Below are 141522 nucleotides of genomic sequence, written 5' to 3' on the forward strand. Positions count from 1 at the left end.
ATCTTGATCTCACTAAAGGTTAGCACAAGGCTGTTGTTTCAGAAGGGAGGTTTGCCTGTGTTCACACGATGTCTATTTATGGCTTTGTGGGAGAGAAGAAACTGAGAGCCTTTTACGTTATCTCTTTAAGGGTGCAATCCTATGCATGTCCTACCCACGTACCGCTTGGGGAGGGGGTGGAATATCCCCCAGCAACCGTTGGGTAGGAAACCTGGTCAGATTTGTGAACACAAGTAACATTTGGGGGTTAGCGAATGGATGTGAGGAAGCATAATTAACGTCAGGAGCTCACACTTCAGCGTTTCTTGGATTTGAGGCTGCTTTGCCTGAACCTGACGTTGTGGCTGCTTTTCTCGAAGCTGATCAGGACTGTGCCGTGATAACTCACTTTGCCCGGTCCATTTTTCTCTCGCCATCGTGTCAGGGAACTGCCAGGTTATCGCTCGTTTCGCGCGCTGTGCTTTCAACCCTCTGCTGTGGCCAGCGTGGGCAGAACGCGGCACTGTGCCTCGTGCGCCGTAAGGGCGGCTCCTGCCTGCTTGCTCCTGCCTCGAGCCCTCCTCCTCCGGTCGGTGTCACCGGTGGACCCCCCCGGGGGGCAGGCTGCCTGGCTTAGTCTTGCAGGCAGACAGCTCTGCGGCTCCTTCGAAATGCCACCTCCGCTCACATCCAGAAAGCTCCGGGGAACAGCTTGCGCGCCCTCGGCCAGCCTCCCGCCCGCTGAGTCACGCCGGCGCCAGGCCCCGACTGCTCCCCGCCCCTCGCTCCGCAGAACGCCCACCAGCGCCGCCGCTCTGCCGAGCTGCGAGCGGGCTGCCGCCACCGCGCGAAGGGAGCACGAGGCAGCGCCCCCGCCCGCCGCTCCTCGCAGCCTGCTCGCCCCGCGGTGGGCAGCAGGGCCTTGCCCGCGCGTAGCTGCCTCCTGGGTCAGCCCTTCCTGTGCCGGCGCGCCCCGGCCGCCTTCCCGGCCACGCACCCCGCGCGCAGACGGCCTCCAAGGCGCGAGGAGGGAGGCGGCGCGAGCCGAGAGGCGGGCCGGGCCGGGCGGCCCTGCAGCTGCGTGGCGGAGCATGCCTCCTGGCGTGCTTCGAAGAGCGCGCGCACGGCGCTGAAAATGGCACCGCCGGGCGCCTCCCCAGCAAGGGGTGCACTCCGGGGAGGGTGGAGAAACGTGGCCGGAGGTGGCCGATGCCCAGCCAAGGCGCCCTGCCCGCTCAGTGGGGGCTGGGGGCTCCGATTTCGGCGGGGCTGTGCATCCATTCTGGGCTGCGGCCGGAACCAGCCAGAACTCCCAAGGAGCTATCCAGGGTCTGAGCCCATTTGGGGAGCTCTGGTTCAGCACCCTGGATAGCTCCTTCGCCGTTCTGGCTGGTTCTGGCCGCAGCCCAGAATGGATGCACAGCCCCGCCGAAATCGGAGCCCCCAGCCCTGTGCCTGCTTGGTTCGGGCATCGCCAGAAGCTTGCGCGGGAACTGGCCGGAAACTCGGCGCCGCTAGGTGTTTTCAGCCTGAGCGCGGAGCAGGCGGGGGGGGGGCTCCTCAAGACCACAGGGCCTCTGCGGATGTGCAGAATGCGTTCCTTCCTTCAAGAGGTAAAAAGGGGCGCGCAGAGAGAGGAGTGGGAGGAGGCGGATTTTATCGGGGGAGCGCCGGGACCTCTCCTTTCAGAAGCCGCCGCGGCCCCTGGTGGCGCAGCCGAGGCGCGAGGCTTCGCCTTGCCCGGCCTGGTGCCCCGCACAGGCACGGCCCGCGCCGTCCGGGGGTGATGGGGGCTGCAGCCCAAGAGGCGTTCCGCGGGCGCCAGGCCGGGGAAGGAGGGCGCTTCGGCTTGCAGCCTCCCGCAGCTCCGGCCTCGCTTCGTCTTCCCAGTTCTGCCGTCGCTGGAGCAGGACCCGCGTTGCTCCTCACTGACACCCCTCTGCCGCTCCCTTCCTCTCCGCTCGCTGCTGCTAACAACGCGGCGCGTCGGCCCAACACGCCCCCCCAGCGGCGTCCGGGAGCGGGAGGCCTGTGGCCTTCCCGCGTGGCCAGCAGTCACGGATGGGCTTCGCAGTCGAACAGTCCCTGGCGGGCCACGTAGTCCCCAGTCCTGCATCGAGTCCAGCACCCCGCTTCCCCGAAAAGGGCTGTGGCTCGCTGGCCGAGCCCCCGCCCCGCTTTGCCTGGAGTAGGTCCCCAGTTCAGGCCCGGCAGCATCCCCAGGCAGGCCTGGGAAGGCGCCGGGGAAATCGTGGCCCAAAAGACTGGAGGCCACGCATGTTCGGAGGGGTGGGCAAGGCACTTGGCTCACGCACGGGGGTGCTCTTCTGAGAGAAGAGCAGCACCTCCAGAATGGTGCCACAGGTACATGTGCGCACCAGGGGCGGCCTCCATGCAAGGGTTATGCAGCCAAGAGCAATATTTGGCGGCAACTCACAAATTCTTTTTCTTTTTCATCCAAATTTTTTGTTGAATTTTTAGAGTCATGATTAGATTACCATGGCCATGTGAGTAAGGTATAGCTGAGCATGTGCAGAACCTTTGCTGTGTTATCTTAATATGATTGGTTGTGAGTTGCTGCCGAATGTTGCTCTTGGCTGCGTAACCGTTGCATGGAGGCTGCCTTGAAGGTGGAGCCGCCCGCCCAGAGGCCGCCCCTGGTGCGCACATATACCTGTGGCACCATTTTGGAGGCGCTGCTCTTCTCTCAGGAGAGCAACCTCATGCGTGAGCAAAGTGCTTTACCCACTCCTCCGAACATGCGTGGCCTCCAGTCCTTTGGACCACGATTTCCCCGACAATTACTAGACGGGCAGCATTGACTAATAAATAGCCTGACTCAGTGTCAGGCAGCTTCCTCTGCTTCTGTTTAAATCAGCCCTTTATTCAGAACCATGAGGGCTGTAATCTTACTTTATTTTTAAAGGAAGTGGTAGAGCAGGTGCTCTAGATGTGGAAGGTTCCAGGCTCAATTCCTGGCCTCTCCAGGTAGGGCTGGGAAAAATCACCTCTGTCCATTGCCTTCAGCCCACACATAAGTTTTATAAAGTCTGATTGCGTTATAAACAGAGCATAGAAAGGAATGGGACAAAGATTAGAAGGAGGGAGACATCCCAGATATACAATTATTTCAAACTGTACCCCAATGGTTGCACGTGCCCTCCGCCTAATTTGAAAAGCCCTCTGCAAGGAAGCAATTCAGACCTCTGACAGAAGTAATCTCTTCCTCCCCAGCCTGCTGGGTGGGAAAGGACAGGGAGAGAAGGGGGTGTCAGAGGGAGAAAGAAGAGAGAGTGAAGGGGTGGTAGAGAGAAAGGGAGGGATGGGGTGGCAGAGAGGTAGAGAGGGAGGGGTGGGGTGGCACACACACACAGAGGAGGAGATGGCAGAGAGAGAGAGGTGGCAAGCACAGAGAGAAAGAGAGAAGGGGTGATAAAGGGAGAAGGAGGTGGCAGAGAGAGGCGAAGAGAGAGACAAAAGAGTGGGGGAGAGAAAGGGTGGGGGGAGAGAGAGAAATAGTGGCAAAGAGAGGGAGAGAAGGATGTTGCCGCCATCTGTACACTTTTGGCTCTGGCCCCACATACTACTGGCAGAGTACCCACACAGAACATAAGAGCCATGCTGGATCAGACCAAAGGCCCACCCAGTCCAGCATTCTCTTCCCACAGTGGCCAACCACTGCCCATGGGAAATTCACAAGCCAAACATGAGAGCAACAGAACCCTCCTCGTTTTGCCCAGCAACTGGTTTCCCCAGCAAATGGTGTACATAAGCCTACTGCCTCTGACCCTGGAGGTGGCATATATACAGCCATCAGGACTAGTAGCCATTGATAGCCTTCTCCTTGACAGAAAAAAGGCTCCCCGCCCCTATTTTAATACCTCCAGGGAGTCCAAGGCAACTTTCAGGTCCTTGCCCGCTTCCAATTTACCCTCCTCCTGTGTCTTGTACAGTAGTGGGATTATGACTGGCCTAAGGCTCCTGCAGGCTTATGCAGTGAGCTTCCTGGCTGGCCGAGGGCCAAACTCGCTGTGGGATTTCTGTGGCTGGATACTGTGATGTATGTTTGTTTGTTTCTCTTTTAATGAAATACACTGTGGCAGTGGGGTGGGGGAGGTTACCCTGAATGTGCCTAATTGATTGGATTGGATTGGCTGCTGTTCATTCTTTCCACTCACTGTTCCTTTTGATAGTTTGCAAAGGGATTCCAAGGCTGCATTCTTGCTTTGCAAAATTTAAAACCCACCACTGGGTGAAAGGGGGGCATGGTAAGGGAGCCCTCATGCAACCAAGTCGCTTCTGCTCCCCACAGCTCTCTGGATGGGCCGTAATTCAATTGCCACTTCAGAAGGAGCCTTTCCTTCTTACCTTGTCTCCTTCCGCTCCATTATGGGTTAATTTGACTTCTTTTCTTTCTTTAAACACTTTTGCAAGGTGAGTCACAGAAGCTCATTAATAATTATAGAGCAGAGGGTTGAGTCAGCGAGCTTTTGTCTTCCAAACTGAGCTCCTTTCTGTATGACTAATGGGACTCCCACCACTTTATCTCCTTGTCCAAAATGAGGCCCACCTACATGCACAGAGGGATTTGTACTTCTCCATCTAATACAGCCTTTCCCAACCTGCCACCTTCCAGATGTGTTGGACTACAATTCCTACAGCCCCCCAGCCAGGTGGCTAGGGGATTGGGGGGTTGTAGTCCCACACATCTGGAAGGTGGCAGGTTGGGAAAGGCTGATTGAATATAGTGTGTGTGTGTAGGAGAGAGAGTGGGGGGAGAGAGAGAGAGAAAGAACAGAATGGGAATGAACTTGGAAGACCAACATCAACAATGCTGTCTCTTGAAGCCCACTTCTTCAACTACCTTGCCCCCAAGCTGTTCCTGTACAAATGAAAACTCATTCAAGTGTCCCCAGAAGCTTTGCAGACTAAGTCCCCTCCCGCATAAGGGTGAGGAACAGGGCTTCCTCAGTGGTGGCTCCCACATTGTGGAGCTTCCCCTTCACATGTGGATTCTACATATATCAGCACCTCTGAAAGGGGCTTTTGTTATTCCCACAAGCATTTAAGCCCAAGGGCCGTGTTACATTTCAGAGAAGCTCTCAGGGTTGCCTTGCAGGGCTGGGTGGGGCCAAAGGCAAAAGGGGCAGGGTGAAAACACTAGCATAGTTCAGCTGAAAGCTCTTCCTGCCAGGAACTCAACCTTAGGAGAGGCATTTCAACTGTTCAGAAGGCGGGGGCAACGGGGACTGCACAAAAGTGTGGAAACCATGGAACAGTTGGTGGCTGGGGAGAAGAGGCGGGGCCAGAGGAAAAGAATGGTGCCGTCCGGGGACCATTTTGGAAGCCCAGGTGGGCGGGGTTTGGTGGGTGGTTCTGCACCCTTGATTTAAGGGTAAGTGAATTACCGAGTGTCAGCTCTGAGTGGTGAATTGTGATGGGAGAATTGGTCTAGGATTGGTAAACTAATACACACAAAGCAGGACGAGGTCCATTTCATAGTCCCTCCTTGGTCTACATTACTTATTAATAATAAGAGTATTTATTCATTTAAAATATTTGTATCCCGTCCTATATCATTAGGATCTCAGGGTAGTATACAGATAAAATCAATTTAAACAGTGTTAAACAATAAATAATTTAAATAGCTAAAAACATACGGAATCATTAAGCTAGCTAATACCAATTTAAAATCTAAAACAATAAAACAGTTAAAACAGTGTGCAAAGTCAGGGAATCCAATTAGCCCTCAAAGGCTCTGGTGAAAAGCCATGTTTTAACTTGGCACCAAAATGAAACCAGTGTCTGCACCAATCGGGCCTCCAAGGGGAGGGCATTCCACAACCAGGGTACCATAGCAGAAAAAGCCCTCAGAAAAAGAGTACTCATATAACAGTTTCCCAAGTATTCCACACCCATTACTTCTGTCATCCTTGTAGCTTCCTTTCAAGGTAGGCTAGTATTATCCCCATTGTGCAGATGTCAGGGGGAGTGGGGAGTGCTGAGGCTTACCTAAGGCCACCCAATGATTTGGGGGCTGAGGTGAGATTTGAACAAAGGCTTATTGGCTCAAATTCATGCGCCTCAATCCTAGGATATAGCTTTACTCAGAAGTAACTCCCACTCAATTCAGCGGGGCTTACTGCCAAGTCAGTGCATGGGATTGTAATCTCAATGACTCACGAGACCTGCCTTCCCCAACTGGGCATCCTCCAGCTGGGGATGATGGGAGGGTTGGTCCAATAAGCTGGAAGGCACCAGCCTGAGGGAAAGCGGCGCTACGCCATCTCTCACCAGTCCTGATGGGAATGACAAAAAGGAAGGTGTCCCTGCGCTGCCTGAGTTCAATATTTGTCAGTGCTGGAGCCAAGCTTGTCTCGCACTGGGGAAGGAGAAGCACCTTTTCCCCAGGTTCCAAGGCGGCTCATTGCTCAAGAATGTGGCATTGGAAGTGCTCCGAGGAGGGAGTGCTTAGACTGTTTTGCTGTGGCCAAGAAGAGGCCAGCCAGCTGGCCGGCAGTCAGCACAGGGGACTGAGCCAGCCAAAACACCCAGGGCCCACGAGCTGGAACTGAACTTCAAAACAGCCCATTCCAAAAGTGCCTGCTAGGTTGCGCTCATCCAAACTATTAAATCAACACCCACCCACCCCGGCCGCTTCTACTTTATGCAGAGGCAAATGTTCACAACAAGGTAAAACTCCCAGAATTCTCCACTTCCAGTTGTCGTTGTTTTTAGTCTCTAGTCCACTTACGTGTGGAGATGGAAGTGAAGAAGTACATGGCATATTCTATGCAAAACTGCTCAAACCTTCCTGCATTCTGGCCAATGAGAGCTAAGGCACTTGCATTACAATAAGCTGGAAGGCACCAGACAACATACAGTCATTTTTATTATGTATTTATTTAAAGATTTTAATCCCACCCTTCAGCCAAAAAGCAGCTTACAAAGAGAAGAAATAAGGCTTAAAATTTAAGAGTCACAACACAAAAGGAAAGGTAATTCGGAGGGAGGAGAAAAAAAGCAAATTGAAGCACTAAATATTTAGTTGCAAAAATTTTTGTGCCACCTTAAAGACTAATATAGCAAATGTATTATGGCATAAGCTTTCATGGACTAGTTATTTTTCAGTGTTATTGTGTTGTATTCAGAAACAGTGAATTGCCTGTGCACCATGCCCTTAAATACAACTCAGCCACCAGATTCCCCCCTTCTTCAGACTAAAAAATATCCTGCTGCAGGCCTGCATTGAGAGCCAGTACTGAAATGGTTACCTCACGTCAAACTCTAAACCCCACCCCTTTTCAGACCAGAAGTCCCACCCCCATGGGAGATGGCCTCATGGGGGTCATGTGACCCCTCTATGAACACATCATGCCACCATGGACCAACAGGAAGAGGTTTTAGAGTCCTAACATATGCAGGGGCAGAAATGACCTTGCAGGGGCCATTTCCAACCTCTCCCTTGATTGGCCCTGTGCGTAGGGATGTCAGAGAATTCCTCCACAGACTCCAGCAAGGCCGGATTCTAAATCCCCCTGGAATCCATGGCAGAACAGCCTCCCCACCACCACCACCCCGTGGAATCCCTCCGGGACGGAGCGTACCTGGCCGCGGATGCAGCGGTGGCTCTGGCCAGTCTCCCGGCCGCTGCCGGGCTGCTGCGGCCGCCATTTGCATGGCTGCCTTTCTTCATGATAGGCTACGTATGTATTTACGTAGCCTATCACGGTAAAGAGCAGGGGCACAAATGTTGGCCGCTACACCATTTGCGCCCCTGCTCTTTGCTGTAATAGGCTACATAAGTATTTACTTAGCCTATCATGGCAAAAGGCAGCCACGCCAATGGCGTAGCGGCCACCATTTGCGTGGCTGCCTTTCTTCGTGTTAGGTTACGTAAATACTTACATAGCCTATCATGGCTTAGCAGCCATGCAAATGGCAGCCGGCATAGCGGCTGCCAGTTGCGGCCGCAGTAGCCTAGCCGCAGCTGGAATTCTGGCTGCTGCCGTCCCTGGCCGGCAGCGCCGCAGAGCAGAGCTGGCCAGGGAGGATTCCGTGGGGAGGGACGGAGCGCCTCCCCCCCACCGCGGATGCTCCGAAACGGAGCAAGTAAGTGTTTTGTACATCCCTACCTGTGTGTTCATGTGAGCCACCTATGAACTCGCCCCGTCACAACAGCCCAATAGGAAGCGGTTTTAGAGCCCTAACATACAATCATGACAACACAAAACCATATCTGGATTGGCCCCAGCAGGGACCCTGGATTGTATACAGTCACGCCCCTCTGCCGCTTAGATCCGGATAGGTCTTTGTACTCCATTGCCTGATCTATGCCTGTTTTCTATATCTCAAAATGGGGATTAATGATACGAAGTTGCTTTCCAGGGATGTTGTAGACTTGCATTGTAGAAGCATTCTTTTGGAAGATCGTACCAGTATTTTAAATGTGTCTCGGGTGAAGGGCCAGATTACAGGTAAGCGCGTAGAGCGTTTTAAACAGAAAAACAAGTGTTCCGTAGAAACAGACAGCCTCGGTTTCACTCCCTTCCTCCTCTCCACCTAGCTCCATTTTTTTAAATAGGTTTCTCTTTGTTCTTGCAAACATGTGCATCCCACATCTACCAGCGTTTTCACTCCTTTTGGAATGTTCTCCATAATCTCACATTGCTGAGGGAGTTAGTGAATCTCTTTAGACAAAGAGGGAGAAAAGGGGGTGCTTGAGGGAGGAGGAACTCTGCTTCATTTGTGAGTGAAAAAAGGCAAGCAGCAGCAACACCAGAAGCCAAAATACCTGCAATTTATTTCCAGAGGGGTAAGCAAACCTGCAGTTCACCTCGCAGAAGTCCTGTCTTGGTGCAGCAACAGTGCCACCATTCGGCAGCAACAGACTAGAGCAAGCTCTCGTGAGCGAAGAAAGCAGGCCCGTAGTCCCAGTGCTGTGAGGAGAACCTCGGGGGCTCCTCATTTTGGAGCGGTGCCTTTTCCCCAGGCCTGCTCTGTGCTTATGCGCCACGTGATTGTGGTCATCCGGGAGACATGGTGTAGTGCGTTGGTAACATCTAGACAGGGAAGACCCTTCTGTATAGCTTTGATTTTACAGGTCAGGTCAGGAGAGGAAAGCCCTTTCCATATAAACACACACACCCCACCAATGGACAAAGTCAGTATATTATGATTGTAGTGCTGTAGCTTGATCTGTTGTCACTATTTTAATGCTTTTATGAGCTGCTATTCTTAACTGATTGTTTTTATCTGTTCTAGTGATTTATGTGCTGTCATGGTTTGTGTATGAGATGTTTTAACATTTTTATGTATTATAGTTATATTGATTATAGTAAACCACCTTAGATGGAAAGATGATCTATTCTAAAAGGCAGTTTCAAAAATCATTTAATAATAACAATATTAGGAAGGCTAGGCTAGACCTTTTCTCATCAGCATGCTAGTTGTTTACATGCAAGGAATATTTCTACAAGGTAAAGCATCCCTTCCATCCTATGAGCCTCCCAGCTGCAGCCTGAAATATTATAGCTCAAGTACATGTTTACTTCCTCAGTGAGAATGAAGCCCCTCAGCCTAACCTCTCAAAGGTATGAGCTGGTTCCGGGTGGGGAAGCGGGGAGACAGACAGAAAAACATATGCTTTAAGGCACCATTACTTGTTTCTTAAAAACAGGCACAAGTTAGCCAGGCTGTAGAATATATTGGAAAGAGGGAACTGCCCATTGTTTTGATATCAGTATTTTAATTATTATTCCCATTTATATGCCACCTTGACAATTTGGTCCTAAAAAGTTTACAGAAGCCCAACAAGTGAGCTCAGGGCAAAGATGAAAACCGAACAAGGAATGTCCTTGCTCACAAGTCTCACGGGCACTCTGCTTCGTCGGCACTCATTCTGCTGACAAGCAAGTGCTAGAGAGAGAACTCCTAGCTTGGTACCGTCTGTACAAATCCTCCTCCGACTCCAAATCCAGAGCTGGTTCATGTGGGGTCACCAGCTGCTGCAGTACCTGTTCCCCCATTCCTTCCACCAGAGGAAGATCTTGTGTGCATTTCTCTCCAGTGAATTGAATGGGGAAGTCCATACATACAGGAACAATGGCCCTTCCGTCAGAAGTGTTGCACTTGCTGTGACTTGGGCCTGGTCTATGTGGTGATAGACTGGACTGAGCCACTTCAAACGGGGTACAATCACATTTCTGAATGGCCCTACACATTATATATATTACCTGCAGATAGAAAACCCATCAGGGATGAAGGTTCCAGCCTAATCTGTTCCTTGTTTTTCTGCTTGAGGGATTTTGATTCCCCTCCCACTCCCCATGTGATCCCAGAAGCATCATCAGTCTATTCCAACACCTCACTGCCACATGCGTAAGCCCTGGCCTCAGGGGACAAGACATTTCCCAGTCGAGGGATGCTGGCAGCCATCTACAAACCTACCAATGCCATCACGTCCTTGGATGACACCTGAATCGGAGACGGTTTCGCATGGCATTAGAAAGGGGCAAACAATATTGTCCTAGGTCTGATTTGGATTTTTTAATGCTCACACATTTGTCACAATAACTTACATAGTTCACTGTCAACATTTGGTGTGGATTCATTGAGCCATGAAAAAAATGCCCATTTCTGTGCTTTCAGGTGGAATAATCGGTAACAGGCTTGGATCCCTGCTCTTGAAGCATACACACTTCTTTGTGTAAAGTGCTTCTGCTACTGTTGAAAGACCCACTCTCCCTCCCCAGCAGGGGTGGGCTGAGTATCCAATCTCCAGCCAAGGCAAGCCACAGAAGATGAGCAGAGTTGAGAACAGGCCCAAATCCAAGGTGGTTTATGTGGCACATGCTCCAAAGAGGAAACGTTTTCACACACACACGCTTTCCTAGGGCGCTCTGTGCAGTAAGGAAGAGGCTGACAAAGGCCTCTTTCATATTATCTGAGGAAAACCAAGAGGCCATGACAGCAACAGCAGCTGGCAAAAAAGAAAAAACGGGCACCTGGACCCAAAACGAACAACAGTGACAGAATCTGGTTGTACTGGTCTTCAGAAAGCATGGAGAAAGTCGCATGCTCCAAGCCAAACCCTTCCCCGCCTCCCCGCCCCCAACGGGTATTAACGCCTAGTCATCACAACGCTTTACCATAAGACCTCCTCCTTTCCTCTTAAGCCAAGAGTCGCTTGCTCTAAGGAACAATGGCCGCCCCACACTTTGTACTCTTCCTAGGCTGCCTCCAAAGGTTACATAAGCAGCAAGGAACTGCCACGGAATCACTCTACCTATGCTGGCAGGATCGTGGAGAGAAGATGGCAAGGAAGTGCTGCAGGTGGCGGTGGCGGTGAGGACACTGGCACGTTGGACCCCCAACTTCCTTCCTCTCACCCACCCCACAGAAGTACCTTACAGGACTTGGCTGGCAACAGAGAAGAGAGGCCCCCAGTTCAGGGGTTCACTTTATTTAATACACTGAAGAGAAGGAAGAATTTTGTGGCTGCCCTTGGAGCAGGAACGAGGGGAAGTCGTCATGCACCCCTTTTTTTACCGTCACCTCTCCCCACCCTCTCCAGGCAGCACAGCGATCTGCTCTGTAAGTTAGCCCGTTTGGGGGGGGGAGGCGGCAGGCACAACAGGCAGCAGAGATGCTGTTCCTTTCAAAAGTTTGTGTTTGGTTTAATTTTCTTTTTAAGTCCATGGATCAGCACGCGTGGGCACACACGCGCGCGCACACACACACACACACACACAAATGTGGGAAACGCAACTAAAGAGTTCAACCCAAGAGCTTGGAACCCAGTGCTGTGACACGGCTGCGACACCGCACTGCGCGGCAGACCACACGCAGGAGCTATACGATGTGGGTGTGCGGCCAGCCGGCCCCGTTATATTAACCGCTGGACAATGACTGCGTTGAGTAGATTGGCTTCCTTCAGGGTCTGGTCCTCATCCGAGAGCTCCTTGTTCGGGAAGGTGGTCATGAGGACGAAGCTGGTGGCAGCCATAGCTGGCCTGGCGTCCACTATGAAGAGCCGGATGTCGCGGATCCTGGCCGGAAGAAAGAAGACCACACATCTGACCTGTTCTGATCCCCAGACAATGGGGGCAGGGGCCTCCTCCAGCCTGAGGACTGAATTCCATTTTGGGGAAGGTCTGGGGTGGGGTGCATTCCAATGGGTGGAGCCAAAGGTAAACACGGCGGGGCCAAAGTACCAAAAATACTATCATAATGTAACCTAAAACTCTTGGAGCCAATCACTTGGCCTTCGGAGGGGCATTGCAACCTTTTAGAACCAGGGAAAGCTGCACAGAAGCTGGGAAACCACCACACAATTGGTGGTTAGAGGGACAGGGTGGGGACTGGGAAAGGGGTCGTGGCCTTCTAGGGAACCCAAAAGGGCTAGATTTGGCCCCCAAGCCTGAGGCTGCCCCCTCCACCATACAGAAAAGAAACACCCTAACTTTCTACGTGTGCCCCCCCAGCCCTGCTTCCACACACCAGCAGCAGTGGCGCAACTTGGTGGTCTGTTCTATTTGCAATCCGCCCTTCTCTTTGCCCGCCCGTCCCCCTGGTACCTGTGACTGTGGTTGAACTTCTGGACAAGCCTCCCGCCGTCAGCCAGCCGGATCTGAATGTTGGTGGTGGGCTCCAGCTCGTCAATGGTGACGGAGGAGCTGGCTTTGGCTTCATTTTCTGCCTGTTGCGACGCAGAGCTTGTGCCCATCACCTGGGGGGCAGTGCTGAGGGAAAAGAATGGAGCAGTTTGTAGTGGGGAACACGCGGCAGAATTTTGCAGGACTGATCTAGGTTCCTGCCTCACTTCAACACATGCCAGGCGGAAAGGACAAGTAAAAGGCCACTGCAGTGTCTGGCAGGATGGTATGGTGGACAGAATGTCAGGCTTTGGGTACAGGTTCAAATACTGGCTCACCTGGGAGGCTTGCAATCTCTTGGCCTAATTCTGCTTTTATTTATTTTATTGCATTTATATCCCGCCTTTTCTCCCCTTGCAAGGAACCCAAGGTGGCGTACATAATCCTCCTCCACTCCATTCTATCCTCACAACAACAACCCTGTGAGGTAAGTTGGGCTGAGAGTCTGTGACTGGCCCAAAGTCACCAAGTGAGCTTCCATGGCCAAGCGGGGACTAGAACCCGGATCTCCCGGCTCCCAGTCCAGCACTCTCGCCACTAGGATATCACAGATTATACAGGTTAAACGCTGTGACACTCCCTGTCCTGGTAGACTGGGCCACTACCATGTCAACTGAACAGTCACTAACGGTCTAACACCTAAGACAGAAAAGTCAGCTATGGCATGCAGAAAATCACCGCAGTTCACTATGACAGACATGCCCAAATGTGTTTAACTTGGAAGTCAGCCCACTGATTTCAACGGGGCTTACTCCCATGTTAGTTTTGGATCTCAGCACAGCCTTCGTTGCCACTCTGCCTTGAGAGTCACTGGAACAGAATTCAAAGTCAGTGACAGCAATAGCACATTAGGCACCTGGTTCTGCATGTAAACTTGTTAACTGCAACATGTCATTTCATGCCAGCAACTGTCAGGACTAGAGGTGCTGAGCCTGGTTAATGGAGGCGCATACCAGGCTCTCCAGAAAAGCTGTGACTGAGCCAAGGACGCAAATTCTGCCAGACTGGCAGAGCAACAAGGACTTGAAATGGGATCATCCCACTCCCTGCCTGACCTGGCATACTTCTGGCATCGGCTTTCACAGCATAACAGTAAGGCTGTTCCCCACTAAACAAAATTACACCTTTGGTGTCCCAAATCAAGTTACACTTATTGAGAAAAGAGGAAGAAACTGGGCAGTTCAGTCCCATTTCAATATTTATAGAATATGGGATTTTATTATTAAAGCAAGGACAGCAGATCTGGAGCAGGAGAGGAAGGAAGCAATGCTGGATGGATAAGTAGAGAAGGAAAGCCCTTCTGGATCAGACTGAAAGCATCTAGCCCAGCATCCAGCTTCCAACAGTGGCCAACCAGATTCCTCTGGAAAGCCAACAAGCAGGATATGAAGGCAAAAGTCCTCCTCTGCTGTCATGTCCCAGCATCCTGCCTCTGAACATGCCTGTTCCATGCAGCCTCCATTCTTCTCCATGAATTTATCTAGTCCCATTTTAAAGCCATGTAAACCAGTGGGCACCACCACATTTTGCAGCAGCGAAGTCCATGCATTCATTATGCCTTATGTAAAGGACTTTCTTTCAACTGCCCTGAACTTCCTGCCAATCTGTTTCCTTGGATGACCTAGTTCGATGTGAGAGTGAGAAAAACGTCTGTTTCTCCCTCTACATCAAGCAAAATGTTGTATAAAATATTTTTTTTAATGTACCTAGAGGACACCGTGCCTTGACCTTTATTGGTGTTCTCTAGAACCTTTAAGTGGATGATTCTCTCTGCAGCAGTGAGGACTAGAAGCAGGCACACATTTGCTGGCTGCTCACCTGCCCAGCTTCTGCCCTTCTCCGGTGAAAGCCCTGAAGGCACCTCTGGGTTTCACAAAATCCTCATCACGATGGTCCTCCAGGTCCAGGTTCACCTGCCCACCACGAGCCAACCGCCGAAGCTCCGCAGGAACCTCCCTGGCAAAAGAAAGTGACAGCAGGAGCTTAAGGAAAAGGTCTGGCATGCCTCCTTCCTGCACGATGGAATGGAGCGGGGCCTCTTCCGCATTACGCCTCCACAAGGGCACGCAGAATCCCAGAAAGCAAATGGCCCCGCCTGAGAGGTCTGTCACCGGACACTGCCCCGCTTCCCAGCTGGCCATTATTACCCTCTGCGGATGGATTCCAGGAACTGGGAATTGGATGGGTCCTGATAGCTTCTCAGCTCGCCACTGTCAAGGCTGAAGCCGCTCTTCCACAGCTTCAGGACAACGTGAACCTGCAGAAAGCAGAATGGTTTCCACAGTCCGCTGAGCCTCTCGGCCAGGAAGGCAGGACTATGCATCAGGGCCAATTCAAATCAAGGAGAGAGGCCAGTACCTGAGGCTGCAAAACCACGACAACGGTCTTATCCCAGACACTCTCGCAAATAAATGTGTTAAGAACCATCTTTTTTTGTTAAGCCTCTCTAGCTTTTGCTTTGGCCAAAGCCGGTGAGGACCTGGTTAAATCTCATCGTTTGGACTGTGCACCAGACCGGCATACTTTTTAATTTGTAAATTGTTTCAGTTACTGTAAATACCATACAGATTTGCAATGGCTAATGGCAGAAACAAATAAACTGAACTGAAAAACAAAATAGAATGGAAATTACAGAGACCGTAAGGTCCTTCATGAACATCTTGAAGTAAACCAACCATCTGATAAGGTACATCTGATCTAATAATGCAGGTACTGCTATTATCAACAAAAAATTGCTTCTTGTCAGGGATTTGGGGTTGGAGAGCCTAAACTGGAAGAAGAGGGTGTTGTTGCGCTCATGACCTGCTTGTGGGTTTCCCACGGGCAGCTGGTTGGCCACTGTGTGAACAGAATGCTGGACTAATAGACCCTTGGATTCATCCAGCAAGGCTCTTATGTTCTTAAGAGTGTGCACTGGACCATCTCTATAGCTCCCACCATTTTTCCCCAAATCAACTAACACATTTCAAAGAATAGTCATAGAATAGTAGGGTTGGAAGGGGCCTACAAGACCATCGAGTCCAACTACCATTTACAGTCCTGGTTGCTGTGAAGTCTTTGACCCTAACCCAAAGCCATTTTTGCTAGCACACTTGAATGCCCACCCACAGGTATTTTGTGCCTGGCATTTGGAGCCATTTGTAAAACTTCCTTGCTTGGTCACCCAGAGGAGATTCTCAATCGCCACAGGTGACTAGGTAAATGCTTACAAGTCCGATGTGCTTGTGAGGTGTTTCCATTCTCCCAATGCATTCTGGGTAAGGGAAGCAAAGGCCTCCACACACGGCCTCTCAGAGCATCCCATGGGGAAAGAGAGTGGGGGGAACCACTGCCTCTTGCCTCTCACTACAAAACCGGATCTGAATTCACAAGAACCTTTGGACTATTTGGTCAAGCAACCCAGGGTTTTTGGAGGATATGGGGAAGCTTTCTGGACTGTGGTTGAAGGCCAGCGGCCCTGTGTGAAACACCTCTGTCCTTTTGCTTCTCTGGAATCATTAGCAAAGGAATCAAACCTTGAAGCTAAAATCCCCTTTCTGAGGGGTGAACTACATGCTACGCATGTCACAGATCCCAGATGCCCCCTTTCTTCACATGGAAAGCAGCTTCAGGGTGGGATGGGAGAACAATTTGGAGAGGAGAACAAGGGGGATACTCCACCCTTCCCCACGCGCTGCTTTTCCACAGCAAGTTCTCCTGCTTTGCCTCCATGGAGTTCAACATGTTTGGAACTCTACAGGGAGGAAAACAGCTTGAGGGTGCGATTGGGGTGGTGTGAAGAGGAATCCAAATCACTCTCCCTCTTAAAAATGTTTTTCCCAACCAGCAGCCACTGTCAGGATTTTAATACATGTGTGCACGTAACTTGTAACTGGACGTATGACGCTGCCTTATATCTAGTCAGACCACTGGTCTAATCCAGACAGAAAAACCACGGAAGTGAACATGGACCACAACAACAGGAATCCTGCAAGATACGCTATAGTTCCACCCTAGGGGCACTCACATCCTGGGCAGCGTTCTGCCTCATCTCTCCGGCAACATAAGCAGACTGCTCCTCGGGCGCCGCTCCCAGGCGGTACCCTCCACCCGCAAAGGGCTGAAAGAGACAAAGGAACCATGAATCTTGGGAAGAGCTGGAAGAAGCCACATGGGTCACGTCTATTCCTAACTCCTGTCCAGTGGCCCCGGCCAGCATTTTTCTCAAAAATGCTGTCTAAGGACAGACAACTGCTGAATTGTGAAGAAGGATTAGAAATAAAGGTGTTTTTTCCTACCAGCATCTAGGTTAAGGCTAGTCTTCCCTTAATTAAACCCATTTTACTGGGAAAACATTTTCAGACCCACAAGTCTCAGAACCAAATATTTAGCCGTACAAGTGCCTGGGATTTAGCCATCCCTGCTTCGAGGATGGCTTGTTTTTGGCTTCCCTGTTCGGAGGGGGCTTGTCTGAACACCATGCACAGGGACTGGGTTATGGGAGATTGAATGCTGCCACCTTTAATACATGAGGTTCGCCAAAGCTACCTTCAGTTTACTAAGAATGCCTCAGCTAAATTAATCTTTCTCTAGCTCTGGAGATGAGATGATCCCCCTCCTTACGAGTCCACACTGGCACCGTGTCACTTTCTCCATCTAGCTTCTTCTAGTCCTTATTTTTCCACCTCTCTCCATCTCTGTGCGTACACTCCTCCTTGCTTGCTTCATTATGCCCAACCTCTCACTGTTGACACCAACTCCCTGTCTCGTCCTCCCATCCCTGTTTCCATGCCTTCAGCTAGGCTACTCACAAGAAGCACTTTGCCTTTTCCTTCTAGTCCATCCCTTAAGTCTCACTTCTTTGTCAACCATGGCCTTGCTTTATGCCAGCGGCGGTCAACATGCATATGGTAAAGCCCCCCAGTGTGGCTCTCACCCCAAAATTCAGGGTACTTTCTAGCTGCTATGGAGATACTTTGTAGCTGGAGTCTCAAAAGGGTCACAATTAGCTTGCAAACAAGCTAATTGTGACCATTTGCTGTTCTGAAGGGGCTCCAGAAGCCTTTTTGGTTTTTAGTTTTTTAATCTCCCTCCTGTTTACGGTGTCCAGAGGGGAGCAAAAATGGCCCCCAGACCTTCCGAAGTTGCCCACCCCTGCTTTACACACTTCTCCATTGCCACCTGATTCGGGATCAATCCACCTACATATATTCATTCATAAATATCTGGCCGTATCTAACAGGATCCTCTCAGTACTCACTTTTGGCCTGCTGCCTTCCCCGGGGCTTTTTGCTGCTCTATCAACAGCCACTGCCCCATGTTCTTTGGCCCCCCGGAACAAATCCTCCACCAGCTCGTTGGGACTCTTCTTCCTTGGAGGACCAACAATCTGCTGTCCACTTCGCTCTGACCCCCCAGCGTAAAATCTGAACAAAAGATCACAGACCCTTGTGATTACACCTCCCCAAGACACAGGCTGGGGCATGTATGCATGTGCACATATCTGAGCTTAACAAACACAGCACAACTCTCCACATGTGCAAGGATAACTCCCATGACAGCAACAAAAGGGTTTTTAGTAAAACAAACACCTGCATTCACTTATTTCAGCTCTGACCTGTAGTCACAGCAAGTCCTGTTTGCACACTGATGCAAGCACACAAATTCTGGGCCAAGAAACAAGTTGTATAAAATAAGTAAGCATAGACACATTTGCAAGCTGACCATCTTCCCTTATATATACCCAGTTGTCCCCCGAGATCTTCTGAGGAGGCCTTATTGGTCATTCCACGGGCCTTCTCAGTGGTAGGATCCACCCTTTCAAATACTCTCCCGCATGTGGTTTGAGAGGCAGAAATGATATTAGGTTTTAAACACCTCTTGAAAACTCCTACTCACACAGGCTTCCCTGACCTGTGAGGGACTCTATCACTACCCTATTTTCTCATTACGATCTTGTCATGTTTTTAAATGTTCTTAACGTTTTAAATTATTTTTATCTTTTTATTTTAGTTTTATATTGTTATGTTGCATTTTAATGCAAACCATTTAGGGATTTTAATATATGAAGCAGAATAAAAGTATTGTGGATGAATGGTTTACTCCACAAATAGCCAGCTTGTAGCACTGGTGCCAGAGGCGGCCTAGGCAGTAAAGTTCATGGCTCAGCCAGATGCTAGCAGGGGGCCCCAGCTGTGGCAAGTCGTGGCACAGCTGACAAGAGCCAAAGCTACAGCCACACTGTAATCCACACAACAGCACACACACTTTGGATTGGGCTTTTAGCACACTTGCCAAAAAGGGCAGCTGCTACTGCTTTGCCCAAAGCCCTTAGATATACCAGGAGTTCCCACTTGATTAAACAATCCATTAGCCAAGTTGAGAGGGCAAAGCTGCACAGAAAGGCAGGCTTGGCAGGACAGAACATCATCCCTTCCGTGCCAGACAATATAGGATTTTTATCCATGTTGATACTGAATAAATAACAGTTGGCATTAATGCGCCATTCAAAGTTGGTGAAGTGGGCAATCAAAAAGCCCTTGGTTCACATTATGCCTCTGTCATGAGCTCACCAGGTGGCCATCTGCAAGCCCTCTCTTCCAGCTTCACTTCCCCACCCCATCTGCAATATGGGAATAATATTGACCTATCTTACAGGACTGTTGTAAGGATAACAAGACTATGTATGTTAACAGCTTTGAACACCCTAAAGCTTTATATAAATGCTTCTCGTTAATTTGTTCTTCAACAATACTACCCTGGAAATATTAACTAGCTTAATGTTCACAGCATAAATACACTTCATTCTACACGGATTTGTAACATAATATTTTAACTGATGGAGCAATTGCTAAACAGTGTCTAGATGGTCATAGGATTTTTTGGTTTCTGAGAACCGAGCTCGGAGCCAAGGCTCCAAGCTCGGTTCCCAAAAACCTCACTCCCCTCCCCCTCCGTGCTTGTAAGCACAGCATGGAATGGGTGAAAAGAGTGCGTTTCTGGAAGGGAGGAGACTGTGGAAGCGTCGTTATGACGTTTCCTATGTGCCGTCCAGCCTCCCCCCCCCCCCCCCGTCACTTCGATGCACCCCAACTATACAGCTGAAATTGGCCATCTAGCCACAAATGCAGGGCGGTCAGAGTACGGAAGAGAGGAGGCAGCCGACTATTCCTATAGGATTGATTGGTGCATTGCTTCTGTAAGGAATTCTGCAGTGCTCTGGACTGCTTGTTTCTGGTTGCTCCTCCCTTTCACTGTTTTACTGTGGAAGCTCATATACAAATCTGTTCTAACATTTCATGTTTTGTGTTGCAGTCATCCTTAAAGGTGGTGACAACTTATAGAAGCAGGTGCAGAGATGAATTTTGTCAGCATTCCCTAATAGACACATTATGGGAAAGGAGACTACAGTTCCCCTTTTCTTGTGTCTAAATATTCCAAGTTAAGTTCATAGCTGTGAATATGCCATAATTTCACAGAAGCACAGACAAACCAAAAAATGTGGTATTAGGCACTAAATTTAATTTCCTGACAATCTCAGCTGTGTTTTCTTTCTTTCTTTCTTTCTTTGTTAGGAGCAAGGCTGAAAGTTGGTAGGCAATGAAGTCTCTGTAGCCTGGGGTGGGGTGGCTGATCACAATTCCCAGGGGCTAAAGGTGGGGGCTCCAATACCTGCAGAGGTGCTTGTTCCTCCTCCTGACTAGCAAAACCAAAGCACATGATCCAAATAGTAAACAGTACAGACAAAGTGACTCATGGTTTTAAAAAACACAAAACAAATCTGTGCAATTCGATACAGGTTACAGAACTGAACTTTTCTTGGTGCATAACTCCTATTTATCTATCATGGCAGCAGTTCTGTGGAGACTGTGCCAGATTATTTGGTTTATTGCCCTGGTTCTTCTTGAACTACATTTTTAGGTTCTGACCCTGAAGGCAAAGCTAACTGGTCTGGATTGCAGAAAATCAACTTTCTACTGCCTTCTCATAATTGGGTGACCCTATTAGCAGTGGCAGGTTTCATCTTCTCAGCTTCCAAAGTTTAAGCCAATTTTCTACTTGCTCAGCAGTATGACGGAGTTACACCTGCTGTCCCCAAATCTGGTGCCCTCCAGATGAGTTGAACTGAAACTCCCCTCATTCCCAGCCAGCAGTTTAACACTTCTGGAGGGCACCAGGTTGTGGAAGACTGAGTCAGTTCTGTTACTGTTTTTGTGAGTATTTTGTCTTGTTGTGATTATTATTTGTGTTTTCTGTTGTGACTTATGGTTGTAACAATTGACTATCTATTAGCAAAGAGGAAACAAAGCCCTGCTTAAGTCGGAGCAATAATACAATTGCCTGCTCAGCCTCAGAAGAGTGCTGTCACTTACTGCGCAAAGTCTGGAATGAATGTGCTTCGAACAACGGCAGGGAGGTCATGCCCTCGCAGAGCGCAATTCCAACAGCTGCCCCAGCCAAGGGGCCCCCACCCACACAGACATGCCTATAGCAACCTCAGCATGAAATCCTTTCCAGAGACACTCTTACAAATGCAGACCTTTCTGCTCCACCCCTCCCCAGAAGTAAGAAGCAAAGTCAGGCATTCACCCACTGACAAACCTTTGTCCTTCTTCTTCTTCTTCCTCCTCTTCCTGAGCATGGACAAGGTCTCGGAATGACGTCACCCTGTGGTCACTGGAGAGACAAAGGAAAACACCAAATGAGTCCACCCTCTCCTAATGTGTTGTTTCTCCTTCCCACAACCAAACATCCCTCCCAATGTCTTAACTTAAAGGCCTGATCCTGCAGTCTGCTGAATAATGCAAACAACACAACACAAAAAGGTCAGGACCAGCACAGTACAGAATTTTGCCACAGCACAACATCCAGGATGGTGCAAGAATGCAGCAATCCAGGAGAGCGCAACTGCAGCTTGCAAAGACTGACACGGCTCAAAACGGAATCACAGAAGGGATCTGCTAAGGGAAGGATGGAGACCTGGCCACTTTGAGGGCAATCCGATCCGTGGAACACCCCAGCCCTATTTCCTCTTTGCACTGACGCAACTGCAGCAACATGACTTAGCATTAGCTCAGACAGAGCACCAAAGGACAAGAAGAACCAGAACACCAACCAGGCATCCAAAGGATCAGTTTGTAACACATGTGTACAAACCAGGATGGGGCCCCTGCTTTACAACCAGCCACCAAAATGCCTGTCATTATTACGGTCAGTGTACTTGTGTGGAGGAAGGGCCTCTGTTTTGCAAGGACTCCTGGGGGGCTTCCAGTACATCTCCACATGACCTGACACACTCAATGGATTCTTGTCGGTAAAGGCCAGGCCAGCCCAGCCAGCATTGGGACAGTAGGCTTTGCCCCTGTTCCAAGTGTTCCCAGGGCCGGACCTTTGTTTTTGTGGGGGAGAGCAAAGGGGTACACTGAAGGCCACCATAGGAGTGCAAGCTAAACCAGCTCCTTGTGCTTGGTGACCACTGGGACTACAGCCATTGAGAATAAAGCCAGCCTGCTCCTTGATGCCTAACAGAAGAATGCTGCAAACTGACTTAGACAGACAGACCAGGAGCCGCAATTCCGCTTGCCGTAGTTATCACAAGGGTCCCTACACCCTCTAGCACACAGGTGGGCAACTTTGGGCAGTGTGGAGGCCAATCTTCAGCCCCTGGACACCCCCAAGGGCCACACTCCTGTCACAGCAAACAAAAATTGGTGGCAAACCACTACAGAGACACAAAAGGGCCACATTTAGCTTGAAAACAAGCTAAATTTGGCACTTTTGAGTCTCTAGTGGTTTGCCGTTCAATTTCAGCAGCAAATTCTGATTTGTTTGCCACTGCACCATCGAATTTCAGCAGTCTGGGGGAAGCAGCAGGGGGGCACATTCAAGGTCACAGGGGTCCCCCAGGTCACGTGTTGCCCACCACTGCTCTAGCAAGTGTGATGAGCCCCAGCCCTCTTCCCCCAAGCTGGGAGATTTGGGAAAGGGCAAGAGATGGTCCCCTCAATCACACCATGCTTGCAAAGCACTGGGTCTGCCTCTGAAGCTCAACATGTCAGCAGTCAAGCCAAAATTTGTGGTCCCCTATAGCTAGCTGACTACATCCCAAAGGCTCATGTTGGTAACTAATATTCATTCATTTACAATATTTGTATACTGCTCCATATCTAAAGATTTCAGAGCAGTGAACAGCAGATAGAATAAAATAAAAACACCATATATAAATAATTACTATTTTTAAAAAGAACAGAGTTCTAATATATTTGTTAAATATAATCCAGACCTGATCTTTTCTTTCATCAAGCCTCTGAAATTAACTATGTATACATTACAAGGATGGACAACAGCAAGCAAGCCCAGGGTGCCTCTCAGTGACTGCATCTAAGCAGGGATTTGAATATAGGTCACCAGCCAGGATGCCACACATGCTGCAGTTTGGTTCTGCTTTCTGCACCTGGGTCCACTCCAGCACTTTTTGTGAGTGGCAACATGACGCCTGCCCCTCAAGGTTTCTTGCTTTTTTCAGTTTCACACACAAAGCTCTCCACATCTGACAGAATGAAGACGCACATTGAAACAGCAGCCGGACAAGCCACATGGCAACAACATAAACACACACACTGCAATAGTTCCAAGCAGGGTGATGCTGAGTCATCCAAGACAGAAGACCACAGGTCCACTGAGCCCAATACTGTCTACTCTGACAAACAGTAACTCTCCAAGGTCTCAGGCAGGGGCCTTTCCCAGCCTCAGTACCCTATAATGAAAGACGCAGGAGATGGAACCTGGGACCTTCTGCATGCAAAACATGTGCCCCAGTCAGCTACGGCACACCCAATACCATCTGAAATGCACAAAAACCTCCATGAAACATATACACGCAAGAAGACTTGAGCTTTATGATGCTGCTAAACACTTTGCTCTAACACAAAAGGACAGTGTTAATGTTTTTAAAATCCATCAAATTCCTTATGACCACCCAGAATGAACACACGTTCCCAACTACAAAAGTGACTTAAAAGGCATTCTGATGTATTATCACTGCCCTGCACGTCCATAATCTGAGGGAGTCTAATTCTGCAAATGCTAGAGATCCCCAGCAAAGTATTCACAGTTCTTTCCAAAGTGACAGTCCCCACGTTCCCTTGTTGGAAGGTGGCTCTGGCAGTGATGTACCAGCTTTTAACACAGACCTGCCCAAAGGCAAGCTAGCTTGATCTCACCTGGGTGCAGTGCCTCTGGTAACAGAGCTGGGGGCTGGCTGCGGGAGAGTGATGATGTCTTCGTCACCTCCATCTTCGTAGAAACTGGCCAGGGCAATCTAAAAAGGAGGGATTCACAGGCAATTTTGAAAGATGGCCTGATCACTTAGTGCCAACCAGGAGGGCAGGAACACAGCCTACAATTACCTCATGACAACTCCTGTGCCACACATCATGCCTGCAGTCAGTGGAAGAGCCCAGTGCATTCCCTTGGGAAATCCTGGCCTACATAAAGCAGGGGGTGGTCTCCAGCATTCGCACCGCTGCTTTGGTACACCAGAGAGGAACATTTGGAGGCACAAAGGATGGAGGGAGCATTTACTCAACAAGGTACTGGTTGTTCCAATGCTGCTGTCATAAATCAGCAGCGATGAGTTCTTGGTAAATTTTTTATTCAACAGTGGAATAAAAAATTCCACTTGCATTGTTCAAGAAGACTTATTAGATCTCCGAAACACACACCCATAGCATATGGCAATCTTCATTCAAATTGCAAAGTCAAGCAGCCCACCTCCTGACCTGCTATCCTTCATGGGTGTTGGCATCACCTAATCTTTGTAAAAATGTTAGGTGCAAGACACCGATGAAACTAAACAGGTCACTTGCCCACAAGTTGAGTAAATACATGAAACTGAAACTAAAGGGACTTGGAAGGAAAAGAAAACTTTGCAATTGCTGGGTGAAGCTAAAAGGAATACAAAAAAGAACTGAAAGGAAGTCTATATGGATAACCTAAATATATGCTCAATGGATAAAAATAGAGATAGAGTGAAATGTGAGAGAAAAAGGAGTTTTCAGTAATTTCTTAATGGAGGACAAAGAGGTGGCCTGAAAAATATCAAGTTCATGCAGAATGAGACAAGTAACCCAAGGGAGTGGGTTACCAAGATTAGTTTTTGATAAGCAAAGGGAGGGAGACAGACTAGAGAACAAACAACTAAGGCTGCGTTCCTGAGTAAGCTCCATTGAATACAATGGGACTTACTTATTTCTGATATGCATAGGATTGTGCTGCTGAGATAAGATAAAAGCAAGCAAGGCCACAGAGGCCTTTTTTTTTAAATTCAGGTAGACCTTTAGCATGTAAGTTGGTTGCTGCTGAAGGGATTTGTAATGGTTTGGGTGCTGTTTATTTATTTTATTGTTGTGTTTAATTGTGCTTTTATGTTATGTTTTCATTAAGTTTGTGTTTTAATCTCAATTTCATTATTGTTGGCCACTTTGAGCCCTTGAGCGGAAGTCTGAGTATAAATAATTAAAATAAATTAATAAAACAGAGAGCTAAAAGTGAGAAGAAACCAGCTCAATATGGGACAACTGAGGAAGCACTTTTTGCTCACGGGGAATATCATTGCAAAAATCCTGCTTGCTCTGTATCCTTTTTTCTGACTGAGGCAAGGCCAATCAAAGCAGAAAAAGGCACAAAATTTGGCAGGCTGGTCAGAGTATGATCTGGCCAACAGACCATCTACTGAGGAAGAGAGGAACTTAGGGAAAAATGTAGGAGCAAAAATCCAGCTGAAGGCATAACTCCCCCAAGTAGTGGGAGTCTAAAATGTAGACTGTTGGAAACAGAGTAAAAGGTGAATGGAAGCAGGTGACCACTTCATGGCTTCACTGCTCTTTGGAACGCTTCTCTGCAGTATAGGGTGTTGGCAGCTGTTAGAAACAGAAGGTTAGGAGAGATGAGAATCAGCCCTTGGGCCAATTTTCTACAACTGTTTGTCAATGGAGAGGTCACCACAAACTGGCATTCTGGTAGGAACTCCTGTGTGAAGGACCAGCCTTGTGAATTTTCCAATACATAAAGAAATTCAGGATTGCCACACCTTGACTCAACAAAGCTTTCAAAGGTTTTCCCAGCCATGGGGTCTTGAGTGGAGAACTCATAGAAGTGGCTGAACACATCAAAATTATGGCAAAAGCTAATTAAGTGCCTAACTGTGTAATCCTAGACATGTCTACTGAGAAGTAAGTTCCCCTGAGTTCAAAGGGACTTACTCCAAGATAAGTGTGTATAGGATTCCAGGCCGAATCTAGCTTTGAGTTCAATCGGCAGCTTCTTATTGTTGTATATAATATGGGGCTATTTCCCAATAATCTGGGATTTGGAAAAATAGAGAGACCTGCATTCAGTGCCCATCCATGCCAAATCAGTTATGACCTCCAAGATACCACAACCCCTGTGGCCTTTATGCATTTACAATCATACATGGTCACTCTTGTTTTGGCACTGCAGCTTCCCTACCAGGAAAACAGGTCTCAGCCATTTCTCAGCACAAGCAGAGGTAATATCTTAAAGATGCTGTGAGGACCTCAAAAGGCACACACTAAAGAGAGGTATCAAATCTCTTGCTCCAGACTGGTACAAACGAAGTGTTTTATCTGTTAAATAGATTACATTTTTAGCGTTACTGATACTCTTCACTCTAAAAACAAGTTAGCTAGCATGATACAGAGGATCAAGTGACACATTTGGACCAGGAGAGGCTACGTTCAAATCCCAGCTGTGCCATGGAGCTCACTGGCTAGCCTTGGCATGTCACTCTCTCAGCCTAACCAGCCCCACAGGGTTCTTCCAAGGATAAAACAGGCTAATCCATTACATTGGCTTGTGTTCCTAGGAAGAAAGGTGGCATGCAAACATGATTAAACATAATGCTTGTGTCCTAGGACACACATTTTAAAATACACGTGAAGTATGGGTACATGCCACATGGAATTCCCAGTTGTCTGCAACTACTTGAGGCGCATATCCATGTAGGAAAACACATTTGTTTCTATGTAACATGTGAAGTAGCCCTAAGGTGTTGGAAAGAAAGCAGAGTTCTTTCCAAGGAGACAGCTGGAACTGATTTCCAATATGTTCCAAACTATTCCAGCCTTGCTGAAAAAACCAACCACTTGTTCCAGGCAAAAACCTTGCCAATCCCATGGTTCAGTCCCTATGTACCTTGTGGCACACAGGTGCAGATGGGGAAAAAGAAGTTCATGTGCTCATCTGCAAGGCTGTACTATTTATGTCATGTTTATCATCAGTATAATATATGGAAGATCCAGGGCAGCTCTACAGCGTTTTTCAAAATGCACCAACAGCAGCAAGCAGCTAGCCTGGTGACTCTCTCAGCCTGGGGCACCTACATAATTGGAACAGTCCCGATCTCCCTGGAAGCTCAAGCAGGATACATAGAAACCAGTTCTTCCTGAAACACAAGTTGCCAAACTGCAACTAGATGCAACTGGTGCCACACTGATCTGATGAAGTGCTCTTCCACCAGCACCTTTTCTCTCTCAGGGACCCCACTGGTGTAATCCTTTCCCTTAAGTCCTGATCCACTACTTGGGATGTATCAGAATTTGGAGGGATGAGCTCATTTTTAATGGACTGGAAATCTACTTGCAAGTCCCTGCCGTCATCTCAAAGTTTAGGACCTAAACAGAGAAAGAAAGGGCAGTGGCGACAGCCACACAAAGGCCTAAAACAAGGCAGCACAGAAGACCGCTCCATTCCTCCCACAACAAAACAGACCAGAAAGCCGGGCTGTTTGGGGAGAGTCAGGAGCTAAGCCAAAAGGATCGGAGGCTGCCTGTCAACGCCAGTGCCCCAGAGAAGGCTGGACCCCTCCGGTGTGCCAGGAGGGCCGAATCTGACACACCGAGGAGAAAAGGGGGCGCTTCCCATGAGCAGGGAATGTTCCGAGGGGAAGGTCCCCAGGCTCACAATGGTTTTGGCTGGAGTTCGGCCCCCATAAGGCGAGAGGTGGGAGAGAAGGCATAAGGAGGTGGTCCTGGAGGGCAGGGCAGGGCAGGGCAGGGCAGGGGCCTGCGAGGGGGAAGGAGGACGGCCTGGGAGGCGAGGGGAAGGGGAGGAGAAAACGGACCGTGCTCTGCGTGTGCGCGCGCATGGGGGCGGGGCGACCCCCGCCTTGGTTCCGTGCGGGGCTGGGGCGACGGGGTCCGCGGGAGGGGGCGCGGGGGGCAGGCGGCCCCTCATGAGACGGGGGGGTCCGGCCTCCTCCTCTTCCTCCAGGACGGAGGGGGGCCTTCGGGGAGCGGGCGTCGCCCTCCCCGCCGAGGGTACCTGCAGGTCCCCGCCCGCCGACTCCAGGAAGAATCGCGCCCGCTCCTCCTCGGCGCCGGTCACGGCCACGAACTCCCTCAACGCTTCCTCCCGATCCGCCATCTTGCCCGGTGCAACCGCCAACCCGCTCCGGCCGGGCGGCGCACAACGCCCAGCTTCCGCCCGCCCGCGGGAGAGCTTCCGCTCCTCGCTCCGACCGCGCGCCGCGGCTCCCGCAGAGCGCTCCGGGCGGAAACAAAAGCCCGCGCAGGGCCACCTGCCGGCCGCGCGTGAGAGCAGCCTGGCGGGGCGGGGCGGCCTGGCCTCCTCCGGCCGGGCGCGACCGTCGGGGCCGCCGCCGCCCCGGAGCGGCCCCGTGCTAAGAGCCGCGGACGCCGCCGGAGCAGACACGTGCCGTGACGCAATGCCGGCCTGCTCTCGCAGGGTGAATTAATTCTCCCCCCGCTCCAATTTCCGTATAAAACGTTCCCTGGAAGCGGATTATTTTTCCGCGTGTCCTCCCTTTGTTTATCCGGCTGCTGGCGTGGATGGCGTGAGATGGGAGCGTGATCAGATCCTGGGCCTTTATTCAGTGTATTGGGCCACTTCAGAGCAAACAGCCCCTGGTAACAAGGCCCCAAAAGTTCCTCGCCTGCTGCTGGAACAGGGACGGAGGGCTCCGCTGCTCCTTCAGCAGCCCAATGCATTTCTGCGCTGGACCTAAGATGACCCATGCTGGATCAGGCCAGGAGACTATCCAGTCCAGCGTTCTGCTCCCACAGTGGCGAACCAGCTGCCTGTGGGTGCAGGGGAGGGAGGGAGGGAGCGAGCACCCTGCCCCCCCCCTCCACCGGCCCACTCACTCGCCTGCGCAGAATCCCATGCGCTCCTGTGCACGCAGTTGATTCTCTCCTATGGCTACCAGGTGGCTATAGGAGCAGATAGCCAAGCACAGCTGCTCAGTGTTGGAGCTGTGGACCCCCATGAGTGTAGACACAGAGCCAGCAGAAGACCCGACCTCCCTTAAAATACTAGATTCCCAGGAGCATTTTGGCCAGAACAATGTGGACAGGTATGTGGAAGTCTTCCATCTTGGGGCTGAATATGGAGGATAAACCTGGCTTACTTTTTAGGGGAATCATAGAATAGTAGGGCTGGAAGGGGCCTACAAGGCCATCGAGTCCAACCCCCTGCTCAATGCAGGAATCCAAGTCAGAGCATCCCTGACAGGTGGCTGTCCAGCCTCGTCTTGAATGCCTCCAGTGTGGGAGAGCCCACCACCTCCCTGGGTAATTGGTGCCATTGTGGTATTGCTCTGACAGTCAGGAATTTTCTCCTGATGAAAAAAAGAGAATCAGGATGCATTTCTTCAGACTGAAAGTTGGAGAACAAAGAAAACACACTACGCATGCTCAGAAACCAGTTAGTACTCAACAACAGTCTTATCAGCACAGCAGCCTTTTTCAGGAATGACTTACTTTGGTGGATAGGAATTGTCTTGCTTATGAGTAAGTTACAATTACCTTCTCATGGTCACACACACACACACACACACACCTATCAGGCACTTTTCCTGAACCAAACTATTTACAAGGCCTAGTCAAGCCTACTTTCACACTCAGGCTCACCATCAGTGCTTGTATTGTTATCATAGAATAGTAGGGTTGGAAGGGGCCTACAAGGCCATCAAGTCCAACCCCCTGCTCAATGCAGGAATGCAAGTTAGAGCATCCCTGACGTATGGCTGTCCAGCCTCGTCTTGAACGCCTTCCAGTGTGGGAGAGCCCACCGCCTCCCTAGGGAATGGGTTCCATTGTCGTATTGCTCTAACAGTCTGGAAGTTTTCCTGATGTTCAGCCGGAATTTGGCTTCCTGTAACTTGAGCCCATTATTCCATGTCCTGCACTCTGGGATGATTGAGAAGAGATCCTGGCCTTCCTCTCTGTGACACCCTTTCAAGTATTTGAAGAGCGCTATCATATCTCCCCTCAGTCTTCTCAAGGCTAAACATGCCCAGTTCTTTCAATCTCTCTTCATAGGGCTTTGTTTCCAGTCCCCTGATCATCTTGGTTGCCCTCCTCTGAACCCTCTCCAGCTTGTCTGCATCCTTCTTAAAGTGTGGTGCCCAGAACTGGATACAGTACTCCAGATGAGGCCTAACCAGTGCTGAGTAGAGGGGAACTAGTACTTCCCGGGATTTGGAAGCTATGCTTCTATTAATGCGGCCCAAAGGAACATTTGCCTTTTTTGCAGCCACATCACATTGTTGGCTCATATTCAGCTTGTGATCTACAACAATTCCAAGATCCTTCTCGCTTGTAGTGTTGTTGAGCCACGTACCCCCATCTTGTAAGTGTGCATTTGGTTTCTTTTTCCTAGGTGCAGAACTTGGCATTTATGCCTATTAAATGTCATTCTGTTGTTTTCTGCCCAGCGCTCCAGTCTATCCAGATCACTTTGAATTTCGTTTCTGTCTTCCAAAGTATTAGCTTTCCTGCCCAATTTTGTGTCATCTGCAGATTTGATCAGCGTTTCCTGCACCCCCTCCTCCAAGTCATTAATAAAAATGTTGAAGAGCACTGGGCCCAGGACTGAGCCCTGCGGTACCCCACTCGTTACCTCCCCAGTTTGAGAAGGTCCCATTGATAAGCACCCTTTGAGTCCGATTCTGTAGCCAACTGTGGATCCACCTGATCATTGTTTCATCTAGCCCACTTTGAGCCAGTTTGCTCATCAGGATGTCATGGGGCACTTTGTCGAAAGCTTTGCTGAAGTTGAGGTATATGATGCCCACAGCATTCCCACAGACCACAAGGGACGTTACTTGATCAAAAAATGAGATCGGATTCGCCTGGCAGGATTTGTTCTTGACAAATCCATGTTGGCTGCATATTGTCGCCCTGCTTATTTAACTTATATGCAGAGTACATCATGAGAAACGCCGGGTTGGATGAATCACAGGTCGGAATTAAGATTGCCGGGAGAATTATCAACAACGTCCGATAGGCAGATGATACCACCCTAGTGTCAGAAAGCGAAGACGATCTCAAGAGCCTCTTGTTGAGGGTGAAAGAGGAGAGTGCAAAAGCTGGTTTGAAACTCAACATTAAAAAAACGAAGATCATGGCATCTGGCCCGATCACTTCCTGGCATATGGAAGGGGAAGAAATGGAAGCAGTGACAGATTTTATTTTCTTGGGCTCTAAGATCACTGCATACGGTGACTGTAGCCATGAAATTAAAAGACGCTTGCTCCTTGGGAGGAAAGCTATGGCAAACCTAGACAGCATAGTAAGAAGCAGAGACATCACCTTGCCGATAAAGGTCCGTCTAATCAAAGCTATCCCCTTCATGGATCACTGCCTTGTTGTGGCGAAGGGGCTTGCGTAACTCAGTGAAGCCATAAGCTATGCCGTGCAGGGCCACCCAAGACGGGACAGGTCATGGCAGAGAGTTCTGACAAAATGTGGTCCACTGGAGAAGGAAATGGCAACCCACTCCAGTATTCTTGCCAAGAAAACCCCATGGAACGTATCACAAGGCTAAAAGATATGACACTGGAAGATGAGCCCCTCAGGTCGGAAGGTGTCCAATATGCTACTGGGGAAGAGCGGAGGGTATTTCCAAGTAGCGCCAGAAAGAGTGAAGCGGCTGGGCCAAACCCGAAAGGACACTCAGCTGTGGATGTGTCTGGCGGTGAAAAGAAAATGCGATGCTGTAAAGAACAATATTGTTTAGGAACCTGGAATGTCAGATCAATGAATCAAGGTAAGCTGGAGGTGGTCAAACATGAGATGGCAAGATTGAACATCGACATCTTGGGAATCAGCGAACTAAAATGGACAGGCATGGGCGAATTTAATTCAGGTGACCATCATATCTACTATTGTGGGCAAGAATCCCTTAGAAGAAATGGAGTAGCACTCATAGTCAACAAAAGGGTGGGAAAAGCAGTACTGGGGTACAATTTTAAAAATGATAGAATGATCTCAGTACGAATCCAAGGCAAACCATTCAACATCACAGTAATTCAAGTCTATGCCCCAACCACTGAGGCCGAAGAAGCTGAGGTTGATCGGTTCTATGAAGACCTACAACACCTTCTAGAACTAACACCAAAAAAAGATGTCCTCTTTATCATAGGCGATTGGAATGCTAAAGTAGGAAGTCAAGAAATCACTGGGATAACAGGCAGGCATGGCCTTGGTGTACAAAATGAAGCAGGACAAAAGCTAATAGCGTTTTGCCAAGAGAACACGCTGATCATAGCAAACACTCTTTTCCAACAGCACAAGAGGCGACTCTACATATGGACGTCACCAGATGGTCAATATCGAAATCAGATTGATTATGTCCTTTGCAGCCAAAGATGGAGAAGCTCCATACAGTCAGTCAAAACAAGACCTGGAGCTGACTGTGGCTCAGATCATGAGCTGCTTCTTGCAAACTTTCGGCTTAAATTGAACGTCGGGAAAACCACTAAACCGTTCAGGTATGACCTAAATCATATCCCTGATGAATATACAGTGGAGGTGAGGAATAGATTTCAGGGATTAGACCTGATAGACAGAGTGCCTGAGGAACTATGGACGGAGGTCTGTAACATTGTTCAGGAGGCAGCAACGAAATCCGTCCCAAAGAAAAAGAAATGCAAGAAAGCCAAGTGGCTGTCTGATGAGGCTTTACAAGTAGCTCACGAAAGAAGGGAGGTGAAAAGCAAGGGAGAAAGGGGAAGATAAACCTAACTGAATGCAGAGTTCCAGAGAATAGCAAGGAGAGACAAGAAGGCCTTCTTAAATGAACAATGCAAAGAAATCGAGGAAAACAACAGAATGGGAAAGACTAGAGATCTCTTCAAGAAAATTGGAGATCTCAAGGGAACGTTTTGTGCAAAGACGGGCATGATAAAGGACAAAGAAGGCAGGGACCTAAGAGAAGCAGATGAGATTAAGAAGAGGTGGCAAGAATACACAGAAGAACTATACAGGAAAGATCTGAATGTCCCTGATAGCCATGATAGTGCGGTCACTGAACTTGAGCCGGACATCCTCGAGAGTGAAGTCAAGTGGGCCTTAGGAAGCATTAGTAACAACAAAGCTAGCGGAGATGACAGTATTCCAGCCGAGCTATTTAAAATCCTAAAAGATGATGCTGTTAAAGTGCTGCATTCAATATGCGAACAAATTTGGAACACTCAACAGTGGCCACAAGACTGGAAAAGGTCAGTTTACATTCCAATTCCAAAGAAGGGCAATGCCAAAGAGTGTTCAAACTACTGCACAATTGCGCTCATTTCACATGCCAGCAAGGTGATGCTCAAAATCCTACAAGCTAGGCTTCAGCAGTATGCGAACCGAGAACTACCAGAAGTACAAGCTGGGTTTCGAAGAGGCAGAGGAACTAGAGATCAAATCGCCAACATTCGCTGCATCATGGAGAAAGCAAGAGAATTCCAGAAAAACGTCTATTTCTGCTTCATTGACTACGCTAAAGCCTTTGATTGTGTGGATCACAACAAACTGTGGCAAATTCTTAAAGTGATGGGAGTACCAGACCACCTTACCTGTCTCCTGAGAAACCTGTACGAGGGTCAAGAAGCAACAGTAAGAACCAGACATGGAACAACCGATTGGTTCAAAATTGGGAAAGGAGTACGTCAAGGCTGCATATTGTCACCCTGCTTATTTAACTTATATGCAGAGTACATCATGAGAAATGCCGGGTTGGATGAATCAGAGGTCGGAATTAAGATTGCCGGGAGAATTATCAACAACCTCCGATATGCAGACGATACCACCCTAATGGCAGAAAGCGAATAGGATCTCAAGAGCCTCTTGTTGAGGGTGAAAGAGGAGAGTGCAAAAGCTGGTTTGAAACTCAACATTAAAAAAACTAAGATCATGGCATCTGGCCCTATCACTTCCTGGCATATAGAAGGGGAAGAAATGGAAGCAGTGACAGATTTTACTTTCTTGGGCTCCAGGATCACCGCGGATGGTGACTGTAGCCATGAAATTAAAAGACGCTTGCTCCTTGGGAGGAAAGCTATGGCAAACCTAGACAGCATAGTAAGAAGCAGAGACATCACCTTGCCGACAAAGGTCCGTCTAATCAAAGCTATGGTTTTCCCAGTAGTAATGTATGGCTGTGAGAGCTGGACTATAAGGAAGGCTGAGCGCCGAAGAATTGATGCTTTCGAACTGTGGTGCTGGAGAAGGCTCTTACAAGTCCCCTGGACTGCAAGGAGATCAAATCAGTCAATCCTAAAGGAAATCAACCCTGACTGCTGATTGGAAGGACAGATACTGAAGCTGAAGCTCCAGTATTTTGGCCACCTAATGCGAAGAGAAAACTGTCTGGAGAAGACCCTGATGCTGGGAAAGACTGAAGGCAAAAGGAGAAGGGGACGGCAGAGGATGAGATGGCTAGATAGCATCACTGATGCAATGAATATGGACTTGAGCACACTCCGGGAGAGAGTGGAGGTCAGGATGGCCTGGCATGCTATGGTCCATGGGGTCACGAAGAGTCGGACACGACTGAATGACTGAACAACAACAACAATCACTGCATTGTTTTCAAGGTGGTTCCAGATGGATTGCTTTATCATCTGCTCCAGAATTTTTAGACATCACCTGGTGACATCACCAGGGATTGATGTCAGACTGCCTGGTCTGTAGTTCCCAGGTTCCTCCTTTTTACCCTTTTTGAAGACAGGGACAACATTAGCCCTCCTCCAGTCATCTGGCACTTCACCCGTCCTCCATGATCTTTCATAGATAATAGACAGTGTTCTGAGAGTTCTTCTGCCAGTTTATTACTCTAGGATGCAGTTCATCTGGCCCTGGAGATTTGAACTCATTCAAAGTAATTAGTTGTTCCTTGACCGTATGCCTATCGATCTCAGCCTGCATTCCTGCCCTTCAGCCTGCACTTCGCCTTTGCCAGGGGGGTCATAGACCCTCTTTTGGGAGAAGACTGAGCCAAAGTAGGAACTGAGCACTTCTGACTTTTCTTTGTCATCTGTTATCATTCTGCCATCCTTATTTAATAGCTGAACCACCATTTCTTTTCTCTGCCTTTCACTATGCACGTAGCTGAAGAAAGCCTTTTTGTTGTTTTTAACATCCCTCGCTAAGCTCAGCTCATTCTCCACTTTAGCCTTCCTGATGTCATCCCTGCAATTCTGTGCTACCTGCCTGCACTCTTCCTTTGTTGCTTGGCCTTGTCTCCACTTCCTACATGTGTACTTTTTTGTTTTCAGGTCATCTCTCAGCTTTTTGTGACACCACATTGGCTTCTTCTGTTGTCTTCCACCTTTATTTCTTCTTGGAATTGTTTGCAATTGTGCCTTTAGAATTCCCTTTTTTAAAGAACTCCCACCCATCTTGCACTCCTTTTCTCATTAGAGTCGCTTGCCATGGGACCTTACTTATCATTGTTCTGAGTTTATTAAAATCAGCTTTCCTAAAATCCAGGGTACTGGTTTGGCTACACTAGGCTTTTGCTTCCCTTAGAACCAAGAACTCAAGTATAGCACGGTCGCTTTCCCCCAGAGTTCCTGTAACTGCTACTTTATCCACTAAGTCATCTCTGTGGTTTAGGATCAAGTCAAGGATAGCCAATCCTCTAGTTCCTTCCTCTACTTTCTGTAGGAGGGAGTTATCCGCCACACAAGTCAGGAATTTCCTGGAGGGGCCGTATTTTGCAGAATTTGTCTCCCAACAAGTATCGGGGAAATTGAAGTCCCCCATTACTACTACATCATGCTTCCTTGAAACATTGGCTATTTGCTTTTCAAAAGTTTCATCCTAGTCTTTTCCTTGATTGGGTGGCCAGTAGTAGACTCCGACCACCAGGTTCCTTTTATTCTTTGCCCCATTTATTTTAACCCAGATGCTCTCGATGGGGCTACCAAGATCATCCTCCTGTATTTCTGTGCAGAGATAAGTATTTTTAACACATAATGCTACTCCACCTCCCTTTCTGTTCGTTCCGTTGTTTTTGAACAAGTTATATCCTTCAATTGCTGTATTCCAGTCATGAGAGTCATCCCACCAAGTCTCAGTTACATCTATCAAGTCATAATTTCCCTTCTGTATTAAGATTTCAAGTTCATTCTGTTTGTTTCCTATACTCTGGTCATTAGTATATAGACATCAAAGACCATGTGGTTCATGGTCTGGCTTTCTTCCTACATGTTTGTGAAGACTGTTATTGGGCTCTATTAGGGAAGAACCCATCCTCTTCCACTGAACATCATGTACTAATCATGGACCACCACAAACACATTGCTCTAGGGTTTAGGAAACACACACAACTAAATTGGCTTCCAGTTTGTTCCCAGCCCCAGTTCAAAGTACTGGTTTTGACCTTCAAAGCCCAAGCGGCTGGGGACCAAGGCATCTAAAGGCCTGTCTTCTCCCATATGAGCTTGTCCAACAATTGAGGTGATCCTCAGAGCCTTTTCTCCATGTGTACCCCTGCCAGCTGACAGGGCCTTTTCTGTGGTGGCACCCAAACTTTGGCACTCTCTCCATAGATTTTTACATGGGAGAAGCTGCTGCTGCTGTAGCTTTTAGGTGGCATATAGGACAATCTGTCTAGTAGACCCAAAGGACAGGCATTTGATGACTAAGAGGAGTAAAAAAAAAAACACTGCTACATGGCAAGAACAATAGCCACAAATACAGATGTAAAGACATTTTCTCTAAAAGCAGAAGCAAAGTTACTGAGTACATTAAACACATTATTCACGTTTATGCAACTTGCTTGATCTAAATCATTCTGGCACCTTCACCCCTTAGGGGATTGACTCAATCACTTCTACCTTTCTTGTCTGCTACTACAAGGTGGGGAAAGAAGACCATGGGTGCTACCAGGCAGCCATCCGGGGAGCACTACAAATGGTCAGTGTACTGAGAACAACCAGCCAGTGTCCACTTTTTTTTTTTTCAACATTTGGGCCTGATTTTGGAGTTGTGCAACATCTACAAAAGTTGCTATGGGGGACTGGTTTATTGCTGAACGGAATAAGGAGGTAGCCCTAGTGAGGGCAAAAAGTTCTGCTATTTGAGCAGAAGTTGTTGTTGTTGTTCAGTCGTGTCCGACTCTTCGTGACCCCATGGACCATAGCACGCCAGGCCTTCCTGTCCTGCACACTCTCCCGGAGTGTGCTCAGGTTCATATTCATTGCATCGGTGATGCTATCTAGCCATCTCATCCTCTGCCGTCCCCTTCTCCTTTTGCCTTCAGTCTTTCCCAGCATCAGGGTCTTTTCCAGAGAGTTTTCTCTTCGCATTAGGTGGCCAAAATATTTCAGCTTCAGTATCTGTTCTTCCAATGAGCACTCAGGGTTGATTTCCTTTAGGATGGACTGATTTGACCTCCTTGCAGTCCAGGGGACTCGTAAGAGTCTTCTCCAGCACCACAGTTCGAAAGCATCGATTCTTCGGCGCTCAGCCTTCCTTATAGTCCAGCTCTCACAGCCATACGTTGCTACTGGGAAAACCATAGCTTTGATTAGACGGACCTTTGTCGGCAAGGTGATGTCTCTGCTTCTTACTATGCTGTCTAGGTTTGCCATAGCTTTCCTCCCAAGGAGCAAGCGTCTTTTAATTTCATGGCTACAGTCACCATCTGCGGTGATCTTGGAGCCCAAGAAAGTAAAATCTGTCACTGCTTCCATTTCTTCCCCTTCTATATGCCAGGAAGTGATAGGGCCAGATGCCATGATCTTAGTTTTTTTAATGTTGAGTTTCAAACCAGCTTTTGCACTCTCTTCTTTCACCCTCAACAAGAGGCTCTTTACATCCTCTTCACTTTGTGCCATTAGGGTGGTATCGTCTGCATATCGGAGGTTGTTGATAATTCTCCAAGCAATCTTAATTCCGACCTCTGATTCATCCAACCCGGCATTTCTCATGATGTACTCTGCATATAAGTTAAATAAGCAGGGTGACAATATGCAGCCTTGTCGTACTCCTTTCCCAATTTTGAACCACTCGGTTGTTCCATGTCCGGTTCTTACTGTTGCTTCTTGACCCTCGTACAGGTTTCTCAGGAGACAGGTAAGGTGGTCTGGTACTCCCATCACTTTAAGAATTTGCCACAGTTTGTTGTGATCCACACAATCAAAGGCTTTAGCGTAGTCAATGAAGCAGAAATAGACTTTTTCTGGAATTCTCTTGCTTTCTCCATGATGCAGCGAATGTTGGCGATTTGATCTCTAGTTCCTCTGCCTCTTCGAAACCCAGCTTGTACTTCCGGTAGTTCTCGGTTCACATACTGCTGAAGCCTAGCTTGTAGGATTTTGAGCATCACCTTGCTGGCATGTGAAATGAGCGCAATTGTGCGGTAGTTTGAACACTCTTTGGCGTTGCCCTTCTTTGGAATTGGAATGTAAACTGACCTTTTCCAGTCTTGCGGCCACTGCTGAGTGTTCCAAATTTGTTGGGATATTGAATGCAGCACTTTAACAGCATCATCTTTAGGATTTTAAATAGCTCAGCTGGAATACTGTCATCTCCGCTAGCTTTGTTGTTACTAATGCTTCCTAAGGCCCACTTGACTTCACTCTCGAGGATGTCCGGCTCAAGTTCAGTGACCGCACTATCATGGCTATCAAGGACATTACTATCATGGCTATCAAGGACATTAAGATCTTTCCTGTATAGTTCTTCTGTGTATTCTTGCCACCTCTTCTTAATCTCATCTGCTTCTGTGAGGTCCCTGACTTCTTTGTCCTTTATCATGCCCGTCTTGGCACAAAACGTTCCCTTGAGATCTCCAATTTTCTTGACGAGATCGCTAGTCTTTCCCATTCTGTTGTTTTCTTCAATTTCCTTGCATTGTTCATTTAAGAAGGCCTTCTTGTCTCTCCTTGCTATTCTCTGGAACTCTGCATTCAGTTGGATATATCTTCCCCTTTCTCCCTTTCTTTTCGCTTCCCTTTTTTCCTCAGCTACTTGTAAAGCCTCCTCAGACAGCCCCTTGGCTTTCTTGCATTTCTTTTTCTTTGGGATGGATTGAGTTGCTGCCTCCTGAACAATGTTACGGACCTCCGTCCATAGTTCCTCAGGCACTCTGTCTATCAGGTCTAATCCCTGAAATCTATTCCTCACCTCCACTGTATATTCATCAGGGATATGATTTAGGTCATACCTGTATGGTTTAGTGGTTTTCCCGACGTTCTTCAATTTCAGCCGAAAGTTTGCAAGAAGCAGCTCATGATCTGAGCCACAGTCAGCTCCAGGTCTTGTTTTGACTGACTGTATGGAGCTTCTCCATCTTTGGCTGCAAAGGACATAATCAATCTGATTTCGATATTGACCATCTGGTGATGTCCATGTGTAGAGTCGCCTCTTGTGCTGTTGGAAAAGAGTGTTTGCTATGATCAGCATGTTCTCTTGGCAAAACGCTATTAGCTTTTGTCCTGCTTCATTTTGTACACCAAGGCCATGCCTGCCTGTTATCCCAGTGATTTCTTGACTTCCTACTTTAGCATTCCAGTCCCCTATGATGAAGAGGACATCTTTTTTTGGTGTTAGTTCTAGAAGGTGTTGTAGGTCTTCATAGAACCGATCAACCTCAGCTTCTTCGGCATCAGTGGTTGGGGCATAGACTTGAATTACTGTGATGTGGAATGGTTTGCCTTGGATTCGTACTGAGATCATTCTATCGTTTTTGAGATTGTACCCCAGTACTGCTTTTCCCACTCATCTTGACTATGAGTGCTACTTCATTTCTTCTAAGGGATTCTTGCCCACAGTAGTAGATATGATGGTCACCTGAATTAAATTCGCCCATGCCTGTCCATTTTAGTTCGCTGATTCCCAAGATGTCGATGTTCAGTCTTGCCATCTCATGTTTGACCACCTCCAGCTTACTTTGATTCATTGATCTAACATTCCAGGTTCCTAAACAGTATTGTTCTTTACAGCATCGGATTTTCTTTTCACCACCAGACACATCCACAGCTGAGTGTCCTTTCAGCTTTGGCCCAGCCGCTTCACTCTTTCTGGCACTACTTGGAAATTGCCTCTGCTCTTCCCCAGTAGTATATTGGACACCTTCCGACCTGAGAGGCTCATCTTCCGGCATCATCTCTTTTAGCCTTGTGATACGTTCCATGGGGTTTTCTTGGCAAGAATACTGGAGTGGGTTGCCATTTCCTTCTCCAGTGGACCACATTTTGTCAGAACTCTCTGCCATGACCTGTCTGTCTTGGGTGGCCCTGCACGGCATAGCTTATGGCTTCACTGAGTTACGCAAGTCCCTTTGCCACAACAAGGCAGTGATCCATGAAGGGGTTGAGCAGAAGTATAGTTAGGCAAAATAATTTTGTTATATTACAGTATGGGAAGTACAGACAGTAAATCTCTTTAGCGTTTCTTTGACACATGTCTGCCTGGCACCTTCATTGTTATTTATCAGGCACTAGGTAAAGTCTGGGGCTGCAGTGGCTTAGTGGTTAAGATGCTGAACTGCAGACTGGAAGGTCGGCGTGTGACGGAGTGAGCTCCCATCTTCAGTCCCAGCTCCTGCCAACCTAGCAGTTGGAAAGCAAGAAATTGCAAGTAGATAAATAGGTACCGCTTTGGTGGGAAAGGTAACAGCATTCCGTGCACCTTGGTGTTCAGTCCAGCCGGCCACATGACCACGGAAGCGTCTTCGGACAGCACTGGCTCTTCGGCTTAGAAATGGAGATGAGCACCCCACCCTAGAGTCCGACACGACTGGTTGGGGACACCTTTACCTTTAGGTAAAGTCTGTCCTGTCCTTTTGATAGTACTTAGGGTCCTTTTTACTTTATCTTTAGATGTTTTACTCTTGTTGTTGTTGAGTCGTTAAGTCGTGTCCGACTCTTCGTGACCCCATGGACCATAGCACGCCAGGCCTTCCTGTCCTGCACTCTCTCCCGGAGCGTGCTCAAGTTCATATTCATTGCATCCGTGATGCTATCTAGCCATCTCATCCTCTGCTGTCCCCTTCTCCTTTTGCCTTCAATCTTTCCTAGCATCAGGGTCTTTTCCAGGGAGTTTTCTCTTTGCATTAGGTGGTCAAAATATTTGAGCTTCAGCTTCAGTATCTGTCCTTCCAATGAGCACTCAGGGTTGATTTCCTTTAGGAATGACCAATTTGACCCCCTTGCAGTCCAGGGGACTCGTAAGAGTCTTCTCCAGCACCACAGTTTGAAAGCATCAATTCTTCGGCGCTCAGCCTTCCTTATAGTCCAGCTCTCACAGCCATACATTACTACTGGGAAAACCATAGCTTTGATTAGACGGACCTTTGTCGGCAAGGTGATGTCTCTGCTTCTTACTATGCTGTCTAGGTTTGCCATAGCTTTCCTCCCAAGGAGCAAGCGTCTTTTAATTTCATGGCTACAGTTACCATCTGCGGTGATCTTGGAGCCCAAGAAAGTAAAATCTGTCACTGCTTCCATTTCTTCCCCTTCTATATGCCAGGAAGTGATGGGGCCAGATGCCATGATCTTAGTTTTTTTTATTCTACAGCTACTTTTATCATGCCTGTTGTCTGCTGATGTATTTTAAGACTTTTTAATGGATGCTGTTACTGTTTTAACATTAAGCTGTGTATAAGCTGCCTTGAGGGCTTTTTAATCTTAAAGATGGAATATAAATGTCTTAAAATAATGATTAAATTAATAAAATTGGCATTTCTTAAAATATCCCTTTCCAATAGGCTTAATAGTCTTAAGTGTTCCACCACACCCACACCCACCAGATTCACATCTTTGCTACTCCAACGCCATTGCAGTCATCAGCTACACCACAACCCACTGGTAAGTCTCTCTGTCATCTGCAAAGATAAATTGCACAAGGTCACAGGCTCCTGTTTCATATTAGTTTCTGTCCAATCCCTGCTTCTGCAGCTCTTGCCTTGCTCTGGAAGTGCAACCCTGTGCTGAGTGTGCAATTCCACTCATTTGTCTGGAATAGCCAAATCCCCAGTGGTTGGATTTCAGGATGGAAAATGGTTGCATGTATTAATTCTGCACACACAGCTTCCCCACTAAGCAGCCGATTGACAGGATTTTAGCTTTTAATAAAAGGGCACCACCCATACAGTCTCCTCTACTTGACGAAAACATTTATATGCACAATAGAAAGGCTAATTAACTCAATGTAGAAAAAGTACCTGGTGTTTCCACTCTCTGCTATGCCACTGGCCCATTGCATCCAGGCTCATGCCAGCAAACCACCCTCCCCATGTTAGCTGTGCTTGCCCCAGCCCTAGAAAAAACGGTGTGGTTGATTAGGCATAATATAAATGCTCACATACAGGTAACCCCAGAACTTGTCTTAACCCTCAAAACCAGTCCTTCCAGAAGTTGCTTTTCTGGACTTTGCTGTGGCCAATTCTTCAAATTAAGGGCACAATTCTATGCATGTTTAGGGGAGTGCTGGGGAATTGAAGGACTTTTTTTGGTCTAAACATTAATAGGATTGTCCCCTATGTTCCCACAGTGGGAACCTCATCTTGCCCTTTCCTTGTGGCTTTTTGCTGTATTGTGAGGACCTTTTTTCCCTGTTGGCATTTGACCTGCCAAATGGAGATTATTTTTATCGATTCTCTGGAATTAATTTGTTATTTATATCTACTGTGCTCCTGTCTCTAGATTATTGTTTTGCTGTTTTATTTTTGAAAATACAAAAAGACACAAAGAAAATGTTGCACATTACTCATCACATAAAATAAATATTAAAGATTGAGGTGTAAATCCCATTGAACTCAGTGGGGCATAGACCTGTGTAGGATTGCATTGTTAAACATATACTACTTAAACCATAAAAATGTAGTTATTGTCTTAAAGTGTACAAAAATATATAAGTGAAAATTGAATTTGTTGTGGTTGGATATTATATTATGTCCCAGTGATTTATGAATAAACTGCATTTTTTATTTATTGGAACATTTTTTGTTTATTTAAAGATGTTTTTAGACTGCCTTTAAGGGTGGAACCCTTTTCAATGAACTTATGCTGAACATCTTTCTTCAAACATTTTGTCATAAGTAAGTTTAGTAAAGGAAGCCTCTGCTGAAATATGCTCATATCACTTGAAATGGAAGATCTTGGGGAGGTATATACATGCTAAATGTTGTTGTTATTATTAAGCGCAAGAGGGGGAAGAGGGAATGCCTTTCTAAAAGAAAATAGGTTTATGAACTATGGGTTGTATCAATATTAGTCTAATTGAAGTCCGATTCATTTCAGTGGGTCTACTCTGAGTAGCACTAATATTGGCTACAACCCATTGAAAAGTATAGTTAATTATAATTAAAATAAAATGCAAAGACTGCACACGTGCAGTAGACATAGTTATGCTCTTCCTACTGTGCTCAAAGGGGCTTAGGGCGCAATCCTATGCGTGTGTAGACAGAGAACAGACATTGGACATTGCTGGCTGGGGCATGCTGGGAGCCGTAGGCCTTTTCTCTGCCTAAACATGCATGCGATTGCGCCCTCAGTTACGCGCCCTCAAGTACGCGTGTCGAGCGTTGCAGCCCGTGTAAAAGGGAGAACCCAAATAAAACAAAGAACTCGGGCGCGGGCACGACTCTCAGCTTTTCTATCTCTACGTTTGCTTCCCATCCCGGAACGTCGGTGCGCCGCTCTACCCTGTGCACCTAATCTCTATGGTAGAGCCCGCCCTCCTCCGCCATCGAAGGCCGAACGGAGGAGGGGCAGCGCACGCGCAGGGGCAGTGCGCGAGCCGCTGTTTACTCCTCCCCGGCGGGCGCTCGAGGCGGTTGGTGGTGACGTGTCTGCGGGCGCGAGCCGAGGCGGGCCACAGAGGGAGGGGCGGGGCCGAGCGCGGAAGGGGGAGGAAAAAGGCACGGAGGCGGCGCGGCCGGGATGGTCCTCGGCGGCGCCCGCAGACCATGGCCCTGCGGAGGCCGTCGCGGGACAACGGCGGGCGAGGTACGGGGGAGGGCCGCGGCCGCGGGCTGGCGGCTGGTCGGGGCCCCGAGGCGGGGGCGGCGGAGGCCTTTCCTGGGCCGCTCGGCCCTGAGGGGGAAGGAGAGGGCGGGGCCGCGAGAAGACGCGCCCGCCCCCGCGGCAGCCAATCGGAGGGGCGATTCCGAGAGTGGGCGGGCGCGCGCGGAGGGACGCCCCCTCTCCCCCGCCCCTCCGCAGCAGAGTCCGGGGCGGCCACCCTCGGCTTGGGGCAGGCGGAAGTTCGACAGGGGCAGCCTTCGTGTCTCTCCCCACCCCACCCCACCCTTGTCACCGCTCCTCCCGCCTGTTAAGCCCCCGCTTGTCACAGAAGCAGCGACACGGAGAGTCCTGTGGCACGTTTAAGGCGAACACAGTTGTTTTCGCGTCAGCCTTCCTTTGCGCTGCCCACCTCACGAGCCCTTTGCGATGGTGTGTGTGTGTGTTACCATGATGTAGCTTCTTCTGCACTCCTCTTGAGCCTGATTAATTTCAAAGCACTGCACTGAGAGGCTCGTGCGGGTAAGAGGAGGGGGGAGAAGGACACAGTCGCCCCTTTGCACTCTGTCACGCCTGAGGGGGTTGTCTTGTGGCTGTGCACTGCAGCCTCACACCTGGTGTGTGTGAATGTCTGTAAACCTCTCCTGTTCCCTTTCTCCACCCCCACAGTACATAACAAACTCTTTAAGGGTGCCATCCTGTGCTTTCCTGAGAGCACGGGAAACGTAAATAGAATTCATGTGAACGTGAATAGAATTGGGCAGGCATTTGTTATTTCCTTATTCCTTCCTTTCTAAAAATGTAACCTGCTACTCTGCAATAAAACACTGAAGGTGTTATGCAATGTATTAAAAATACATTAAAATGTGATGAAGAAATCTTTTTTTAAAAAGCATAGGGCAAATCCAGGAACAGTAATATATAAGATGCAGCAGCAACAATAAAATTCCCACTTAGGCTCCACTGGCAGCCTTCTGAGTCATACATTTGCACCATTACCCTGAAATATAAGAGTGAAATAGCAAAGTTGACCGTTCTACAGAGAACATTCCACATTTGCTGTGCCAGATCTCTCTCTCTCTCATACACACACACCCATAGGGTTGGGGAGGGCTGAAAATTGCTCAGTGTAAGATGTAACCTAGCTATTCTGTTTAGGCTGAAAACATGTATTCATACCCTCATACGTGTATTCATTGATGCCTGTGCCACTGAGGGGTTACTACTTGTAGGGGAGAAATAGTTTATTACCCCACATATGCCGTTAATCACTGAGGATGCGTGTGTGAGAAAGAGGATTTTATCCCCCTGACTGCTGCCACCTTTGGGTGCCAGAGCACTGGAGGTGCTTGCATTCTACTGCCACCCATACATTTTAGTAGTAAAGAGAAGAAAATGAAAGAGAGAAGGAAACCATTCCTAAATTGTGCAAATCAAGTAGCACCTCTTCAGACTCACTAGCATGTTAGGCATAATTAGGAAAGGAATTGAAAATAAAACTGCTAAGATCCTGCTTCCTTTGTACAAACCTATGGTGCAACCACACTTGGAATACTGTGTCCAGTTCTGGTCACCATACCTTAAAAAGGATATTGTAGAGCTGGAAAATGTGCAGAAAAGGGCAACTAAAATGATCAAGGGGCTGGAGCATCTCCCCTATGAAAGAAGGTTACAACATCTGAGACTGTTTAGCTTAGAGAAAAGGTGAGCAAGGGGAGACATGGTAGAGGTGTACAAAATTATACATGGTGTGGAGAATGTGGATAGGGAGACATTTTTCTCCCTCTCTCACAATACTAGAACCCAAAGGGATCATCTCATGAAGCCAATTGGTGGGAGATTCAGGACAGATAAAAGGAAGTACTTCAGGGCAGATAAAAGGAAGCACACAGCACATACATAAAGTATGTAATTCCCTTCCACAAGATGTAATGATGGCAATTATTGTAAAGTTATGATGTTATTGTAAAGATAACAATGCTGGCGCCAGGCGGGCCTTGTTGGGGAGATCATTCCATAATTGTTCTTATACGCTGAAATTACTTGGCTGTGCTGGGAGTGTTCTCATAGCTTCCCATATGTTTTTGCTCTTGTCACATTTTTTCATGTTTTGAGTCATTGTTCTAATCAGTCTAGTGCTATAAATTCTGAATGTGCTTGTACATTTCCGATGGCCTTTGCATTCATCCAGTTTTCCTTTCTATTGTTTATTCAGGATATGTAGGGATGAAGTAGAACAGGTGAAATAGTTGCACTTCCATTGTAACATTTAGGAGACTTAAATGTTAGTGCCCAAAATTTCACAGATCCTTTGGGATCTCAATGTCCTCATCTGTAACCTGAAATACTTGACAGCAGTTTTGTGATGGTGGTAAACTCTGCAGGTACAGTCAGCCACTCAGTGCTTCTGTCTGCTTCCATCTGCTGCTGGAATACAAAGATCCACATGACTACAGGAATATCAGAACTAAACATGTGATGGTTACAGCTGAGCTCTGCAGCCCCTTAATTATCAACTGAGTACTGGTGACAGAGCCCTCACTTTAGTGCTAGAAACAAAAATAACTTGCGCCCCCTTAGTAGTGCCTTGCTGTAGAGAGGATCAGGCAGTAAAGACTGGTGAAATCCACAATAGTGCTATTGCTGGTCCTTCAGTTTGGGAAGAGTTGATGGCTGAACTTTGTTCAGAGTTAGGCAGTGTAATTTGGCAGAAGGCTTGAAAGGCCTCATTTGCTTGTATCACTTTTTATATGGATGCCAAAGTGCAAGTATGGGTATGAGTGTATTTGCATTTGGGGGCGTGAGCATGCTTCAGCTGATGTGGTCATTATTAAGAACAAGAAATCCCCCACTTCAAATCTTGGTTCAGCTGAGAGTTTGCTGGATGGCTTCAAGGAAGCCCTACTGTCCCCGTCCCCCCGCCCCCAAATTTGTAATACAAGGATAACAGGGATAACTGATCTTATAAGGTTGTTGTAAGGCATACAAAGATAATACCTGAAGAGCTTTTTGGTCATTAAGATAAATGATAGCTCCTACCCTGATATGCTGGGGGTATTGTAGTTTATTTGCTGGCAGCATTGCAGTTGGTAGGGGTTTTTCATGAGGATGTCTTGGTGACTGGGAACTTTATTTATTTGGTACTTGACACCAAAGGTTGAAAGAATAGCTCAGAAAAATCGGAAAGTCCAGGTTGTTTCCATAATGGGTTAGAGTTCAGAGCACCATAGAGTTTAGTGCTCCATAGAAAATCCAGGTATCTTCTATTTCAAAATAACCTTTCAAGCATGTTTTTATGGTGTTATCTGCCCTTGTGTTTTTCCTGTCTGCCCACTATCCCTGCTGCCATCCCACACACTGCCATACAGTATTCCGGGAAATCCCTGCCCTCTCCTTCTGGTCTTATGAACAGGAATGTGAGGCATGGGAAGCCATCCTAGCACAGTGCAGGGAAATGCAGTGTGGCACTATGGCAACATGAGGGGGTGGGGGTCAGTGGAGTGAGCGGGACTTGCCTGACGACATTTCTCTTGCTACAGGCAACCCTCAAATTACAAAGCAGTTGTCGGAGTGACCAAGCTCAAGAACACTCATCACAGCTTCAATGTCCTTATTTTTAGAATTTGGATCTTGCAATCTTTCTGTTTGCTTGATCTACTTATTTTGGGATGTATTCGTGTCTAGGAGCATTATGCTCGCTTTCCAAGCTCTGTTGTTGTATTCTGTAGAAGTGGGGTGCTTGTGAAATTCCATACCAAAATAGCCCTACTATATGCAGCTGGAAATGCAGGAGAATACACATGACATATCAAACTTTTAAAGATGTTATTGCAAACTGGAGGGATTCAGATAATTTGCAGAATGAAGCTTTTTGGTTTCCCTCCCCTCATATTGGTTTGTGTTTTGAAGAATTTCAACCAGAATGACAAGTAGTCTTGCCACATTAAAGCTCTTCAAATCAGAATTTGTCCAATCTGCATTCTAAGACTAGGCTGTAGGATGCAAACAGGGTCTTATGAAAGAGGCCTTTAAATGCCAACTTGTCATGCTTCCTTGTATTTGGCTCACTGAGATTGTTGCTTTTTTCCATCAGTTTCCTCCCTGTACAAGAGATGCAGAAGCGTATGAAAATAAAAAGCCAATTATCACCAGCTTTTTCTTGGCTTTGATCAGACTTGTAGAAGCAGTCTCAATGTAAATGTGAAAGGTTTAGGCCCTTTGGGAATCTGTTGTATTGTGCACAGTGCATTTAGCCTGTTAGCATTTATTTGCTGCTTTACATGTTGGTCAAATATCCTTAAAGTTATACTGGGTGATGTGCTTTAATAATGCTGCTGAACCTTGGCATTAGACGGTTAAAAGAACAAATTGGCTAATTTTTAGCAACAGTGAAGTTCCAGGCACTACTGATGCAAGCATTGCCTAGTTTGTGGATGAGGCCCTAAATCAATGCTAGAGCCCGTGCTTGCAAACAGAATGTCCCACATTCAATCTCTGTCATCTCCAGGTAGAGCTAGAAAAGGATCCTGCCCGAAACCCTTGAGCAGGGCTGGGGAACCTCTTTCAGCCTGAGGGCTCTCAGCGGCCACATTCCAGTGGTGGGCAGGGCAAAGGGGCAGGGCCAAAGGCAAAATGAGTGGGGCCAAAAATACCAGCATATTATAGTCTAAGGATGCAATCCTATGCATGTTTAGACAGAGAAAAGGCCTACAACATCCAGCATGCCCCAGCCAGCCATCCTGGCTGGGGCATGCTGGGAGTTGTAGGCCTTTTCTCTGTCTAAACATGCATAGGACTCTACCCTAAATCACTTAGTGCCCATAACTAAGCCGTAAGAGAGGCATTTCAACAATTTAGAATGGGGAAAAAAAACTGCAGACATGCTGGGAAGCCACCAAACAATAGGTTGTTGGGGGGAAAGGGGGTGGGGCTATCTGGGGAACCCAGGAGGGCCAAATTTGGCTCCAGGTCCTGAGATTGCCCTGCCCTGCCCTGCCCTAGAGAGCCACTGCTGCTCAACATCAACAGTACTGGGCTAGATAGACCAATGGCCTGGCTCAGTGTATGGCAGCTTCCTTTGCATTTTGTGATTCATTTGGATGCGGTTCTGTGACTGTGTCAGTGTGTGAGACGCTTACTTTGATGTGAGCCCTGTTAAGACTGGTAGTGTTGGAAATTAATTGTCATCTGCTCAGTAGAAGCACCTGTTAGGAAACGGTGGACTCCTAAACTGACTGGCAGATCTTTTGGGTTCTCAGAAAACAACTGGGACGTGGCTTTGAGAAAGAGTAGGCAAAAACATAGAACTGGATCTACTGATAAATATCTGGATGATTTGCAGTACATTGGCAAGGGTGTCTGACTCACTGTTGTTTAACAATTAGGAACATAAAAAGCCACACACACACACACACACACTACACTGCTGAAATAAAGAAAGTTGGGGTAACCAGGAATGGATTATTGTGTGGAAGGACTGTGAGCTCAGTTCACTCAAAAATAAATTCCTCAACTCAGAATTAATTCTAAGTGTATGTCTTTTGCAACTGGCTCCAGTTTGTGGATCTCATGCTTCCAGTAAAAAGTAGATCTCACAAGCCTGAAGTCTGCCTGCCCCTGGCTTTGAGTATTAATGGCAATTCTATGGACAACACTAAATTGAAAAGAGATGGTTAGTGGCTGTGAGCAGTTCTGTCTTCTAAAGTATTTTTCAAATAAAGGATGTTATTTTTGCAAAGAGCCAGTTTTGCAAAGAGGTTCACACATTACTAACCACAATACTCTTACTAGCCTGCCTGATATTCCTTGTGTCAAAGTTGGTCCACTTTATGGTCTGCTATTTGGTTTTTTCTGAAACAAGGTCATTACTGTTCTCTAGGAAACAGCATTACTTGGTTGGCCAGCCCTTTGCTGGGCAAGGCTGATCCCGTGAGACCACTGTACTTCTCTCTTGTCCCAATTTAGCTTAAGTATTTTTTTTTAGTATGGCCTTTGACTCTGGGCTGAGGCCACTACCATTGGTGGGGAAAATTGCTCTTAAGACTCATTTGTACTTGATTTTTATTTCTCTCGCAGATTGTGATTCAAAGAAAAAAAGGAAAGAAGCTGAGATCTTTCAGGCCTTAAGCAGTGACCCTGTTGATGTTGCTGCCCTGAGGCGCATGGCTATCAGCGAAGGGGGGCTCCTGATGGATGAGATCCGCTGCAGAGTGTGGCCAAAGCTGCTTAACGTAAATGCAGAGGACCTGCCACCTCCACCAGGTGAACAGACCTGGCTCTTGCTACTCAGAGAAAGACTCTGGGAGCCTTTGAATGGGTGGGCGGGCCAGTTAGCCAAAGGAGATACAAGCAAAAACACAGTTTGTGTTTTTTCATGTATTTTCTTTGTGTAAGTGGAGATCTCTCTTCCAATAACCTTGCTTTTAGTAATCAGACAGAGCTGTTCCGTGGCTTTACCCTTGTTACATATTTAATGGTAGTAAAGCAGATCCAGGAATGGTTTGGATTTGAAAAAAATAAATTCCAGAAACCTGTAAGAGTCTTCTCAGCTTCAGGCCACATAAACAGCAGTAAATCCATTTAGAGATGTAGCTGGTGAAAAGCAACCTGTTCAGCAAAGATGCCACATGGCAAAGTGTGTCTTGCTCAGTGGTGGTTGTTGGCAGATAGCCCTAGGCTTCTGGTGTCTGTGAGTTTTATTGAAATACCGAAGGAGGTATCCAGACATTAAACTCGGGCTTAATGGGTTCCTGTATTTGTGGGGGCAGTTTCCATTTAAGAAAGAGAGACACACAGACATCAAGGCATTCCAGTTCCTTGTCCTGGGAAATTCCCACTATCTTCAGTTATCACTTTGATCATGTTAATCACCTTTGGCCTTGAAACAAAGCAGAGGGAATTCATTCTCACATGTTTTGTTCTCTCCCACCCCATCAGTCTCTTACTGGAATGCCTAGGTATGGCAGGGCTTGTTCCTTTAGGAGATCTCTCTCCTGCCCTTTAGCCCCTCTCCCTCTGCCCACTGCTCCTCCATTGTCTTTGCCCTCCCCTAGCCACCCCGGTCTCTGAATAGGACAGCACAAATTGCTCGTGCCATGTCCTCACTGTCATGAGATTCTCCTCCCACCCACTAATTAAAAAATAAAATAAAAATGTCACATGAAGAGCCAAGTTAGAGTAGGGTTTCCTGTCTTTGATGCTTACTGTTCTTTTCATTTTCAGCCCCCTGAACCACAGGCTCATGTGATCTGCACACAAGCCAGGGATACAGAGCAACATTTTGATACGCCCCCCTGCTTGTTTCTTTATCACTGTCTGTCTGGTTAGAAGTGTCTCATGTGAGCAGGTGTGTGGGGGTGGGGTGGGGGGGAGCAGTAACCAGGCAAACATTACTTTTTCCAGAGAATTTATTTATTTATTTATTCATTCATTTCATTTCTGTACCGCCCAATAGCCAAAGCTCTCTGGGCGGTTCACAAAAATTAAAACCAAACAGCACACAATAAAATAATTTAAAATATATAGAACATTAAAACCACAATATAACAATACAACCACAATAAAACCTGGCAGCAGTGCAGGAGTTTAAAATACAGATTTAAAACAGCAAAGCTAAAAGTCTAGAAAGCTAAAATGCTAACATGCCTGGGAAAATAAAAAGGTCTTCACCTGGCTCCGAAAGGAATACAATGTAGGTGCCAGGCGAACCTCACTAGGGAGTTCATTCCACAGCTGGGGTGCCACAGCAGAAAAAGCCCTCCTCGTAGTAGCCACCTGCCTCACTTCCTTTGGCAGGGGCTCACGGAGAAGGGCCGCTGACAATGACCTTAAGGTCTGGGCAAGCACATATGGAAGGAGGCGATCCTTCAGATAACCTGCCCCCAAGCCGTTAAGGGCTTTAAATGTTAATACTAGCACTTTGAATCGGGCCCGGAAATGGACTGGCAGCCCGTGCAGCTGAAAAAGTACTGGCGTAATATGAGCTTGCAGGCCAGTCCCTGTTAACAATCTTGCTGCCCTATTTTGGACCAACTGAAGTTTCCGGACCATTTTTAAAGGCAGTCCCACATATAACGCATTGCAGTAATCCAGACGAGAAGTTACCAGAGCATGGATAACTGTAGCTAGGCTATCTCTGTCCAGATAAGGGCATAGTTGGCATACCAGCCTAAGCTGATAAAAAGTGCTCCATGCCACTGAGTTCACCTGTGCCTCAAGTGACAGTTCTGGATCTAAGAGCAACCCCAAACTATGAATGTGATCCTTTAGGGGGAGTGCAACCCCCTCCAGAACAGGTTGAGTATCACCTAGCCGGGCAGACGATCCACCCACTAACAGTACCTCCGTCTTGTCTGGATTGAGTTTCAGTTTATTGGCCCTCATCCAGTCCATTACCATGCCCAGGCACTGATTCAGAACAGCCACTGCCTCACCTGGGTTTGATGAGAAAGAGAGGTAGAGCTGGGTGTCATCCACATATTGATGGCTCCTCAGCCCACACCTCCGAATAACCTCCCCCAGTGGTTTCATGTAGATGTTAAAACAGCATAGGGGATAAAATAGAGCCCTGTTTGCCATGGCACAGTTGCCATGGCACAGAGCAATAATCCCCCAGCACCACCTTCTGGGATCGGCCATCCAAGTAGGAGCAGAACCACTGCAGTGCAGTGCCTCCAACTCCCAACCCAGACAACCTATCCAGAAGGATACCATGGTCGATGGTATCGAAAGCCGCTGAAAGGTCCAGAAGAATCAACAGGGTCGCACTCCCCCTGTCCCTCTCCCAGCAGTTGTCATCCCACAGGGTGACCATGGCAGTTTCTGTTCCAAAACCAGGCTTGAAGCCCGATTGGAATGGATCCAGATAATCCGTTTCATTCAACAGTGCCTGGAGCTGTCCTACAACCGCCCGCTCAAGCACCTTGCCCAGGAAGGGGATGTTGGCCACTGGCCTATAATTGTTAACATCCTCTGGGTCCAGGTTAGGCTTTTTCAGGAGTGGTCTAATTACCGCCTCTTTTAAAGTGGCAGGCACCACTCCCTCAAGGAGGAATTTACAACCTCCTGGACCCAGCCGGACATCCCCTCCTTCTTTGATTTAATAAGCCATAAAGGGCAAGAGTCAAGCACACAAGTGGTCAATCGGACTTGGCCAAGCACCTTGTCCGCATCCTCAGGCCTCAGTAACTGAAACTCATCCAATAAAACTGGACCAGATGGTGCTCTGAACGCCTCTACCAATGGAACTGCATTAATAGTGGTGTCCAATTCATGATGAATCTGAGCGACTTTATCTTCAAAGTGCCTTGCAAACTTATCACAGCGTGCCTCCGAGGGTTCCACCCTCTCTCTCCCTGGCCCAGAATGTAACAGGCCGCGAACCACTCGGAAAAGCTCCGCTGGACGACACTGAGAAGATGCAATGCTGGTGGAAAAGAACTGTGTCTTTGCCACCCTCACCGCCACAGAGTAGGCTTGATAGCGGGCTCTTACCTGTGTTCGGTCAGACTCAGCACGAGTTTTCCTCCCCCTGCATTCTAGCCATCTCCCTCTTGCTTCATTGCCGTCAACTCAGATGTATACGAAGGAGCTGGCCGGACTCTGCTCAGAGGGAGAGGGCGCTTGGGCGCGATCATGTCAACTGCTGGAGTCATCTCTGCATTCCACAGAGTGACCTGGGCTTCGATAGGAGCACCAGCCATACCAGCAGGAAAATCCCCCAGAGCCCTCTGGAATCCATCAGAATCCATTAGCCTCCGGGCGAACCATTTTAATAGGTCCCCCACCCTTGCAGAGAGGGAAGGCTGCCAGGAGTCTAAACCTCAGCAGGAAGTGATCTGACCATGACAAAGGGACAGATGTTAATTCCTCCACTTTCAGATCACCATCCTCCTGCCCAGTCGAGAAAACCAGATCAAGCGTGTGTCCTTTTATATGCGTTGGGCCGATGACATGTTGGGACAGCCCCATGGTTGTCATGGTGGCCATGAAGTCCTGAGCCGCCCTGGATACAGTGGCCTCGGCATGGAGGTTGAGATCCCCCAGGACCATCATCCTGGAGGTCCTCAACACCGAGACCACCTCCATCAGCTCAGGCAGGGAGTCTGATGGGCAGCTGGGTGGGCGGTACACCAACAGAATCCCTAATCTGTCCCGGGTACCCAACACAAGGTACAAGCACTCAAGATCTGCACTCGAATGAGCAGGAAGCCTAGAGAGGGAGATTGAATTCCTATAGACCATGGCAGCCCCCCCTCCCCGACCCTCAAGTCGGTGTTGGTGCTGCGCTGAGTACCCAGGAGGGCACAGCCGGGAGAGAGTGACCCCTCCCAGTTCCCCCACCCAGGTCTCAGTAATACATACTAGGTCAGCCCCCTCATCCACAATCAAATCATGGATGAGGGAGATTTTATTTTGGACCGACCTGGCATTCAGCAGCAGCACCACCAGACCTGAGGGCAGACTGGTAAGGCTGCCAGGAACCATCAAGTTGGGGGAAGAACCAGAAGAGGGGACAGTTGTAAGGTGTCTAGCCCCTCTTCTCCTTGAGCTGAGAAGCTCAAAAGCCTCTACAACCACAGCTTGGAAACTACTGAGTTGGACCAGACAGATGTTTTCAGTGTCCACAGTTTGTGGAGCAGGTGTTTCATCTAGAGAAAATCTGTGCAGATAATTGGAAGCAAAAGTTTTAAATACTTGTTACTATAGCCAACAGTCAACTTAATGTAGGTTACAGCCATCAACCATCAGGTTTGACCATGCCTGAGAGAGAAGGTGGTTCTAACTGCATGATGGAAAAACACAGCATTATGATATGTTTTGCCACCGTGCAACACTGATCTTGTCTAGTTGTTGATAATCTCTGTTATTGGTGTCTCAGTCCTTAGAGCGAACCACAAGCATTGATAAATATTTGTTAATAGGTGCAATTAAAGTCTTTATGACTGTATTACATACACTCTCTCCGTAGTTTGTGGATTTGTGACGCTCTTCTATCTCTGCTAGGAGAGGAACTTCGGGAAGACAATAAAGATTACCAACAGGTGTTGTTAGATGTGAGACGATCCCTCCGCCGCTTTCCTCCAGGTACAATGATCACACTCTCTTTTTGTTTGTAAGGTGAAGCAGATTGCAGTGCAAAATTAGCTTGGATTGAAACTTTCTTTCTTGCTGCAGCTTCATACAAAAAACCCTGGTGACTGCAGTTTTGCAAGGGTGCTGAACTTTTCCTGTCAGATATCCTGACCACTCTTGCAGAACCACAGTTCCTAAGGCTTTTTGGTAGAAAGCCATGATGGTTGAACAGTTTTAGTTTATAACTCAGACACGCTGCTTGCAATAGTGTGGCCATAGCAACACCTCAGTGTCCCAGAACAAGTGTGTCTTTAGGGAGGCCCTCTCCTGTTTTATCTGCACCGTTTTTGCTTGCAACCAATGGAGTGTCGCTGCATGCTGCTGCTGCAGGCTTTCTCTAGCTGTTGCTTGTGTCACATTGTGCTCCTGTTCAGCCCCAAGTGAAATAGAAGATGTTTTTTGTCATGTCCTTAGTCTGCTGAGTCACTTTGCTTGCAGCTCTGGTACAGAGAGAACCACTCCATATAGGGGAAGGTGTGGCTTCTGCTTGCATCTGGCATTGCTGCTGTTTCCCCTTGTGTGGGAAATGGTCTCGTATGCTGCCACCCCAGAGGGCATCCATATTTACCAAATATCAGCCCAAGATATTTGTAGCTGAAATGTTGGGAACCTGGCTGTTCAAATGTAGATTACAATTTTTCCAGAACACTTCAAGGTAATTAAAGCATGTCACATTTTTGATTGCGACCCAGGTCAGCTAAATACATGAACATGTGGCGCTGCCTTGTGCTGAGTCGGACCATGAGTTCATCTAGCCAGGTGACTGCCCAATCTGACTGGCAGTAGTTCTTCAGGATCTGTCCCAGTCCTGCTGCTCCCTGAGCCCTTCGTAATGAGAGATGCCAGAGCCTGAACTTGGAATCTTCTGCATGTAAAACATGTGCTTCGCCACTGAGCTACTGCCCTTTACACCGCAGTACCCTTGACAGTCTGATAGCTAATGAAGCTGAGACTGTTTTTTGATTAAATAAAAGTTACATTACATGGGAAATGCAAACGTATTGCTTGGATCACAGGGTGCCCACCATCAGGCAGGGCTGCTGTCGAACTAAAATTGCCAAGCTTCCTTGCAGGGGAGGCAATGACAGTAAAAGTGCTTTATGCTTGCATTGTAAAGTTACTGAGCTTCCACAGTTTGGCCATGCAGGACTGTGCACTATATTCACAAGAAGGTAATGGGAGTGAGGAGGCAATTAACTCCAGTAATTAAATCCAGGAGTCTCTCCTTAATCCTGCCTTCAGGCTGTTGTGCTGCCCTCAGCTGCCAGAACACAGGGAGGCAGTTGTGGCTCTTCAAGCATGACATGGCTCTTCCTGTGTGGTTTGAGGTGACGGATGCTGGTGGGCAGTAGGGTTCTCTTAGGCTGCTGCTCCCAGCTCCCTGCTTGTCCGTTGCCTGACTGCAGCCCTCTTGCTGCTCTCTCTGCAGGGATGCCAGATGAGCAGAGGGAGGGGCTGCAGGAAGAGCTGATTGACAGCATCCTGCAGGTCTTGCACCGCAACCCGCAGCTGCACTACTACCAAGGCTACCATGACATCGTGGTCACGTTTCTGCTCGTGGTTGGGGAGAGACTGGCAACGGCCCTCGTAGAAAAGCTTTCAACCCATCACCTCAGGTACTCCTGCCTGTGTTAGAGAGCACCCATGACTTAGTCCGTAGAGCTGAAAGAGTCACAGAATAAGCCCCACTATTCTTGTGCAAGAGCTGCTTCATGTGGGGCATTTCCTGGGTTTCAGGGATGAAGTAGAGTATGGTGCCTCTGCCTTTAATAAGGAATGAGCCAGAAAGCAAAAATCACAGGCAAAGACAGGGAGCACATTCAAGTTTCTTCTTCCAGGTGCAGGGCTCTCCTTGGCCTGAGACTTCTCGCACTCTCTGAGCAGATCTAGTGGGGTTTCCGGGGTTGGTTCTAGCATGGAGCTGCCTCACACCGGTGTTCTTTTCTGCTTTTCTTTATTTTGGTTTGCAGCCTCCCATGAAAGGTTAAACTCCAAATTCCCCCCTCCTAGCATCTGCTGGCTGCTCTCTGTGTCCAGCAAGAGAAGAGACACATTGACCTTCTTAGAGGTGGAAGCTGCACCCTTCCTCCCTATTTCTGGGCTCCATCCTCAGCATGCTGCCCAGGCTTCCTTTTTGATGAAAAATACAGCACCTCCCTCCCGCATCTCCACTGCTCTGCTCTAAAGGTTCAGGCTAGTGTACACACTGCAGAGGCACAAGGAAGGTGGGACTGGAGAGAAATGGACTGGATAGATTAAAATCTTCTGAGCAAAAGAGGAGGATAGAATTGAGGAATGGAGGTTCTAGTCATATGGAGACTGCACTATAAGCAGTGTTGGAAAAGGGACTAACATAATGGCCCCAAAAGAGGACTGGAGAATGTATTTCACTGTAAAGTAGGATGGCAGCAAGAGGGTCCAGGGAAGTTAGGGGAAGCTAATGAATGCCTGATGCATTCCTCCTTTGCCCATTTAGAGGTGTTAAATGTCCATAAATTTTGAAGCCATGGGAAAAAACCAGGGGGTAGGGTGTTGGGGAAAAAACAGAAATGGGGGAGGATTGAAAAATAAGCAATACTTACTTTAGCACTCTTTGCAGATCTAAAGTTACTTTGTTGCTTTAGGACAGCCTTCCCCAACCTGGTGCTGTCTAGATCTTTGGACTTCAGCTCCGATCAGCCTCAGGTAGGATGGCTACTGGTCAGGAATGCTGGCCATTGTAGTCCTAAATCTCTGGAGGGCACCAGGTTGAGGAAGGCCACCTTAGGAACATAAAGCAGGCTTTATTTTCCTAAAGTTATATTATGTATAACTTGGTTTGCTCATAAAAGTATTGGTATATTTGAAAACTGTAAAAAGTGAACTCAGTAAATTTGTAATTATTGTTTGAATAAACTATACTTTCAAAATTTAATATACGAAACATTGCTTTTATGAGCAAACCAAGTTATACATAACATATTTTAGGTTCCTAGTTTATGTCTGACCAGAGGAAACTTCAGCAAGTAGTTCCTGAAACAACAGAATCATCCTAGAAGCCAGAAGAAGCAGGAAGAATTGGAGGCAGAGGAAGACAAGTCCAGAAACACAGGACTCTGTAGAACAAAACCCAAATTGTCAAGAATGTACATTTTTTCCCCATTTTATATATGATGACTCTATTCACATGTTGAGAAACTGATCATGACTCGGAGCATCCCAAAATGATTATCAGTAAAAGATACACCGGATCAATAATGTTATTTATTTGGGGAGGAGGGTATCCTTTTTATTTTTCACAAATCACAAGTTATAACAAGAAAAAGAAAAAAAAGAGACAAAACATTTCAAACATAAGGACTCGAACCATCCATGAATTTAGAATTCTGATGCATTACAAAAAGTGAAACATGTCTGAATAAACATGTTTACCGGACCTTGCTCTTATATCTTCTTAAATAAGTCAATTTGATCATGTAAACCGAGTCCCAGACCTTCTGGAACCAATCTTAGACGGGATCTTGGTCTTCTTCTGGAAAGAAGCTGTCAGTATTTTACTAACTGTTAAAAGGTTAACAATAAACTCCAAGTCACAAGTTAAATTTAAGTCTTTAAGATAGCCAATTAAAACACACAATGAGTCCATCAGTAGTCTATATCCATAATTTCATAAATATTTTGCAAAACCATTTCCTAATATTTTTTAATATTTTGACAAGACCAAAATACATGAACAAAGTCAGCCTACACTGGATCAGTAATTTTAATAAGAAATGAAAGTAATAACTATGCTGAGAATCTTACAGAATGGATTAAAAAACATTTTCCCCTATGACTTCATTATTTCCAGACATTTTACATCACTAATATTTCTGTAAAAGTCTTTTTATTACATAGTTTTTAGAAATCAGAGGTGGTGGGGGGGAGTAAAGGCTTGGTAATTATATACCTTGTCTTAAATTGTAAAAGAAAATTGTAAAAGAAAAGAAAATCCAAAGCTGTTCAGTTTTTCGGAAAACAAAAACGGTCTTTGGAAAAAACCCTGAAAAAAAAATTTTTCCCAATTTTTTCTGGTTTTTTTCCAGGCCTTCACATCTCTAACTCCATTTCTATTCAACCATTGTCCTGTTTGTGACAGAATTGACTGTGGTTGGGGGAGGGAAGGGGTCCATTGGAATTTTCCTTGATGTACAGTGTTCTGGCCCTGAACAAGTCAAGGCTAGGCTCCTAGAGATATCACTTCCACTCCATTCCTAAATATTGGAAGATGTGCCAAAGGCTGGAGGACTGTGTCAGCTCTATTGAGCTTGCTCGGGGAGAGGCTTCTTCAGATTCTGAAAATAATTTCATCAGGGACAGAAAGTTTGCTGTGTTTAAGCTTTAGCAGTGAATTCAGGGTTTGTGTTGATCAGCTTTATGTGGAAAGCTCAACTGGAAATGGTACATTATTCTGCTCAAGTCTTGAAGACTTGCCTTCTCTAAAAAAGCAAACCGAAATTACTTCGTCAATTTGGCTCTCTGTTGTCATTGTGTGTTCTGTTGCGACGCCCTCTGTTGTATTCAAGACTGTAAACTTGCAAGTCCCTTGCTGTGAGTGGTACAGGAAGGTTTCTTGCTGTTGGAACTGAAAAGCATCCAATTTTCCATTTACCTGGACAAGTGCTGCTTTCGTGACTCTTCTGATCTGCTTAGCATTGTTCATTATCTGCGACTAATGGGAGCATGGGACTTTATCAGTGTTGCTTCATTACTTGGCTAATCCTACCTATGTTGCCTGGCAGGGATTTTATGGACCCAACAATGGACAACACCAAGCACATCTTAAACTACCTGATGCCCATTATAGACCAGGTGAATCCAGAATTGCACGACTTCATGCAGAGGTATGAAGAATTATTGTGCTTTCCTTTCTTTAATGCACCTAATGGACAAGTCACCCTGGGAAGTCCGCCTTTGCTGCTCACCTGGTAGTGCTGCCTAACATGGTTGAGCAGTGGCTTTTTCGGTAGCCCCCCCCCCCCCCTTCCCATAGGGGTAGCAAACCTGGAGAATATTGTGAATCTGTTAGCAGCTTCCAAACCTTCCATGTTAATATTCTGTATGATCCTAGGAATAGAATGGGAAGGGACCTTGAGATGAGGCCTTCCAAAACATTTCTGATAGGCACTTGTTGAGCCTTGGCAACTTCCAAGGAAGAAGATGCCACAAACCCTATGAGGTAGTTTACCTGTCCCTGCATTGCTCTTCAGATCAGGTGTTCTTACTAATGTTTAATCTAAATCTACTCCCCTGCAGGTACACACATTGCCCTCAGCAGACAGGACAATAAGAAACACTCAATTCTTTTTTTCATCAGGCCTTTGTCCTCTGCTGCTACTGAGTGTGCATGCTTTCAGTAGCCTTCTTGTTTGGTCCCAGCCCAAAACAGTAAGGAACAAAAAGGGATCTCTTTAGAAAGAAACCTTCACCATCCTAATCGGAGCTAAGCTGATAGGCATACTTGTTTATTTGCTTACCTCTCTAGTCTTGTTGCTTTATTAAAAATGCCTGGAGATGCTTTGTTTTTCATTATTTATTTAGAACATTTTAATCTGCCTATCTATGTAAAAATGTCTTCAAATCAGCTAATAGGTATAATAAAATTTTGAAATACAATCAAAATTTATAATATTTAGAATTACAGTACAATTAAGACAGAAGTAAAACAACAACATTAAAACCCACTTCAAAAGGCAGTGTCTAAAAATGCCTGCTGGAAGAGGGAAGTCATAGCTGCTCCCCAAAAGCCCAGGTGAACTTCCATGGCAGGATGTTCCAATATCTGACACCACCAGAGAGAAGGGCCTTACCTTCTTGCCCATCTACCAGATATCTGATAATAGACACTGAGAAGAGTCTGAGTGGATGATCTTAAGGCTTGGGCAGTTTCACAGGGTTGGAGGAAATTCTTAAGGTACTCTGCCTCCAGACTGTTTAGGGTTAGAACCTGCACTTTGACTCGAGACTGGAAACAAATTGGTAACGTGTAGATGGTAGAGTATCAGAATTATGGATCCCCACTTGCAGGAAATCTCTGTTGCTCCTAAATCTCTGGCTGGTAACTCATTTTTAATACGGGATATGTTTTGAACTGAGCAAGAGCTGAAGTCTTGGACCATGGATTCCTCCTTGACGTCTCCCAAATAATTTAAACTATAGGCAGGAAATTAAGCTTGCACATATGTCGCACATTTTTTATCAGGCTCCATCTACTCCCTGTCACAAAGAGAAGAGCTTTACCCTTGTCATGGCTGCATTTTGCAGTTTGGAGGGAGGGGACTGGACGGATGGGCTGCTTTACCTTGCATGTTTTGTTTGTGTTTCCCACAGCGCTGAAGTGGGGACCATTTTTGCTCTTAGCTGGCTGATCACATGGTTTGGACACGTCCTCTCTGACTTCAGGCATGTGGTGCGGTTGTATGACTTCTTCCTAGCATGTCACCCACTGATGCCCATCTACTTTGCAGCCGTGGTAGGTGGCACTCGGTTCAGCACTGCAAAATGAATTAAACCAGGCTGTGGGTTTAAAAAGAAAAGAATAAAGTGCATAGAGCAGGAAAATCAGCTAGCTCTCTAGTGGCTGCTTTGCCTTATGCACAGAGGTCCAGTCTCAGACCTTGCTTCAAGACAGCAAGGTTGAGTCTCTCCTCCTCCTCAGTGCTTTGAGCAGCTTTGCTGTGTCTGGGCAGGGCGGGGACAGCTGAGTGCAGAAGAGTCTTACAGGTAATTTTAGCCAGTGGTCCAAACTGTGGGGATGGCGGTGTGCGTATTGGAGAGGCAGGTTGCTCTTCGTCAGAGTGAGTTGGTGAATGGCTTAGGAGCTCTCTGTAAAGGCGAGGACTGCTGCATGCTCTGTGCATGCTCTTGCTCTCTTTCCTGACAGCGCACGCATACAGTGGTGATAGGGCCACATCTAGATGCCTGAAGACAATCGTGACTCACCTCAGCTGCCAGTCAAATGCCTAAACACAAAGATGGCCTGTGGGCTGTGTACCACGTTCAGACCACAACGCCATTTCCAAGCTAAGGAGGGCAAGATGGGGTGTGCTTGTAAGAAGAGCTGCTGCAGTGTGCTTCAGCAGAGGCCTTTTGGTTCCTCGTGGTGGTAGCCTGGAGAAAGGGAAATGGTCTTCTGTCACCAAAACTGAGTTGCCACTTCCTTCCCTCCGCAGATCGTACTCCATCGGGCACAGGAAGTTTTAGCCTGCGAGTGTGACATGGCTTCCGTCCACCATCTCTTGTCACAGATCCCACAGGACCTTCCGTACGAGACTCTGATCAGTCGCGCCGGGGACCTCTTTGTTCAGTTCCCACCATCAGAACTTGCCCGGGCAGCTGCTCAGCAGCAAGCAGAAAGGTGGGTGGAGGCCTCCTCAGCTGGCAAACTGTGCCTCTTTCCCACACACGTACTCACACACACCCTCCCCACTTTGTGCGTACGGCTAGTGTTTGTGTCAGGATCTGCACCACCATCGCAGAAGGAACATCGCTCGCTTGTCTTGAGACAAGCCATGCAGTGGAACAACTCTGTGCTTGCCACATGCCCTTGAAGAGCTGAGAGTTGTTGATGTCCTTTTGTGGAGACCTCAGCAGAAATGAGTTGAGGCTGCTGCTTGGGCCAGGGCAATTTTCTAGGTATCCACATGAGTGGAGCAAGTCAAATATGTTCAGGCGTGATCTGTTCCTCCGTGCCCTTATCTGAGGTGGGCTAATCCTCATGAGGTGACTTTCCTCCTCAGTATTCACATAGGAAAACTGATCTGGCAAAAGGGTATGGTAAATTGCTAGTTACCAAGTTCTAGAAAATAAAACAAAAATGGGACTGCTTCCACAAGACCATTTTACTAGATCTATTACAGGGCAAAGTCCCCTTGTAGTCCTTCCTCCTCAAAGTGGTCCTTATGAATTGGCCTATAAGGTCCTATCTTCAAACAGAAGACAAACCCTAGACAGAGTCTCCACTTTGAGGTTGTTTTCTGCACTTCAGGAAAGCTTTATTCTTTCTGTTTGTCTGGAATGACATGCCCTGCCTCCTTTTCTTGTTCCCACTCAGAACGGCTGCTTCCACCTTCAAAGACTTTGAGCTGGCTTCGGCCCAGCAGCGGCCTGACACAGTCCTCCGGCAGCGCTTCAGAGATCGGCTCCATGCTGAGGAGCGGGCAAAGTCGCTCTTGGCGACAAAACCAAGGACCAACCGCTTTGTCAAGCTGGCAGTGATGGGGCTGACAGTGGCCCTGGGTGCAGCAGCTTTGGCTGTGGTGAAGAGTGCGCTTGAATGGGCACCCAAGTTCGAGCTGCAAATATTTCCCTGACGCTTAAGTAGGAAGTTGCCCTCTGTCATGTCCAGCTTGGTTGGTAGGAGTGGGTGGCCATATCTGCAGAAGGCAAACTGGGCTTCAAAGTGTCTGTTCTCCTTCCTGCACCCCAGGCCTGGCCCTGCTGTGATGCTGCTTTCCGGCCCATGAGCATTGACCACCATTCTATTGTCCTTTCCAAGCACCCAGAGCCTCTTAGGAATCTCTTCGTTCAGGAAAGAGTGAAGTGACAGCCTTGTGCTACTACAAGGCTAGAGAAACGCAGCTTTCTGTGCTTCCTGCCCAGTGGGTGGGCTTGTAACCCGGGTAGTGACTGAGCAGCTGGCGCTCCATGAAGTTCCCTTCTCCTCTGTGGCTGCTTGGTGAAATAGGAGGGGACGAAATACTGAATATTTTCAGGGAAAGTGTTCATTGCTACTGCAATATTAACTGAAATGGAGAGATGGGAGATGTGCCTGGGATACATTTTCAGACGTGTTCTCACAGCTGTTTGGTTGCCTGCACTTCCAAATCTGGAAGTGGGTGGGCAGTTTCTAGCAAATCAGAACTCTAGGACCCCACTCCACTCCTGCTTGTTTCTGCTGTTGAGGTCTACAACAAATTGATTCATGTTGTCATCTCTCCAAGCTGGTAGGCATGCAGCAGAAACAGAGCATCTGAATATGTTCAGTTTGGGGGAGGGTGTAGCTGTCATCCAGCTGCACTCCACACAACTATTTATTTTGGCTAGGAGTGAGTAGAAAAGGTTGTACCTGGCACATGAGCTGCTGCGCCTCCAAATGTGTTCCATTGCGACTCTCGAAGTTCTTTATGTTGCTTCAAACTTAAAAAAATCAGTAACAGCCATTTGGGTTAAAATGGAGCAGGGGGAAGATTTTGCTGTTGTGAAATTTAATCTGCTGAAAATTGGCTCTTTAAAGTATGTTGCCCGCTAACAAAACAGACTTTGTATTGTCCCATGTGAAGGATTATCCCAGAATCTAAATCCAAAGTACCACACACTCCATAGATAACCCATCATACACCGCTACCTCCTTCCTCTGCTAAAAAAAAGTCCTCTCACAAGTGTCCTTACCTAACCTATACCACTGACTGTTATTTCTCTGGTGGCAACCATGTTCTCGGACCTAAAACAGCCTCTTCAGCCGGCCAGGAACTTCAGAGACTCTGTCTTTAGGAGTGAGGGAAGTCACTCTTGCTGACAAAACCAAGGATCGCTTGCTTTGTGAAGCTGGCAGGAATGGGGCTGATCTTGGGTGCAGCAACCATGGCTGTGGTGAAGAGTGGAGAATTGAGCACTGAGGTCTGTGGCTTTTAAGTGCTGCAATGAACTCATTCCTGCAGCAGCAGCTGAAATCCAAGTAATTCCTCTTGTGCCCTCCAGGATGGAGGATAAGCAGATTTTGCCATTTAGAAGCAGCAGCTTCCAGGGCAAGCCACAGTGCCTGCATCCCATAATGACCTGCACAATAGGAAGACCTAGAACTGATGAGTGCATGTGTTTCTTTAAAACAATTGTCTTGCTGAATTCTGTGTATTGGGATTTGCATACACAGGAAGAAAGGTGTTAAAGGAACAGAAAAACCCCTTTCCCTTTTGCTTGCTGGAACTCTCTTTTTGACAAGCTTAGGACTGACTCTAGAAGTACCTTTTACTCTTCCTCTGGCTGGATTGTGCCTGTTGTTCCAAACAAATCATTCAACTAATGGTGTGTTTTTGGAGCCTTTCTTCTCAGATAGAGCAGAGTATTTCAGCTATGTTGTGAGGCAGGTCAGCCCTCCTACCCCAGTTTCCGTTTCCCCAGGAACCTTCCCTTCTAATATACATCTGCTGCTAGAGGTCACTGCTGACACCCCAGTCCCAACTGCCATGGATCCATGTGCAGTGCAGTATTATTGTAAGGAAATAGTGGGAATGGAGTAGCAGCCTTTACCATGAGCAGCAGAGGAAAAGGGGGAGTGGGAGGGCAAAGTGAGATCTTCAGTGATCTCACTGATGTGGCCTGTAGGATGACTCTTGAAGAACAGGGGCCTAAATAAGTGACACTTGCAAGGATGGCTGGAGCTCCTGTTGCTGGACGGCATGGGAAGGGAGAAATATTGAAGCATTATTTTACTAAGCACTTTATGAAAATCAGGGCTAAAAAGAAGACCCTTGTACAAGGCCAACCTGGCCCTTGTGGTTTTTCTTCTTGCCTTAGGAGAAAATGGCCTCTTAATCATTGTAGTGACTCACCTTTTGAGGTATGAGAGACCTCTGAGAGGTCTGTCTGAAGAGTGAACTAAGATGGTTGTAGCCTGGGCCTGTACCTTCCTACAGTGCTCACTTGGGCAAGAGGAAGGTTAGGACAGGACACCCTCCCCTTTTGTGGCGGTCTGCTGATGTCTGGCTCATTAAAATGAAACAGCGAGTCATTTCCTCCATCTGCCGTAGAAAACCAAATCTTAGCAGTTTTAGAAACTACTGCTTAGTAAGATTGAAGGAAATGAAACTTGTGCAACTGCAGAGGTGGAGAAACTATTTCATGGTTGTCATCTTGTTATGTTCAAGTCATCAGGCCAGTTTGTACGATCAGCAGAATCCAGTGGTTACACTTTTTTGAGACAACTTGAGGTTTGAATGCTCTCCTGTATCAATAAATAAAGCCCTGAATGTAGAAAAGTAGCATGTTAGGGGGAAGGGTTCATCCTGGCCTTTTTCCCACTGTGCTACTTTTCTGTCTATGGGGAAGACCCCACAACCAACGTGATCTTGCTGATAATATAAACAGGCTCCCATTAGCCCAGGGGAAAGAGCAGTACATTGGATCAAATACTCCTCTGCAAACTTGCTGAAAGGTTGGGAATAAGCCAAGTGGAAGACCATCTTAGAGGTGAAGCCAAAGGGGAGGGGCGCCCCCTTAGCTTCATAGGCTTCCTTGATCTGTACAAGTCATATGAGATGAGCCCCTGGCTACCCCTCCCTTGCCCTTCGCTTTTGGAGGCTGGTGAATCTGACAGCCACATAACTCCACCTTTGTGTCCTGCTCTAAAGTGGCTTACTCTCCTCATGGTGGCTATTAAATTCATGCTGAGGCAAGTGCCTGCCAGCTTTCACCATGAATGCAGATTATGGGGTGCAGCCTCAAAAGGGTCCCTAAAGTTATCTTTTGGCTGTGAATTTAATGGTTACTGCAACCCACCCTCTAACACTGGAAATATATGGGTTGGCCTGTTGGCCATTACATGTCCACCAAGCCAGATGCAACTCACCATCCTTGAATAGTGGCCTAATGCATGCTTAATGACCCCCCATTTGTGCATTCGCAAGAGGTTTAATTGAAGCCCCCTGAGGCCACCATGCTGATGAGCCAAATTTGGTGGGCTCAGTCGCAAGATGTGCAGACCTGACTGTTGCCGGCCCCCCATTAAATGCGGTGACAAAGAGCACTCTGTATCACAAAAGGAGCCTTGCAGAACGTGAAGGGAGGAGAAAGCCGGGGTTCTGGCAGGAAGAACAGCTGCCATTGCTAGAGGTGGGCAATGGGGTCAGGGGCCCTGGGGCAAAACCATGGTTGAGGAGTTGACCACCACCTCTCCTGTTCCATCTTCAGTGGGGAAAGCAGCTGCCCCTCCCTGTGTGCATAGATGTTATTCAACTGTTTAGCTACTCTGTATAAAGATTATACATTTGTATGTAAAACACAAATTTATACAGGGCCTGTAATTGTGTAAAAAGAATAAATGCTATATCCACTTACTAAAGCAGGTGTTCGCAGTGCTGTGAGGTTTTTTAGGATAGTGGCAGGTCTTCCCCTGCCTCAGTATGCTGTGGCTTTCTTCTTCCATGACCCCCTACTCTCTCGTTACACTTTGGGATATTTTAGGGCCAGGTGTATGTTAGTGTACATCGTGAGCTCTCTTGAAATGGCCTCTGTGCATGATGGGAGTGAGTTTGCAGATCCTGTGGCTTACCCTGTCATGTTCATTACGGCCACCACACAGCAGCTGTTTCAAACCATCTACACATGTGGACTCGCCCCCACTGCTTTCTTAAGGGCATAAGGATGGCCCTGCTGGGTCAGGCCAAAGCTCCCCTCTAGTCCAGCATCCTGTTTACAGCAGTAGCCAGCCATAGGCTGTCTGGGGATCCTTTTCTTGTTTGATGGACATAAAATTATCAGAAAGGAAGCGTTACTTCAGCCAAGCAAGGATTTCTTCTTCAACCTGGAAAAGGTGAAAAGCCATGCAGAAGATAAGGGAAGGTCTGGAACGTGGTCTTGGGCACCCCACACCAAGAAGCTCTTTCAAAATCAGCCAGCTGTTGTACAATGGTACCCAAGGCAGCCCTTCTCCTTTCCTCCCCTGGCTTTGAGCCTGAGTTCTAAGTTGCCTGAAACCCTTCAGCAGCCAGCATGGAAACGCTCAGCAGCAAAATAACAGCAGGGTTGCTTCATAACAATGCATAGCATTTTAATACTGTGTCTACTGGGGTCAGTAACTATTTCTGGCAAACTAGGAAGGAAACTTGCCATAGAAAAGATATTCCAGTTACCAGATATTCCTGAGGCAGAAGATAAGACTTGTGTTTGGGAACCATTCTGCAGATTTCCCACCTACCTTACTTCTAAGGTCTCAGGACAGATTAGATGAGTCCATATTATCCTCACATCAACTCCGTGAGCTAGGCTGACAGAAGGCGTGAACATAGGACTACTAAATCCAAAGCCCAACATGGTCTTAAGTAATAAGTTATTTGCAGCTGAACTATCTGCAGAAAAATGCAGCAGCAGCTCGGTTTATAAATACCTCTTTATTAGGGCAATAAGATCGTATATACCCTGAGCCAGCACATCGTGTAGTGAATCCAGAGCCAGCAAGCTTGGTTCTAATGTACTGTAGGGCAATACGGATCCTATGACAGGGGTCAGAGATTTTAGCTAAACATCTTATGCCTTGGCCAGGATGCACATAGCTCCTAGTCAATAGCCTTGAAGGATGCAGAAAGTAATGCTGCTTGTGCAGAAGGGGAACAAAAGAAGGAAAAATTGTCCTGCTCGTGGAGAAAGGCTGAGCCAGAACATCTCCAATGACATTAGGAAAAGCCTCTCCACGTGATGGCTACATGATATATGGTAAGAATACAACACGTCCCCAGGGGCAGAGGCCAGCATCTCCACTCAGTCCCATCATCTGATAATCTACTGAAACGTAAGAAAGGAAGTAGTCTTTCTATGAAAGATGAGTCTGTGCAAGTTGATCTGCTTGGAGGCAAAAGCACCAATTGCAAAAGCTTCCTGGTCATGACTGCAGATGAGCCCAGTTGTCCAGAACTCAGCTTGGTGGTGCTCCTGGCTTTTGTCCTTCCAAGTGAGGCAGCCTGTTCTTTCAAAAGCCCAACTGAGTTCTTCCCTCTTGATTAGTGGCAGTTCTGACAGTTGGGGTGACAGGGAGTCCCATTCAACTTGCAACGACAGCCCCCGCTGGTATCACCGGAACCCTGGGTAAAATGAGGACAGGGCTGAAAAGCATGAAGGAAACAGGCAAGAGGGTAAGGAAGAAAGAGCCAGAGAAGGCAAGTGGATGATCTCACAGGGCTGCTTAAACAGGAGATGAGGAAATTCACAGTAGGGTGCTGACGAGTAAAAGGACAATGTAGAACTTCCTGTATAGGCGAGGTCAGGATCAGGAAACAAAGAGGAAAGGAAATAGCCAACAAATGAAAGAAAGGCAAACAGGAAGACAAAGAGACTAGAGGGGGAAGTCATGCTGTAGAAGTGATACTTCTCTAATTGTCATTAAAAAAGGGGATGGAGCTGCTCATGGAAAGTAGATGTGATTCCTTTTAAGAAAAAACAAACCCTTCCTCTTTATGCATAGTCACTAAATTGTAGACAGTCATCTAGTCTTCCATAAAGGTTCTCTTATTTGCTGCAAGGAAGGAAAAGGAAGGGTGGTGGCTCAGTGGTAGAGCACGTTTTGCATGCAGACTTCCCAAATTCAATCCCTGGTCTCTCCAAGTACGGCTGGAAAAGACCCCTGTCTGAAACCCCGATGAGCCACCACTAGTCAGTGTAGCTCATACTGAGCTAGGTGATTTGATTCAGTATATGGCAGCATCCTATGTTTCTGCGTCTTAGATGTGCACATAACTCTCATGAAGCACAAGGGCAGGCCCAACTGGCCCTAGGCATAAAGATGATGATTCCTAGGACTGTGGCCAGAAATAGCCAGAATGGCTCACTTCCAGCCCTGTATTTGTCTATGTGTACTGCAGGCCTAAGGATGGTTGGGACAGAGGGCGGATCTGCCTTTCTTGTGTGGAACAGCCCCTTTGCCACCATCATTTCCTTTCACTGCGAATTTCCTATCTCTGGTTTCTGGCGTCTCACAGCTGCAAAATGTTTTAATGCTCTTGGAAACAAGACCATACATGATGCACCAATAACTATCAGCAGCTGGTAATATGCACCTTAAGATCACATCTGTTCTCAGAACAGGGAAAAACACGTTTCCACTAGATCATTATTCCTCAACTGGTGGGATGAGACCCATTATTGCAGCCTTCCCCAACCTGGTGCCCTCCAGATGTCTTGGAGTATGACTCCCAGCACCTCCAGCCAGCTGTGCTACTGGGTCACAGGCTGACCTGTCGTGAGACACAACAACAGTAATACCACTATACAAAGATATGGTGAAAATTTAATGGATCCCCAAATGCGCATTCAGACCAAAGACTGAATGTCAGGTCTGAAAAGGTTGAAGACCTGCACTAGATCATTCATGTTAAAAGCCAACCACACGCCTGGAATTTATCATTCGTGTTAAAAATGGCTGCATTTGCCCCAGAAGTCTTGCCTTCTAGCTCATCTCCTTCCCCAGCAACCATGTAGCAAAAGGCCTCAAAATGGGAGCCTTGCGAACATCTCCCTCTTTATGTGGCTGGAGGCCTAAGCCCAGCAGCAATAACGCAGTTTCCCTATAGAAATTTCCCCTCCGTATAACTTTTATCCAGCCCTGACCACAGCCAAGGCCTATCCACAGGATGCTTGTGTAGGTTAGCTGGCCATCCACTGACTCATTTAATCTAGGAGTGGGCAGATTGTGGGCTTGTGGGAACTACTTTCTTTTTTACTAGAACCCTGAGGCCTGCTAATCAGAGCTGTGTGCAAAATACTGGCAGGCAGCGGAGTCACTTGCTGCAGCCCATGAGCCGTACGCCAAACCTACATCTGAGTTACTATGGATCAAAGATTCTAAACCCCAAACTCAAAGTGCTCAGCAGAGTTTCGCAAAGACCTGGTCAAGGGCAACCCATTAATACTATTTTACAGGTGAGGAGCACTGAGGCTAAGAGGCAAGTGATTAGCACAAGGCCAGCCACGGTGGAGGTTTTTAAAAAGCACCTTTCAATTTGACTTGCTATTGTTAAACCATGGGGGTCAGAAACCCTTGCCAACCTCCTGCTAATCATCCAGAGCCACCAGTGGATCCTGATCTATCTTCTGCCCAACCCAGAGTCCAAATCCTCCTCTAGGCCAGCTACCCACATGGTTGTGTCACAGATGTGGAAACAGATGTGATATGTCACAATAACTACAGTTTCAACACACTGAAGCTATTAGTACAGCTGGTGCCTCTAGTGACAAAGGGGAAGGGTTTGATTGAAGTTTCTCAGCTCCGGATGCAATTCGAGAAGCGTTGATGCTAGGTGTGATGGCGGCATCTCCCTTTTACCTTGGGAGGACATCAGTGGCTGCCCCATTCTTGAGACACATTTATTGGCTTGGCTGCATCTTGCAAGGCCAGAAAGGTGCACCAAAGTTCCCTAAGGTCACAAGGCAGTTAGATAGTGAAGGCTTCTGGGGTGCTGCTTAGGCATAAGAGCTAATGCCATGGGGAGAGAACTTCCAAAGCCTTGAGCCTGTACTTATGTACATGACTGCCCTGAAGGGGCATGGCAGCCTCCCACTCAGAGGGGGTCCACGCTTCCTGGCGCGCTCTGTCAACACTTACGGCTGGCCCCCAGCGGGGCCCTTTGGTCACCCAGCAGATCTCCGTGTGGCAGACGGTGCACCGGATCCAGTCACAGCCGTCTTTCTTCTGGACGATGATCCTGCATGTCGGGCAGTACATGGCCTCCCCGTTCTGCACCATTCCCTGGAAGGAGAGGGGAGCTGTGCGAATGCAGCCAGCTGGGCCTGGCCTCTTCCCGTTTCAAGGAGCAGGGAGAGGTGGCAGACAAACCAACAGCCAGAGTGCAGCAGAACTGCCTGATGCAGGTTTTGCTGGGACTGTACCATTTAGACTCCAAGGGCAGAGAGGATGTTTGTATGAATACAACCCTGACTCAAGGCCCTCTGAGGAAGGAAGCCAGTTTGTCAAGGAACAGGCACCTCCCTCCCTCTCTCTGATTACTCAAAACTTGACAGGCAACTGAATGCATGAAGATGGCTCTGCTGAAAAGCAATGCATCTGAGGGGGGGGGGAGCAGTAAAACAAAGGCCTCTTTGTGGCACATGAAGCACAATCCTATGGATGTTTACCCAGAAGCAAGTCCCTAGTAAGTGTCTTTCAGACTGCACCCTCAAACTGTGATAGGCTCTGTAAACCACCCAGAGAGCTTTGGCTATGGGGTGGTATAGAAATGTAAAAAATAAAATAAAATAATAATAATAATAATAATAATAATTTGTACATGCTAGTCACCACCTTATAGTTGCATCCTGACTTTTCCCCCAAGGAGCTCAGGGTAGCATATGAGGTTATCCCATATTTTCCTTGCAACAAGATAGCCCAAACTGAGAGATAGTGGACTAGCCCAAAGTCACTCAACAAGCTTCATGGCTAAGCAGGGATTCAAACCCATGTCTCCCTGACCCAAGGCAGTTTACCATCCACTAGTCCAGGGGGCCAATTCCTGTCCTCCTGGGGTCCCAATCCAGCCCTCCCCCATTTCCCAGAGAGCCACATTCCCTTCCCCTGCCCCAGCTCCTTCCCCCCAGCCACCAGTCATCTGGTGGTTTCCCAGCTTTGATGCAGCTTTTCCCACAGTCTAAAAGGCTGAGTTGCCTCTCCTAGGGCTGCATTACTGCCAGGAAGAGCTTCAAGTGAAAATATGCTGGTATGTTTTGACATTTCGGGCCCACCCCTTTTGCCTCTGGCCCCACCTGCTACTGGGGTGTGGCCCCCGAAATCTTATCCAAAATGGAATTCGGTCCTTGGGCTGAAAGCGGTCCTGCCCCCCTGCCCTGGTCCATTCTGGTTTTTTATGTTGCAAGTGAACTAGGTCCAGCTCTCGGTTCCAGCAACTGTGAACCAAGAGGCCCTGCTAATGGCATCCTGGGGGCCTGAACCTGGGGGTGCATGGCTCCCTCCCCTCTTCAGGCAGCCACTCTGTCTCACCAGCAACACCGCCGTGGTCTGCTGTGCCGCCTGGTCATTCTGAGCTCGGAGTTGGAGATCATCCTGGTACTCTTTGCAATTCATGTTTTCGTGAATAGCCTGTAGACAAGACACAGTTTGAATTCTGGCTGTTATAAAACATTTGTTTGGACCCCCAAAATTGGGGACATGTATGCGTATTGTCTTAGCAGAGTTGACCCAAGCATCCACTTGGATCAGTCCCAAGATGGAAGATTCTGGACACCTTTAATGGGCAGTAAATGACCTAGTTTTCCATTTCCTCCATATAAATATTCTACCTGAATGAAGCACCTTGGATAGCTCCTTTAGAGGTTTGACTGCTTCTGACAGAAACCCAGAGCCACCAGCCTCCACTGCTAGGGAAATGTAGTCCAACACACTTGGAGGCTGCTTTAAAATGGAAAACAGCCTTTTCAGTGGCCGCTCCCTGGCTGTGGTACTCCATGCCCGGGGAGGCTAGCATCACTCCCTCCCTGCTGTCCTTCTGCCAGCAGGCAAAGACCGCTTTATTCAAGCGAGCCTTTGGTGGGTAAGCGGGTCTGTTGGGTGGCTGATTTACACTGTTATTGTCTTGTGTTTAATTGTGTTTGTTTTAACAGATTTTATCAGTGATTGTAAGCTGCCTTGAGTGCCATTTTTGGTGGACAGGCAGGGTACGAGTCAAATAAATCAATAAATAACCGGTCAACATATATACAAGTTCACACCCTGTTCTGCATCCCACCTGCCTTAATCCAGCCTCAGCACTTCCTGCTTCACCCATCAGCAGATATTTAGAAGTGTTCAGGCTGCTCAAGGATCAGCCCACCGCTCTGCTTGCCCTCCGCCACCGGTCTATGGGCCTCCTCTGCCCACACGACGTTCCCCGCAGGACTTGCGCCTGCAAGCGCCATGGCGCCCCTGGACAGATGGCAGTGCAGCATCTCACCTGGCAAAGCAGGCAGTTCACCTTCTGACACACAGGGCAAGGGAACTCGTTCACGTCGTCCTCGTAGAAGCACCAACCCCGGCAGTCTGTGGTTTTGCAGTGGTAGCTGGAGCGGCTGCGGTTCTCAGCGATGGAGATGCCCACGTCCAAGAAGTGCTGGTATTCAGCTTCGCTCAGGAGCTATGGATCATGCCCAGAACAGCTCAGAGAAGACCCCGGAAAGGGGACCAGGTTGCCCGGCTCCCCCAGTAATACTTTTCATGTGGGACTCTCTCCTTGCAAGTATCTCGTGAGAATAGCTTTACCTGTGGAAGCCGCTGCTCCAGAACAGCCTCCCCCAACTTGGTGTCTTTGGGATGTTTTGGACTTCAGCTCTGATCAGCCCCAGCTAGCATGGCCAATGGACAGGAATGCTGGGAGTTGTAGTCGAAAACATCTGGAGGATGCCAGGCTGGGGAAGGCTGCCCAGGATATTGGGAGGGTGACCTGGGATCAATAGTGGGCTTCCAAGTTTGTAACTGGCAGATCAATGGATCAAAGGTTTAGTAGCTCAACTAGGGACCCATTTTAATCAGCAAGGCCCAGTTATGAAGTACCAGTGTGATGCAGTGGTTTGGAGTGCTGGATTAGGTTCAGGGAGGCCTGGTGCAAATCCTCAGTCAGCCCTTCGATTTACCACGTGACCTTGCACCACTCACTTTCTCTCAGCCTAACCTACCTCACAGGGTTATTGTGAGGATTAAATGTACACCATCCTGAGCTCCTAGAACAAGTATCACACTTCTTTCTGCCTGAGGGCTGAATTCCGTTTCGGAGAAGCTCTCAGGGGCCGCAGTCCGGCGGTGGGTGGGGCCCAACACAAAAGGCGCGGAGCAAAAAAATCCAGTGTCGCTTCAAGCTCCTCCTGCCAGTGCCTCAGCCCTGGGAGAGGCATTTCAGCCTTTTAGAAAGGGGAAAAAACTGCGCAAATGCTGGGAAACCACCAAACAATCCATGGTAGTAGGAAATGGGGTGAGACCACAGATTGGGACTCAGGCAGGCTGGATCTGGCCTGTGGTTCTGCACCCGTGTCTTAGAAGAGCAGGATAGAAATGTCATATGAACGATTTTAACTGGTAGGGCTGAGAACAAACAGCCATTCTTTTTGGAAATCTTTTTTTGGTGGCTCCAGGGTGTTACTGTAGTAGGGTATGAAAAAGAAAATATGAAAGGGAGCCCTTCCTTCCATTCTTTTTTTTGCTCTGAATTAAGAGTAACACACTGAAGCTAACAAATAGACTCAAACAGAAATGACTCTCAGACCCACCAATTAAAACTGGGCCCCCACCAAATATCTAGCCCCCTGCCTGAAGCCCTGTCATCGTGCCCCGCTGCTTGTGGTCTCAACAGCCATCCACAGTCAGTGGATGGGATGCGATGCCAGGTGACCCCTGATCCTCCCAAGCCAACCAGCCATTCCTTGGCGACCCCTCGGCTCTGTAATCTGCTCAGCGACCATTTCCCCCCCAGAGGGGCTATATTTGGAGTGGAGCGGAGTCTGGCAGAAGAGGCTCTGCCCACTGACTCATTCCCACAGAAGGCGGTCTGTGGACAAAGGCCTCTCGAACCGTTCCAGGAGGAACAGCGGCAGAGGCCTCGGCAGAGCCCTCTCCTCGCGGGGCAGCCCTATGGGTTCTCCAGTGGAGGCTGGTGGCTCCGAGGGCAGTGGGGCAGTGGATTCGCTCCAAGTTTCAGTCAGAACTCTTAAAGATGCTATCCAAGGTGCAGAGCACCTTGAATATCTCCTTTAAAGTTCTGACTGGAACACGGAGCAGATCCACCACCCTCTGACATCAGAGCCACCAGCCTCCACCAGGTTTCTCCTGTACATGAGCCAAGACCTCGGGTGTTGAACCTCCAGCCCATGGGCCAAATCCGGCCCACCTAGCATACCAATCCAGCCCTCTAGTGTTCTCTAGCAGGCCATGCCCCTTTATTTGTTTTATTTAGGAAATTTTTACCCCACTCTTCAGCTGAAAAAGGCTCCCAGAGCAGCTTACAAAGGTGAATATTAAGGCAGTCCCTGTCCTCAGGCTTACAATCTAAAAGACGCGGCACAAAAGGAAAGGGGATTGGGAGGGAGGAGGGGAAGGAAAGCAAATACATCACTGACCAATCTCCCCCTTGCCATAATGTCCTTCCTGGGAGGCAGGAGGTGCAGCCCCCCGGGGCCCTCGGTTCTCCAGCCAATGGATGAGGCCAGAGCCTGCAGTCCAAGGGAACTGTCAGTTGGAGCTGTGTGTTCTTTCCAGCTGATAGGTTTGGAGGGAGCTCCCTGCAGCTCTTCCCACTCTGGCTGATGTATGGACCAGGTTGGTTTCCCCCATTTGGCGGCTTCCCAGGCCTTGCCCAGTTCCCCCCACTCTCAGGGCTGAAATGCCTCTCCTAAAGCAGCGCGTTACTGGCGGGAAGAGCTTGACACTTAACTATGTGGGTGCTTTGGGCATTTTGGCCCCACCTCCTCCGCCTCTGGCCCCGCCCACCACTGGGATGCCGCCCGCGAGAGCTTCTCCAGAACTGAATTCGGCTCTCCGGGCTGAAAGAGGCTCAACGCTCCTGACCTAGACAAACGGGAGTGAGGAGCCAAGGTGATGAAAAGGCTTGGTCAGAGCCTTCGCTGCTGCTGACCTGGTAAAGAGAGACCTTTGCCAGCATCTCAGCTCATGGGGCACAGCAGCTGACATGCCTAAGGGCGGGCCCCGTGTGTCTTGAGATGGGAAGCGCGGCCGGCGGGGGGGGGCAGGTGTGTCCTCAGCTCGCATTCCAGGCCCTGCAATACAGACAGGGCCCTGCTCCGCCGGGGCCTGCCTAGATGCCTACCGCTTTGATCTCACGCTCCAGCAACTGCCCTGGGCAGGAGTATTTCTCATCAATGTAGGGGCAGCGCACTTCAGGCTCCAGGCTGTTGAGGATGGTCCCTTGCAGGCAATCCCTGGGGAGAGATATTGGGGAACCCAAGAGGCTCGTGGATGGCAGCTTCCTTATCAAACCAGGCCACTGTCTAGAGCAGCCTCCCACACACAGCCTGCTCCCCTCCGGAAGTACTGGACCGCCAATTCCCATCATCCCTCAGCCAGCATGGCCACGTTGACCCCTTCCCATACTCCTGCCTTCAGTTACGCATCTTGTTTATTTATTTTTAAACCCTTTTTATCCCGCTCCTCAGCCAAAAAGTCCTGAAGCAGCTCATGTACAATTAACGTAAACAAAACGGTCCCTGCTCACAGGCCTGCGATCTAGAAAGACATGACACAAAAGGAAAAAGGGCTGGGGAGGGAAGAGGGAAAAGGCAAGTGTTCTTTCAGGAGGGCTGGTGAAATGGCCCTGCTTCCCAGCTCATCGCCCTCTGAGATCTTGCCCCTGCTTTTATCCAAAGCCAGATGGGTAGCAGAGGGAGGGAGGTGAAGGAGAAGGAGAAGCCCGGGTTACGCCTTCCAAAGATACTTTTAAAACTGGCACTGATGCTACTGGAGTGACTCAAGTCGTAGGGCAGAGTCCACGAGTTTAAGAAAGAGGAACGACATGAGTCACTGGTCACCCTCTGAGCCAGTGATGGGGAACCTCCAGCCGGCGAGGCTTCCCCGTGGGGACTTCCAAGGCCCCGCCCGTTCTCTGAGGCCCCTCCCCAGGCTGGGCTGTTCCCAAGGGCTTCCCTTGCCCCTCCCCTTCATGCTGGGAGATGCGAGGGGAGCTGGTTCTGCCTGAGGCCGCTGCCTCACAACTTGAAGCGACGGCTCCAGGCCCAGCAGCCTTGGGCACATCTCTGGCCAGGACTGCCTGGGGCCAACAGACCCTTCCGGGGAAACTTACTTGCAGAAGGAATGCAGGCATTCCCGCAAGGTCACCCCCTCCCCGGGCTCCAGGGCCACGAAGCAGATGGGGCACTCCACGGCCCCATCGGAGGGCACCAGGCTCTGCCCGTCCAGCTGCACGAGCTGCTCGTAGTTCCTCTGTTTCTGCTGCTCCTTTGCCTGCATCCAGAAAAAAAGAGAGCGCACGCCAACAGTCAGCAGGGCAGCTCTAAGAAACGTGTTCGCAGGTTACCTTTCATTTACCCAACCTGGTGCTTTCCAAATGTGATGGACTACAACTCCCAGAATCCCCCAGCCAGCCTCCTATCTACCAGTCCCCAGTTCATCACCCACAGCACCTTACAGCCAGTGTACACTACTGCGCTTGTGTGCGTGCACTAAGAAACACACAGCGAGGGACAAAGCCAGTGGAGGCTGGCGGCTCCGATCTCAGTGGGCCAGCGAAGCCACTCTGGCTTTCAGTCAGAACTCTAGCGGAGCTATCCAAGGTCCCAGCCAGAGTTCTGACTGCTTCGGACTGAAACCTGGAGCGGATGCATTGCCCCACTGACATCGGAGCCACCAGCCTCCGCTGGAGACAGCGTTCCAAGGCTTGCTATAGGCCAACTCCTGTTTGTCAGACTCCAGTACAGGCTTGAGTCCCAGCCGGCCCCTCTCTGCCTTGAAATTCAGCCCTGGATGTGTGGAAGAACCAGGATGGCCTGCAGGGGTCACCTCTCCGTCCACACGGCGGCTGCGGACGACGGTGCCCCAGTGCCGCCTCACCTGCTCATACTGGCGCGTAGCTTCTGCCTCCTTCTGTAGCCGCTCCAGCTCCTCCTCATCCGGCTGATAGTCCTCCGGCGTGAAGTAGCCCTTGGGCCGTTCTGCACAGCACATCTCACAGCCAGGCCAGGTGGGCTTGTTGAGGTAGGTACAACTTGGGCACTCCCAGCCGACCTAGCACGCCGCCCACGCCGGGAGAGAAGGGAGAGTGCTGGGACGGCCCAAGAGGAGTAAGGGCGCCCCGAGCTGTGCCCCGCCGCCTCGCCACCCCTTACCTGTGGAGGGCCAGCAGCGGGAGGTGGAGCGGAGTCACTTGTCTCCTCACTGGGACCCGAGACGCCCGAGGGCTCCACGGCAAGCGGGGCTGCCGATCTGGCTGTCCCCCGTGGTAGCAGGACGCCCTCTCTAATGCCTAACTCTAATCGGGGGGCAAAAGGAGGAAAGGGTGGCATTGGTGACAGGATCCCTCCTGCTGTGTCTAGGTGTAGCTAAAAAGCCAAAAGCAAAGGGGGAGACAAAAGGGGTATCTTATTCAATGAAAGAAAAAGGTTCCAACATGTTTCGGGCCACATGCAACTGTTTCTAATCAGATTTTGTGCGCTTAAATGCCTAGCTTCTTCTCCCAGATCTAACGGAGGACAGGAGGCTGACGTTTAAAGAGCAAACGACACTTGTTGCATTATAAGTCACAGGTACCTCTGAGAGATGTGAATGTTTGCATATTTTGAGCCTCTTTTTCCTGAGGTTTTACAGTTTTCTGTATTTTGGTGTGGTGTTGGACGCTTGTATTACGGATGTGGCATACACTGTTGAACACAGGGAATATTTAAGTCTATACATGTTGTATATTGTCTTTTAGATTTCCCTGAAGCAGGACCTGCATGTGGTCCAAAACGCACTGGGACCATCATTGAATAAAACGTCTTTTTTGCCTGCCCCTTTGGCTTTGGGCATCCCCTGGGGGCTTCCCCTTTTTGTTAGCATTGGATGCCTAGGGGTAGGACAACGTGGTTGGAAGTCAGCAGAAAGCCATCTGGGCACAATCCCTAGGCCAATCACGGGATAGGGACATAGGACGTTGCTTTACACCTAGCGGTGTAGTGGAGCCAGGCTTGCCAGGATGCAGCCCCGGTACTTTCCATTAGCAGGGGTGCTGAGGTCATCTGCCACCCGCTCAGACTTCCCTGTTCCCTCTGAGCTTAGCTGCAATTCTCATGACAGCTGGCGGGGGGGATTTCCCAAGCAACCATCTAATGTTCCCTGTTGGAATGCACAGTCTTTGGGGGTGGCTTGGTCTTGAATGGGCCATCAAGACCCATTCGGTTTACAAACGACCTGCTTCTAGATGGAGATGAGAACGGCTAGAACTGGTTTGTTGGTATGGATCCTCTAGCATTTTTGGCCTGTCTTGGGGGTGTGGCTACGAGGACTGTCAGGATGAGCTCCTGCACTGCAAAATATACCACTACGCTACCACTTCCACTGAGTCAAGACTACTGGTCCATGTACCTCACTCAGTACTGTCTACTCACTGGCCCAGCAGTGACTCTTTGGGATTTCAGACGTTTCCCGCCCTTCCCATGGATGCTGGGATCGAACCTGGGACCTTTTGCATGCAAAGCCAGCGCTTTGCCACTGAGCTACAGCTCATCTCCTGCGCAGCATCACAGCATGAGTCCTGCACACATATCGCCCACCCCTGATTAGCCCCAAACCTATATAATATAGGCCTGCAATTATTTCTGTTTAAAAAGGGGTTACTTGCTATTTTTATCTCGCCTCTCTTTTTTAGAAAGGTCAGAGCAGGGGCCGTGGCTCAGTGGCACAGCCCCTGTTTTGCACACAGATGGTCCCAGGTTCAATCCCCAGCATCTCCAGGTAGGGCTAGGAAAAACTGCCGGAAACCTTGGAGCGCCGCTGCTGCCAGTCAGTGTCGACACTACTGGGCTAGGTGGACCCAGGGTCTGACTCAGTCTAAGGCAGCTTCCTAGGTTCCTAATGGAATCCATTGGATTAGGCCACACAGTCAAGAGCAGTAACTGTGGAAGCCAGCAGCATTGTGTCTGGTTCAGGCAGGGTTAGGGGAACCTCAGGCCCGAGGGCCAAATCCAGCCCTCCAGGGTTCCCAATCAGGCCCTCTGGGGTTCCCTAGAAGGCCACACCCCTTCCCCCCAACCACCGATCCTTTGGTGGCTTCCCAGGTTCAGTGCACATTTTCCCCCATTGTAAGAGGTCAACCTGCCTCTCCAGAGGCTGAGCTCCTGGCAGGCAGAGCCTTAAGCTAAAATACGCTGGCATTTTGTCCCACTCCCTTTTGCCTTTGGCTCTGCCCGTCATTGGAATGAGGCCCCCGAGTGCTTCTGCAAAATGGAATTCGGCCCTCGGGCTGAAAGGGGTTCTGCACCCATGGAGCAGACGATGCTGGACTAGGGGGCCAAGTCGCCTGACCCGGTTTAAAGCAGCTTCCTCTATGCTTCCATGAAGCCCCCACCTAGGCAATGAGCTGGTATGCACCAGCTTAGCTTCAGGCATGCTACAGCAGCGGGTGCACCTAGATTTTTCTTTGAATATGGCCTGCAATGTCCTCTCAAATGATCCACATCATAATCATAAAAAAATACTGAAGAGCCAAATATTTCTTTGGACTTCTTACAGCAGCAGTTGCACTGCAGAAGAAGAAAGCCACCACTCAGCCTACGTTTTCAGCTTCCAGCACTTAAAACAAAAAACAGACTTGCCTCTTCAGCAGTGCATGCAAATGAGGCGGAAGCTCTCAAAATAAGCCCCTAGTGGCACACACCATCTACGCCATTTCAGTGAAAGTGAAGTGGTGCAATCATAGCAGCATTTCAGCCGTTCAAATCAGAACTCGAGTTGCCACCCTACCGGAGAGAAGGTTCTGGAGCTGAGCCCTGGTGATCCCCAGTTCCAATTAAGCCCCACAGGCACAGTTTCCCTGGAACTCCTCTATGCTCCCCTTGGAAAGTCAGCTATGCAAACGGGAAGACACATGCACATGTGGTCTCTGGACCAGCACATCGCCCCCAAATCTGAACTACAGGAGCCAGCTGCGCTAAAGCAGTGCTCCCGATGCACACAATTCTTAATTTTTGTGACCCGCCCAGAGAGCTTCGCCTATGAGGCGGTATAGAAATATAATGAATGAATGAAAATTCTACCTACATGGATCCTTGGTGTCCACAGGCCTGGATTCACCAGTTCCATATCCACCACCTTCCAGTACACTGCCACTGCCTCCTAACAGGGGCCACAGTCTCACCCCCAGTTTCCAGGGGCTCTCTGGATAGTCCTTTCTCCAGCTAGCCCACCCGCCATGTCGCCCACCCTACTTACCTTCCAGCTGTCTGCGCTCATGGTCCCGCTCGAAGGTGTCTTTGCTCAGCTTGGCTGCCCGGGCAGAGAGGAGGTAGAGATAGACAGTGTCGCCATCTCTCTGGATGCCATGGTAGTGAAGGGTCTCGTGGTCCCGAGGCAGCCTCTGTCCCACCACCCACTTCTGTATGCTGGGAGGGAAACCGTAGTGGAGGAACATCTAAGCCAAGAGAAAAGAGTGAGCTGCAGTCCATCCAAAGAGGCAGCACGCCTCCACCCAGAGCGTCCGGAGTCACAACTGTTTCTTGGGAACTTGTTAAAACGGGTTCAGTAGACCCAAAGAAGCCTCCTGTGCAACTCAACAGTTTGCTTCATTGTCTTTAACCCCAATCAAATGGCCCCATAAACAGTTACTCCTCACTAAGTTGCAAGTTTAAGGATGGATCACAAAGCGATTCCTTTCCTTTATCCAACATTTCTATAAATATACATTTATTTTCAACATTACATTAATGTAATATATATTCAATAAGATGAAGTGCATAATACTTAATAGCAAAAACTATTAATAATCTGCATGAATTAACACAGATAATATACCAAATTTGCCCATTAATACATACCAATGCCCAAAAGTAAAAAATCAAAGACCAAGAAATATCTGTAAATATGCATCAGTTTAATTGTGTGTGCCAGCCTTCCCCAACGTGGTGCTGACCAGATGTGTTGAACTGTAACTCCCATCATCCCCAGCAACCACGGCCATTGGGAACTGCAGTCCAACACATCTGGAGGGCAGCAGATTGGGGAAGGCTGATGTAGAACTCTGAACAACCAGTCTGTTATTGATGCAGAATCCAATTTTTCCCCAGTTACAGCTAATAGGTATTCTTGCAGCCATCAATGAATGACCATTTCTCTATCTTCAGGTAACACAACAGATCATACAGCACAAAGCAATAACACTAAAAGATATAATGGCAAATTATACCCTGCCATCTCTTCTATGTAGCTGAGAATCATCGTCCAGTATTTTACCATCTTAGAACATGTCCAGTACTAAAATCCACCCAGAGAATACTGGTCATTGGGCAGATTAGAAATGTAATAAATAAATAAGAATCAAATCTGCCCATACTATTCCACATCAGCAGCACAAATCACTAACTCCCAGATAAATACTACTCAACCTGTGTAGAGCAAAATACCACCTAAATAAGATTTTATAAAAGCTTTCTTTAAAATCCACGCATAATATAAATTGCAGTACCTTCTTCCAGATCCATTTCTACTCATCTTCTGAAATTAGGGTATCTAATTATTTTCCTAACCTAATTATAGATTAGGTTTAAATCTATCCCCAAAACCATATCATAAATTTGGCCCAAGATTCCCTTTGACTGTGTGTCACAACTTGAAAATCTCTACTTTCCCATAAAGGCCCATATTTTGAAAAATAAACCTTTTAATACATGCCAAATTGGGAAATATTGAAACAACAAGTGTCTAGGACCGTTACAGGGCCTGAGTCCAGAGCTGCACTTCTTCCCTCCCTTTCTGGCACATGCCCACGGTCTGACATCAGGCATGCTTTACCCATGAGAGCCAGAAACGTGAAGAAAAGGCTGTGATTCACAGCCACCCATGTTCTGTACTACACTTGAACCTCACACACTTGCTCTTAAGCTGCAATTCCCGAGACAGGAAGGGGAGCGCTGGCATGCACAGCTCTCTTGCTGCAATCAAGGCAGAGGGCTCACTGCGTGCAGGAGCTGTTCCATTCAAAGATGCCTGCACTTCCCCAGCCTCCGAATCCAGGATTATCCTGCAGCTGATATGGATGCTGCGAGTTTGATTCTGCAAGACCCACACGACAGCCCCTACCATGTCTTTGAGAGACGCCAAGGTCATGCAAGGTTGAACTTTCAAGTAAATGGGGATGGTGCTCATCTGGGCATCTTCCACACCCACCTGCAGCCTATGAGAAGACAGGAAATGAACTGTGAGAAGGCCAAGGCCATTCACCCTGTCTGCTGATCATGGCCCCTGTTCGTGCCCACCTGCCCGCCGTGGAGGGCTCTTTATTCTCAGGAGAATGGCTGCCTGTTTCTTTAAGAGCTCGGTCAACTACCGGCTCATTCACAAAACCAAAAGTCAGCAGTTGCTGTCTTGGGGGGTTGTTATCCTGAGCTAACCACCGCTCCTGACACAAGCAGATCTATTTCATCTGCCCCCCCCCCCCCGCACTGTCTGCCTTGGCCACCGTGTCTCTATTCAAAGGTAATAGCCCTGTTGCTGCCGTGTTCACATGATAGCCGGATTCTGGTGTGAAAGGGAGGCAAGGTATGAAGTCTCTTGGCCCAGTTCAACCTTTAATTTCATCTCTTGAACAGCTGAACAGACCAGAGGTTGGAGGGAGTTCAGAGGTTATAAGCCCACGATTACTGGACTGTGGAAAAAACAGGGGTGTTGAACCTCTTTCAGCCAAATTCAATTTCAGAGTAGCTCTCAGAGGCTGCCTTCCTGTGGTGGGTGGGGCCAAGGCAAAAGGGGTGGGGCCAAAAATACAAAACATACAGGCCTATTTCAGTTGACTGCCTTAGGGGAGGCATTTCAACCTTTTAGAAGGGGCAGGGGACAACACACACAAAAGCCAGGAAACCATCAAACAACTGGCAGTTGGAGGGAAAGGGGTGTGGCCACCTGGGGAACCCCAGAGGGCTGAACTGGGACCCTAGGCAGGCCAGGTTTGGCCCACGAGCCTGAGGTTCTGCACCCCTGCTGTCAAATCAGTTCCCACATCATTCACCAGCTCCTACGCAGTCACCTGATCTCTTGTAGGGGGTAGGCTTCTTGCTTCACCTGTACGTCAACAGCAGCACGTCGCTTGGCCAGCCAGGCAGCAGACTGCTGGGCCACCTCCTCGTCCCCTCCTCTGATGGCCTCCGCCAGCCTCAAGGCCTGCTGCTCAGCTGGGAACAAGAAAGGGGCTTAGTGGTCTGGCCAATCGACCTATGTAACTCATTGCCACAGGATGTTGCAGTGACCATGGATTCAGATTTTTTATTGATTTAGGAACAAATTCATTTATAAATTAGTGATCGAAGTGATGTGTCAATGACAATTTCCAAAATGACAATTTGCAAAATAGCAACAACCAATTACAATAAAACCAACACAGTAAAAACGTCTTAAAGGGCGTACAGGGGGAACACAGCAGAAATAATAAAACCTAAAATTACCTGAAATAGCTGGCAGGACCAGCTCTAGCCAACCTTTTAAAAGGTCAGCAAAAATGATGCACGGTGGTATTCAGTCGGGGAGGGCACACCACAATTATGGCACCAACACAGACAAGGCCCTGCTTCATGCTCTTGTCAGCCCTTCTCCAAACATTTTTATTCTTATACTTACAGCGCAATCCTATACATGGGGACTCAGAAATATTCCTCATTTCTGTTTCAATTTTGAACTATAAATATTGTACTCCTTTTTGACACCTATAAAATCACACATCCCCAATCAACAAAAAACCCAGCGAGCAAAATATCAAGACCGATAAAACCACACCAATAGCTGTTTCAAAGTCAGGAGGCTTTCCCAAACCCAAAGGTTTTCTCAGGTCTCCCAGCAGGACCGTGCACTGGACAAGAGGAAGTCTTGTTTGGGCCTAGTAAGACATGCACTTATCCTGCTCCTGTTCATTTCAGCAATGAGTCTTACTGATTGCTCCCCAACCCAGCAAGAGGAAAACCACTTTGCATTCCAGAGGAAGAAGGAGGCAAGGAGGTCCTTGGGGCATTTCCAACTGCTCTGCTCTGCACACACACCCCAAGGACGCCCACCTTGTCCTCACGCAATCCCCACCTTTTCTGATTGCGTCCTCCATAAACACTGCTCCTGCCAGCTGCATCCAGAACCACAGAATTCAGAGGCTGTTCAAAACAGAAAGAGCAAACACATTGTGGGCTTGACATGGCCTACAGGACTGTGCCGATGCATTCACTAGCAACAAGTTGGGGCTAGCTCCGGGGGGTTTGCGCATGACACTTGGCTACACATAGAGAAGACATGTAAGAAGCTGCCTTGGCCCAAAACAGACTGTTGGTGCCAGTGGAGGCTGGTGGCTCTGATGTCAGTGGGGTGGTGGATTCGCTCCGGGTTTCACTCAGAACTCTGAAAGAGCTGCCTAAGGTGCTTCGCATCAGAGCCACCAGCCTCCCCTGATTGGTGCATCTTGTACCTCAGCATTGTCTGCTCTGATGGGCAGCAGCACTCCAGGGTTCCCAACAGGAGCCTTTCCCGACCCTATCCAGAGACCGACCCAAGACTTCTACATGGAAAGCACGTGCTCTGCTACATAACAGCCCCACTGAGCTTTTGAACCCTTCTCAGGGCTGCCAACTTTTACAGGCCCACCTTGCTCCTGTGCTTTGAATAGCAAGTGATCTACAGACATTAGTGGGGGATTGTGTTTGTTTCCATGGCAGGAAAAAGCTGTTCTTAAAAGCTCAAGAGGACAGCAGGCAGTTTTCCCTGGTCTGCTGGCAATTCTACCACCCACCTATGCCAAAAGCTAATCCATACGAAGGTGGTGACATGCAGTGGTAGCTTCCACTGAGCCTACTCAAAGTTAGAAGTTACACAGGCTACTGCTCACAAACAGGAAGCCACCATTGGCCGAAGAAGAAGAAGAAGAAGAAGAAGAAGAAGAAGAAGAAGAAGAAGAAGAAGAAGAAGAGGAGGAGGAGTTGCACAAGCTTCCCCAGTTGTGAAAAAGTCCCAAAGGGCAAAAAATGAAGTGAAATAAAATCTGTCATTAGCCAATTAATTGCAGCCTGAGTTTTTCACAGGCCAACACCTGCTCTGTGAAGGGTTCTGTGTAACTCTCAAGCTGGCAGACAACTCCTTTACCAACAGAATTGAACACATGATATCACTTTGACAGTTTTGGAGCACTTTTCCTTTCCAAAAGAGGAAGTCAGTCTTTCAGTTTTCTCCCCCTATACCTGTCACCATCTTCCCTGTTTTTCATTTTTCCAATGATAAAAATATCCTGCAAATTCAACAAGCATTTGTATACTAGACAAGCTAATTCTTTTTCTCAAGAGTTTTGCCATAGTTTAAATTATTCCTGTTGCTCCTTTATACATTATTGTATTACATATTCTCAAATATCCACTGTGTATTAAATCAAAACAAAACAAGTCACCATCACACCCAAATTACTCAGCCAAAAATATCAGAGCTTTTATAAGCTTGAACTTTGGCAGGAAAACCCTACGTGAAATCAGCAAGTTCCTTGTGCGCAGCGGTGGGCGTTGCTTGTGCTCCGACAGAGTTTCGATTTGAAATGGGCTTATTTTAGTACACCATGGGGTTCAAAGGGACTTATTTCTGTCTCTCCAGGGCACTGCTCAGGGGGCCAAACTGCCCCACACCAGTTGGTGCATCATGTGCCTTCACACCATTCTCTGGCCCCCTTCTAGAATCCTGTCGTACACATGAAAACAGTGGATAGATGCCTTCAGCCTCTCTCAATGGAAACTATAAGTCTTGCTCTGCATACAACAAAAGGGTCAAAGAGGGAAGAAAAACAGGAAAGAAACGCAGTAGCTCTATTTGGCGGGGTTATGTCTGAGGTTTTTTGAGTGACAAATGAATTGTGGCTTTAATGGTTTTATATTTTTGTATTGTTTTACTGTGTACTTCTTGGTTTTAATTTCTGTGAACCGCCCAGGCAGCTCAGCTATTGGGCAGTATAGAAATTAAACAAACAAACAAACAGAAAAGATGATTTCCCAAGACAAGCCAGAGTCTGAGTGGCAGCATATGAGGGGAGGAAGATGGGGTGAAGGGCAGCCTCTGCTTCAGGGCAGCTAAGCTGCTGAACTGAGTGGGGCCTTGGGAGAAAAACCACTTTGATCTTGAGCTCTGCCGCAGTGGTTGGGCCTGTCCTCCCCAGAGGACCCACCACACCAGGTCAACACCTCCAGGTCGTATAAACCTAGCCTCTGGCCAAAGACAGAGTGGAGGAGGAAAAAATGTTTTGCATAAGAAACAGACGAACTCCCCACATTGCAAAATCCCTGCACTGCAGGTTGCTACAGGAGCTCCATGAGCAAAGTAGCACCGTCCCTGCCTGGGTGCTGGACAGGCAGGCTGAAATGAACAGGGTACAGCCCCCCTCCTCCGGGCGCTTACTCGGAAGTCAGCATCGCCCGATTCAAGCGGGGGGGGGGCATACGTGTTCCCTAAAAAAAACTGTTCCGAAGAGCAGCTTTGTGCAAGAGTGCGTTTTAAACATGATTGTTCCTGTAGTTTTTGAATGGTTTTTAATAAAAGGCAGAGGAAATAAATGGTAGTTCAGCTATTAAATAAGGATGGCAAAACGATAACAGATGACAAAGAAAAGGCAAAGGTGCTCAATTCCTACTTCGGCTCAGTCTTCTCCCAAAAGAGGGTCTATGACCCCCCTGGCAAAGGCGAAGTACAGGCTGAAAGGGCAGGATTGCAGCTTGAGATTGGGAACACCTAATTACTTTGAGTGAGTTCAAATCTCCAGGGCCAGATGAACTGCATCCTAGAGTAATAAAGGAACTGGCAGAAGAACTCTCAGAACCGCTGTCTATTCTCTTTGAGAAATCATGGAGGACGGGGGAAGTGCCAGATGACTGGAGGAGGGCTAACGTGGTCCCTATCTTCAAAAAGGGTAAAAAGGAGGAACCTGGGAACTACAGACCAGTCAGTCTGACATCAATCCCTGGGAAAATTCTGGAGCAGATGATAAAGGAATCCATCTGGAAGCACCTTGAAAATAATGCAGTACTCGAAGCCAACATGGATTTGTCAAAAACAAGTCAAATCTGATCTCATTTTTTGATCAAGTCACCTCCCTTGTAGACCGTGGGAATGCTGTAGACATCATATACCTCGACTTCAGCAAAGCTTTCGACAAAGTGCCCCATGATATCCTGATGAGCAAACTAGCTCAAAGTGGGCTAGATGAAACAACGATCCGGTGGATCCACAGTTGGCTACAGAATCGGACTCAAAGAGTGCTTATCAATGGGACCTTCTCAAACGAGTGGGGTACCGCAGGGCTCAGTCCTGGGCCCAGTGCTCTTCAACACTCTTATTAATGATTTTGATGAGGAGGTGCAGGGAATGCTGATCAAATTTGCAGATGACACAAAACTGGGCGGGACAGCTAATACTTTGGAAGACAGAAACAAAATTCAAAGTGATCTGGATAGACTGGAGCACTGGGCAGAAAACAACAGAATGACATTTAATAGGGATAAATGCCAAGTTCTGCACCTAGGAAAAAGAAACCAAATGCACAGTTACAAGATCGGCGATACATGGCTCAACAACACTACAAGCGAGAAAGATCTTGGAATTGTTGTCGATCTCAAGCTGAATATGAGCCAACAATGTGATGTGGCTGCAAAAAAGGCCAATGCTCTTTTGGGCTGCATTAATAGAAGCATAGCTTCCAAATCCCGGGAAGTACTAGTTCCTCTCTACTCAGCACTGGGTAGGCCTCATCTGGAGTACTGTGTCCAGTTCTGGGCACCACACTTTCAGAAGGATGCAGACAAGCTGGAGAGGGTTCAGAGGAGGGCAACAAAGATGATCAAGGGACTGGAAGCCAAGCCCTATGAAGAGAGACTGAAAGAACTGGGCCTGTTTAGCCTTGAGAAGAGAAGACTGAGGGGAGAAATGATAGCACTCTTCAAGTACTTGAAAGGTTGTCACAGAGAAGAAGGCCAGGATCTCTTCTCGATCATCCCAGCGTGCAGGACACGGAATAATGGGCTCAAGTTGCAGGAAGCCAGAATCCAGCTGAACATCAGGAAAAACTTCCTGACTGTTACAGCAATACGACAATGGAACCCATTCCCTAGGGAACCCATTCCCTAGAGAGCTTTGGCTATTGGGCAGTACAGAAATAAATAAATAAATAAATAAATAGGGAGGTGGTGGGCTCTCCCACACTGGAGGCATTCAAGATGAGGCTGGACAGCCACCTGTCAGGGATGCTCTGACTTGGATCCCTGCACTGAGCAGGGGGTTGGACTCAGTGGTCTTATAGGCCCCTTCCAACCCTACTATTCTCTGATTCTATAAGTGCTGGGGTTTTAAATGCTGATATTTGAACCGCTTAGAGATTAGATTGTACTATGTGGTATTTATTACTAATAAATCAGTATTCTTTCTTTAAGCGAGTCCCAGCCGTGGTGTGGTTTTATGGGGAGGGGAAATAAGCAAGGGGGGGGGGGAGAAACAGGAGTTCGGTTCTCTTGGGCTGCAGGGATCGGGGCGGAAGAAAGGAGCTCTCCAGCAAGGATGGGGGGCGGGGGGGGGTGAGAAGACGGGATATAGCGGAGGCGTAAGGGCTGCGTGGAAAGACACCCCCCTCCCCCGGAAGGAAGATCCAGCCCAAATTAAGCCCTTTCCCATCCCGTATCGCAGTCTTCACCAACCTGGCGCCCTCCGGGTGTGTTGGACTACAACTCCCAGCAGCCCCCAGCCAGCGCCAGGGTGGCGAAGACTGCCGCAGATTGGCTTTTTCAGTCGGGGCGTTAGACGCGGGAGCGCGGCCCTAAGGTCTTCCCACGGAGGCCAGTCCCCCGAGGGAAGCCAAGCGAGGGCGCTCCCGGCCCGATCCGGAGCACGTTTACCCGGGAGCCAGCCCCGCGGTTCACGGTGCGCGGGCCTGGCGCGGCCGCCCCGCGCGCTCCGTCCTCGGCGGTCCCGGGACGCGGAGCGGCGCGGCCGGCGGGATCGCGCCCGGGCGACGCCACGCGCGGCGAGGCAGCGCTGAAGCGCCCCTCCCCGGAGCGCCCCGCCCCGCCCGGCCCGGCCCGGCCCGGCCCCGACCTCCGGGCGCGGCCGCGGCTCCCGCGAGCGGAAGGGAGCCCGAGCCCGCCGCCCGGGGAAGCGAAAGCGAAGGCGGCGCCCGCGGGCAGGGGGCAGGGGGCATCCCCGCGACGTCAGCGGCCCGGCTCCTCCCGGAGCGCCGCTTTCGCCTCCGCCCTCCGGGCGCGGACGGGGCTTTCGCAGCAACCCAAGAGCCCCGCTGGATCGGGCCGGGGTCCGTCTCGCGCAGCACTGCACGGCCGGCTGCCCACGGGAAACCCGCAGGCAGGCCCGAGCGCAACAGGCCGCCGCCCGTGCCCCAGCACGGGCTGAGCATGGGCTCGCCGCCCCGGTGCTGGAGGTGGCACGGACCCGCCAGGACTAGTGGCCGCGGATCGGCTGCTCCTCCAGGAATGTGTCTAGCCCCGCTTTGAAGCCATCCATTCCGGTGGCCATCACCGCTTCTTGTGGTAGCGAATTCCGTGGTGCGACTGCGCTGCCTGGAGAAGCCCTCCCTCTTCTCTGCCCTGAATCTCCCACCGCTCCGCTTCGCGGGGGGCCCCTTCGGCTTCTGGTATTGTGAGGGTGGGAGGAAAATGCCTCCCTGTCCACATTCTCCGCACCATGCCTCATGTTGTGCACCTCTGTCATCTCTCCCCTTACTTTTTCCTAAGCGAAACAATCCCAGATGTTGCAACCTTCCCTCATATGGAAGATGCTCCAGTCCCTGGAGTGTTTTAGTTGCCCTTTTCCCATCTCTACAGCGAGGCCCATCCGGAGGGAAGCAGCGCTGACGCTTGTTTTCCTCTTGCCCTGTGAAAATCACCTTGGCTAAATGGACCCAGATGGGTGTATAGGACGGATTTCACTCTGGCAGGGCAGCAAAGTGGAAGAAAGGGCGTCGATTCTGTTATGTCTTCAGAACTGCGTGTTCCAGAATAGCACTTAAGCAAGCACAGAACTAGGCAGCTCGCACAGATTTCAACATTCTCAGAAACATCTTGCTTGCTTTTCTTTTTTCTTAAACGTGTTTCTATTCCTTAACGCACCTTTCCCTAGCTTGATGCCTTCCAGATGGGTTGGACTGCAACTCCCAGCATCCTCCAGCCAGCCACTAGTCCAGCTCATTAGTCCAACCCATCTGGAAGGCACCGGGTGCTGTAGACTTGGGGGTTCTATTAAAGGTCACCAAATTGTTGCTCATTTTAGTTTATATTTTTATCTACTGTGAGACAGGTGAGGATGTTGGGAGTTGTAGGCGACACAGGGCACTGGGCTGGGTGAGGGTGCCTTAAAGCTGCAACGACAGGCTTTCCCCGGGGATAAGTTCACTTACTGTGGTGCCCGGGGGCAGGTTTGGCGCCTTATGTAGGTAGCTCTTTGCCTCTTCCTGTAAAGAGCAGAAGCCAGATGGATGGCAGGAAGTCAGGACATATGCAGATAAGTAATTCAAAACCATTCAGCTTTTCTTCTTGCAGAATTTGAGAGAATTGTGTAAACTGGCATGGGGCTAGGCTCAGGCCAGGCTTCCTTACCCAGAGACACCCATAGAGAAATGCATGGAAATTCCACTGCATGACTTTCTAGTTCTGGGGCTCAGCCCTGGTTCAAACAAAAATCTGTGTCTGCCACCCCCTGCTTTCACATACAGTCAGGGCCAGAAATATTGGAACAAGGATAACTGTTTTGGCAGTTGGCCTCTGTACACCACCACATTGAAGTTGAAAGGAAACACACCCAGATGGGAGGGAAGTCAGGACTTTCAGCTGTAATTCAAGGGGTTTGGCAAAAGTGGGGCACTAACCATTCAGGAAGGACAGCCAGTGGCATATGCACACACCCATCGTTGGTGGCTCATAAGTAATGGAACAAACCAACATCATTTCAAACTTAAGGATCGCCTTTAATACCTGGATGAAAATCCTTTGCAGTCAATGACTGCCTGAAATCTTGAACCCATGGACATGGCCAAATGCTGAGTTTCCCCCCTCGAGATGATTTGCCAGGCCTTTACTGCAGCTGCCATCAGCTGCTGCTTGTTTGTGGGTCTTTCTGCCTTCAGTCTTGTCTTCAGTAAGTGAAAAGCATGCTCTGTTGGGTTGAGATCAGGTGACTGACTTGGCCGTTGAAGAACATCCCACTTCTTTGCCTTGAGAAACCCTTGGGTAGCTTTTGCTGTATGTTTTGGGTCATTATCCATCTGCAATATGAAGCGGCATCCTATCAGTTTGGCAGCATTAGGCTGAAGCTGAGCAGCAAGTGTAGCCCTATATGCTGCAGAATTCATCCTGCTGCTTTGATCAGCAGTCAGGTCATCAATAAACACCAGTGACCCGGTTCCATTGGCAGCCATACATGCCCACGCCATAACACTGCCCCCACCATGTTTGACAGATGATGTGGTATGCTTTGGATCATGAGCTGTTCCTTTCCTTTTCCATACTTTTCTCTCCCCATCATTCTGGTACAAGTTCATCTTGGTTTCATCAGTCCAAAGAACCTTATTCCAGAACTGGGCAGGTTTTTTTAGGTGTTTGCTGGCAAAGGCTAATCTGGCCTTTCTGTTCTTGAGCGTTACCAGTGGTTTGCACCTTGCTCTGAAGCCTCTGTATTTACATTCATAAAGCCGTCTCTATACTGTAGATGTTGACAATGACATGCCTACCTCCGCAAGAGCGTTCTTGACCTGGCTAGATGTTGTGAAAGGGTTCCTCTTCACCGTGAGCAGCATTCTGCGGTCATCCACTGTAGTTGTCTTCCATGGTCTTCCAGGCCTTTTGCTGTTGCTGAGCTTGCCAGTTAATTCCTTCTTTTTCAGGATGTTCCAAACTGTTGTGTTGGCCACTCCCAATGTTTTTGCTATCTCTCTGATGGGTTTGTTTCCTCAGCCTAATGATGGCCTCCTTCACTCACATGGACACCTCTTTGGACCTCATGTTGGGAGTTCCAGTGAACAGCTACCAAATGCAAATGTAACACTCAGAACCCCCTCCAGGCCTTTTATCTGCTTGATTGGTCATGGGGTACCCAGGAAACAGGCCACACCTGGCCATGCAGCTGCTTGTCAGCCATTCGTTCCATTACTTCTGAGCCACCAACGATGGGTGTGTGCGTATGCCACTGGCTGTACTTCCCAAATGGGTAGTGCCCCACTTTTGCCAAACCCCTGAATTACAGCTGAAAGTCCTGACTTCGTTCCCATCTGGGTGTGTTTCCTTTCAACTTCAATGTGGTGGTGTACAGAGGCCAGCTGCCAAAACAGTTATCCTTGTTCCAATATTTCTGGCCCTGACTGTATAAGCGCCTGGATGAGTCGTATAGGGAGGGAGATCCAAGGAAGCCTCTCCAAAGCTCTTCAAAATTCATGGGGTGTGAGATGCAGTATGAATACACCACTGTAGCAAATTCCTACCCTTTTTGCAAGGGCTGGGGGTGGGTCAACCGGTGGGGGTGGGAATCTCTCTGACCCAAGAGGAAAAAGCATTGAGGGAATTCTTCACTGGTTGAAGTGTTCGATATTGATTAGGGAGACCCAGGTTCAAATTCCTGCTTGAGCCACAGGGCAACCTTTGCCCAGTCACATCCCCTCCATCTATGCTACCTCATAGGGTTGTTGTGAGAAGAGGAGCAGCCCCACCTGTGTAACCCACCCTGGACTCCTTGGAGGAAGGATGGGAAATAAATGTAATAAATAACTAATCTCAGACTTGTAAACAGCAACTTAACTATGGCGAGTAGATTTTGCTTCCAGTTTTTGGAAATCAGAAGCTTTTGCTTATTTTCAAGCTGTTGATGGACCACATGTCACTTTAGTTAGTGTGTCCGTGCAGGTAGGTTTACTGGTCAATTTTAATAAGGCAGGGCTAGGTAACCTTATTCAGTTTCTGTTGTTTTCAATCTGTTACTGTATTTTAAATCTTTGCATTGCTGCTAGGTTTTATTTTGGTTTTACTTTTATTTTATACTGTAGTTTTAAACTTTTATACTGTATTTTATGTTATATTTTATGGTTTTAATAGTTGTGAACAACCCAGAGAGCTTCAGCTATTGGGCAATATAGAAATGTAATACATAAATAACCTCAGGCTTACGGGCTCCCAATATGGCCCTCCCGGAGTCCCTGGGACAAACGCCCCCTTTCCTCCAACCGCTGATTATCTGCCTATTGTTTGGTGGTTTCCTGGGTTTTTTATGGTGTTTTTTCCCATTCTGAAAGGTTGACATGCCTGTCTGAAGGCAAAGTCACTGGCAATAACAACGTTAAGCTAAAATATGCTGGTATATTTTTTGGGCCCACCCTTTTTGCCTTTGACCCCACCTATCACTGGAATGCAGCCCCCCAGAGTATCTGCGAAATTGAATTTAGACCTTGGGATGAAGAAGTTCCGCACCCATGAAGGAAGGCAAGGAGGGTTAGTACCAAAACATGGGGAGAGAGATGAGGCCATTGCTCAAGCAGTACACCTGCTTTGAATGTGGAAGGTCCCAAATTCAGTCCCTGGCATCTCCAGTTAAAAGGTGATAGGGAACACCCTTCTCTGCCCAAGTCCCTGGACAGCTGCAGCCAGTGAGGAGAGAGAATCCTGGGCTGGACTCAGCCCAAGAAAGGAACCCTCTGGTCCTTGAGGAAGATGCCCAGGGGGCATAGGTTGTTCAGATTCTCCCTTCCAAGTCAAAGGGGGAGCTGGAGATCTGACCCCCCTCCCCTGCCCCCTTGCAGCCAGCTCAGAAAGAACCACACTGGCTGCCCTCCGAGGTCAGGAAAGCGATCTTGGAGGAGGATGAAAGGATGCGTTGCAGTGGGCGGGGAGGGAAGTAGACTGGAGAGGCCAGGATCCAAGTTATCCTGAGCCTCTTCCAGCCTCCTTCCCTCCCACTCTGAAGCACCCTTGCTAGACAGGCTCAAAAGCCCATCTAGCAAAATCTGCAGGGTGGGAAGACGGGGAGGTGAGGATCCCCTCTGCCACTCCTCCCGCCCTTCACTGGATGATCGGACGCCTCTGAGTTTGGGGGCTTCTGATCACTGAAGGTGCAATCGATAGGACTGCACCCTGAGACAGCTTCCGACATTCCACCTGACAAAGGCTGTACAAGAATTTGGCGAACCCTGTCACAGAGAGGCAGGTGTTGCAAGTCACAAGATTCTCTCTTGCAATGATACTCGCAAGGCAAACCAATAGATCTTTTATTTTCCGAGAGACAGAAAAATAAGCAATCCACTCTGTAAAAAAAGAGAGAGCCGTGGCCTCTGATGGTAGTGTCACTGTTTGGTCAGGAAGGAAAAGGCACACGTATGCTACATACATAGCAATGAAATTGGGGCAGGGGGGAGCAGGGGACCGACTGGTGAGGAGGTGCTGCAGGGTCCGAGGGCTCGGACTGCTGGTGAGCCAGAGAGAACCATTAATGGGGCCGGGGGGGGGTCAGTTCGTTCTTTACACCCCCCGCCCTTTTCACATGGCAACTCAACTCTTGGATGTGTCAGCTGGATCTTGACTCCCCTCCCTCAATCCACCTTCTTGAAAGTTTGCTCTCACATGGCAGGAGCAGTACCGGAACCTGGGCTTTTGCCAGACCAGCTATCCTGCCACGACAAGAAGTCTGTTTGCGCCAGCTCCAACATGCTCCCACTGTGTAACCAAGAAGCAGCCCTAAGGCAGAGCGACCTGCCGTTTCTAACAGCTCAGCTCCCTCTCAAAGGATCCTGGGAATGGTAGTTTGGCAAAGGTGCTAGGAGCTCTGCTGGAGACTCCTAGCTCCCTCCTAGAATGGCAGGCAGTTCCCAGGGCATCGGGAATGGCCGCTCAACCCATTCCTGTCTGTAGTGCAGACATGCCCTAAGGGCCCCCCAGAGAGTCATACGACGCTGGCTTCTCCAGGGGAAAAGGCAGCACCAAATGCTTCCCCACAACTTGGAAGGGCTGAGCTGGCATTCAGTTGAGCGGGGAGGAGCAGATCTTAAGGCACCTTTCCGGGGGGGAGGCACACTGCCCTTCCAAACCCCGCCGTCGACCATACCCTGATCCAGCCACCCTGCCCAAATTTGGTGGCGTGGCAGCAGCGGCAAAGAAAAATAGCCTCCTTTTAAAAAGCCCGAAGGGATGGTTTGCCGCCAAACTTCAGCAGTGTGATGGCAGGAAAGAGACTATTTTCTTTAAAAGTCTCTAGACTATTTTCTTTCTTCTGCCACCACTGTCCAGCCACCAGATATTGGTAAATTTGGAGGGGGGGGCACAAAAAGGGCATGGGGGCTGCATGTGGCTCACAGGTTGCTCACCCCCGTATTATGGGCTGAAGGAGCTGGAAGGAGCCACATCTACAGCCCCACTGAATCCCAGAGAAAAGGGCGCCCATATTTTGGCTTGCCCAGGCGTGCGTGCCAGAGCCCTCTAGCAGGCGGGATGACCTCCAGCTCCCCCCCCCCCCGCTTTGGAGCTCAAGAAGAGCGCGGGGACCGTCCCTGCACTAGTGTAGTGACTCCTGTTCCCTTCCCAGCCGCACAGTGGGAGGAAGGGTGGGGCTTGTTTGGCTGTTTGGCCAAGGGATCAGGCGGGCCTCGGCCGTGCAAGCCAAACCGGAACAGAACTGGACTGGAGGACGGCAGCTGTGACATCGAGGTGCAAAGAATGCCTCAGCGAGCCACGCAGCAGCCAAGCCAGGAAGCCCTCACTAGCCTTTCCAGCACCAGGGCAACCGAGAATGGTGCGCGACCTCTCACGGGGGGTGCGGCATGAAGTCAGGAGCGCGGGGGAAGGGCAAGGCCCTGGCAACCACAAAGGTGGGCTTGGCTACCAAAGCCAGCCCCAAACTCTGGGCCCCTGATTTGGCCTCAAGGAACCCAGCGGACACATCTGACCCCAAAATGGCCATTGGCCTCTTCCTGTCCCACCTTCAGCAGCAAAGAACAGTCAAGGCAATACTGGGGAGGAAAACAATCCTGGTTTAGATCAATGAGGCTAGAGATGCGGTCTAACACGATGGGAGTTCTGGGGGGAAAGGACACATCATTCTGTCCCAGAAAAACGCCACAACGTGAGCCCCAGGCAAACAGGCCTGGCCACATTTCTCTTATCAGTCGGCCACGGAGGTGTGGGAGGCTTAGGGGAGACACAACGGGGGGTGCCCAAAGCTGGGAGCCATCAGTAGCTTCCCCCCAGCCCCAAAACACGTCAAGTAGTGAGTTAAATTCAAGTAGAAAAACAGGCAGGGCCCACGAGCCCGTCCCAAGAGGAGTCTTCTTTTAAGGCAGGCCTGGAATCAGAGGCACTACGATGAGGACGAGGATGGGGAGGGGGTAGTAGGAGACGGATTATGCCCCAAAGAGGAGCGGGTTTAAGGCCACATGTTACCTAGACGTTGTCACAACAGGAAGGGGGAGGAAAGCACCCCCTAGTCACCCAACCGAGTCTCTTCCCTCCAAGGCCGCCCTCCGTCCCAACACACAATGCGCTGGGGCAAAGAAACACGTTCTCCTGTCAACAGCAGGTCACTGGAGTCGGGCACCGGCAGGACAGCCTCTTTACAGCCACTTGACCAAAAACCCCATTGAGAGCCCTTCGCTTTGACCGAGACGGCGGATCGCAAAACCCAGTCCTTGGACTTGGAGAGGGGGGCGCGCAGTCTGGCCTTCGTAACCAAGACCTCTTTCTCCAGGAACCCCGGGTGGGTCCCCGGTGCGCTTTCCCAGGCTTCCATGGCGGGCCAGCAGCATCGAGCCCGGATCGCTCGCTTTGGAGACGAGCAGGGGCGAAGCACGCAAAGCACCCCCTCCTTAACGCAGGAGATGCAGCTGTCAGTTGTAGCATGCAGAACCGCCTCTTCTGCACGTACGCCTCGAGCGCACCGCAGCGGGCACGCCGGTGCACGGGGGCGTCGGCTCCCTCCTTCCCTGGTCCAGATGCAAAAGCCCCGTCTTCGCCGTTCGCTGGCCAGGGTGGCTCCAGGCAGCTCAAAGGTGCCCTGTGGGCTAGTCGTAGCCGTGGGATCAGAGACGGGAGGGGGCTGCCTTCCGCTGTGTGACACGGGCTGGGCTACGACAGAGGTCACCCCTTTGCTTCCTCCTTGCCGGCTCAGCTGTACAGGCCTTCCTCCTCCTCTGGCTCCTTCACGACCTTCCTTACGCTCCCCACTTCCGGCACCACCTGCTCCAGTCCCTGCTCCCCAGAGGGGCTGCCCCTGGAGCCCTCAGGGGCACTTCCGGCAGCCAGCCACGGGTGCAACAGGATCCCGCTGGCTGTCAGCCTCTCGGCCGGGTCTTTTCGCAGGAGGCAGCGGATGAGGCAGCGGGACGTAGGCGAGAGGCCCTCGGGGACCACAAAGCGCCCGCGGCGGATCTTGCCAAAGAGTGAGGCGGGCGTGGTGTCTTGGAAAGGGTAGCACCCCACGAGCAGGGTGTAGAGGGCCACGCCCAGGCTCCAGATGTCAGCCGCCTTCCCAGAGTAAGAGGCCTTGGAGGTGAGGATCTCGGGCCCCACGTAGGCGGGGCAGCCGTGCTTGTCCTCCAAGGAGTCGTCGGGACCGTCCAGTACCCAGGAGTCCTCCAAATTCTCCAGCAGCAATTTGGATCTGTGCACAAGAAGGGGGAAAGTTAAGAGCCAGCAATCAGCTGCTGAAGGCAGAGTCTGGTGGTGAAGAAGCAGCAGTTGGGAATGAAGGCGTAACTGTACTGTGCAACCAGAAAACCTGAATTCTGCAACTGGGACGTATTAAGCTCATTTCTGAACAGATCTGCATTTTGGTTGCATCCCCGGTGAAAGTCTGGATTTTTTACTCTTTGCCACCCCCCAAACAGTCTAGCATTTTAGGAGGAAAATGTGTGCAAACTGATTGAGCCAGTAACTTCAGCTATTGGGCTGAATGTGAGAGCGTCAACTATTGGTGGTATAGAAATGAAATAAATAAAAATAAATAACTCTGGCACAAACATTTTTTTTTTTAAATGGATAATTACTCTTGAAGAATCCATCTGCAATACCTAGCCACCTCAGCACAGCACCCTTAGTCGCCAGCACAGTTCAGAATCCCTCTCTCGCCATACATGCTTCAAAGGGATGGCGAGAACGGCCGTCCCCCCACCCCTCCAATTGCTCAGGGAGCTGAACCACAGAATCAGCAAGATCACGTGGTATGGACCACGCTTTGTGGGACTGTACCACTACATGTGGCAGGTGGGGGAAATCACATGTCTGAATGCTCCCCGTGTGTGTGTGTGTGTGATTTATGATTGAAAGATACAGTAAGGTAATCCCTCTCCCCCCAATATAGTCAGTGATAAAAGATATATATTAATAAGTCCCCTTTCCCATGGTTCATTAAAACAATGCATGATAAAAAGAACAAAATATCAATTAACCAGGGGTAGCTGACAATACTAGCAGCCAGGGCAATGCCTGGGCAAAGAAGTGTGTCTGCAGTTGTCAGTGCAAGCACTTCACACCAGGAGCCCGCCTGATCTCAGGGGGCAGATCATTCCACTTGGGGGGTGCCACAGTGGGGAAGGCCCTGGTCCACACCGTGGCATGGTCAGGCCACGCTATGGTGAGCCATCCCTCCCCCTCAGAGAGTAGAAACAGGGCAGCCTAGTTGGGAGCGGTTGGTCTCTCAGATCGCCTGGTCCTGAGCTGTTTAGGACTTTATAAACCAGCAACAAGACCTTGGACACACTTTGGGAGCTAACTGGTATTCGGCACCTTCAAAGCTTTCCAAGGCGTTCCGCCCCACTTTTCTCCAGCCCCCTCGCCCCACTTGTATTCCTGCTCATGCCCTTCACTCCACCTCTGACAGCCATCCAAAGATTTCCCGGTCCCTCCCATCAGCCTTCCCCAACCTGGTACCCTCCATAAGTTTTGGACCACAACTCTCAGCATCCCTGGCCACTGCTCATGCGGGCTGGGACGACAGGTGTCTGTCGCAGCAGCGCATCTGCTTCTTCTTTTGCCTGGACAGAGTTCCACGGCATGTACAAGTTGCTTTGCATCTGCGTGCTGAGCTGTGAGCTGTTCCCCGAACTCCAGGAATGTTTTGCACATTTGGGGGCAAATGTTTTGCACATTTGGGGGAAGGTTCTGCAATTTGCGCAGGTTTCTGAGCAATTTAGGCAAATTATGGCCAAATTTGCAGAAATCACAGCAGAATGTGCACAAATTTTGCAAATTCACCCATATTTTGTGCAAATTCCACTAGAATTTGCACAAATTGCTCAGAAATTTGTGCAAATTGCAGAACCCCACCCCACCCCCCTGCACAAAATTCCCAGAAAATCCATGAACTGGCCCAACTCACTGCAGACCTAATCGGGTGCTGCAGGAGGAACTGAAATGAAGTCCAGGGGCCTAGCCTAGGTAAAGCTGTCAAGCTCCACCCTGCAAATGGATTTCTCCGACATCCCTAGCTGGGGCTGATGGAAGTTGAAGTCCAAAGCATCTGGAGAGCTCCAGGCTGGGGAAGGCTGCCTTAAATGGCTCCACCAAAGGGGCACTGAGTGTAAGGGGGGAGACACAGCGCCCCGCCCTCTTCCTCCCCTCTCCCTGGCACCTGCTCTTATGCTGAAACTGATCATAGAATCATAGAATAGTAGGGTTGGAAGGCGCCTACAAGGCCATCGAGTCCAACCCCCTGCTCAATGCAGGAATCCAAGTCAGAGCATCCCTGACAGATGGCTGTCCAGCCTCGTCTTGAAGGCCTCCAGTGTGGGAGAGCTTTGTAAGATTGTAAACTCCTTGGGGCAAGGACCTGCCTTGTTCTGCTTATTCTACCAGTGATGCTGGGCAGAATTTTTTCCCAGTGCTTTACTTTTCCATGGAAATTTTTCAATTTCCTAAGTACATTATTAAAAATGAACAGACACCAATTGCAAATACAATATTAGGCAAGCATGGCAATTTCAAAGTTGTAATTAATGTTTTTCAGGTGATTCAGTATTCCAGTAAAACCTCTATGTAATCTAACATTTAAATCACATTATAGGTGCTTTAACATTTTTCCTCAAATGTTTCAGGTCAAATACCGATGGTGTACTGAGACAAGAAATTAACATGGGGTGCATATTTAGCTCTGTTTAGTAAATGCATGTAAAATAAACATGCTTAACTAGATGCTCCCTAGGGTGGAGATGGGCCTCTCATGGCCTTCCAGATGCTTTGGCCTACAGCTCCCATGATCCCTCACCATTCACTGTGCTGGCAAGGGCTGATGGAAGTTGTAAGCCAAAACAACTGGAAGGGCAGGATTTGCTCACCCCAGCTCTGGGGCATTAGAAAACTTTCCAATGCAAACCGAAAAACGTTCTGATATAACCTGGAAATTTTCCAATGCAAATTACCCTATGTAAATTGCCCTCATTTGCATGGGAACTTTTCCGCCAATGTAACATTTTCTGGAAAACCCACATCACCGTATGCCACTCTGTGAAGCATCATGTGTAATCCCTAGTGCTATATAAACAACGACAGAGGGCCACAGGATTCTGCCGCTGATGCAGCTGGGCCTTGCAGGTACAAATGGGGAGAGTCGATGTGTATCAAGGGGCAAGTGGGCGGGGGGGCCCTTCACCTTCTCAGCCCCTCACCTGTCTCTGTCGGCAAAGACGAACTTCCTCAGCTTGAGGTCCCGGAGGACAATGCCGTGCTGGTGGCAGTGGGCGACCGCTGCTGCCATCTGCCGGAAGAGCGCGGCAGCCTCGAGCTCAGGCAGGCGCTTACGCCGGCGCACGTAGTTGTGCATGTCGCCCTGTCCAGGCTGGAAAAAGAGGTACACGTTCTGGTCCCCGACGATCACCTCAGTCACACAGGCAATGTTCGGATGGGAAGGGAGGACGCCGTACGGTGCCATCACCTCTGGGTAACTCTTGGCTGGATAAACCTAGAAAAGGATCCAATTAAGAAGAAGAAAAACATGAGCAAAGGTAGCCCTGAAACACTATGCCAAAAGCCACTTTGCGGAAGTCTCTCGGGCCCACAGCTCATGGGGTGGTCAACCTGGATCTGGGCTGTACCACTCCGGACTGCGTGCGGGGGGGGGGGGGGGTCACATGGTTGCGGGTAGACAACTAGCACGCAGGAAAAAGGCTCCAGCCAAGCCATCTTCCTGACCTCTCATTTTCTATTGCATGCATTTACTTTACATAAAGAAGTATTCCATCCTGTGGGGCCCCACCTCCAGTCTGAAGTAGTACATTCCGGACAAAGGCTGGGCACCTAAATAATAACATGGCCTGAATCAAATGCCAAGCGGAAGGGTTGCAGAACCCTGGAGAATTACTGGAAAAGCACCCACTGAGGATGCGTTAACTGGTTAAGACCCACACCCACGAGACCAGGTCAGAAAACAGTGGCTGAAAGCGCAACCCTCGGCACGTTTAGGCAGGAAGAGGTCTTACGGTTCCCAGCATTCCCCGGCCAGCTCACTGTCAAGGGTGGTTAGAGAAACAAGTGACGTGACTTCTCCACGTTGTGCATGGCCTCCTCCTGACAACAGCCAATGGGATGATGTGGAGATGGGGAAAGGCATGATGTGGTGTGGTCACGTCATACATTTCCCTGACTAGACACTACAATTAAAGGATGGGAAATCCAAGTTCCATAAGAACATGAGAAGAGCCCTGCTGGATCAGACCAAGGTCCATCTAGTCCAGCATTCCGTTCACACAGTGGCCAACCAGCTGCCCACAAACAGTGGCCACCACTATATCTTATGGTAGTGAATTCCAGAGTTTAACTATGCACTGTGTGAATAAAAAGTACTAAAAGAATTTTACAAAACAGAAAGCCCCTTTTCTCTGTCCCGAATCTCCCACCAATCAGTTTCATGGGATGACCCCTTTGGGTTTTAGTATTATGAGGGAGGGAGAAAAATGCCTCCCTACCCACTTTCTCCACACCATGCACAATTTTGTACACTTCTATCATGTCTCCCCTCAATCGCCTTTTTTCTGACCTAAACAATCCCTGTAAACAGTTTCTTGTCACTTCTAATTTGAACCTGGTTGTCTCTCTTTTGAATATTTCTAAATTTGTCCTGCAATACATTGGAAGCATTGACATAACAGAGCTTGTGTGTGTGTTTACTAATTCTTGTAATTGCCCTTGCATGGGGCAAAAATCCAGATGCTGTCAGGGTAGAAATGCATCTGCTAAAAATCCATCTCTCATGGCTGTATCTCTATTTTGCTCTGCATTTGCAGATTTGCAATGGGAGAATGACAAGGATGTCCTCTTTGTGTGGACATCTTCTTGTGAAAACTGAAGTGTGGGGGCGCTTGTTGGCACCATACATAATGTAGGCTCGCCTCCTACGTATTCTTGAACTGATGCTTTATTCAAGAACTGCCCTTCCCTTGCAAATCATAATCTTTAAGAATGTCACCTGTCCAAACCACACCCTTGTGTTATGTAATTTAGCAAGAGCCTCTCTCCAAGATGGGGAGAAATTGCTAATATGTAGATCTCCATTTTTACAAATGCTATACTGAGAAATCAAACAGGCCCTCTCAAAAAGCTACATCCTTGAAACCACACAGGACTTGATATTTTGGTTTTGTCCACTTATTGCATGGGGAGGAAATAAACAGTCTCTAAGTGTGCAATCCTATGCATGTTTACTCAGCAGTAGGCCTCATTCTGCTCAAGGGGGCTTACTCCCACATATTAATTTGGGCTGCATTAATAGAAGCATAGCTTCCAAATCCCGGGAAGTACTAGTTCCCCTCTACTCAGCACTGGTTAGGCCTCATCTGGAGTCCTGTGTCCAGTTCTGGGCACCACATTTTAAGAAGGATGCAGACAAGCTGGAGAGGGTTCAGAGGAGGGCAACAAGGATGATCAGGGGACTGGAAACAAAGCCCTATGAGGAGAGACTGAAAGAACTGGGCATGTTTAGCCTTGAGAAGAGAAGACGGAGGGGAGATAGGATAGCGCTCTTCAAGTACTTGAAAGGCTGTCACAGAGAGGAAGGCCAGGATCTCTTCTCAATCATCCCAGTGTGCAAGACACAGAAGAATGGGCTCAAGATACAGGAAGCCAAATTCCGGCTGAACATCAGGAAAAATGTCCTGACTGTTAGAGCAATACGACAGTGGAACCCATTCCCTAGGGAGGTGGTGGGCTCTCCCACACTGGAGGCATTCAAGACGAGGCTGGACAGCCACCTGTCAGGGATGCTCTGACTTGGATTCCTGCATTGAGCAGGGGGTTGGACTCGATGGTCTTATAGGCCCCTTCCAACCCTACTATTCTATGAGTCTATGATTCCAATCAGAGCTTGCACAGAAACTCAAGTTCCTCCAGGAGGACATAATTCTTAACTCTTCCACATCAAAAAAAAAGCACACTTCTTTGGGTTCAAAACCGAAGGGTGCCTCCCATTGCCATTCAAGGGTGGGGATGGGGAGTGCCTTTGGGAAATGGTGTTGGCGATGGCTTAAAGGGAGCATGAAACGCCATGTGCAGCCAGCAGGTGTCAGCACTGTATTGCAGCTGGGGGCCGGGGGAGGATGGCGTCATCTGAGGATCAGGAAGAGTCCTGTGGCACCTTAAGGATGAATGGCTTTATGATGGCATAAGCTTTTGTTGACTCTGATGAAGCGGACTGTAGTCCACAGCGAGTTTATGCCACCATAAAGTTGTTAGCCCTTAAGGAGCCACAAGGCTCTTTGTTGTTTTTACTGCAACAGAGTAAGGCGGCGAAATCATTATTTATTTACTTATTTACAATATTTGTATACTGCTCCATATCTAGAACAGCTTTCGAAGCAGTGAAAACAAGAGATAAAACAACAAAAGGGTAAAAAGATGAAAAGACCAGATTCAAATCATGCTTTTCAAAAAACAGAATGCCAATAGAAGCCATGACTGGTCAGTTAAGGAATGCCTCCTGGAACAGTGCTGTTTTCAGGAGGCACCGGAAACAGCACAGTGGTAGTGCCTGCCTGACCTCCAAAGGCAGGGAGTTCCACAGGAAGGGGCCCACCACACTGAAGGCTCTTCTCCTGCTGGACTCCAGTGGGGCCATAGGTCCATGTGGAACCACCAGGAGCAAGCCCTCCAATGACCTCAGTGACTGGGCAGGTTGGTAAGGGAGAAGGCGCTCTCTCAGGTATCCTGGTCCCAAGTTGTTCCCAAAACCCTACACCTGGCCTGGTAGCAAATAGGCAGCCAGTGCAGTTCCCTCAGCAGAGGAGTTACACGCTGAAAAGGGCAGCTCCCAACGACAGCTGAGCTGCTGCGTTCTGCACTAGCCCCAGTTTCTGGATCAGCCTTCAGGGCAGCCCCACGCAGAGCGCATGGCAGTAATCCAGTCTTGAGGTTACTCGTGCCTGTACCGCTGTGGCCAAGCTATCCCTGTCCAGGAGAGGCAGCAGCTGGCAAACTAATGGAAAGCAGCTTCAGAGAATTAGATTGGAAAACAAAGGGATAGGAAAAATTATCTTATTACCTGTTCCACAACTCTGAATTTCTTTATTGAGAACTGCACTGTGGACTGAAGAGACATTCTGGTCCAACGGTAATAGCCTTGACCCAAAGACACACAACCCTTATTTTTAAAAATGCATCCTAAAATACAGCCTCTATTACTGGGAAACAGGTCAGGGAAGCCACAGTTTTCTCCAGGGGCGCCTACCTTGCAGGTGTATTCCGCCTCGGTGTGCCTGTTCACAGCCCTGTAGCAGCGGCCCCCTTCAGTGGGCTCCAGGAGGATGTAGGGGCCAATCTGGGAGACCCTCGAACCCTGGCCCGAGGGAGGTGGGGAGTGAGCTAGGGGCTGGAGGCAGGGCATCAGTCCTGGGAACAGGCCAAGACGTGGTCGCTTAGCCTCTGGGATGTTGGCCTCGGATGCATCGTCAAAGTCCAGCCGCTTCTTCCGCAGGGCGGCCACCACAGGACTCTCCAGAGCAAGCACACTCATCTATGGAAAGAAATGAGAGCAAAGGTTGGAGTCCAAATGGAGGCAGAAGTAAAGGGGCACCGCCAGGTGCCTCAAGGAGGTTCACGCGGGGAGCAAGACAGCAATATCCCGTTCCTAGCCCTGGTGCTAGTCCTCAGGGTCTGGTAATCAGTGATATGCCATCTCTACAAACTGGGGATGCAAGCATGGAAAATTGCAGGTGTCTTCACTTCTCTCTTCTGGTTATCTCAAGGTTCATACATTGAATCATAAAGTCATAAGGTATCTTAGAGGTCATCTAGTCCAACTCCCTGCCAATGCAGGCTATCTGTTGCTACAGGACCTTTGGTAGGTGGCCATCTAGCCTCTGCTTGAAAATCTCAAAAATGTACCCTTCCTTATTTTAATTAGCTAATTTTAATTAGTTAATTATTTACAGACCAGTGGAGGCTGGGAGATCCGATGTCAGTGGGGCGGTGAATCTGCTCCAGGTTTCAGTCAGAACGTCAGAACTCTAAAGCAGCTCTCCATTCTGCGAAGCAGAGCTCTGCTGGTTCTGACTGAATCCTGGAGCGGATTTACTGCCCCACTGACATCAGAGTCACCAGCCTCCACTGGTGGCTTCCCTGACCTGTTACAAACTACACAAAAGATGTCCAAGAAGGTGGCATGCAAGAGAATACATTGAATACCACAAGCCCTTAAAACTCACACAGAGAACAATGCCATGCAATCAAATGCACAACATCCATGCAAAACTGCCATAGCAACTAAAGAGCGACAGAAGCAACACAGAAGTGATACGTTGTCACCATCTCCTCCTGCAAGGTAAGGGTTCTCCTGGGGTGGGGTGTTAGCCTCTACCATGGAAAATAACCTGCTCCGAGTCCCCACCCCATGAACCTCCATAAAAGGGGGGACCGGGGGAAGAGAATCACCCAGCATAAGATCCTCCAGACACCCTGGACCCAACAGGTTTCTGCCCTTTCCTTTGCGGAGCCAATGAGAAAGTGCCCTGCTCTTCACCATCTCGTGCGCCTGAATCCTCAGGGTCTCCGTTCAATGGAGCATCCAAGCATGCAGCCAGGCACATGCTTCTGCTAGGCACAGTGAGGGGCCAAGACTCCCCAGATGCAGAATTTTCCCATGAGTACCAGAATGCTGTGCTTCAGGATTGTGGAATACACACACAGCCCTGTCTATGTTCTTGAGCCATCACAGTCCCCCAGGGCAGACTTCCCCAACCTTGCACCCTCCACATGCGTTGGGCTGCAAGCCCCATAATCCCCCAGCCAGCATAATCCCCAGCCAGCAGTGTTGGGCTACAACTCCCATAACCCCCACTCAGCATAGCTTTCTCAGGTGGAGGAGGCTGCCCCACGGCAGTGAGTTCCACAGGCTACTCATGCCTTGTGTGAAGCAACGGATGCCGTGCTGGATGCCATCCACCCAGTGGTTCACCTACAACTCGCAGTGGGAACTTTGCAGGCAGCCAAGACAGCGATGCCCTCGCCCCCTGCCCCAGCTCCCACCCCATTTACTCCCAGTAGTCTCCAGGATGGAGCCTGAACTGGGAGCTGCCGTTTCTGCCTCTCGTGGCTGCTGCGCATGTTACAGAAGAGCCATGGCGTGAACGACGGTGCGCCTGCTCTGTGTGTGCGATGAGGCATGGGTCCAGAAAGGGCTCGTCCCTCAGGAGAGTGAGTGTCAAAGGCCTGAATCACCCACTGTGTGACAGCGAGGCGGACGGCCTCAGAGCAGTTAACAGAGAGATCTCTGTCTAGGTCCCTGGACTGTTGACCTGGGAGCTCGAGAGAATAAGGGGGGTGTTTAGGCCTTCTCCAACCTGACGCCCCTGACCTCATCACTATGGTGGCTGGCGGGGGGGGGGCTTCTGGGAGTTGTAGTCCAACACATCTGGCAGGCCCCCAGTAGGGGAAGGCTGCTTGCTCTAAGGCCAGTGGTGCAGTTCTCAGCAAGTGGGCAAAATGCCCCCCCATCCCATCAAATGGAGGAGACGATGGTGCTGCAGGGGCTGCCCTTTCCCCGACCACAAGCAAACAGGCATTGCCATGAAATGCCAAGCTAACCAGTTGGCCAGGCTGAAAACAACTGGAAGCCCAGGCATGGAGCTCCTTCCAACCCTATGATTCTATGAATCCCTCTACTCCAAAGGCCCCCAGAGACCCCCAGCCTCAGCCATCCAGAGCGAGGCCAAAGGCTTGCAGTGCGGGCCAAAATCCAGGGCAGGAGCCTCTAGTTATCGCTTTCTTGCACTTGCCATCACCAGCAAGCATAAGAAGTGGATGATGCAAGCAGCAAGCAAGCCTGCTGCCGGAGACCTCCTCCCCATGCTGAGCCAGGTGGCCAGGAGCCAGGTTGCCTCCAGGTCGTTATCCCTGCATTCCCAATCCTGGATTTCTGGGGAACAGCTGTGGCTATTCAATGAGACAGGAAAAATACTCTGTGCATGCTTAAGTCCCTCTCTTTATTACTAACTCAGATTTGTATTACTAATTTGTCTCTCTCTCTCTCTCTCTCTCTCACTCTCACACAACCGTACACACACAGAATTCTGGGCTCAAGCATCCTGCATACAACCTCACCCTAAGTCCTGGCTATGAAAGGGGAGAATGAGGTCATGGGCAATCCAGATTTTGCTCTAAATCTCTGGAACTCACTTCTCAAAATTTATCCCCAGTTACTAAAGACAACCTTGATCTAAATCTACTTTTAATAATAATAGTAATAAAAACCTAGCATTTATGTAGTACCTTATTTATTGACTTATTTGATTTGTACCCCTTATTTGGTGTAGTTTTTGCTGCACCAAGTTTTAATTCTGTCCCCCATTGCTGGTGCTCAGTCCCTGATGTCTGAGCCACATTTGCATACAGTTATGTACTAGGGTTGGTACTAAAGACAATCATGGTACCTGTGAACGTGGGGTAGGGGGGTGTCTTTCCTCAGCTCCTTTTCCTAGTGGCAGATGTGATAGTTCTTACAAAGACACCCTCCCATCCATCCCCCAGCCCAATTCCACACCATCCCAAAGCTCTGCACAAGCTGTCCCTCAAGGCTGATTTAGATGCTACAGTCCCCATAAGGAGGTTGTGAAAAGCAATCCGTGTGTGGGCTCCACATGGTGGGCATCACACTGAAAAAAGGCTTACAAATAGCCACTTGCTTGTAGCATCTGTAGCAAGTTCAGAATCGCCCCCAGGAAACCAGAGAGAGAGAGAAAAAAACTGCTGTCTAACTCACAAACAATTGCACAAGAGTTTCTCTTTTCCTTTCAGACTCTCCGCAGGCCATAAATGACTAACACAGGTATGCTAGGAAAGAGGTTTCCTTGGCCTACAACTTTGGGAGACTCAATTTCCGCTCTTACACCTCTGCTACATTATGCACTGAAAACCTGGGCAGCTCTCGGCTGTCGCGCCGTTCTCACCCTCATAGTCGCCAAGCGCACCATCACTGGGTGACAAGTAGCACATGCGAAGCAACCGTCCCAGGCTGCTCTCCCAGGCAGAACTTCTGTATCACCTCACCTCAGGCCCAGCCGCAATTGTTTTCAGTGGAGGAAGGTTACACGTTCATGGGCAGTCATTTGGTGGTGCCATATTGAGTGACAGATGTGCCTGCAGCTCATCAGCCCTTAGATGGCTTCTGTTCCTCATTCGTCAAATCAGGAGTCTGAGAGATATACCACAGCTCAGGCATCCCAAACCCAGCACCTTCCAGGCATGCTGGACTACAACTCCCTACATCCCCAGCCAGGGATGATGGGAGTTGTAGTCCAGCCCATCTGGAGGGTGCCGGGTCTGGGAAGGCTGTTTTAGCATATGTCAGGGATCCAGAAACGAGGAATGGGGAAGCGGATGAGTTTTGCTATGGTTCATTAAGGGTGGCAGAGGGGGAGATGGACAGGCAGGTGTGAGCAGTGTAGAAATGTCCACCTCACCACCGAGTAAACTCAGCCAGACCCCCAACATCTGGGCAGGAGGGAGCTCCCCAGGGATTTCCTAGGAGCATGCATAAATGCAAAAGGATCCATGACATCTCGTTCCCTTTTTGGAAATTAGGCCCAGCTCCAAAGAATGAAATGAGCCCTCCTCACCCACCCCAGAGAGCATAGTGCCTCATTTCTAATAGGTGTGGGGGCGCCAACCTGCCCAGAACTCCTGCTTTCTTCCGAGCAGCTTTTATCTCTTATTTTAATTAATTAATTAATTAATTGACTGCATTTCTATTCCGCCCAATAGCCAAAGGTCTCTCTCTGGGCGGTTCACAAAAGTCGCAACCCTAAAATAAGGCACGATCGAACACAGTACTAAACCTCTTGACGTTTAAAAACAGAATGAAACCAAAATAAAAAATAGAGTAGCACACTATTTCCGCGTGTGTGTGAGTGTGTGTGTGACTGTTGGAGGGTTGCTGGGCGCTATGGGAAAGAATTGTGAAGGGCGAGAGTGCCTCTGAGCATGGGCAGGGGGAAAGAGTCTCAGTCTGCGGCTGCAGCAAAGTCAGCGGGAGACAACAGTCTTGCAGCACCTCCGAGTGTTCTGCGGCCTCAGGTCTTGCGCGGTTCCGGGGCCGCGAGAAGACGCGGGGCGGGGGGAGTATTAAAGGAAGGGTTCACTGTTGCTTCCAGGTGCTAAACGCAGGTTCGAGGATCACCGCCTCCTCGAGCGCCACGCAGCGCCTGCCCAAAACGCCTCCACCCCCCGAGGTCGCCGCGGCGCCCCCCGCGCCCCCTCCATCCTTCCCAGCCGCAACCTGCCTTCGGTACCTTTGGCGAGGGCGCCCGGCGGCGTTCTCCGCAATGGCTGTACATGTGCCCGGGGTGTGGGGCGGGGGGCTCTTCTTTTTCCTTCTCTCCCCCCAACTCGGGAGCGCCTTTTTCCTGGGAATTCCTGGTGGCTGCTGGACCCCGGATCCCAGGTCGGGCGCGGGGGGGCAATTCTTGGGGGGGCTCAATCCCAGGAATGGATCCCACCGGCGAGGGTGGGGGGCGCAGCTGCCGCCGCGGAGGTCTCGGCACCAGCGCCGCCCCGTGCTGCGCGCCCGGAGGAAGAGCCGAGGCGGCGGCGGGGTCCTCCGGCCAAGCAGCAGCACCCCCGCGGCGGAGCGCCCGGCTTTGTCTGAGCGGCGGCGCGGCCGGGCGACGAGGCGCCTCCTGCCCGCGCCGTCGGGGGATGATGTAACTCCGGCGGCGGCGGCGGCGCCCCCTCCTCGCGGGCAGCGCCGCCCTCCGCGGCTGTCGCTCCGCCTCACGGCGCCCGGGCGGCTGATGCGGCAGCGAGCGCGGATTGCGCCAGGCGCCCGCCCGGCTCGGCTCCTCCCCGGCCGCGGTGACACGCGCCGCGCCGCCGCTGCGATCTCGCGCCCCCGCGCGCCGCCGCCGCCGCCCCCCCGCCCCGATTGCAGCCGGATTGCGCCAGGAAGTGGGTCAACCCCCCGCCCAGTCCACCAGCGCCAGAGGCGGAGGCTCCTGGAAAGAGAGGTGCCGGGGCTCCGCGCCCTGCTCAGCCCCGCAATTCGTTTCTTGGGGCGGGACAAATCCCTACACGTCTGGGAAGCGATGAAGATAATGAAAGGTGGAGAAGGGGGGAGCGGCAGGCAGGCCTGAGCCCCAGCACCTCTTGGAATGTGAATCACAAAGGTGTGGGTTTGCTGGTTGGGGAGCGGAGCAGGTGAAGGAAAGGTGCTCTGCGCATGTGCAGAGGCTAGTCCAGCCCTTCCCAGTCCCCCGTGCTCTTGTGACGCTTTGAATATTCATGTAGATAAATGTACATTCTTGAGTTGTATTGTCCATATAGGTTTATAGCCCCTGAAGGCCCAGAAATATACACCACAGGGCTGAAATGCACTGGCTTACTTTGAAGAATAAAACTTTATCTTCATCCTGAGACTTGTTCTCTCTTTTCTGTGGGGTTATTTTGGATGTTCTCCACTTTTCCTGACTCTGGCACCTTAAAGATAAGAACATACAAAGAGCCCTGCAGGATCAGACCAAAGGTCCATCTAGTCCAGCATTCTGCTCACACAGTGGCCAACCAGCTGTCAATGGGAAGCCCACAAGTAGGACAGGAGTGCAACAGCACCCTCCCACCCATGTTCCCCAGCACCTGCTGTACATAGGCTCACTGCCTCTGATACTTGGAAGTAGCATATAGCCATCAGGACTAGCAGCCATCGATAGCCTCCTCCTCCAGGAATTTGTCTCACCCCCTTTTAAAGCCACCCAAATTGGTGGCCATCACTACGTCTTGTGGTAGTGAATTCCACAGTTTGACTCTGTACTGTGTGAAGATGCCCTTCCTTTTATCTGCCCTGAATCTCCCACCAATCCACTTCATGGGATGACCCACTGGGTCCTAGTATTATGAGAGAGGGAGAAAAATGCTTCCCTATCCACATTATTCACACCATGCATCATTTTGTACACCTCTGTCATGTCTCCCCTTATGCTCCCTTTTTCCAAGCTAAACAATCCCAGCTGTTGTAACCTTCTCTCATAGGGGAGATGCTCCAGCCCCTTGATAATTTCAGTTGCCCTTTTCTGCACTTTTTCCAGCTCTACAATGTCTTTTTTTAGGTGTGGTGACCAGAACTGCACACAGTATTCTAAGTGTGGTCACACCATAGATTTGTATAAGGGGACTATGATCAGTTTTAGTCTCAGTTCCTTTCTAATTACACCTAATGTGGAATTTGCCGTTTTTACAGCAGCCGCACACTGGGTTGACGTCTTTATCGAGCTGTCCACCACAACCCCAAGATCTCTTTCTTGGTTGGTCAGTGCTAGCTCCGATCCCATCAGGTTATCCGTGAAGTTGGGATTTTTTGCCCCAATGTGCATCAATTTACACTTGCTTACATTGAACTGCATTTGCCATTTAGATGCCTATTCTCCCAGTTTGGAGAGATCCTTTTGGAGTTCCTCACAATCCCTTTTTGTTTTGACCACCCTAAATAATTTGGTATCATCTGCAAACTTGGCCACTTCACTGCTTGCTCCTAATTCCAGATAATTTATGAACAAGTTGAAAAGCATTGGTCCTAATACAGATCCCTGTGGGACCCCACTATTTATTTCCCTCCACTGGGAGAATTTACCATTTATTCCTACTCTCTGCTTTCTGTTCTTTAACCGGTTTCTGATCCATAAGAGGGCCTCTCCTCTTATTCCATGACTGCTACGTTTGCTCAGGAGTCTTTGGTGAGGGACTTTGTCAAAAGCCTTTTGGAAGTCCAAGTAAACAATGTCTACCGGATCACCCTGTCCACATGTTCATTGATGCCCTCAAAGAACTAAAAGTTTAGTGAGACAGGACTTATCTTTGCAGAAGCCATGCTGATTCTTTTTCAGCAGGGCTTGAACAGATGAACTTATTTTTTTAACGCAGAAGCTTTTTTGGATTGGAATCCACTTCATCAGAAGCACAAAGCATTGCCCTGTCCTGGCAGGGTGTTCAGTATAGAAGGGGCAAGGGAATGGAAGCAGTGGGGCCAAATGGCCCTAAAAAAAAAAAAAAAGCTTTCGGGGCTAATTCTGCCTTCCCTTCCAGATGTGTCGGGCTTCTAGGAATAATGGAAATTGTAGCCTAACACATCTGGAGCGTTCTTGTTCAGGGAATGCCGTGCTAGAGGATATTACCGTTTTGCACATTTTAAGACAGCCTGAGGGTCCTGAAGACAGATCCAGGAGTTTGGGCCTGGTGACCAATGACTTGGATTAAGTCCTGGTGGCCAGGGGGTCAAGCCCACTATGGGGTTGCAGAGCTTGGCTGTTAGTACAGAAAGAAAGAGAGGACATCATAAACAACACAAACAACCAAAGTGAAGCCAAAAGCAATAAGCTGTGTTGCATTCAGAGACAGAGAGCGAGCAAATACCGGAGCCGAGCCAATGAATCCCATCGGCCTGACCTACTCGGAAGCAGTGGCCAAGGGTGACAAATACGCATAAACTGTAAATGTGATGTTTAGGCAAACTAGGTAATTAGGGGGTTGCTAGATGAATTAGGGACCGTGCTGACTTAGTGGTTAAGACGCTGAACTGCAGACTAGAAGGTCGGCAGATCAGCAGTTCGAGACCCGAGTGCTGCATGACGGAGTGAGCTCCCGTCTTCAGTCCCAGCTTCTGCCAACCTAGCAGTTCGAAAGCAAGAAATTGCAAGTAGATAAATAGGTACCGCCTCGGCGGGAAAGGTAGCAGCGTTCCATGCACCTCGGTGTTCAGTCATGCTGGCCACATGACCATGGAAGTGTCTTCGGACAGCGCTGGCTCTTCGGCTTAGGAACGGGGATGAGCACCGCACCCTAGAGTCAGACATGACTGGTTGGGGACACCTTTACCTTTACACCTTTTAGATGAATTAGGTGTTTATTTACATAGTTTACCTGGCTGTGCCTTCTTGTCTCCAGTGGGCCACACCTGGGCACAGAAGCCACGGCTGTCCACGACCGGGCTCTTGGGCAGCTCCCATACATCTCTTTTGTGGTTTGCACAGGAGAACATCCCAGCAGAGCTGGGGCAGGGAACCTTCGGCCTGCAGGCCTAATCTGGCCCAGGGAGGTTCCCCATCTGGCCCACAATGGCTTGGGTGCAGGCTCCCTCCGCGGGCCTTGCCCACTCTGCTCCTCAAGTCCTGCCTGCAGGCCTGGAGGCTACCAGAGGCATGGGGAGGAGGCAGGGAGGGAGGGAAATCCCCTTGTTATCTCCTCTGTAATCAGAGATGAGGGGATTCCCAGGACAGCAGCATGAAGGGGAATTCCCTTGTTATCTCCGATCAGAGACCGAAGATAACAAGGAGATTCCCCTGGGGGAGCAGCAGCTGCCCACTCAGCTGATGTTTGCAGCAGCTCCTGCAAACACTGACTAAATGCATTTGCTCATCCTTCATCTTCCCTCGCAGAGGAGAGTGTACCCCACATTTTTGCATTGCTCCCCTCCCCCTGAAGAGCTCTGGTCCAGTGGTCAGTTGCCATAGAGCTGCAGAAGCGAGGGGGAGGATATTTGGGCCTCTCGCCAGCCAGAGGGCTGTGGGGCACCCCCGCCCTGCCAGGAAGAACACCAGCAAGAGGAAGTCCGGCCTGGCCTCAGCCACTGGCCAGAGAAGGAGAGAGGCTGCAGGAAGCTGCCTTCCTCTTCCCTCCCAGCGGCTGCTGGTTGTGAGTTGCCCTCTGACGGCCACTGAAAAGGGAAGGGTATGACTCTCCCCAGTGTAGGCTGGTGGCTCCCATGTTAGCAGGGCAGTGATTACAGGAGCTCTCCAGCACCGTGGAGAGGTCCTTTAGAGTTCTGACTGGTTCTGACTGAAACCCAGGGCGGATTCACTGCCTCGCTGACATCGGAGCCACCAGCCTCCCCTGGCTGTGCCTCACATCCCCGGATCGGGGACGTGCAGTTCCACCAACTCTAACAAAGGACACAGACACCTGACAACAACTCACTCCTTCCGTCTGGCACCATCGAATGCATCTCCTTCAGCTTGTCTCTTAATTTGTAACTAGGCCGAGGGAAGGGCCTGTGCCGTGTTTTCCTTTATGTGCAGTGCCTGCCACCAATGAGTGCTAAATTATCACACCAGTGAGCCTCTTTGGGAGATATATTTTTGTTTGCAGAAATACCCCCCCCCAAAAAAAAATAGAGAAAAAAAACCTAAGGGGGGAATCCCCCCCCCATAGCTCATTGAGAAACAGAGTATCTTAAAACAAGAATTTTGGACAGGCCTGCCCCATGCTTTTGTCGCGGCTGCCACTCGTGAGCCCCTCGAGGGGAAATTATATTTGCCCTCCTTGGTGCTTCCGTTTCCCAACATCCTGCCTCATCACCTTCCACCAACACCATCACTCCAGCCCAGCCATCTGCAACCTGGTGCCATGCTGTCTGGGTATGATGGAGCTAGTAGTCCAACACATCTGGGGGTACCAGGTTGGGGGAGGCAGCCACGGCCCCGTGGCTCTTGTTTCCTCTCAGCCGTTTCTCAGTTTCTGCCTTTGCAGCCTCTCGGGGATTCAAGCCCCTGACCCAGGAGACAATTTTCCTTCCTCCTGCTGAATCAGCCAGGCGCTCCTGCTCTTGCAGCGAGTTTCGTAATGACCTGACAGGTTGCAGTTCTCTTGCTGGGGAGACTCTGACCTTCAGAACTGGATTGCGAAATCACATCTGCGGCTTCAAAGTATTCCTTCCAGCTGGGGCTCGCAAATTGGAACAGTGGAGGGACGAAAAGGGTGGATGAGGCTTTTAACATTAGCTGTGGTTATTAAAGTTCTTATCTGGTCAAAGAAACCCTAGTTGATTAAGGGTACAATATTATGCATGTTTAGACAGAAAAAAAAAACCCATACAGTTCTGGGAGTTGTAGGACTTTTTTCCCCATCTAAACGTGCATAGGAGTGCACCTTAAATGTATGGGTTTGATGCAATGAATTGATGAAGTCTGCATAAATTTGCATGTGATTGAACAATAATTCTGAAGAGAAAAGCATTCTCTCTTTTCTTTTAGATGATGCATGTACATGTTGCAGCAGACACCATTTTAAGACACATTTCTAGAAGAGCAATAGCCTTCCTCAGGTGGCACCTGCATTTTTTGTAAGTATTTATATGAAATTATTCTTTAAAAAAAACTCTGCAATCTTATTAATCAGGGCACCCTTTTAATCTATCAAAAGACTTAGTAATTTAAGTGATCTACCAGACAATCCAGTTCTATCTTCTGCCCACCTTTGGTGTAGGAGACAAGAAGGGAGAGGCAAGAGGAAGAGTGCTATCCCCTTCTGGGGTTTTCCCTCTTCTTGTTTCAGAAACAAATATGGTGCTGCCAACCGTGTGTTTGCCTTATAATAGCCTCCTTCCGCTTGCTGTCCTGCATATTTATTATTTATTATCATCCCTATACAGCCTTATCTGCTAAAAAGCCATGAAGGCTGTGTGCAACCATTTAAAACAATCAAACCTTAAAAACAGGAGTGAGCAACCCATGGCCCGTGGGTGGCATGCACCCCTCCCCAGCCTGTTTTGTTCCCCCCACCCCCAAAGACACATTTCACCTTTAAAACAGAGCATGCAGTGAGCAAATGCCTTGTTTTGGTTGGAAAGTCTGGTGTGACTTAAAGCAGAGTTGCCTTATATAGGGAAAGCGTGGCAACTTCATGTAGTATTGGAGGCGATAAACAGGTTAGAGCCAGTTTAGAAGATGTGCAAATCAACTTACTTAATGAGTACTTCTATACACATTGTCAGAGAAGGCTATCTAACAGTGTTTAACCACAAGCACCCTCTAAAGCTGGGTGCGTGAGTGTAAGTAAAGCATGAGATATGGTTACTTGCTTCCTTCAGGAAAAAACACATGGTGCAGAGGAAGAAGGAAGGGGAAGGAGAGGGAGCAGGAAGAAGGAACTGATCAGACAACAAAAATATTTTCTATTGCCCCCTAGTGTCTGGAAGCATGCGGAGTTGTTCCTATTATCCCACAGTTTTAATGGCAAAGCACCCTCTTCCAGGTCTTCTGTGAGCGCAATTTGCCTTTAAAACAAGGTGTGTGCTCACCCCAGCCCTTGTTTTAAAGTGAAAATGCAGCCTTTTTGTCACTGCCAACATTTGGTGACATTTAGTTTCACGTCACTGGCAATTTTGGCAGCAGGGAGTGCGGCCCCTAATGGGGCCCAGGGAGCAAAAATTGGCTCCCAGACCCTCCGAATGCCCACCCCTGCCTTAAAACAATAAAAACAAAAACCGTAAAAACAGTACAAATATTACACATTAAAACTGCGTATTTTAAAAGGCTAAATTGAAAAGATGCACCTTTAACCCCTTTCTAAAGGCCAAGAGAGTTGGGGCCATTGTAGTTCATGAGGGAGTGCATTCACTAGTTTGGGGCCAACACAGGAGAAGGCCCTTTCATGAGTGTCCTCAAGAGGACCTCTCCTGCAGATCTTAATCATAGAATAGTAGAGTTGGAAGGGGCGTACAAGACCATCCAGTCCAACCCCCTTGCTCAGTGCAGGAATCCAAGTCAGAGCATCCCTGACAGGTGGCTGTCCAGCCTCGTCTTGAATGCCTCCAGTGTGGGAGAGCCCACTATCTCCCATAATACCTGAGCAGGCTCATAAAGAGACAGGTGGTTCCTTAGGTAGCCACGTAATAAGCCGTGTAGGGCTTTAAAGCTTAAAAACAATACCCTGAATTGTGCTATCAGCCATGCTGGCTGGGAATGCTGGGAGCTGCAGTCCAGCACATCTGGAGGGCACGAGGTTGGGGAAGGCAGCCTTATAACATGAATGGGATGTGTGTCATTTGCAGGAGAGACTCTGTGGGCAACAGACAAATGCTTAACTCTTCCTGCAGCCATCCATTCTTTCCCAGACTTCACTCCCCGACATTCCTCCACCCTTTGCCAGTGAGCTCCGGGACCAAAAATATGCCCATCTGGGAGGAAGGGGTTGCAGAGAAGAATCAGGTTAATTTGTTTATTTATTGATTTTATTTCTATACTGCCCAATAGCCGAAGGTCTCTGGGTGGTTCACAACAATCAAAACCACAAGGTATAGCATAAAACAATATAAAATATGAAAGCTTAAAACTATCATATAAAAATACAACCAGAAAAAACCCAGCAGCAATGCAGAGATTTCAAATCAGATTTAAAACAGCAGAGCTAAAGGACTAAAATGATAAAATGCTGGGAAAATAAAAAGCTCTTCATCTGGCGCCGAAAGGAGTACAACATAGGCACCAGGCAAACTTCTCTAGGGAGTTCATTCCACAGCTGGGTTGCCCCAGCAGAAAAGGCCCTCTTCCTGGTAGCCACCCACCTCACTTCCTTTGGCAGGGGCCACAGAGGAGGACCCCTGAGTATGATCTCAGGGTATTATTTATTTATTTATTCATTCATTCATTCATTCATTTCATTTCATTTCTATACCACCCAATAGCTGAAGTTCTCTGGGTGGTTCACAAAAATTAAAACCAAAAAGTACACAGTAAAACAATTCAAAAATATAAAAGCATTAAAACCACAATATAACAATACAACCAGAATAAAACCTAGCAGCAATGCAGCAATTTAAAATACAGATTTAAAACAGAAAAGCTAAAAGACTAGAAAGCTAAAATACTAAAATGCCTGGGGGAATAAAAAGGTCTTCACCTGGTGCCGGAAGGAATACAACGTAGGTGCCAGGCAAACCTCACTAGGAAGCTCATTCCACAGCTGGGGTACCACAGCAGAAAAGGCCCTCTTCCTAGTAGCCACCTGCCTCACATCCTTTGGCAGGGGTTTATGGAGCAGGGCCACTGAGGATGATCTTAAGGTCCAGGCAGGCACATATGGGAGGAGGCGATCCTTCAGATAACCTGGCCCCAAGCCATTTAGGGCTTTGAATGTTATTATACCAGCACTTTGAATCTGGTCCAGACATGGACTGGCAGCCAGTGCAGCTGGAAAAGTACAGGCGTAATGTGATCTCATTGGCCAGTTCCTGTTAACAGTCTCACTGCCCTGTTTTGGACCAGCTGACGTTTCCGGACCATTTTCAAAGGCAGCCCCAAAGGCAGGTTCAACACTCCCCTCCTACTTGTCAATGTCTTCCCCTCCACCTGCATTCTGGCAAAAATATTTGCAGGGTAACAGATAGTTCTAGTAAAAGGGCCCATCGGAGAGGAGGTAAGCCACTATGAACCCATCCTTGGTATGGCTGATTTCTCTTTCTTCCTCTCCAGTGCTCATTAGATCTTATTCGTGATCCTGGTTGCCAAGGGCTCCAGCTGCCCCAGGAGAAGGGCAAAATCCACCCCCACCCCCTGCAGTAAGCTCTTCAACAGGAAGAGTTTAATTAGGATGCTGCGCAGGGCCTCAGTTGCTGGCCTACGCTGTGCCAAGAGAACTGCTGCTCCAGATGAATGCCAGTCACGGGGACATCGCTGGGGAATCATGCCACACATTCGCCCAGAAAGAGAACTTGGAGCTAGAATGGGCCTATTCCAGACTGAGCCAACTGGCATCAAAGCCCCCTCATGCCAAACGGTTGACCCAGGTCAAGGGGTCACATTTCAGAGTGCAGTAGATGGCTCTTCTTAGCTTCTCCTCCGTTTCAACATTTTTCCCTGGAGGAATTAAATATGAGATTGGCATAAAACAGGGGTGCACAACGTCTGGCCCTGGGGCTGCATACGGCCCTTGGCCCATTGATGTACGGCCCCCAAAGCTGGCAGGGCCCCACTCTGAACAGCTGGGCTGGGGGGTGCTGCTCCCAGGCTTCCAAAATCCCTGTTTTCCTGCTGCTAGAAGCGACAGAGAAACAGCCATCTCAGTGGCCATCACTAGGGGGTGAGAGAGGCTTTTACCTCCATACCCATGCCCCAGTGAGCCCTAGATCACAAAGGGCAGGGAGGGGAGTTGGGGAGAGAGAGAGTGTGTTTGCGTGTGTGTGTGCGTGTGTGTGTGTGTATGCATGTGTGGCCCCCGGCCCCCCAGGGGAAGGTAGAGACAGCGATGTAGCAAGGACCCCCCGCCAAATGACCACCCAGAGAGTGGTGAGCAATTGCGGCAGTGGCAAACAGGCCCTGTGTCAGCACCTGGGCCAGCAGAGGCATTTTGAAAAAAAAGTTATCTGGCCAAGCATGTGTGTGGTTGTTGTTGTTGTTCAGTCGTTCAGTCGTGTCCGACTCTTTGTGACCCCATGGACCATAGCACGCCAGGCCTTCCTGTCCTGCACTCTCCCCCAGAGCGTGCTCAAGTCCATATTAATGGCATCAGTGATGCTAGACACTGAACTGCAGACTGGAAGGTTGGCAGGTCAGCAGTTCAAGACCCGAGTGCTGCGTGACGGAGTGAGCTCCCGTCTTCAGTCCCAGCTTCTGCCAACCTAGCAGTTCGAAAGCAAGAAATTGCAAGTAGATAAATAGGTACCGCCTCGGCGGGAAAGGTAACAGCGTTCCGTGCACCTCGGTGTTCAGTCATGCCGGCCACATGACCATGGAAGCGTCTTCGGACAGCGCTGGCTCGTCGGCTTAGAAACGGGGATGAGCACCGCACCCTAGAGTCGGACACGACTGGTTGGGGACACCTTTACCTTTACCTTTTATGCTATCTAGCCATCTCATCCTCTGCCGTCCCCGTCTCCTTTTGCCTTCAGTCTTTCCCAGCATCAGGGTCTTTTCCAGGGAGTTTTCTCTTCACATTAGGTGGCCAAAATATTTGAGCTTCGGCTTCAGTATCTGTCCTTCCAATGAGCAGTCAGGGTTGATTTCCTTTAGGATTGACTGATTGGACCTCCTTGCAGTCCAGGGGACTCGTAAGAGTCTTCTCCAGCACCACAGTTTGAAGGCATCGATTCTTCGGCGCTCAGCCTTCCTTATAGTCCAGCTCTCACAACCATACGTTACTACTGGGAAAACCATAGCTTTGAATAGACGGACCTTTGTCGGCAAGGTGATGTCTCTGCTTCTTACTATGCTGTCTAGGTTTGCCATAGCTTTCCTCCCAAGGAGCAAGCGTCTTTTAATTTCATGGCTACAGTCACCGTCTGCGGTGATCTTGGAGCCCAAGAAAATAAAATCTGTCACTGCTTCCATTTCTTCCCCTTCCATATGCCAGGAAGTGATGGGGCCAGATGCCATGATCTTCGTTTTTTTTAATGTTGAGTTTCAAACCAGCTTTTGCACTCTCCTCTTTCACCCTCAACAAGAGGCTCTTGAGATCCTCTTTGCTTTCTGCCATTAATGTGTGTGGTTACAGATGCTCATTTTATTATTTTTACTTTAAAATATACGTAGGACCATAGGAAGGTGCTGCCTTATACTGAGTTGGACCCTTGGTCCGCTTAGTCCAGTATTGTTGACACTGACCGGCAGCAGCAGCTCTCCAGGGTTTCAGGCAAGCATTTTTACAGCCCTGCTTGGAGATGCTGGGGATCGAACCTGGGACCTTCTGCATGCCAAGCAGGGGCTGTACCTCAGTGGTACAGCCCCTCCCTAAATAGTATCCTTTTCTGCAATAATGTGGTGCTTATTCCCAAGTAAATGTGTTTTGCATCAGCAGAAGCAGACCCCATTTTAGTCCTGTACTCGCAATGGTGCTTTGATTTAAGTATGTTTAAAATGTGCATATTAAATATTTTAATACTATTAAATGTGTTAACATTAAATATTTTAATATTAAATGTGAAAATATGTCTTTTTTATCAGTTTTAGCAAACAAGGTGCTGTTGTTTCTATTGTTACTTTACAAAAAAAATCAGGAGCGTAGAAGCAGCTGAGAAGCATGAAATGGTGGAGGAGAGCAACGTTAGTTGTGTGCCATGAAGTCCAGGGTCTAAAATGGCCCAGCTGGTGCATGACTGGGTGGATTGCTTTGGAGGTGGAGAGGACAGGATACTCACGCTGCAGCCAGCCGGGCAGGAAACTCAGTGGTGTGCTTGAGGAAAAGGCGGGTTGTGCTGGTGCTGAGATCACCTGCGGATCCTCGCCCTTCTGCAGCCTGATATCTGGAACAAAGCTCTTGGCAAAATGCATACTGTGCAGCGGGAGGGTGGAGCGGAGATGCCCCTTCCCAAGCAGCTGTCTCTGGAAACAGATGGTTTCCTCCCTTCATTTACCATCTGAACAGGAAAATGCAGCACATGGCAGGGAAAGCCTCTTGAACTGAGGTCCTGAGTTCTCCCTGGGGTAATAAACCTAGGTTTGGGCTGTACCATTTCAGACTGCAGGTCTGGGATATAACATGATGGGATGCCTCTCCATACTTCCTTAAATTCTTCGCCCATAGAAAACTAGCATGTCAGGGAGAAGAGTTCTGGACTGTCCTCCCTGATATGCTAGCTTTCTGCTTGCAGGGATGGCACATCCCTGGCCAGGGTGGTGGAGGTTGTAGTCCAATGCATCTGAAGGGCAGGTATTAAGCTGGGGCCACAGCTCAGTGGCAGAGCCCCTGCTTGGCATGTAGAAGGTCCCAGGTTCGATCCCCGGTATCTCCAGGCAGGGCTGTAAAAACTCCTGCATGAAACCCTGGAGAGCCGCTGCTGCCAGTCAGTGTTGACAATGCTGGGCTAGATGGACCAAGGCACTGACCCAGTGTAAGGTAGTTTCCTGTGTTCCTAGGAGGACAACGGATTGGGGAAAGCTGTCCGAAAGAGACACTGTTAATCAGAGTAATACCTGCCTAAATGGTCTCTGACCCAGTATGAAGCAGCTTAATATAATGTTGTTTCTCCAAGCTCAGTGAACTTGCTTCCTGTCGCAATGTGTTCATTACCTTGCAAAAGGCTCAAGCTGAGTTCTGTCCTTTGGCAAAGTGCTTTGGTCAGCTCAGTTTTCCTCAAACGTCTTTTTAAAATAATATGGACACACTTAATCTTTGCATTGCTCTTGCAGCCCAATGAATTTGCTAGAGTGACAGACACTTCTCTTAAGAGTATAAGAACATAAGCAGGGCCCTGATGCTGGATCAGATCAAGGGCTTTTCTAAACCAGCATAAAATCCTTCATTTAAAACAGGGCTTTCTGCTTCCATTTGAAATGCAGGATCACAACTGATTCCCTGTACATGCGCTTCCTCCCCCCTCCCTTCTCCTGGTATCTGAGTCTTCCATTATCTTTTCTTGCTGCTTTTCCTTTTTTCAGGGAGGGAACTCAAGCGGAACACAACAGGGTAACTTCATAGCTCATTATCTGAGATCTATTTAAAAACGGAACAAAGGGCATTTAGTGTAGGAGACGCCTTGGAGGATCACGGAGTCATGTAAAGGGCCCGCAAACTTCCGTGAAGGAGCCATCTCAATCGCAGGATAAAAGCTCTGTGTGATGAAGCCCCAAGGGTCCATCTAGTCCAGCATTCTGTTCACACAATGGCCAACCAGCTGCCCCAACCAACCCAACAGCAGGGCGTGAGCGCAACAGCACCCCCCCACCCACACACACACACTGCAGACTGAAGACCACCCTTACATCGGAAACAGGTTGCTCTCATTTGCTTGTTTGTTTATTGGCAGTTTGGCAATTAACAAACTTCCTTGGTACATCAATGCTAAACATAGAAAAATCCCAGTGAATAAATCTGGAAAAGAATGAAAATGTTTAAGTGTTTTTGAAACAGAGAGTAAAATCCAGTTGTAGGCGATCTGTTTCCTCTTTTATAATTGTATTATTATGTATTATATTTGTATTAATCATGTATTATTATGTATGCAATTGCAGTCGACTGCAATCCTAAACACACCTACTAGGGAACAAGGGCTATTGAACATCATGAGTCTTGCTTCCAAGTATACATGCATAAGCTTGTAATGCAGTTCTTTCATTCCTTCCCATAATAATGGCATTTATGATATTGCTTTGGTACATTTATTATATTCATTGTCTCACTGATGTCTTATAAATGTCCTGGATTAATGTATATATTGAGAGATTGCATTAAGGTGAGATCTAAAACCTCTTAAGATGGTCGAGGTATTTCTGTGATGTTTAACCACTATTTTTATATGTGACATTAAAGTTTAATAATTACAAACAACAACAGAGGGTTTGCTTTTAAAGTGTGCAAGCATCAGCATTACCTGACCTCAAAGGAGTGTAACCCCTGCATTTCTCCATGAGTCACTGATCTGAATATGCCTCCCAGTTAGAAGGAGCAAGCCCAGAGCACGGATTTCTGCAGCCTCCAATAGGTGGGTAATTCTGTTGCATAGGTGTAATTGAATGATTCAGTCCTCCCATGATGCTCTGGCAGAGGCTGATGGGAAGGACAGAAGCTAGAACAAGGAATCATTTAGAGTTGCAGCGAGAAGCCTCCTCTGTGGGTGGGTCTTTTGGGCCCCCAGGAGCCTTTAATTATGTCATTAATGTATTTTCTTATTGCACACAAGTGTGGTTCAGAATTTGCAGACCCTTAAACCTGTCCTACCTTAAAGCATTGACCTAGAAACATTGAATGAATATTGCTTATAGGAACATGATCTGAATTCATGCCCTATTCTCACACACAAACACACGTGCGCGTGTACATTTTCTTGGCCTCCTGCCTGTTGATGTGGATATAGTGCAAACATGGAAACTTCAAGGATGGGTACAGAATCTAAATCTTTCTCTTTTGGACTTTCAACAGTTGGCAGCTCTGGACAAGTGGGTTCTTTTGGCACACACGCGCGTGCACACACACACACACACACACACTTCCCAGGGCCCTGTCACACTATAATGTGACCAAGAAACAGAACATAGGATGGAATTACACAGACAAAAGTTTGGGGCTATATGGACAGGGGCTGGCTCAATTCCCTTGGGCTCCAATAAGTTCTATGGGACAAAGTAAACAAGCTGTAATTTGGGACGTAGTTAAAATTCCTAAATTTGAGAATCCGAGATGCCTATCAAGCAACTGTTTTTCCTGACTACACTTGGCTGGAGATTATGTTGAGCTAATACCATAATCACAGCACCATGTCACCATGTCTGATGCACCATGGCTGTTCTGCTGCTCTTAGAATTGGAGGCACATGCTTCACTCTTGCACCTCTTGCTATGGGTTTTAGGGTTTGCTGAATGGCCTTACAGCCCAGTCCCTCTGATGGGGGAGATTCCGGATCCCTCCCCCCTCTGTAATTCTTGACTAAGGTGTCTGTAAGTAGAGCTGTCAGTATGGGCGCCCTAAGGCAATACCTGAAAAGGACAGCTGATAGCCCATGACATTCTGGTGCTGTGTTTCAATAGGGGCTAGGATGGCCCCAGAAGGCCTAAGGGGGGCGGGGCGGAGATGACTCATCTTTCTTCCCCGCCCCCCACTGGACAAGCGGAGGGGGCCAATGAAGTCCTGCGTTGGTGCTGGAACTGAGACATAAAGGGTTAGACGGGAATGCATTCCCTGCAGGAAATCCTATGGCACCAGGGATCCCCCATGACGTCTGATGGGGAACAGGAATCTTTTGGAGTGCTAATGCTGTGACCCCTCATCTTATGCTCAGCCAGTATATATGTGTAAATTAACCTTATATCACAGAAACACTATAGGCCTCCAGTGACATCATTCTAGCAAAACTGAACCCTAAGTAAGTGCCGGAGCCCCTGAAACTTCTCCCCACTCAGAAGTGGGGTGCACCCACGGAACACCTGTATTCATTATGCCAGAAGCTTTTGTGGATTAGAACCCACTTCATCAGAAGCACGAGGTGGCGTCCTCTCTTGGCAGATGGATACGGATATGGGTGTGTGTGTGGAAGGAATGGGACCAAATGGCTGTGAAAAAGAATGCTTTTAGAGGCTGATTCGGCTTTCCCCTACCTAGAGCCCTCCAGATGTGTTGGACTACAACTCCATCACCCCCCAGCCAGCATGGCCATTGGTCATACTGGTTGGGGGTGATGGGGGTTGTAGTCCAAACACAACTGGGGGCGTGAGGCTGGGCTAGTTTCACGTCACACACAAGTACAAATAAACAGTGTGTGAATGTTTCACTGTGCCCAAACATATTTTCCTGAGGAGCAACACTGGGAGATTTAGGGTGCAATCCTATGCACGTGTAGGCAGAAAAATGTCCTACAATAGTGCTAGCTGGGAAATGCTGGGAGTTATAAGACTTTTTTCTGTCTAAACACGCATAGGATTGCACTTTTAGAGTGCAGAAGTGATGGGGGGATGGAGAGAAAGTGCATAACTTTTTCCTTGCCTGCTGTTTTTCCACTCCAATCCCCAAGATACACACACTCACTTGCATGAGTGTGCACACACACCCTTGCCCTGTAGCTTCCCTCCCTGCAGGGTTGAAAACAGGAGTTTGCCCTTGCAGAGATATGGCAGCAAGGTCCCCTTGGGAGGGCTTTTGCCCTGAAAGGCAGCCAAGAAATATTTTCAATCAATCAATCACTCACTCCAACCAGCAAAGGAGGCAAGGCAGAACAGGGAATCGTGCAGAGGGACAGTGAGCAGCAATCTCACGGGGCGAGTCGGTTGGTTTCACTGGAGCCTTTAAGCTCCAGGAGGGACTGAAGGATGAACCCAGTCCCCTTCCTGCATCTGACTCCTGCTTTGTGGCTTCTGTTTGGACATCCTGGCCAAGAACTCCGTGAAGGAAAAGGAAGGGCGAGGGCAGCTGATCATCAGGCTGGCTGCCAACACCCTCTGCCCCCCTCTTGCTGCTGAGAGCAGGGAGAGCTGTAGATCTGAAGGTCTGTTGGCAGGAACGGACTGCTAGAGCCCTGGGACTGGGATTTCAGGACTTCAAAAAGGCAACCCTCCAACCAGGAAAAGAGGACACCGATTTGCATAAAATGTGCATGTGCTAATTTACATGTATAGATGCAAATTTAGAAATCAATGCTCTACTTTAACCAGAAATACAGTCTGCCTCACGACAGCGTGGACGACTGTGGCCAGGTGACCTCTGCGTCTGCCTGCTTCGTCTGCTGCCCAAGCGCTCACTGTGGGTGCACAGCAACTTTCTGGTTTTCTGTCTTTAAACCAGAATTGGACAGGGCAGCCCTTCAAATAGTGGGTGGTCCTCTGGAAGCTCTTCAAATAGAGGACTGTCCTCTGTAAAAGAGGACATGTGGCCACCCTACCTCCAACAGGAGCTGCTGTAGCACTGGATCTCAGACAGTGTCTGGGCTTTTAAAAAAAAAAGTAGCAAAATCCCACCCTGCCTGCAAATCACAAAGCCCTGGAACTAGGGTTGGCTGAGGTTTTGCAGTAGTGCATGAAAGACACTCTGCACATACTCAGAAGAACACCCTCTCCTTTACATTCCAGGGCTGAGCCAGCTTTGACAACGGGTTCAGGGAGTTACCCTTGGCGAGCCATGACTCATACTGAATTCAGCACTGGGTCCAGGCCTGCCAAAGGGGGGAGGCAAGGGAGACAAAGAGCATCCTGCAATACTGGCTGGCCTTTTGTGGGAAACAGGATCCGCACTAGAGAAGCCCTGGTCTGATCCAGCAGCAATGGATCTTCTTGGGACCTATGAAGAAACTTGTCCAAAGTCACAGAGAGAGATGATAGAAGAACAACAAATTGGACACATGAGCACCCCAGACCTCTTGAACAAGCGACTTTCGCACCCAGAACTGGAGCCTCCACATCCTACACATGTGTACTCCAAAATCCCACTGTGTTCAATGGCGCTTACTCCCAGGAAAGCATGCCTAGGACTGCAGCCGTCATCCGGCACACCGCCCAGTGTGACAAGGGCAAAGTGCACAAGCTCGATTTCTAGTATGTCCTGGGAGAAGTAGCAAAAAGACAAGAGGCGAGAGAGACAGCTTTGGAAATGGGAAACCTAGACTGCAACACCTCTGCTGGTTAAGAAGTTCTCCTCCGCCTACCTCACAGGGTTGTTGTGAGCCTAAAGTGCTGCTTTACTGAGAAGCTCCGTTACTGAGCCAGGCCAGAGACCGCCTGAGCCCAGTTTCGTCTGCTGTGATGGGCAGCTGTTCTCCAGGTTCTTGGGGGGGGGGGGTCTCTTTCAGCCGCACTACCTATGAAAGAGGTGCTGAGCAAAGCTCAGGCCCAGCTTTTCTCCGGCACCCGCCCTGTGCTCCTTTCTGCTCTCAGCTGCTGCCCTTTTAAAGTCTGCGTGCTGATTTCTCGGCCCCCCTTTTCCCAGAACAGCAGCAACGCGGCCTGTGCCAGAGGAATGTGAGTTGCATCAGGGGCACTTGCGCAAGGAGCCGAGATCGCGCTCGCAAACATCCAGGGAGTGCAGATGCCACACTGCCTTCCTTCGGCCAGCGCTTCTGGCCAGCCTCAGGCATTGTTATGGGGGCCAGGAGGGGCAGAGGCTGCAGCCAGCGGAGGCTGGTGGCTCCGAGGTCAGCAGGGCGGTGAATCCACCCCAGGTTTCAGTCAGAACCAGTCAGAGCTCTAAAGGAGCTAGCTAGCTCCTTTAGAGCTCTGACTGGTTCTGACTGAAACCTGGGGCGGATTCACCGCCCCGCTGACCTCGGAGCCACCAGCCTCCGCTGGCTACCCCCATTGCTTGCCATTTGCTCCAGGAAGAGGAGAATCAGGCCGCAAACTGTCCCAACAAGAACTCTCGTGGATCCGTGGAGGAGAGCTGGCATTCTGAACAGGGCCGGTGGCTCGGTCCAGCAATGCCTGCGTACAGCACGTGGCAACAGGGAAGGCGTGGGGGCGGAGGAAATCCAGCACCTGGCGTCAGGCTGGCCACCTCGGCTGGCTGCTTTGGGCTGCCACCAAAGGACCGCGAGTTGTCAGTTCGTTGCTTGCGAGAGTTTCTTCCACGGCGGCAAGGGAATCCCTGGGGGTTCTCTTCCTCACACAGTGCCACAGCAGCAGCAGGGCCTGGCAGACTGCCGGAAGAGGCCTCGTGGGCTGCATGCCGCTGGCCAGCCAGGCCTCCCGTGCCCCTTCCATGCGTGAGCGGGAAGCTGCCTTCTGCTGAGTCAGACCAGGGGTCCATCTTGCCCAGTCTTCACTCCGCTGCCCATTCATGGTCGCCACCTTCTCAGGCAGGAAGAAGCCCCCACACCTCGCACGGGAACTGGAGATGTCAGGAATTGACACTGGCCCCTGCATACAGGGCTGGCCTGGCACCACCACTCCGCTGTAGCCTTCCCCACAAGATACTGTTATAATACTATGGCTGGTGGGGCGGGGGGAGATGTTTGCCCTTTGGTTTTCTGCTTCTGGTGTAATGGGCAGAATGGGCCAGTTAACAAGATGAAAGCAAGCCACCCTGGCTTAAACACGCCGCCATGGTTTGTTGCGAGCTGTGGCGCGTGCCGGGTGCAATAATCATTGCCTAGTTGCGGCTTCTCATGTCATCCGAACCTGGGCAGCATGGCTTGTTAGAGAGTTAACCAACAGCCCATGGGCTATTTGAGGGTTGTTTAACCAAACCAACAAGCCATGCTGCCCGGGTTCGGATAACACAGCAAGCCACGGCCAGATGGTGATTATGCAAATTGCTCCCAGAATGTGCCACGGCTCACAACAAACCACCGTGGCTTGTTTCAATTGTGTGGGCCTTTCAATTGTGTGGGCTGGGTCAATGTCAGAGCAGGAAGACCCAGCAGCATGTGGTATGTCGGGATTAATGTGATTTGTGGGCGTATGTGTGTGTGTGTGTGTGTGTGTGTCTTAGTGAGTTAGGCTGCAATTCTAAAGAAATCTACCAGGTAGTAAGCCCTACTGAATATGGTGGGACTGACTTCCAAGTAAACATGCATAGGGTTGTGCTGCTGGCAGTCTCTCGCCTAAAAACACACACACCATTTCAATCTATTAAATTAATATCTGATTTAAATTGTTGTTTACCCAACCTGAACATTTATGAGGCAGCAATTTCAACAAGCAAACTAGCTGAAATATATGATGCACGGGGCAGGTGGGGGGTTGCAACTTGTCCTGTGGGAGCGCTGCATCAGGTTGCCAACGGACAGGAGTTGCTCAGCCTGGGTCGCCTTTAAGAACAGCCTGAAGTGCAGAAATCACCAGGTTACACTTTCCACATGCTCACAAACACAGAGCATCTCCTGCTAACCTCTGGAGAACCAGTGGCTGTTAAGGCACAGGTACAGGGGCCAGTACAATAGTTGGCAAGCTGAACCTCTGCTGACTTTCCCTTTTCTGTGCTGCTGTCAAAAAACATAGGAGCCTGGTCATGTACTGGATTTGGCAACCTGAGCTCATGGGGCTGGGGAAGTAGCACAGCTCATTCCTTTGGGGACCCGGCTGTGTCTGGAATGCCTCCCCCACGCTACTGCCAAAGGAAGCTCGCTCTCCATCTCCCACACAGGCCGGCATCCATTTCCCCAAAAAGACCCAGGAGGCCTTCTTGCTTTCCCACACACTGGGGGTCAGCAGCTCAGCCCATGAGACAGCCTTTGCGCAATCCTTGGGGGAGAAGCTCCCCTCGCTGCCGGAGGTGGGAGCGGCTCTTCCTGTCCAACTCCCGGGCTTTCTGCCAGCAGCAGAACTCCTGAGTCCCGGGGATGGGATGGGGAGACTGGCAGGGATGAGGCACCAAGGACGAGGCTCCTGTACCTTGACTACTTCTTTAGGAGAGGAGAGAAGCTGCCCTTCTGAAAATTCCCTCTGCTGCACAACTGTTAGGGATATACACCCTGTGCATGTGGTGAGCCAGAGGACGCCTTTGCCTTGACAAGACAATGTCAGGAGGAGAGGCTATGAGGCTACAGCGGGGTGCCTGTGTTCCTTGTTTTCATTTTCCCTCCCAATCCCTTTTTCCTTTTGTGTTGTGCCTTTCTTCAATTGTAGGGGCTATCTTGTTCTCATTGGTAGAAATGCTTTAGATAAATAAAATAAATTAGCCATGGTTGCTAAATGGAGCCTCCATTTTCAGAGGCAATGGACCTCTGAATGCCAGGTGGTCTTCTCACTAAGGATCCCTTAGTAAATATATACTGTTACTTGGTGGGGCTGACCTCTTTCAGCTCTCTCGAGTCTGGAATTCTCTAGCAGTAACAGCTCGTGGTTGCTAGGTCTGCTCTTGCTTCTTTCCGCTGGATTAAAGCTCTGAGAGGTGCTTTTCTCAGCACACTGAACTTCCTCTCTCTGGAGGTGTTTGAGCCCGACAACTAAGCCATGATGACTCACATCTCTCGCCCTCGTCATGGGGCGGCAAACAGGATGTCACCATCATGGGCAGGCAGGATTGGCTGTGGCGGCAGCAACCCCATTCACAATGAGGGATGTTGAAATGACACACTTGGCTGATGAGTGCAGTGTCTATATTTGCACATGAAGAGTCAGGCAGGGGTGAGGGAGTTCTGTGTTAAAGAGCTATTGCTGCTGCCTCCATGCAGACAGGAAGTGCGGAGGGTTGGGGCAGGTTCTGGGGACTGGGCTGGTCTCTGCTGAGCATACACATGCTAGGGATGTGCATTGGATTTGGATGAAGCCCGAGAATCGGGCCACTTTGGTCTGGTTCTGTTGCTTCCCAAGGCAAAGCAGGCTTTGGTCCAAGGCAAACATAGCCGAAGCCGCTCCAGAATGAGCTTTCGTTAGCAACTCGTGTTTCAGAGACACACATACGTTCTGCATCCTGCAAATAGCGTCTTTTAGTTTCGTTTCTCTATACACAGATTATGAGCGGGGGGGGGGAGTGCAGGTGAGTGACTGACAGGTCCATCTTCTAATCCTAGAGTGTGTTTCACCAGGGGCTCCAATCCCTGTGGTTTGGGGGAGGGCAAGGATGGGACCATGAGATGGTCATTCTTCCAACGCCACCAGGCTTCACCATGAAAAAGCCTTCAACTGGTTTTCAACCATCATAACTCCCTAGCCCCTGCACGTATCCTTCTGCAACTTGACAGGTGCTATTCCTGGGGACACCTCTATCATGTGTGCCAATATGATGCAAATTGCCCCAAAAACCAGAGGAGGGGAAGGGAAGGGAAAATGACCCCCCACCCAAATTAGACAAATTCATGGAGGATAAGGCTATTGATGGCTACTAGTCATGACAGCTATATATCACCTCCAGGTTCAGAAGCAGCATGACTCTTTATACAGGTTGCTGAGGAACATGAGTGGGAGGTGGCGCTATTGCACTCATGTCCTGCTTGTGGCTTTCCCACAGGCATCTGGTTGGCCACTGTGGAAACAGGATGGTAGATGAAACAGGTTGGATGAGATAGCCCTGATCCAACACGGCTCTTCCCATAACGACTGAACAACATCACTGAATCCCCCACAGACTTAATCTCAGCCATCGGTTTGCATGACCTGACTGACTTTTGAAGCCTCCTTTCCTGTTAGAACATAACATGGAAACAGCTTTATGGGATCAAACCAATGGTCACTCCAGCTGTAGCTCTCTGAAATGTGGAATTCAACTGGTTTTTTTTTAATGTTCTTTAAAAATCATAATTCCAAGGAAACTTTAAAAAAAAAATCCATGGAAGCTGTTATCCACATTTCTCCTTTCCTGTGGGAAAATTCAGTGTTGACAAAACTTTGTGTTTCTCTCTTCCTCTCTATCCTCCCCCCCGCCCTCCGTGCTCCATCTAAACCTTGCAAGCATGGGTGAAACAGACCTAAGCCACTACGGTGACCAGAGGCAAAACAGACACAGCAGGGCTTCTCTACCTTTAACTACTGATGGGCAAATTTACTCCGAATGAGTTCGTTATTTCCTCAGAAAGTAATGAATTTATCCATGTGAGCTTGGATGAGAATTCTCCTTTAATATGAGATCTTGTTCCATGGATATGAGTTTTTGTGCATGCACAGTATCAAAATGCATCATGGGAGCTGTAGTCTGGAATCATGGCGTGCAGCATGACGTCGTCCGTCGCTACATTATGTAGCCCCTTCCTGATTGGGTGTTTTCATGTGGCCTGCTTGCGTGATCTGATGTTTACTCGCCCATCACCAGTATATGGCGGTGAGAAGATGATGGACCCATGGAGTCCTCCTCACGGAGCCAGAGCTGTGGTGGTGACAACAACGAGGGAATCAGTGGTGGGTTCTCCAGATCATGCAAAAGTTAAAGCAACTCAGCTCATGCTCAGAAATGGCGTTGTTTAGATGCAGACTGCACATGCTCTGGAGCGCACAATCAATTCCGAACTTAGTCGCAAATTTGTGATACATCGACCCAGGCGCACTACAAAAGTGAGCATTACGAATGAACAAGTTTCAACCAACAAGCCAACTAACTACAAAATTTGGCAGCATCACTACCTTATCTCGTTGTGTGGAAGAGAGCATGTTGGCAAGTATGGCTTGTCATGGACAAACCCCCTCCGCCATCTCTGCTACAGAGCTACTAACAGCACAAGGGTCTGGCCATCTTTTGCATGGTCCACTTCCAAAGGCTGAGGGATCCAGCTGGTTTGTATAATACCTCACTCGTTGGTATTATGGCACCAATATTATTGGTATTATGGCACCATTGGTGTTATGGCACCACTGAGATTGGTGCCATATGGTCCCTGTGCCATATGGGTGCCCTGCACCCTTGTCATCGCCCTTGGAGTTTCACTGCCTGCAGCTCACACATGTTGTACCAAGAGGCAGACAGAACTCCCCATCCGCTGGAGAGAATGGAGTGTGCCAAGGCATGGCCCTGGTCGCACAGATCGATGGAGGTATCAGCAGGATAACCAGGGATTGATACCTCCACCAATCTCAGTGGTGATGCGCTGGTTCCCAGTTCATTTTGGAGCCCAGTTCGAAGCACTGGCAAAATACAGCAGGCAAAGCCAAATCGGTGCGAATCATCAGCATCATCACATATAGCAGCCTTCTCCAGCCTGAAAACTCCCCAGTGAGCAAAGTATTATGCAAACCAGCTGGATCCCTCAGCATTTGGAAGTGGACCATGCAACAGATGGCCAGGGCCTTGTGCTGTTAGTAGTTGTGTTATTATCATATATGGCATTATAGGATGCTATATATGATTATATTATCATATGCAGCATTATCATATATAGCAGAGTTCTCCAACCTGGTGCCCTCCAGGTGTGTTGGACCACAATTCTCAGCATGGCTGGCTGGGGTGTGCTGGGAGTTGTAGTCCAAATTTGGGGGGCATCAGGTTGGGACAGCTGATAGATACTAATGGTGAACTGAGTGCAGGTCCTTATGTAGCCAAACCAATACCATCCGTGCAGAAGAGGGAGATGCAGACAGATGTGGGGAAATTCCAAAGTTCAAAGAAGTACAAAAACACGAGAGAGAGAGAGAGAGAGAGAGAGAGAGAGAGAGAGAACCCCTCAGGATAGGCGAAAGCCCCCAAATAGCCCAAAGGTGTCTGAGGATGTTTAGCGGGCACAGAACGCTGAGCATCTGTTGGGGAGAAGATGGAAAGACAGGAAGGAAGGAGAAATGGAAGGGAATATCCTGACCAGGAGCACTCCACACCAATGGAGGCTGGTGGCTCCGATGTCAGCGGGGTGGTGAATCTCCTCCAGGTTTCAGTCAGAACCAGACAGAACTCTTGGAGAGCTCCTTTGGAATTCGGACTGAAACCTGGCGCAGATTCATCACCCCATCGACATCGGAGCCACCAGCCTCCACTGCACCACACTGCAATAATCAGTTGCAGTCACACTTGTGCAGTTAGACTGGGCTACTAATTTGTGTGTCCTTCCTGTAGGATTTGGTATACAGCATCCCCTAGTGGAGATGTGCTGAAAAGAGCCCTACCTGAATGTTGGTGGAAGGAAGCCAACAGGGTCGCCTTCCTTTGTGTTCAACAAGCCAGCCCCTGAAGCAGGGAGTGCCTTTCAGCATGTGCAGAGTGCCTTTCTTTTTCCCTTCCTCCTCCAGCAGCAAAGTTGTGTGTGGGCTTTTTTAAGGACCTAGGACTCTGAGCACACTGCTTTTCTTTTGTGGAGGAAACTGGCGCCTGTTTGGTTTTTGTTTTTAATGGAACTAAGGACTGGTGCCTCTGAACATGTGAAGAGTATCCTTCCCAATGGCTACCAGCTTTTAGGGTTGTTTTTTTTAAAGATGCAGGTGGTTTTGTAAGATGCAGGTGGTGGTGTGTTTTTTTAAAAAAAACACCACCACCTGCATCTTACAAAAATTAGGGAAAGAACAATGGTGCAGTGTGTGCCCCTCCGGCCCATTTTTTCCTTTGCATCCTCCCATTCTGGCAACCCAAGGAGGATGTGAATGGCCATGCTGGCTGGGGATGGGCGGGTTTGTGGTCCAACCCATCTGGAGAGCTCCAGGTCCGGGAATGCAGGCCCAGTCACGCACAGGTTGGCCGCCTCACACACCGTTTGTGAGAATGGCCATGCTCTTGGGAGCTCACACGCATTTTGAGAAAGCTGAGGCCGGTGAATTTCTACATGGACTGTGCATCCTGATGCAGATATTTTGTGAGCTGCTGTGAATGCTGTTCAGAAAATCGGGCTATAGGTGGGAAGCTTTCTGCCTGCCTGGATTTCTCTCTTTCACTGTTCTCTGCAAAATAAATTTAAAACATGGAATTGCTTTGATTTAATTGGTTGAGCTGAGAAGAGGCCACAGCAGCAGGAAGAAAGCTGGGTTATAATCTCTTATTGTTGTGTATTTGTGGGTGTGATGGTTTATGGCCAAGCTCCCCCCAACCCCCACTGCCACTTCAGAGTCGTGGGATTCTTTTGGAATCAGATCGTGGAAAGATAGAAAGAAGGCTGAAACAGTAGGGAACTTTACAAAGACAGATCATGCAATACTTATTACTCTGCGGCCAAACCAACAAAACCGAGATTCTACCCAAGCAAAGTCACTCATGTTCCTTTTTATTGAACCAGGAAGGGGAAATGGTGCCATCCAAGTATGACTGCATCTGGGTTCATAGCATCATAGAACAGTGGGGTTGGAGGGGGCCTATAAGACCATCGAGTCCAACCCCCTGCTCAGTGCAGGAATCCAAGTCAGGGCACCCCTGAGAGGTGGCTGTCCAGACTCTTCTTGAATGCCTCCAGTGTGGGAGAGACCACCACCTCCCCAGGTAATTGGTTCCATTGTCGTACTGCTCTAACAGTTGGGAAGTGTTTCCTGATGTTCAGCTGGAATCTGGCTTCCTGTAACTTGAGCCCATTATTCCGTACCCTGCACTCTGGGATGATGGAGAAGCGATCCTGGCCGTCCTCTTTGTGACAACCTTTCAAGTACTTGAAGAGCACTATCCTATCTCCCCTCAGTCTTCTCTTCTCAAGGCTAAACATGCCCAGTTCTTTCAGCCTCTCCTCATAGGGCTTTGTTTCCAGTTCCCTGATCATCTTCGTTGCCCTCCTCTGAACCCTTTCCAGCTTGTCTGCATCCTTCTTAAAGGGTGGCGCCCAGAACTAGACACAGGACTCCAGATGAGGCCTAACCAGTGCTGAGTAGAGGGGAACTAGTACTTCCCGGGATTTGGAAGCTATGCTTCTATTAATGCAGCCCAAAATAGCATTTGCCTTTTTTGCAGCCACATCGCATTGTTGGCTTATATCACGCTTGTGGTCTACCACAGTTCCAAGATCCTTCTTGCTTGTAGTATTGTTGAGCCAAGTATCGCCCGTCTTGTAACTGTGCATTTGGTTTCCTTTTCTTAGGTGCAGAACTTGGCATTTGTGCCTATTAAATTTCATTCTGTTGTTTACTGCCCAGCACTCCAGCCTCTCCAGATCACTTTGAACTCTGTTTCTGCCTTCCAGGGTACTAGCTACCCTGCCCAGTTTTGTGCCATCTGCAAACAGGGTTCCTCCTGTTTAAGAGCGGAGCACGCGAGGGCTGGTGGGAGGGAGATACCGCCCCGTTGTCTGGCACTCTGGGCGCTTTTGAGAGTGGTTCCGCTGGCAGGTATTCAACTGGGGCAGATTTGTCACACGCAGAGTTGACCTCAATGGGGCAATGTTGCCTGTTGAATTTCCGCCCCCCCCACCCTGCCCAGCTGTCTGTCGAAACTGGTGGCAAACTTGTTCTCGCAGCACAAGGAAGCCTGTAGAGTGGAAGAAAATTGAGGGCCAGCGAACTGCCATTCACGGTTAATGTATGAAGAACTTTATTACGGGAGTTGGCCAAGAGACTAGGCACCCAGCTGGGAAGTCCCTGGTTCAAATGCTGCCCCTGCCATAAATCTGCTAGGCTGCCTTAGATGAGCCACCCTCTCTCAGCCTCTGCACCGTGTCGGCACATTACGGGGATGAAGATGATGATGTCGATAATGCTGGCCTACCGTTCAGGATTGTTGCGGGGATTGCAGCACAATAATACCTGTGAAACCCTTCAAATGTTTAAAGGCTCTCTATCAACCTTCTCCAACCTGGTGTCCTCCAGATGTTTTGGACTACAACTCCCATCATTCCCAGCCAGTTGGGCATGGCGGCTGGGGATGATGGCAGTTGCAGCCCAACATGTCTGGAGGACACCAGGTTGGGAAAGGTAGCTCTGTATTAACGATATCATTATTCAATTTGCATTCAATAATCCAAACTGCAACCGGATGGGTTTTTTTTAAAGCACTCCAGTCTGGATGGTGTTTCCATTTTAGCAGCGGATCGCGGCTGTTTCGCTCTGTGTCGTCTCAATGTCTTGGCAACAAGGCTCGGGGTTCACGTAACCCCCTTTCCCAGCCACCCCCCACCGCTCTCCAGGTGCACCTGCTATTGCCATGCCGCCGTGCGAGGCCTATCGAGGGCGATCAGCCAGGACAGGTAGGGACAGAACCTCCACGGGCCAAAGCAGTCCACCGATGAACACCTGAGCCAGCCGCAGGGGGCAGCCCCGCCTGGGAGCGTCCCCTCGAGCCACCGGCCGGACCCAGAACGCGGCCTCGGTCTCCTCCGGCGAGGCCACTGCGGTGAAGCGGCGCCGTCCGAGCCGCGGGAACACGGGGCCATCTGTCCCGCCCCGCCTGCTCCCGCGCCTTCGGGGCAGCAGGCGGGCACGCGACAAGGCAGGCTGCGGCCCGCCCGCCCCGCCTGCTCCCCCCGCGGGGCAGGAGAAGGGCGCTCCGCCGGAATGGAGGCGTGCCGGCAGCGGGCTGCTGGGGGCGAGGCGGGGGCCGCGCGGGCCGGCGCCTCCCCCGCCACCGTCGTGGGGCCAGAGCCGGAGCGGGCGGCGGCGAGGGGGCGGGCGGCCAGGGCAGCGCCCGGGGCTCCCGCGCGCGCTGCCGGCGCGGGCGAAAAGGCGGGCGGGCGCCGAGCGCTACGGGTCCCTCTGGGGCTGGATGCGCTGCACCCACGAGGCCCCGAAGGGCGCCGGCGCTGCGGCCACGATGGGGCCCCGCCGGCCCGGGGGGGGACAGCTGCTCGCCCTCGCCGCCCCCCTCCTCTCCCTCGCGAGTGTTCGTTCCGCGCAGCCCAGAGGGCAGCGCGCAGGCGACCAGGCGGGCCCCGGCCAGGGCGCACAGCGCCGCGCCCGCCGCTCGGCAAAGCCCCAGGGCGTGGTTGCACTCCGCGGCCTGTCGATCGCGCGCCATGAACTCTGCTTCCCCGATTCCTTCCAGCTTGGTGGGCAGGAGGTAGCCCGTGGCCAGAGCCGCTGCCCCAGCCAGCAACAGCAGGGTCCCGGCAGAGAGGGTCACCTTGGGAGAAGAAGGGGCAGAATGAGAGCAGCTGCAATCAGAAAACCCCAGCCTGGCTATGCACGTCTGTGCACTTCGCTGTTGTTCAGTTAACTTAAATGCACTTTGCATAAACCCATGGAGACTGCGGCAGCATCGTGCATAATGGTTTGACAGAGCAGTTTTAATTGCTCAGTGAAATGCTGAGGAAGCCTTCCCAAGAGCTGTGTGTGTCCAAACCTATCTGAAAAGTTGCTGCAGAGGGCTCTGCACCTGTGCCCCGCCTTTGCATTTCGTTTTCAAAGAACAAAAACAAGCCCAACCTTGCTATGCACTTCCGTACACTTTGGTGTTACTCGATTAACTTTAATGCACTGTGCATGAAGGCATGGAGGCCGTAAGAAGGGAGACAAAAGTGCAGACGTTAGAGATTTTCCAGCAAAATGGCAATCCGACATACTTGGAAGTAAAAGGCCCATTTCACTAGGGCTGCAGTCCTAAACTCACTAGGGGCTAAGACCCAGTGGACTTGGTGGGACTTTCTTCTGAGTAAACATGCCCAGGAATGCTCTGTGAGTGGCACTTCTTTCTGAGTAAACGTTGCTCCAGGACTGGCCTGTTGGGGCAAGACATTTATCGGGGTGGGGCAAGGGCAGAAGATGGAGATCTAAGGGCTGGCTGGAGGGATTGTCACCTGTTGAATAAATTGCTGCCTGCTGTTGCTTCCTTTCTGGGGATCTGTTTTCCCTCTTACCAGATTTCAGCTCTAGAACATGCCACATGTGAAGACATAAGGGGGAAAAGAGTACCTCTGGGAACATGCAGAATGCTCTCCCCCCACTCCTCAGTAGCCAGAATCATCCAACACACATCAGGGCTTAGGGGGAAATGCTCCTGCCTCTGTTTAAAGCGATTTGAAGTCTGTTCCCTGGCCTAGTCCACATCATGCAATTGAAGGAACAGTGGTTCATAAGCTCTGGACTTCCAAGCTGGCAAGTAAGATGCAAGTGGTGGGCCAAGATTCTTGGCTTGGCTGGAGGGAGAAGGAGGCAGGAACAAATTACTCTGCGTTCAAGGGTGATTTGGCCAGGGAGGGTGCCTCCAGTTGCCCTGGATGGGAAACGGATCTGGAAGGTGACAGGAATCCCCAGGATTTGGAGCTTGACCAACAGAGCACAAGAGGCAGGCAGAGAGGAAGGCTGGCACCAGACATCTTTGCCGGCCCAGGCGGCTGCATCAGCACACCTCACAATCCAAAAGCCATGATGGATGCCAGGAGATCCCTGACAAATGGATGTTGCTGCTGGGAGCCACTCTCTGTCAAATCGCCCCAGGGCCCTTTGCCCCCATTTCCAAGGCAGTAGCAGCAACATCAGTGACTTCAGAGCTTAAAGTATCAGAACATAAGAAGAGCCCTGATTCTGGACCAGACCAAGGGTCCATCTAGGCCAGGATTCTGTTCACAGTGTGGCCAACCAGCTGTCGACCAGGAACCCACAAGCAGGGCATGAGTGCAACAGCACCCTCTTGCCCATGTTCCCTAGCCACTGGTATACATAAGCTCACTGCCTCTGGTTCTGGAGGTAGCACATAGCCATCAGGACTAGTAGCTGTGGATAGCCTTCTCCTGCAGGAATTTGTCCAACCCACTTTTAAAGCCATCCAGATTGGTGGCCATCACTACATCTTGTGGTAGCGAATTCCTGAAATTAAAAGACGCTTGCTCCTTGGGAGGAAAGCTATGGCAAACCTAGACAGCATAGTAAGAAGCAGAGACATCACCTTGCCGACAAAGGTCCGTCTAATCAAAGCTATGGTTTTCCCAGTAGTAATGTATGGCTGTGAGAGCTGGACTATAAGGAAGGCTGAGTGCCGAAGAATTGATGCTTTCGAACTGTGGTGCTGGAGAAGACTCTTACGAGTCCCCTGGACTGCAAGGAGGTCAAATCAGTCCATACTAAAGGAAATCAACCCTGAGTGCTCATTGGAAGGACAGATAATGAAGCTGAAGCTCCAATATTTTGGCCACCTAATGCGAAGAGAAAACTCCCTGGAAAAGACCCTGATGCTGGGAAAGACTGAAGGCAAAAGGAGAAGGGGATGGCAGAGGATGAGATGGCTAGATAGCATCACGGATGCAATGAATATGAACTTGAGCAC

General features: G+C 49.2%; 4 protein-coding genes across 5 annotated transcripts; 1 reads left to right on the forward strand and 3 right to left on the reverse strand.

The window, feature by feature from the left end:
- Positions 1 to 11401: 11401 nt before the first annotated feature.
- NSFL1C (NSFL1 cofactor) lies at positions 11402 to 28087 on the reverse strand. The gene is made up of 9 exons (XM_084854517.1): positions 27957 to 28087; positions 23837 to 23934; positions 21216 to 21290; positions 17875 to 18040; positions 16642 to 16734; positions 14783 to 14892; positions 14454 to 14591; positions 12558 to 12722; positions 11402 to 12029 (listed from the first exon to the last, which is right to left on the reverse strand). The coding sequence occupies exons 1-9, from the start codon at positions 28056 to 28058 to the stop codon at positions 11867 to 11869; spliced, it is 1110 nt and encodes a 369-aa protein (XP_084710643.1). The 5' UTR covers positions 28059 to 28087; the 3' UTR covers positions 11402 to 11866.
- Positions 28088 to 43752: 15665 nt separating this feature from the next.
- TBC1D20 (TBC1 domain family member 20) lies at positions 43753 to 67108 on the forward strand. 2 transcript variants are annotated; one of them, XM_084854520.1, is made up of 8 exons: positions 43753 to 43884; positions 49975 to 50160; positions 54904 to 54984; positions 56462 to 56648; positions 59793 to 59894; positions 61381 to 61522; positions 62223 to 62407; positions 63104 to 67108. In XM_084854520.1, exons 1-8 carry the CDS (start codon positions 43845 to 43847, stop codon positions 63360 to 63362), a joined length of 1182 nt encoding a protein of 393 aa, XP_084710646.1. In that variant the 5' UTR covers positions 43753 to 43844; the 3' UTR covers positions 63363 to 67108. The 2 variants fall into 2 exon arrangements, with proteins under 2 accessions (XP_084710646.1, XP_084710647.1); XM_084854521.1 differs by lacking the exon at positions 43753 to 43884 and having other exon boundaries at positions 49796 to 50160.
- Positions 67109 to 68137: 1029 nt separating this feature from the next.
- On the reverse strand, positions 68138 to 90494 carry RBCK1 (RANBP2-type and C3HC4-type zinc finger containing 1). The gene is made up of 13 exons (XM_084854518.1): positions 90136 to 90494; positions 85514 to 85581; positions 84474 to 84618; positions 83531 to 83624; positions 81668 to 81866; positions 78589 to 78731; positions 78314 to 78487; positions 77547 to 77707; positions 76557 to 76668; positions 73698 to 73877; positions 72749 to 72847; positions 71360 to 71503; positions 68138 to 68843 (listed from the first exon to the last, which is right to left on the reverse strand). Exons 2-13 carry the CDS (start codon positions 85557 to 85559, stop codon positions 68763 to 68765), a joined length of 1578 nt encoding a protein of 525 aa, XP_084710644.1. The 5' UTR covers positions 85560 to 85581; positions 90136 to 90494; the 3' UTR covers positions 68138 to 68762.
- A 5185-nt stretch (positions 90495 to 95679) lies between these two features.
- Positions 95680 to 111824, reverse strand: TRIB3 (tribbles pseudokinase 3). Its single transcript, XM_084854522.1, has 4 exons — positions 111183 to 111824; positions 106127 to 106411; positions 102078 to 102370; positions 95680 to 99076 (listed from the first exon to the last, which is right to left on the reverse strand). The coding sequence occupies exons 1-4, from the start codon at positions 111225 to 111227 to the stop codon at positions 98581 to 98583; spliced, it is 1119 nt and encodes a 372-aa protein (XP_084710648.1). The 5' UTR covers positions 111228 to 111824; the 3' UTR covers positions 95680 to 98580.
- Between the last annotated feature and the right edge of the window lie 29698 nt (positions 111825 to 141522).

The sequence above is a fragment of the Heloderma suspectum genome, chromosome 4 (assembly GCF_057233095.1).
Source record: "Heloderma suspectum isolate Gila_16-S chromosome 4, 16-S_ref, whole genome shotgun sequence".
Taxonomy (NCBI): Eukaryota; Metazoa; Chordata; class Lepidosauria; order Squamata; family Helodermatidae; genus Heloderma; species Heloderma suspectum.

What these genes read in the sequence shown, in the direction of transcription:
- NSFL1C (XM_084854517.1), bottom strand. Translation starts at nt 28,058, where the DNA reads ATGGCGGATCGGGAGGAAGCGTTGAGGGAGTTCGTGGCCGTGACCGGC. An exon ending in GAAGAAGAAGAAGGACAAAG is followed by an intron (nt 18,041 to 21,215) that starts GTTTGTCAGTGG and finishes TCTTTTGTTCAG; the next exon opens with ATTTTACGCTGGGGGGTCAG. An exon ending in GGGAAGGCAGCAGGCCAAAA is followed by an intron (nt 16,735 to 17,874) that starts GTGAGTACTGAG and finishes TGTCTCTTTCAG; the next exon opens with CCCTTTGCGGGTGGAGGGTA.
- TBC1D20 (XM_084854521.1), top strand. Translation starts at nt 49,884, where the DNA reads ATGGCCTTTGACTCTGGGCTGAGGCCACTACCATTGGTGGGGAAAATT. An exon ending in CTTTCAACCCATCACCTCAG is followed by an intron (nt 56,649 to 59,792) that starts GTACTCCTGCCT and finishes GTTGCCTGGCAG; the next exon opens with GGATTTTATGGACCCAACAA. An exon ending in TTGCACGACTTCATGCAGAG is followed by an intron (nt 59,895 to 61,380) that starts GTATGAAGAATT and finishes TGTTTCCCACAG; the next exon opens with CGCTGAAGTGGGGACCATTT.
- RBCK1 (XM_084854518.1), bottom strand. Translation starts at nt 85,559, where the DNA reads ATGCAGCTGGCAGGAGCAGTGTTTATGGAGGACGCAATCAGAAAAG. An exon ending in CTACGCGCCAGTATGAGCAG is followed by an intron (nt 77,708 to 78,313) that starts GTGAGGCGGCAC and finishes TTCTGGATGCAG; the next exon opens with GCAAAGGAGCAGCAGAAACA. An exon ending in TGAACTGCCTGCTTTGCCAG is followed by an intron (nt 72,848 to 73,697) that starts GTGAGATGCTGC and finishes TCTTGTCTACAG; the next exon opens with GCTATTCACGAAAACATGAA.
- TRIB3 (XM_084854522.1), bottom strand. Translation starts at nt 111,227, where the DNA reads ATGTACAGCCATTGCGGAGAACGCCGCCGGGCGCCCTCGCCAAAG. An exon ending in GCCGGGCGCCCTCGCCAAAG is followed by an intron (nt 106,412 to 111,182) that starts GTACCGAAGGCA and finishes TTCTTTCCATAG; the next exon opens with ATGAGTGTGCTTGCTCTGGA. An exon ending in AGGCGGAATACACCTGCAAG is followed by an intron (nt 102,371 to 106,126) that starts GTAGGCGCCCCT and finishes ATCCTTTTCTAG; the next exon opens with GTTTATCCAGCCAAGAGTTA.